This window comes from Abramis brama (genome assembly GCF_963993115.1).
Source record: "Abramis brama genome assembly, chromosome: 23".
In the NCBI taxonomy this organism is placed as follows: domain Eukaryota; kingdom Metazoa; phylum Chordata; class Actinopteri; order Cypriniformes; family Leuciscidae; genus Abramis; species Abramis brama.
The window spans coordinates 21,470,607-21,585,590 of NC_139985.1; the positions used below are offsets into that span (position 1 = coordinate 21,470,607).

Here is a 114,984-nt window from a genome sequence, read left to right on the forward strand (position 1 = left end):
AGCCTTCTTGGTTAACTCTCTTTAAGGCTGAGTGACAACAATGAGAGTGTTGTCTCTCATTCTAGAGAGTCATCCTGCTGAGGCCTCCGCTCCCAAGGGGTCCGCACAGACAGTATTGTCAAGGTGTATGTCTCTTTGGAAATGAGCCCCTTTGATAAGTCTGTCTCTGGCTTAAAGTGTGGTTAGGCCTCTCGGTTTAGAGAGTAGTTTTTGCTGAGGCTTCTGCTCTTTGAGCTCTTTAGCATTGGTTTTTAATAATTTAAAACTGTTAAAAATAATTTAGCTGTATGGTTAGTGCTGTAGTACTGCCTTTGCTTTTGAGGGTTGTAATGCAGAGTACTTCGCTTCCTAGAGCTCTGTTCGACAGTTATATCAAGCTGAATGACTCTGTGAGCCTCCTTGATGAGCTGTTCTCAAGCTAGAGTCTGGCTAGTACTCTCCTCGCTTTAGAGGGTTGTTAGGCAGAGAACTCTGCACCCAAGAACTCAGTGCACTTACATTAACAAGTTGTTAGACTCTGAGAGCCTGAGACTATATTGATGTATAGATCCAGGATAGCCCTCTTGGGCCGTGTAGAGTCTTTACTTTCCAGGATTGTCGTCTCTGGATTCCGGGTGTGAAGTGATATTGTCTCTAATAATTAAATCCCTTCTCGTTGGGGGCCTCTGTGTTAGTGCTAAATCTAGAGATTCTGCTTAGGCAAACATGTCATAAGCTTTTTCTGACAAAATAGTGTAACTAGCCTCCCTGGTGGTTTTAGGGGTTACGCTATTGTCACCCTGAGGTGACAGGCTGGGGTTAATGTAATTTTGGCTATGGTCATGTTCCCTTCAAGGAATATCTTTTTTTAAGTATGATTCCAAGCCTTTGAGCATTACCATCGGGCCAAGCCATATTTGGCCCTGCGAGGGAAGAAGCAAGGAACTGTACCTTCCTCATTTAGGGTACGTAGCTTGGGCAGTGGCCGTAGGGGAATAGTGTCATTGACAGCTAGCTGGTGTGTCCTTAAGGGAATTTTGACTCCCTCAGGTTGGTAGAGTCAATGTTGAGTGCTTATGTCACAAAGGCATGCATTCCCCTCAGCATATCGGAGTGGGTATTTGTTCCCAATAGTGTCCTCTAGAGCACACAGTGCAAGTTCCCATTTGAAAGGGAACATTGCAGATTACGCATGTAACCCTGGTTCCCTGAGAAGGGGAACGAGACACTGTGTCTCATTGCCAGGCTTCTGGGATGCCTGCTACGTCTCCTTCAGACAAAGAAGTGGGTGACGTGTTCCTCAGGTGCCCTTTTATACTCACGTCGCACTGGTATCATAGGCTGTCGCTGTTCAATGCAATTGTCGCGTTTAGATACTACATGCTTAAGCCACCGGTCATGTCGGAAGCATTTCCCATTGTGTTCTCTAGAGCAGTGGTTCCCAAACCTGTCCTGCCGGCACCCCAACACTGCACGTTTTCTTTGTCTCCCTAATCAAACACACCTGATTCAACTCATCAGCTCATTATCACATGGGTTAAGGACAGGTTTGGGAACCACTGCTCTAGAGGACACAGTGTCTCGTTCCCCTTCTCAAGGAACCATGGTTACATGAGTAACCTGAGACGTTTTCTATTCTACCTTTCCCCTTCTCCATCCTTTACTTTTTCAGCACTCCTAAATAAGTTTACTGTACCATTAAAGATTGGTAAGGGGCAGGAATGATATTTGATTAAATACAGAAAAAATTAAATGAAATGATTTTTTCTCTACATTGCAGACACTGATTCAATAAGTGTCTTATTTACACAGGATAGAGCATTATAGTTGTGATCCATAGTGACATCTGTTATTTTATATTGATGTAAATACCTTTGCCAGCATAGGGACCTATACTCAACTGTATTCAGCACAGCTGAAAACTCAGCTGTATTCAGTACAAGTGAATATAGCCATGAACATGTATTATTTTGTTTTACCTTGACACTGATTTATTGATACCAGACTTTTAAGGCAGAGTTTATATAAGCAGAGAAGACATTTCTAAAAATAGCATTCATGTAAAATTATAGTTCATGGGAAACATTATCTTTACACAAATTACTATTAAATTACTGTGTGTGACACTATAGACATGTGTGACATTATTTTTTTAAATAAGCTATTTTTGTTATTTCCGTTAAGATGATTTTGTCCATCGCATATGATGAAACACATTAATAGTGCTACAAGCACTATTAGTTATGTTCCTTTTCTCCTTATATAATAATTCATAATAACAATTATTCCTTTCACTTCCCTTTTCATTTTGCTTTTTACAAAAAAAAAAAAAAAAAAAAAAAAAAAAAAAAGTAAAAAGAGGATCAAACTAGTTAAAAAAGTGTACCTAGATTATTGAGAATGTCGCACCATAGTGGTAGCAGCATTAGTGGTGGGGGTGGGGTCGCATGTGTCTGCAGTCATTTCTTCAGTGGATAACATTTGCCTTGAAGTACATTAAAAAGACATGGAGGAAACCTAGAATAAGTCTTAGTATGCTGGCTCAAAATTTCTAAATATTTTTCACAACTGAAAGAAGATTGTGTGTGTGTGTGTGTGTGTGTGTGTGTGTGTGTGTGTGTGTGTGTGTGTGTGTGTGTGTGTGTGTGTGTGTGTGTGTCCGTGTCATCTTCCAGTGTGTCCTAACCAGCTGTAATTCAACAAGTTTCCAGCATCAAGTATTTTTTCTGTTCTCTCTAAATGTGGAATACTGCACAAATTAACAAAATCTTAGCCAATGAGAATATATTTGCTGAAGAGCGGGATTTTGGACCTATGAATCTCTTTGAATGTGGCCAGAGCTACCCAGCACAATGCATCAAAAGTAAAAACTATGGAACCAAGTCTTGCTGTGTGTAAGAATTGTTTGTAGAACAAAAATTTAGATTAAAATTGAGAAATGGTATTAGGATTTATCCTGGACTATTCTGCTGGACTTGCGAAAGAAACTACAAATGTGTTTTTGTTCTTTGTACATGTTGTAATATTCTTTCCAAAGAATGTAAGGAAAATATAAGGAAATTGTAGAGACATGCAGATTTTAGACTGCATCCCTGACACCCTCCCTCCATCACTTCCCCTTAGCTAAACCAAAACGCACAGTTCTATGAACAGCCACAACGGTCCACCACCATTCCTGGAATTTTGCCATGGATTATCTGCTGTTTATCATTGAAGTAGAGCATGTTTATCGGCGACATCTTTGTGGGTGTGCAGCATGGCCCTGCTGAGCCTCTGGGATTAGCATGCTGCACCAGATGAGTATGTGGGTACTTCTGCATGAACATGTACTCACACTGGCCTGAGCAGTAGTTTGCCTTGTAACGTTTAGGTGCAATGATCCAGTCCCAGCCAAAAGCTTCAAAGTCAACTGTGAGCGGGTAGCGACAACAGCGGGATTCTGTGGAGTGTTCATCGCAGTCAAGACCCAGATTCCTTCGTGATCGCTTGGTGGTTTCAAGAACCTTGACCTCCAGGAACGGCTGCTGGAGATTAGGGGAGGAAGAAGACATACAGAAATGGGTCAAGCCGCTGGGACAAAAAAAAAAAAACTCCAAAACTTTATTTGAAACAATTAATTTGAGTCAATTTAAATTTGAATCAGGTTTTATCAGCACTTTAGCCTCGTCAGCATTTGAATCAGTACTTTGCACCTTAAACAGGAGTCTCAAATGTACATCAATGACTGCTTTTGATCAGATTGTGTGATGATATTTAATAACTATCACTGAACAATTACATTTCAGTCTTTTCCTCACACAATGGAAATAAATGGCTTCAGAAGAATTTGAAAAACTGAGCAGGTGTATGGACAAATTGTATTGTGCTTTTTTTTGTTGTTGTTTTTTTTTTTTTGAGTTTAGTAAAAATTCACCATCATCTCTTCTTGGATCTTTGTTATGGAAAATAGATGAATGAAATGAAATATATTTTGTCCCCAGTGGGAAAATTTGGTGTGGACTCAGTATTCAATGTTTTAACATCACCTGTTACTCTTAAAATAATCCTAAAATACAGTACAACACAATACAGACACAGAACACCCTTATGGGAAAAAAGTTATTTGTTATTTGTAATGTTATTTTTCCAAAGATCATTTTTAAACTTCTGACATAAGAAAACTAAATAGTAGAATGATTAGGAATGCCAATGATGTCATTTATTTGCATGGATGATTCTTCAATGAACAAAAATGTTAAGATTATAACATTTTCTTTGAAACAGAAATCTCTATTTTTAATAGTCTAGTGGTTCTCAATTCCAGTCCTCGTGACCCACTGCTCTGCACATTTTGTATGTCTCCCTTATTTAACACACCTGAACCAGATCATCAGCTCATTAGGAGAGAGTCCATGAACTGAACTGAGTGTGTCAGATAAGAGAGACATACAAAATGTGCAGAGCAGTGGGTCACGAGGACTGGAATTGAGAACCACTGGTCTAGCAGGTCTAAGGGTCCTTACCAGTCCTTCCTCTCCAGGCCGCAGAGACGTCACAGCCAGGTCGTTGCCACTCTCGTCATAGGCATTTATATCAATGCCCCAGTTTGTATGGGGCTGCTTGAACCAGTTCTGCAACACATGTTTGAAATCAATGCTCTGCCAATGACCCGCTTGAGAACTGAGCTCGATCTTGAGTGACCGGATGCGGATGTGTCTGCTTCCTTGCTCAGTGATAGGTTTAAGGCGAAGGATCTGCAGATAAACAGTGGAAGTTTGCTGTAGTGGCCGCAGATAAACCCACAACTGGGCTTTCAGGACCTTGGTGAACATCAGTTTTGGACTGAACTTGAAGAAACAACAGCTGGGTTTCCCATCCACCTGCACCAGAGGTTCAGCTGTAGGAAACAAACAAAAAATACTATTAATCACTGAAGTCAAACAGCATGATACCAACAAAACAAAAATAATCTAAATTAGAATAAAACTAAAATGTGAACAGCTAGGCCAAGTTATGTCCATTAAAGGCATGTATCTAGTCCATTTCAGAAATAGTCGATCTACTGAGGACACGTTTGCCTTACAGTTGGCCTTTATCGGTGTCATTCAAAAGATAGCACACTTTTTGGATGGAAGAAAAAAGGATCGGGGAAAACAAATTTAAGATTAAAGATAATGGTAACACTTTACAAGAAGGTATCATTTGTTAATCAACTGCTCAATTAACTCTAAAGGCCCATTCACACCAAGGACAATAACTATAAAGATAACGATAAAGATATAGTTCTAAACATTGTTCTCAATATTAAAGAATAGCAGAGTTCACACCACAGCTATAACGATAACGGCAAAGAGAAACGATATCATTGGAATCACTTTTAGAACTATTTTATCCAGCTGATGAACGATAAAAACATTGACAGCCAATCAGAATCCATCCTGCTGTATCAAGCTCAAGCATTTAAAGCAGGGGTGTCCAAACTCAGTCCTGGAGGGCCACTGTCCTGCAGAGTTTAGCTCCAACCCCAATTAAACACACCTGAACCAGATAATCAGACTTTGATTATCTGGTTCAGGTGTGTTTAATTGGGGTTGGAGCTAAACTCTGCAGGACAGTGGCCCTCCAGGACTGAGTTTGGACACCCCTGATTTAAAGAGACAGACAAGCATGTGCTTAGAATAAACAGCACGATATCGTCCGCTGGTGTGGACGCTAATATAGTTATCTTTATAGTTATCTTTCTTGGTGTGAACGGGCCTTAACAGTAGTTTAATTTGAAAAGTGCCATAGATATGGATGATATGGATATATGGTAGATATGGACAGCATCCATTCCAATAGGGAGTAATGCATTACAAAAGTAATCATATTACAGTAATATATTACTGTGAAGCATTTTGCTGTAAAGCAGTAATATAAAGCATAATTATAAAGTTGGTATCGGAGCATTTTTACGAGTAAATTAAAAGATTCAATGACCCATACATAAACAACTGCCTCATTCTTGAATGAATCAGCCATTTGAATTGTTTGAATTAATGACTCATTGACTCACTCATTAAGACGGTCACCTGCCGCCATCTACTGGTGGTTTTGTTTAAAAGTATCATTCTTTCCAAAATGTCTTATTTGTATATTCAAAAAATATTAAAAAACTCATAATCTTATTTAAATCAGTTATTTTGACTGGTAACAGCCCTAGTGTCTTATTATTCTAATTGATTTTTTTTTTTAATCTAATTTAAGAATTTAAAATGAAAGATGAGGCATGCATTTAATAAGATTAGGTCGGAAAATGCAGAATTAAATATGTCAAAGCTGATAGAACACAGATCAGAATATTGTTTCAGATTAAATAATATTTATTACAAAAAAAAATAAAAAATTCCAGACAAGCAACTTTTTTACTCGGACACGTGAATGACCGATTTACTTGTCCGAAGGACAAGCATGACAAGGCTTAATGTCAAGCCCAGTACAGTAATGAGTAACTTTGTGAAGGTATTCAAGGAGCATCAGCAGCAGCCAGTGGAGTCTGCAGAGGAGAGGGAGGAGGTGGAGCATGATAGCAAGGTGGACTTCACAGTGTGCTTAACGCTGATGGTGATGATGCTCAGCACAGGCTATGTGTATTGCCTCCCCACCATAGATGCGCAGCCCACACACTTAATCTAATTGCGAACAATGAGGTTTATAAATGTCTGGCATCTAATCCAGAATCGTGGGCTGTGTATCGTAATGCTACAGCCAAATGTTCGGCACTGTGGACAAAGGCCAGTCTCTCCACAGTTGCAAAAGAGTGCCTGTAAGAGATCAGTTATAGAAAGTTGATTCTCCCCACAGTAACACGGTGGAACTCATTCTATGACGCCTACGCTTGGATCACAGGAATGCACTGACACACTGGACATCCTACAAGGTGAGGACACTTGTTTTTATGGAAGGCTTAAACCAATGCTAGAAGTTCTCATGGACAAAACTTTAACAACAAAAATGGCATATCGCAAATAACCACTGGGCTGCCTGAAGTTATTGTGGAAGCAATCAAAACTCGATTTGCCGCAATAATTAATTCAAAAGAAGCGCTACTGGCCGCTGTCTCACTGCGCTGGGTAAAAGAAGCAGCAAGAAAAGACCACATCAATTTCCTACTCATGAAGGAGTGCTGCTCCCTAACACCAGAACAGTTTGCAGCCCTGATGCCCGATGCCCCTCAACCTGCTGCTGTCGCATCCAGCCTGGAGGACTTTTTTTCCTTTGATGAACATCACAATGCCATGGCTGATGCACCGCAATGTCAGTGGAAACTGAGGTAATGTCTTATATGCAGCAGTTTCCAAGAATTAAAACAAAACAAAAAAACAACAACAATAAATAAATAAATAATACAAAAAAAATCACACTCCGCTATAATGCCCCATCAGCATCCAGTGCAGCAGTAGAAATAATTTTCAGTCTCAGGAGATGCTTTCAGTGCCTTGTCCTTATGCGCTTCAACAGATATTTCAATCAAGTGGGTAGTAGAATAGACTAGCCCCCCATATAAATATAAGTATGGTATAGATCTCTAGGCCATAAGTGTCTTCATAGTTCTATTTATTTTACCAGCCTTGTTTGGCTGCTTGCTACCTCTGTTGTATATTTGGCAGTAACTGCTTTCCTGTTTAGCCTTTATTTTTTAATTTCAGTTTTCCTATTTGTGTTTTTAATATAGCCAAGCTTACATTTTCGTGAAGATGAAATGACTGAGCTATATTTCCTATGATGCCTAATTGGCCCAAGTACTTTTATTTGTTTACTTTTTTGTATTCTTGAAAAATGTGCTAGCTCCACAGAGCCATTAGGTTTAGCTATACGTTATTTAAATTTTACCAGCCTTTGTTTGGTAGCCTATTTTAGGCATTGTTTGGCAAATAGCAGTGTTCTCCCGTTTGACCCGTTTTATTTATTAGCAATTGTATGTTTAGCCTACATGTTAATTTTTAAGTTGGACTGAAATGACTGAGCCATATTCCTTGAGCCATATTCCTCCAAGAGCACTTTTTGATTCTAGATAAAGCATAAGCTGTGTCCACCCAATGCATGCTAGGTTTGTGCTGTGAACTTGAATTAAAAAAAAAAAAAAAAAAGAAGAAGAAAATTAGAAAGAAAAAGAGGTTGCCATGTTATTAGGCTATAGGTTGCATTATAGTGGGCTCTAGCTCTTTTCTGTTTGGTATCTCTACCATAATTTACATGACTTTTGTGATTCTAACAGTGATTGTATTGCACCATGAGCCTCCTACACAGCCATTTTGCTATACCACATTACCCTCCACTAGATGTAAAATGAGCAGCAGCAATAAACAAAATTTTAGCATTTCAGAATGCCTAGTAATACTTATGTGGTTATTTTGGTGAAAGTAACTCAAAAGTAACGCAAAAGCAGTGTTACGCATTACAATTCAGAGACAGTGATGAGCAGGACGAGGGCCGCAAGAGAGCAGCGCGAGGCCGGTGCCATGATAACTAATGAGCAACACCTGCGTGACGCACCGGTCTCTCACGGCCCTCGGGCTCGCCACAGTAATATTGCAATGTAACTAATTACTTTAAAATGACAGTAACTAGTAATATAGAATATATTACATTTTGGAAGTAACTTGCCCAACTCTGTTAGTTAAGTACACATGGTACTGTGTACTTTCACTTTGGTCTGGTTTATTCTTGGTTTTGTGACAGAGCCCTGACACAAAATGTATAATTTTGTCTTTGTGCAGCATGCGGCTTCGAGTGTGCTTGAGCCGTGAGCTTTCTTTTCCACCACAAAGCATGGTGTTCGGATCCCACCACTCTTTTTTAGGTCAGTTTCGGTTCCATGTCGGGGTTCGTACATTCGGACAATTGTCTCTTGGTGTGAGTGCACAGGTTGAGTGTTCAGTCACTCGCCGTGCGCTCATGTATATTTGTAGGGTGCCTGGTTTGTTCCCTTTCAGTCGCTCACGTTCGACGTAATGTTGACTTGACGACGTAATTGGAATCGCCTTGAGCGACCAATCTACTTCGAGAGTATTAAAACAAGCCAATGTACATTGGCATGCGATAATTGCATCAGCTGCTCTGCTTGCAGCACGAGCATATAGCGAACAGCAGGTGCATCGCATATTGTCTTTCGCTTCGGAGCCGAGCGGTTCTGCAATCTTCTGACAGTGTTATACTTCAAAAGAAGAAAACGAATCTGCTTCTTCAGGAGAACGCCTCTTCAAGCTGGTGTTGGTGTTACAGCGCAGACAGCACTGGCCTCGATCTCACAGGGAGCAAAACAGCTGTTTTCACAGCTCAGAATGTTGCACCTTAAATGAGAATGTGAGTGCTCACATCAGGCTTGCACTATCGTCCTGTTTGTGTTTCTAGATGGGATGCTGGTCATTCTCATGATGGACCTAGCATTTCATTTGGGGTTCCAGGGGAGGATTAGACGTTCCCTGCATCAGAGAGAGGGCTGTTACGCTCTGGAAATGAAGATGATGCTGAGCTCCCACTTTAATGGTGTGCATGCTCATGCTGAATCAGATTCAGACTTGACAGCCATGCTTTCCCGGGTTACACTGGGTAGTTTTTCCTCTCTCACTACCGTCAATGGTGGGGCGGCAGTGCTACTGCTCTCTTCCCTGCATGTGACAGCCCCCCTGCAAAAAAATAAAAAATTGTGGAAGGCCAAACAGTCATAATGCATGAGGGTAGTTCTGAGTCGGTGTTGAGCTGCGCCTGGTGACTCACCGTGTTTAAAGTCACAGCGCTGGCCCTCAGCCAGATGATGTCCACCCTAGTGGTCCAGAAGCGCCCCCTGTCTAAACCTTGCAGAGGTGTGAGACATCGCCAAAGTTCGCTTTCTCAATGCTCCCATCTCACAAGGTGGCCTTTCGGTGACACTGTTGGAGACTGTGCCCAGCGGTTCTCCGTTCAAAAGCAGGCTGAGGTAACCAAAAGCTTGCCTCAATGCGCTTCCCAGCCCGTCTTGCTGGCTCATCCGTTGACTCGACTCGCAAACAAACTCGATCTGCTTTGCAAAGGAAAACTCGACTCGCAAACAAACAGAAAGCAATGTGCAGGTACAAAATTGTTGAGCAAAAATGCAGTGGAGTAACAAATATGTATTGTGTTTTACAAATATAAATAAATGAGCCAAGATAATATTTCACAAATAAATACAAACCATCCTACAAATTGCATGTAACCTTTGAACAAATACCAAATCTAGTGCATACAAATGCATATCTGTCTGTTATGATTGTGAGACACTTGGCTTTTTATGAGATCTCTCGGCTCGATTCTCTCACAAATGTGTCCAGGCAACATATAATGGCAGAGCTTTCAGTTTATAGATTCCCCTATCATAGAGAGAGTGAATTGCTACTAAGTGCTAATCTGCCTAGATATGCAATAAACATTTTACAAAAGAAAACCTTAAAAAGGTTAATTATAGATAAAGACAGAAACACGCCTGTTCACCGGTCATTTTCCTCAGCTGTAGGCAAAGGCAAGTTTCAAATCAGTGCTTCTCCGGGAGACTAGTGCTAAATTAATCCTCTAGTTTAGTGCCATCTACTGTTTTAGAAGAGGAAGTTGCTCAACCACATTTGTGAGAAAATCTGCCTGGACACATTTGTGAGAAAATCTACCAGGACACATTTGTGAGAAAATTGAGCCGAGAGATCTCATAAAAAGCCAAGCGTCTCACAATCATAACAGACAGATATGCATTTGTATGCACTAGATTTGGTATTTGTTTCATAGGTTACATGCAATTTGTAGGATGGTTTGTGTTTATTTGTGAAATATTATCTAGGCTCATTTATTTATATTTGTAAAACACAATACATATTTGTTACTCCACTGCATTTTTGCTCAAATTGACCTTTGTACTTGCACATTGCTTTCTGTTTGTTTGCGAGTCGAGTTCCCCTTCGAGGGAACTCGCACTGCGTCGTCGTCGTGACGACACTATGGGAACGCCCCCAGCGTAACGCATCTGAAGCATGAATGAAATCTGTCCAATCCTGATTGGTGCTGCGTCATGACGTAGTGGATGACGGCATAGCCGGAAGATACAAAGGGACGCCGGTTCAAACACACGTTAGCTTTTTGCTCTTCAGCTAAAGCGCTCTGTGTTTCTGTGAGTCTTATTTGGTGTTGTTTGTCCAAGTTTCACAAGCATTATTAGCATGGCAAGCGAGCAGTTTAAGAAGTGTGTGCATCCGTGTCCACGTTACATTTCGGGCACGGACACACACCACATGTGTGTGCATTGTCTCGGCGCGCAGCACGCTAGAGCGGCTCTCGAGGGAGCCGCTTGTAGCGAGTGTGAGAAGCTGCCGCTGAGGGTATTGCGCTCGCGCCTCGCTATATTTGATCAGCTCGGCCAAGCTCGCGAGCCTCGCGGTTCTGGGCCCGCTGTTGCCGAGGCAGCACGGCGCCGCAGATCGTGGGGTTCGCAGATGGATCTTTCAGCGGGACATGGGACTGATTCGTCATCTTCCCAGTCCTCGTCTGAAGATCCTGACGCTCTCCCGCCTCGTGTGGAAGCCCGCGATGCGGCTTCTTCCCGCGAGGTAGAGGCACCGATGCTTCAGCTATCTGGCTCTGAGGGGTCAGATGCTGTGAGCATCGAGGCGGGTGTTATGGAGCCCCATCCACCGCTTCATACACCCGCTCAAGAAGAGCTGGTGGAGGTTTTAACCCGCGCTGTGGCCAAATTAAATATTCATTGGCCACAAGAAGAACCTGTAGTCCAGCCATCTAGTAAACTGGATGAGAGGTTCTTTAAGCGCCGGGCTCAGCCTCCACGCCGGGGCCTTCCGTTTTTTCCTGACTTGCACAATGAGTTGTGCAAGTCGTGGGAAAAACCTTATTCAGCCAGGCTCTCCAATCCCCCAGTGCTTGATTTCGCTAATGTTCTGGGGACGGCTGAGCACGGTTATGGGAAGATCCCACGGGTAGAAGAAGCTCTCGCGAGCTATCTTTCTCCCGAGGCCGCATCTTCCCTGAAGGCCCCGGTATTGCCCACCAAGCCATGCCGAGAAACATCTTCTCTGGTGGGCAGAGCTTTTATGGCGGCCGGGCGGGCTGGTAGCTGCCTGCATACCATGGCGGTATTGCAGGCCTATCAGGCTGATCTCCTCAAAGAGCTAGATGAAGGCGAGGGTCCTTCCCCTGATGATATTTTGGAACTGAGGAAGGCTACTGATTTGTCTCTCCGCATCACCAAAGAGACGGCCCGTGCAATCGGCCGCTCTATGGCGGGTCTGGTATGCGTAGAGAGACATCTCTGGTTAAATTTATCAGGGATGAAGGAGAGGGAGAAGCATTTTCTTCTCGACTCTCCGATTTCGCCTTCTGGCCTCTTCGGCGGCGCGGTTAATTCCGTAGTCGAGAGGTTTCAGGAGGTGAAAAAGCAGTCGGCTGCCTTCCATCAGTACCTCCCTCGCCGCCCTGGCTCTTCGGGAAAGACTGCTGCAAAAGGGCAGTCTCAGCCGTCTACCAGCTCCATGCACCGTCAGGTGCAGAAAGAGAGTGTCGCCACCCGCGCCCCTCCTGAGGGAGCCTGGCAAAGGAGGCGACGCTCTCGAGGTAAGCCCTCCCAGCCTAAGGTTGATCTGAGGACCGTCCTTCAGGCGAAGAAGGCTTCCTCCAAGCGGTCCTAGGCGTGGCTGGACCGCTGAGAGCTGTCCCCCCCGGGTTGGAGCGATTGAGGTCGCCTCCGTCCCGGAGCTCTCGGGAAATCAGTGCTGTGCACCCGCCGTCCAGTACGCTTCGGGCCACACTGATTTCCCGCGCACGCACGCCGCTCCAGCCGCCTCAAGTAAGACCTGCGGCTGGGCAGCGAACGCGTACGCACACCGAAAATCATTCTCAACTACTTCCTGCCGGTCAGCCGCTTCAGGGGGTCGGGAACGAGGCTCGGTTGACACCCGAGGCCAGCCTCGAGAGGCTGGTTCCCTTAGTAGATTATCTCGGCGCATGGTCATGCCTTCCGAATATATCTGCGTGGGCCCTGCGTACTGTAGAGCTGGGTTACAGACTGCAGTTCAGCTCCCCTCCCCCGAAGTTCAACGGGGTGGTCTGGACTGTGGTCGGCCCAGAGCAGGTTCGGGTTATGGAACAGGAAGTTCAATCCCTGTTGGTAAAAGAGGCCATAGAACGCGTTCCTCTGCCACACAGGGAGTCCGGGTTCTACAGCCGGTACTTCATAGTTCCCAAGAAGGATGGGGGGTTGCGTCCAATAATAGATCTCAGGCATTTGAATCGTTCTCTGAGGAGATTCAGGTTCAAAATGCTCACAATTCCAGCCATCGTGAGTCAGATCCAGTTCGAGGACTGGTTCGTCACAATAGATCTAAAGGACGCATACTTCCATATCTCCATCCTTCCATGTCACAGGAAGTTCCTGAGGTTCGCTTTCGGGGGCGAAGCGTACCAATATCGGGTTCTTCCCTTTGGTCTAGCTCTTTCCCCTCGCACCTTCACCAAGTGCATGGATGCAGCGCTGGCTCCGCTGAGACTCCAGGGCATTCACGTACTCAATTACATAGACGACTGGCTAATATTAGCCAAGTCGTACGATATGGCAGTTCGACATCGAGATGTCGTTCTCGCTCATATCGGGTGCTTGGGGCTGAGACTCAACACGAAGAAAAGCGTGTTGACGCCCTCCCAGAGGACTACGTTCCTGGGAGTAGTATGGGACTCCACGACGATGCAGGCACAAATGTCTCCTGCTCGGGTGGGTTCCATACAGGCGTTGGTCTCCAGAGTGAAGCTAGGCCACAACCTCACTGTGAAGCAGTTTCAAATACTGCTGGGGCACATGGCAGCAGCGTCCAACGTCATACCTTTTGGCCTGCTACACATGAGACCCCTACAGTGGTGGTTGAAAGCCAAGGGGTTTTCCCCGAAGGGGAATCCGTTCCGTATGATCAGAGTAACGCGCAGATGCCTTCGTTCTCTCGTCATATGGAGGAAACCTTGGTTCCTGTCCCAGGGACCAGTGCTGGGAGCATCATGTTGCCGGAAAACCGTTTCAACAGATGCCTCCCTCACTGGTTGGGGCGCGGTCATGGACGGCCGCTTTGCGAGAGGTCTGTGGGAGACCCGGCACTCTTCCTGGCACATCAACTGCCTGGAAATGCTGGCGGTCTACAAAGCTCTGAGGAGCTTTTTCCCAGACCTCCGCGGCCACCATGTCCTGATACGCTCGGACAACACTTCCGTTGTCGCGTATCTGAATCACCAGGGGGGTCTGAGGTCGCGCCCTCTATGCAGACTGGCACACCAGATCCTCCTGTGGTCCCAGGGGAAACTGTCGTCTCTCAGAGCGATGTATGTCCCCGGGGACCAAAATCAGGGAGCAGACGTACTGTCGAGGCAGGGGCTGAGGTCCGGGGAGTGGCGACTCCACCCAGAGGTGGTGAAAGCCATATGCGTGAGATTTGGCCCGGTGGAAGTGGATCTCTTTGCGTCTCAAGAGACGTCCCACTGCCCACTGTGGTTCTCTCTCAGGCATCCAGCTCCGCTGGGGCTGGATGCCATGATGCAGACGTGGCCGAGGCTGCGTCTGTACGCATTTCCCCCGATCGCTCTGCTCCCGGGAGTTTTGGAGCGGGTTCGCCGAGAGGGGATCAGTCTACTTTTAGTAGCACCCCGCTGGCCGACCCGAGTTTGGTTCTCGGACATTATAGCTCTGCTAGACGGCCTCCCGTGGCAGGTCCCTCTGAGGAGGGATCTGCTGTCTCAGGCAGGGGGCACAATATTTCACCCCCGGCCAGAGCTGTGGAACCTTTGGGTCTGGCCCCTGAGGGGGCTCGGTACCTAGAGGCTGGCCTGTCAGCAGATGTTGTCGAGACCTTACTCAGCTCCAGGGCTCCCTCTACCAGGAGATTGTACAGCCTGAAGTGGAATGTGTTTTCCACTTGGTGTAGAGAGCGTGAGGTGGACCCAGTTAACTGCCCAGTGGCTTCAGTGCTGGAGTTCCTCCAAGATCGTTTCTCCGCCGGTCTAACCCCGTCCACACTTAAGGTGTATGTGGCTGCCATTGCGGCTTTCCACTCGCCTGTAGGTGATGGGCCTTTGGGGAAGCACCATCTGGTTGTACGTTTCCTCCGTGGGGCTCGGAGGATGAGGCCTGCGGCTCGTTCCAGAGTTCCAACCTGGGACCTGGCGGTGGTTCTTGAAGGGTTGGCTGAGGCCCCCTTCGAGCCACTGGAGTCGGCTGAGGCAAAGAACCTGACCCTTAAGGTGGCCTTTCTCCTTGCTATCACTTCTCTGAGGAGGGTGGGGGATCTCCAGGCCTTGGCTATAATGCCAACTTGCCTGGAGTTTGCCCCTGGCGGAGTTAAGGCCATCTTACATCCTAGACCGGGCTATGTGCCCAAGGTGCCATCTAATGTGGCACGGTCAGTGGTTCTTCAGGCATTCCATCCTCCACCTCACGTGACGGCAGAAGAGGGGAGACTTCACCTGCTCTGCCCAGTCAGAGCCCTGAGAGTGTACCTTGAGAGGTCCTCTCAGTGGAGGAAGTCAGACCAGTTATTGGTGTGCTTTGGTTCACCCAAGAAAGGGCTGCCTGCATCCAAGCAGACAATCAGTAATTGGATTGTTCAGGCTATAGCCACGGCTTATCAGGTGCGCAATCTGCCTTCACCTATAGCTGTGAGGGCTCATTCTACCAGGAGCATGGCCTCCTCGGTAGCCCTCCTTTCTGGAGCCTCGCTTCAAGATATTTGCGAAGCGGCTGGGTGGGCCACTCCGCACACCTTCATAAGATTTTATAGTCTGCAACTCCCTGTGACGCCTGGCGCCAGAGTGCTCGCGTCCTAAGTGTGCCTGGTCTTCTAGCTTCACACTAGGGTGGCGTGCTTACGGTGTGGCATAGTGGGCATTGCGTTCCCATAGTGTCGTCACGACGACGACGCAGTGGGAGTTCCCTCGAAGGGGAACGTCTCGGGTTACGACTGTAACCCTTGTTCCCCGAGAAGGGAACGAGACACTGCGTCTCGCCGCCACACCTATCACGTTCAGAGCGCTTGCTTCATCGCAAAGTAGCTAACGTGTGTTTGAACCGGCGTCCCTTTGTATCTTCCGGCTATGCCGTCATCCACTACGTCATGACGCAGCACCAATCAGGATTGGACAGATTTCATTCATGCTTCAGATGCGTTACGCTGGGGGCGTTCCCATAGTGTCGTCACGACGACGACGCAGTGTCTCGTTCCCTTCTCGGGGAACAAGGGTTACAGTCGTAACCCGAGACGTTTTCCTTTGCAAAGCAGATTGAATTTGTTTGCAAAATGCTGGAATTGTTTGTTTAATTATAGCACAATATTAACTCCATAGAAAAGTGAGCAGAGCCCAGCGGGGGGGGGGGGGGGGGGGGGGTGCACCTGAGACGCGTCTTTCTGTAGGCAAGGGCGTGGTTAGCTGGTACCCTCTTACGTCACAGGGCACCACAACTTCCAATAGGAAAATTCAACTGCAGTAGACACCGTTCAACCTGAAGAGGGCAGCACTCAGACGTTTTTACACCATAGACCCTTTTACTGTTTGTACACAACGATGACCTATGCGCGCGCATATTGGCAACGGAAGTATGGCGAGAATCAGCAGCGTGTCAAGCTACGCGAGCGGATTAAACAACAGACGCGAGCATTTTTTATTATGTCCTCGCTCCAATCAACACGTTTAATCACCTGCAGCCACTATTCTGAAACGGCCGTGATCCTGTCGGAATCCTATAAAACTTAAGCCCCTTGGTGGAATATCGATTAGTGCAACCGTAAACGCAACAACCAGACATTTTGATGCTGGGAAACCGTTTTGATAAACTTTCGTAGGTGCCAACACGTTTATAGCCAGTGGGGAAAAACACCACTTCCGTTGCCAAAATGCGTGCGCAACTATTTGATCACGTGGGCTGTAAAAGGGTCTATATAATGTAGAATTAAAACACTTTATACCCAAATGTCAAAAAAATTACTTGAATCAATGAACAGCATTAATAAAGCCACAGTCTTACAGATCATTAACTAAAAAAAGTTGTTTTAGAGTTTAGTTACCCTTTAAGGTTACAAAATGCAGTCATTCAAGAGCAGTGAGTGTCATTAATGTTAATCAAACAGCAAAAAAAATCTCTGAGGGACATTGTTTTCTCCAAGTGTGTCCAACTGCGGCCTGCAGGACTACAAGACCACGCCCATACAAATTACACCCCCTACCTCAAGTTACCTATGCCATTCGGGATGTTATCAGAGCTCCTCCCTCTGAAATCGCTTATGTCGTCACTAGTACTGCTTTTCTTCTACTTCACTTTCCTCGCTTTTTAAGATTCACTATCGCCACCTAGTGAATTACAGCCTAGGCATACAGATCGTATAACATAGATCACCAGACGCCGTAGTCATCTTGTTTGTTTTCTTCAGTTCTTCAGTATTTTGATTATGAAACTCTACAGTAAATTTAAGGGAATTTATGGAAGGAGTAGGTTTAGGTGGGGGGTAGGTTTTTAGCTATAATTACAATGAGTCTGTATTAATTTGATAGTATAATTTATTTTGTTTCTCTAGCTGTTATTTCATACTTAATAAGATTCTAAATCAATATAAGCTCATCTTACAAACATTTCACACATAAAATATACAATAATTTACTTTAAAATATTGTTTTAGTCAATGACATCCACACTAGTTTCTTTTCGGGAGGCTTATTGTTGTAGTAGGCGTAATTTGCAGGGGTGTGGTGTGTAGAACTGCAGGAACCAGACAGACCCTTCTCATTTTGTTAAGCATTTCCATGACGACCATACAGATTTTTTTTCATCAATGGATGCTGCTGATGCTCACAAATCATAGTAAAGTATCAACGCATTTTTTCATTTTCATAACTCCTGACACAAATTAAGACATAACTGTCACTATAAGTTTCTCAGAATAAAATAAGTCTTAGATACTCTTATAAAAGTGTTAGATCTTTTTAATGATGTATAGTTTGTCAAGGTAATAACATTAAATCTAACAGTAACTTTAAAACTAATTTAAACATAGAACGATTCAGTGTGTCAGCGACCTCGTTAAGGTTTACAGGTTAAAAGAGCTGACAAGCAGCTGTCCAGCCCTAATGCTCACATCTTCAACAAACATTTTCCTCAGCAAACACAAATGTTTTGCATGCTGGAACCTGCATGGGGTGCTGGTTTGCTGGTCCTCAGCATGGGAAGTGTACTGTATGTGCTGTTGGATATTGTATGTTTTGCATTGCACACTAATTAAGCCCTAGTCCCATATGAAGGGTAAGTTTTAGTGCTTGTGCTGGTACAGGGATAGCCCAATTACATCCCAGACAAGTCTCCCTCCTGTGAGGGGTAGGTTTTAGGTATGTCAAACAATCAAGCCTAATTCCCCCACGAAGGGTATGTTTTAGTGCTTATACTGGTACAGGGATAGCCCAATAACATCCCAGACAAGTCTCCCTTCTGTGAGGGGTAGGTTTAGGTATGTTATGGTTAGGGTTAAGGTTAGGGTTAGGGTTAGTGTAAGTGACTACCAAATTTGGAGAAATGGGGATAAAATCTGATGCAAATTGATGATAAAGGAAATGTGGGAACACAGGGCCTAATTTTGGAAAGAAAAAAAAAACCTTGGAAATGATGGAACAAAAGGCTGTGGGAACATAGGGCTGTGGGAACATAGGCACGCTCCCCTGGGACCAGCTTGGGATGCAATGGCCTGTTGCATGAAGCCGTTTTCAGTTGCTACCAAGTTTGAGATTTTTTTGTGCAAATTCTGGTTTTACGGGCTCAAGAAGGTGGATTGGTTTTTAGCAAGGTTCATCGCCATTGTAATTTACGCTACACGGCTAACCTGTTCCAGAGCAGGTTTTATTCTGGGTTAGAGTAAACCAAAACTGGATCAATCAGCTGTGAGCAAAGTGACATATCTGATGCAATGAAGCCACTCCCCCTATATCGCTCGCTCCAAATTAAAGCATTTTAAGGGAAAGAATTTATGAAACAAATTTGCGCATCTTTTGCTGATATTTATTATATGAATTATAATGATGTATAATTAGTATAATATATTCATATAGCTATTATAATAATTGACAATTAATATTAAACTTTGCTTTTAAGTCAAGTCAAGCCACCTTTATTTATATAGCACTTTTTACATATACAGATTGTTTCAAAGCAGCTTTACAGAGATAACAGGAAATTAATGCAAAGTTTTGGCTGTACAGCAGCTCTAGAAGAAAGTCATTGTCCAGTTTAAGTAAGTTCATTTCCACTGTAAAAATCATTAGTTATTAATGTAGGGGCTGTTTACACGACACTGTTTTCAACTGAAAACAGAAAACTTTGTGTTCTAGCTATTCATTTACACGACAGCTGCATTTTGGTGGCCTGACAATGCAAACTTTGAAATAGGTTTCAAAGTGCAAGTTTTTGAAAACAGGTTTTGAAGATGATGCCGTTATCTCCATGTAAACTTCAAAAACATGAATGTGAAAACAGTACAAGGACCTGCAGCACAAGAACTTTTTTTCTGTTTGGAGCGCTACATATTTTTTCTAGTGAAAACAGTGACGGCATGAACATGTGTTATATATTTAGATTAATATAAATGTGCTTAATTTAATTGATTTTCATAAATTTCTAAATTTTATAATTGTTTGCCGCACGTATCACACTTTCAGGGGGGAATTCCAAAAGCAAGGTTATCTTACCGTCAAACATACCCTGAACTCTCGATTGATTAACCGAGATGTCAGATAACATGCTTTCTGGAATACCCCCTGGTGCACACGCTTCAGAGTTAATCTTATACTCTGGATCAAAACTGAGTTGACAGAGAAAATTTATACCAGGTTGGATTTGTCAACACTGAACCCACTTTGAAACTCAGAGTTTGTTCAACCAGCTTCATGTAACAGGCCTCTGGTGTGCTGGTAGACCTGCATATGTTGTAGTTTTGGTGCCATGTACTATATGACTCAAGGGGTTATTCCAGGTTGTGTGACATACCCGGGTATATTTAAGTGCAAGTAAGCGGATAACCTCAACTTTTGGTTCCAAAAATAAGGTAACTTTCAGGGTATGTATGTAGCCATAGCTACACACATTTGCCTAATGCCCACCTATGTTTTATGTTATCCATCCGCAAACAACTTGACCCGCCCTCAAACACTGTAGCAGGTTTGTGTTGTGTATGTCGAGAAGATGTTGTTTTCTCCTCTGCAAAAGCAAATTCTCTTTGTAAATCCTTTCAAAGGATGAGGATGTGTAGAGTCTGGTTAAAATTACCACAGCGATACAACAGCAGTATAACCTTTTGACGAATGCTTCTAAAATCTCCATGAGGTCTAAATGAGGTTTATAAAACGCTTATCCATTAAAGACGGGACAGTATCCACTTTATAAGTATGAATATTTATTGATGTATATATTTTCTACCGGGTGTTCAAAATATGTAGTTTTGTGTTTTATATTGTGTAGTTCTCCAGATTACCGGCTAACTCACGTTAATGTTACATCAGTCATTCGGCTAACGTATGCACTATTATTAAAACAGTTAATGATACAGTTCCCACATGTGCACCACAATAAATTAGAAATATAATGGGTTTGTTGATGGACTGTCTTTACAGTGTGTAATCATGAAGTGTCAGCTGAAGTTCAGTTATGGTAATGTGTGTTTAGCTTCCGACAGGCGCTGTAAGTGGTCGACCAATCACAACAGACTAGGCTGTCTGGTCAATCAGAGCAGAGCAGGCAGCGGAAAGGAGGGATTTAAAGAGACTGAATCATCGGACTAATCGTTTGAGAATCATTAAAAAATGTGGTGATGTGCAATGTATATTATGAGGAAATGAGAGCGTTTGTTGTAGGAGACCTCCAAAGCAAAATTTGTATTTTCAAATTTTCAAAAATGGTTTTAAGACAGTTATTTATATCCTTTGCTGTAGTGTCAGTAGGAAATATTAGTTTATATTTCCAAACATTTATTTTGCCATTGTAATAATCCAGTGAGATTTTTATATGCATAAGGAGTCTGACAACAGCCGGTGCTCCACACGGAGATCTGATCTCATCTTCATTGAGTCCATCAGGGATTACATGAAGAAACAGAAAAAAATACTAAATCCAGAAGAACTGTGGCAACGACGCTTGAAGAAACCTTCCTACAAAGCTACCTGAAAAGCTTTGTGCAAGTGTACCTGGACAACAGCTGTTTTAAATGCAAAAGGTGCTCACACCAAATATAGATTTGATTCAGTTAATAGAAGCTAATTGATAAATAAAATCTATTTATGACATTATTTTGGAAAGCATCCTCACTTTACAGCATTTTTACACAAGTGCCTAAAACGTCTCATAGTACTGTAGCTTTGCAGGAAAGTTTCTTCAAGCATCTTGGAGACATTGCTGCAGTTCTTCTGGATTTAGTCTGTCTCTTCATGTAATCACAGACAGAATCAATGATGGTGAGATCAGATCATACTGGTTCTTGTCACTCCTTGTGCATGCAAAAATATCACTGGATTATTACAATTAATGGCAAAATGAATGTTTGGAAATGTAAGCTGACACACTACAGCACATTTTTTTGCATGCTTACAATTTACAATTACGCATTACAATTTCTAGTTTTAAATACTAATACCTATGTCCTTTGTGCGTCGCTGCCAGCTTACTATGAAGAAAAAGAGAGCAAATATGCACATTAATTAATAGAAATCTAGGCCCATTTGCTCAAAATTTGGCTTAGGGTAGTACCTCTAATATCAAGGCCTAATGTCCAATTTAATGTATCCTCTGTGGTGGAGGAGAAAACACGAAATGGGCTGATGGCACAATATGGCTGTGTGCATTGTGCTATTTGCCAAGTTCAAGGGTCTATCAAAAGACTGGTACTTAAAAAAAAAAAAGTGGTCAAAATTTGGCTTTCATTAGGGCAGTACATTATATTTCAAGGCCTTAGGTCTACTTTAACACACTCTATGGCGGCCAAGAACACACAGCGTGAAATGGGCTGATGGTGCAATAGGTGGCTCAGTGTGCATTGTCTATGCTAAGTTTAATGGTTTCTCATGCGCACACGAAAGTCTGCATATTTTTTATTTTCGCAAAGATCCTTTTAGTGGCTCTGTAATACGGTGCTAAGAATATCATGAGAAGAAACACAAAATGCTTATAACCTGCATTTTTGCATAATGAAAAAGTGCACCTTGAATTCAGGCCATGTCCACACTAATACGTTTTCGGTTGAAAATGTATATTTTTCTCTCCATTTTGGCCTTCTGTCCACACTGAGACGGCGTTTTTATTAATGAAAACTAAGCTTTTTGAAAACGCACTCCAAAGTGGATACATTTGAAAACGCCGTTTTCACGTTGTAGTGTGATCTGTGAAACCGGTGGTATTTAAAAACGATGACATAAATTTAGTCATGTGACGCATATTGAACCAATAGATATTCATGTTTATACCATTATTGTGCCTGTTATGTGCTATTCACTTTCACACTGTTGCTAAAAATATTCTACATTGCACACTCTTCATATCACAGTCCTGCAAAGATGACAGAATTTACTCACATTTGCTGTCCTGCGGCAATACATGAGAGCAGTTGCGTTTTAGACCAAACATATGGTGACTGCGTGCGACCTGGACCGCATCAGTGAATGGTGAGATATTTTACTAAATAAAATTATCCTGTCAGAAGAATTGCACGATAACTTCATTATTTATTTTTCCATCTGAATCATATCAGTGATCTTTTGTGGGGTTTTACGCTTGCGCAGTAAGGTGAATTTAGCGTTTTCAGGCGTTTTTCAAAAGTTTCTCATCCACACTGAAACGTCCGTAAATGCCTGAAAACGCTAGTGTGGACGGAGAACGTTTATAAACGAAAACGCCCTTTTCAAATGTATCCGGATTAATGTAGACGTAGCCTCAGTTGTGTTTGACAATCACTAAACAGCTGCTATGAAAACACACTTCTATGCTAAATTTATGTTCATTAAATTCTTAATTTTCTATTATAGAAAACTAAATAGGGGCAATAGTCTGGAAATGCAAATATTTTTCCATATTCTGCTTTCTTTTTTCCATACTTTTCTAGACTTGGAAATTACTCAAATCAAATTCCATACTTTTCCATATTTTTCCAAACTGCGTAGGAACCCTGTGATTTGCTCATATCATTGATCTTATGTGGACTGTCCCTTACTCAACTTCATCCTGTCCAATCTCGTGTCACCTCCATCACCACAGAGCTCAGACAGTCCTCTAGCCCCGCTGACCTGACGGCTCCGCCTTGGCTCCTTCCATCTTCAGCATCACCAGAGACCCTCGGCCTTGTGGCTCCACCGGGTTCCTTCGTCCCACCGTCCACGCTCCGTCCCTCCACCTCTACGGCTGCAGTGGGTTCCTCCTTCTCTTCGCCATCACCTCTGTCCTCAGTTACACCGGCATCAACCCAGTCCTCGGATACTCTGGCTCCATCTCCGATGCCCGTCGCAGCGGCATCGCTTAGGTCTCCAGCAACAGTTATGTCGCTCAGCTCCATCGGCTCTCCATCTGCACCATCGGATCCTGGGCCCTTGTTTCTGTTGGTCGTCCCCCAGATGTTGGCAACCACACCTACTACATTGTGGCTCCTCCCACCTTCGTCTCCACCATGGGCTCTTGGCTTTGTGGAGTACTGGGTCTGCGCCATCGGGATTCCTCCACCATTACCATTGGGGTCTCATCGTCCTGCCATCACCATCCCTTCGCCAAATCCTCGTCCTCCTCCTAAACCCTCTCCATCCCTCCCTCTGCCATCATTCTGCTATGGTGCGGTTGTGCCTTTCCAGACAGGGGGTGTGATGTCACTGTTATGTTCAGTTAGTTTCTGTTTTCATAGACTTTCAATTTGTTTTCATTTGTCACGTCTTCACTCTATTGGAGTTAGTCAACATGTGTCAGGACCTACTCATTGTCGTAATCATACCCTAGATCTAATATTATCACACGGAATCAATGTTGATGCCATTGAAATTCTGCAGCAGAGCGATGACATCTCAGATCATTATCTAGTCTCGTGTAAACTTCATTTAGCCAAGGCTGAAAAGCCGACTCCGTGTTACAAATATGTTAGACCTATCACTTCTGCCACTAAAGATTTCTTTATTAATAAACTTCCTAATCAGTTTCATCATCTCAGCATCCCAGATAGCTTAGAAGAACTCGATATTGCGACAGAAACTTTTAACTCTCTTTTCCAGCACTTTAGACACAGTTGCTCCGTTGCGCTTAAAGAAGATTAAAGAAAATAGTCCAATGCCATGGTACAACGAGCACACTCGGGCCCTTAAAGTGTAAATTGCAGGTTAACCACCACAACCAATTAATGTGTAAATTAAAGTGCTCAATATGTATATATTTAAACATTTCTGTCTTAAAATGCGTTAAAATAACATTTATTGGGGTTTCTTCAAAGGTAGCATGTTTTTTAAAGTAACTGGGTGATGACGTCATATAAGAGGGAGTAGCAACCCATAGCAACCCATACTCTGCTAGCCTGGTGCTAACCCGGATAACATTAGGGAACAAGCCAAAGTCTTTTCAAAATCTTGCCCTCATGTAGAATAGCAAGGAGGGACAACGACTGAAGACATTATTTACTTACATGGTGTCAGTAGTCCTAATCAGAGCTGTAGAGATGCACACACTGCACAGGCACACTGGTGCTTTGCCGGCATCTACTGACAGAACGCAATATTGTCAGTGCTAAAACGCAACTCCGCAACGGCACGGAGCTGTCGCGAGATACGCGCCTTTAACTGGATTAAGCCGAGAAAAGCCGTTTTGGACGGACCGAGCTCAAGGCGGATGAGCGCAGCCCGCGGGAGGGCAAGTGTGTTTCTGTGGCGGGGTCCAGTTAGCGAAAGATGAACAAAAACCACCGAGTGCCGAGCAACTGAACTCTGAATGCCGTGGAGGTGAATGTATTCGTACATCCCGCATAAAAACAATAGTTAACCATTTTTGCTAGCTAGGTCTCCAATATAACTGCTAGCCTACTTGCCGTTAGACTAACAGGTCGGTAACTCTAGGCTTGGAGTCCCTCTTATGACATCACGCCCAGCCTAGTGGAAGGCAGGGGGAGTGCTTAAAACCACTGTAAAAAGTACCAACTTTTCATATTATATTCAGCATTTTGGTATAAAAAACATACAAAACAATGGTGGGCGGTTCTTATCTTTATGTTTAATAAGCACATTGCATTATCTTCATGAAAAATGTAACCTGCAATTTACACTTTAAGAGAGCAGCCAGAAAAATGGAGCGCAACTGGAAGAAAACAAAACTAGAGGTATTTCGCATTTCATGGAAAGAGAGCTCGATTGCATACAGAGAGGCCTTAAAAGCTGCTAGATCTGCTTATTTTTCAACCCTATTAGAAGAAAATAAACAAAACCCTAGGTTATTTATTTGAAACAGTGGCTAAACTAACGAAAAATAAAGCTTCAAGCCCAGAAGTTTCCAAGCAGCACAGCAGTAATGACTTTATGAACTTCTTCACTTATAATATTGATAATATCAGGGAGAAAATTATAACTATGCAACCGTCTACTACAGTATCGCATCAGGCAGTGCAATGTAGTCTCCCTAAGGAAAAATTTTATTCATTCATTGCTATAGTTATAATTACAGACCGATCTCGAATCTACCTTTTCTGTCAAAGATACTAGAAAAGGCGGTATCCTCACAACTATGTTCCTTTTTAAAAAAGAAATGATATCTGCGAGGATTTTCAGTCAGGATTTAGACCGTACCATTGTACTGAGACTGCTCTCATTAGAGTTACAAATGATTTGCTCTTATCATCCGATCGTGGTTGTATCTCTCTATTAGTGTTACTCGATCTTAGTGCTGCATTTGATACTATTCTTCTTCTTCTTGTTGATTTTTTTGGCGGTTGGCACACAACGTAATGGTGCATTACTGCCACCGACTGTATGGAGTGTGGATCTGAATTTCTATTATTTACTTTATTCTAAACAAAAAATAAATAAATAAATAAATAAATGATAATAATAATAAATAAATAAAATAAAATCAACAAAATAAAATTAAGTCTCAAATCCTCTCAATCATATCGATTATTCTAAGATAATGAAAAACAATTCCATAGCATTTATCTTTTGAGTTTTTTCTAAGAATTTCTACTAAATCAAAACTTATTCTCTCCTTTTTAAGATTTTGGATCATTTCCTTTCTTTTTCCCTCATATTTTTTACAATGTATCATGACATGTTCTACTGTTTCCTGTTGCTCACAATATTCACATCTGCCGGTGTTATGTTTACCTATTTTAAATAAATTACTGTTTAACCCTGTGTGCCCAAAATCTAAGTCTCGATATAATTGTCTCTTCTCTCCTTCTCCTTCCTGCACATCTCATTTCTTCCACTCTCCTCTGAATTTTGTAAAACCACCGTCCTTTCCTCTCTTCCTCCCATTGTTTTTGCCACCTTTCCTTCAACCTCTGTTTAATAATGCTTTTCATTTCCATATTACTGATGTTAACTGTGACTTCAACATACTCTCTTTTTGTGGCCTCCTTTGCAGCCTTGTCTGCCATTTCATTTCCTATGACTCCAATATGTGCTGGTACCCACAAAAATATAACTTCAATGCCCATCATTTGAATTCTATATAAATGCTTGTTGTATTTCTATTAAAATATCGGCTTGAATGACTGTTCTGTAAACTGACTAATGATGAAGTTGAATCTGAACATATTATAACCCTCAATGGTCTTATTTCCTCTATCCACTGTACTGCTAACAGAATTGCTAACATTTCTCCCGTGTATACTGATACATTATCACTTATTCTCTTTGCTATTGAAATATGAAACTCTGGAACAATAAAAGCTACTCCTATCTTATTAACTAAATTCTTTGATGCATCTGTGTAAATCTGAATATAACTGTAGTAATTATTAATATATTCCTGTATAGTATGCGAGTCAAAAATTGACATGTCTTTGTTCTTCTTTTCTAATAGCACTAAATCTACTTTCACTTCAGGTATTATCCAAGGTGGCACTACTGGTAATGGTACTGTAGGACTGATTTTTAATTCAGTTAATTTTAACTCTCTTGCCTTTTTTAAAACTGCCCATCCAAAGCTTTTTGTCTCCCTCTTCTCCTTTTCCCAACAAGGTTTTAAAGTACTTTGTGCTGGGTGATCTTCACTATGGCCCTGTAAATTGACCCAATAATTCAGAGATAGCTGAATTCGTCTCAACTCGAGTGGCATTTCTCCCATCTCCACCAACAAAGCTGCCGTTGAAGTTGTTTTGAATGCCCCTGTACATAATCTCAAAGCCTGAAACTGAATGTTATCTAATTTTTTGAGGGACATGTTTGATGCCGATCCATACACCACACAACCATAATCCAGTACTGATCTAATTAATCAACAATAAATTGCCTTCAGTGCTGTTCTGTCAGCACCCCAATCACTTCCCACCAAACACCTTCCTACACTTTTCTATTACTTTCTGGATATGTACATCCCATGTTATTCCCTCATCAAACCATATCCCCCAAAACTTAAAGTGTTTCACTCTTTCCAACTCTTGATGATATAACTTTAATTTTACCTCAGTACCAATTCTTTTCTTTGTAAACAACATTATCTTTGTCTTATCTACTGAAAATTTAAACCCCCATTTATATGACCACTCCTCTATTTCCATAATAGCTTCCTGTAGTCTTTTAACAATAAATTTCAGATTTCTTCCCCTCTTCCAAATCGCCCCGTCATCCGCAAAAAGTGAAAATCCCATCCCATTCTCTATTTCTCTATAAACATAATTTATTAGTATGGAGAATAATAAAGGACTTATTATACTCCCTTGAGGTGTTCCGTTCTCAACAATATATTTCCTTGAATAACTCTCCCCTATTCTAACTTGTATTAATCTTCCTCGTAAAAAGTCCTTAATCCATCTATATGTTCTTCCTTTGATACCTAATTTACACATTCTAATTAACAAACCTTCTCTCCACATCATATCATAGGCCTTCTCAATGTCAAAGAAGACAGCCACTACACTTTCTCTGTTTACTTGTGCTCTTCTAATTTCATGCTCTAAACATACAGCTGGATCCATTGTATTTCTACCTCTCCTAAAGCCACTTTGATATTTGGCTATATATCCGTTCTTTTCCATATAGTACGTTAACCTTTCATTTATAATTTTCTCCATTATTTTGCATATGTTAGAAGTCAAAGCTATTGGTCTATAATTTCCCGGATTTGTAGAGTCTTTCCCTGGTTTACGTACAGCTCTGTGGCAGTTTCCCATCCTCCCACACTTTATTATATAGTTCCAATAATACCTCCTTTGAATTTTCACTGAGCTGGTTTATCATTATATAACAAATCTGATCAATTCCTGGTGCTGACATCTTATTTTTCTGGATAGCACGTTTTAGTTCTACCATAGTAAATGGTTTGTTTAGTAGGTCATTCGAATGTTCTTCTTGCTGTACTTCTTCATTCTCCCTTACTGTAGTCTCCCTCCCTCTTTTCCCCTCATCACTAATATTATCTGAACTGTGAACTGTTACAAATGCTTTAGCCAGCATCTCTGCTTTCTCCTTATCACTCACTGCTATTTCCCCTCCATCATTTAAAATTGGGTATCCATATTCTCTTTTTATCCCATTCATTCTTTTTATCATCCCCCAGACTTTACCAATTTCTGTCTCCCTTCCTACTGAGGAACAGAATTTCCTCCAATATTCTTTCTTTGCACTTTTTATGACTCTCCTTACATTTGCTTGCAACTTTTTATATTCAATAAGATTCTGAAAACAGTGATTCCTTTTTAACACTTTAAAACCTTTATTTCGAAATTGTATCGCTCTTTTACATTCCTTTGTCCACCATGGTACAATCTTACTTTTGCACTTACCTGCCCTCTTCTTTATTGACTTCTCTGCAGCCTCTAGAACAACTTTACAAAAAGAAACTTAAACTTAATTTAAATTATCAACTATCTTTCAATTATCTTTATTTCTATAAATTTTTTCAATTTCTTGATCACTAATATTCCTAAATTTATCCCATTCAGCACTATTGAATGACCATTTCTGCAATCCTACTATATCAAATTCTTCTAGATTCAAGCCTACTTCTATTATAATAGGATAATGGTCACTTCCTACTGTCGTTCCTCTAACAACTTCCCATGTACAAATGCCTGCTAATGAATCTGACACTAATGTAAGATCTATTGCTGATTCTGTACCAGTTCTGATATTAATTCTTGTACCACTTCCATCAATTAAACACACTAAATTTGTCATCTCCATTACCTCCTCAATCACCATTCCATTTGTATCATTACAGTTATCCCATAATGTGCTATGGGCATTAAAATCTCCACAACAAATCACTTTCCCTACTAATTGTATCATCATTTCATCCAGCAATTCTAATGACAACTTACGACATGGATTATAAAAGTTAACAACTTTGATATTTCCTTCTCTAGTCCATACTTCAATTATGAAATATTCCAACTCTTTTCCTTTCCCCAAAACTCTATGTTGCATTCCTATTATAAATATTATACATCCACCTCCACTACCCTCCCCTCTATCTCTGCGGATGCTATCATATCTTTTAATAACAAACTCCAATTCTGATTTAAGCCATGTCTCTTGAACACATATGATTTCTGGTTTATTTTCTAAATCTTTAATAAATCCCTTAAACTCCTGACCATTCGCTATTAAGCTTCTTGCATTCCACTGTACAACAATCAGCTTGTCTTATCACCTGGTCCTCCTACTTTCCCATCTGCTTCAAGTCTTGTTTTAATATGCTCCCAAGATACTTCTTTTATACCCAAAAACTTCTCAGCTCCCTTGACTATTATTTTAATTTTCTCTGTTTTTTGTTTTACCTGATCAGTACAATTGATCACATAGGCCACAAACAAAATAATCTTCTCTACTGACAGTTCTGTATTTGTCTTCTCTGTTTGACCGGTATCTACTCTCGACACCTGTACAACATTGTCAGTATCAACCCTTCCCTTTTGTCTTTGTACTTTCTTCACTGCATCTGCATAACTTATGTTGTCAACTGTTTTGACCTGTTGTATTTCTACAGCCCTTTTCCTGATTTCACATCCACCGTATGTTACTCTGTGTTGGCCACCACAATTACAACATTTATCCTGCACATTTTCCTTACATTCTTCAATTCTGTGTTCACCTCCGCATTTGGGACACCTCTGCTCCCCTTTGCAAACTGCAGCTATATGCCCATACCTCTGACATTTGTAACATCGTAGTGGTGGGGGAATATAGGGCCTGACTAGGAAGCTCATACATCCTACTCTCACTCTTTCTGGAAGTAATGACTCCTGAAATTCCAAAAGAACAGATAAGCTATCAACCCTTTCACCATTTACTGTTCTCAACAACCTCTTTATTCTACTCACCTCGCCTCCACTAATATTCCGCTTGAGTTTCTCCAAATCTTCCTCTACCGGAATCCCTGTTATCACTCCCCTTGTTACTCTATTCTCAACCAGAACCTTTCTCTCACTAATACTTTTCTTGCAAATACTTTCGATTTGCAAGGCTTTATTTTTCTGTTCCTCCATTTTACTTATTATCAACAAGCTTCCATCTCTCAAAATCTTTGCCATTTCCACATCTCCTAATTTCTTTTTTAATTCCTTAGACACCGCTATCGGACTTAAACCAACATTCTCATCTTCCTTTCTAAATTTGAGGATTATTTTAAAATCCTCACTCATCACCACCCTTTTCCGCACAAACCCACTTCCTTCATCTGAACTGTTCTCTTCCAAACTACGTTTACTTCCTGGACTCGAAATCCCCCCTACCTCTCCTCTCCTATTTACCCCCGTTCTTTGTCTTCTCCTGTTAGCAACTGATGTCCAATTGCCATGCTCCATTTCCCAATCTTCCTCTTCTTCCTGACTAACATTATCCATTCTAGTCCAGTCACAAACCAGTTTATGCCAACCGCCAAGTCCCACACGTTTCTGAGCCCAGAAAACGGGGGCTTAACACGACCTACGTTCAAAGTTACAGCTCGCAGTCTTTCAAAAACGCCGCACTCGAACATCCGACTTCCTTCTTCCCGAGCGTCCCCCAGTGCGAGCTCACTCTCACTTCCGGTCTTGGTGACTGATCAGTTCCAAGCCATTTGATACTATTGACCACAACATTCTTTTAAATAGACTCGAAAATCATGTTGGCATTAGTGGAATTGCATTAACATGGTTTAAATCAGGGGTGCCCAATCCTGCTCCTGCCGATCGACTGTCCTGCAGTTCATCTCCAACCCTAATCAAACACACCTGAAGCAACCAATTAACATCTTCAGGATCACTTGAAAATTAAAGTCAGGTGTGTTTGATTAGGGTTGGAGATGAACTGTGCAGGACAGTTGATCGGCAGGAGCAGGATTGGGCACCCCTAGTTTAAATCATACTTATCTGACCATTATCAGTTTGTAGCTGTAAATAAAGAGATGTCTCATCGATCACAAGTTCAGTATGGCGTACCACAAGGCTCAGTACTAGGACCATTGCTTTTCACTCTGTACATCACATGTGTCAAACTCAAGGCCCGCGGGCCTATTCCGGCCCGCCACATTATTTTATATGGCCCACGAGAGCATATGGGTGTCTTAAAATTAGGGATGCAACGAAATTTAGGCTGCCGAAAATTTTCGGCCGAAAATAACATTTTCGGTTTTTGGCCGAAAGCTACTAAAAAGCCGCCGCGCCCCTCCGTGTTCGGCGATGGTTTGACTCTGGCTCAGCGTGTTTTATGACTTTGCATGCGAGTCCGTTTCCGAAGATGCATAACTTCGAAGCGCGTTCCGCTGTGTGTGTGTGCTGTGCTCTCCGCTCCGTGTTCACAGCGCGTTCTGCTCAATGTTCCGCAAGCAACCTCCGTGTGTGTGTGTGTTTGTTTGTGTTGCGAGCTCTGCTCACGCTCACCGGAAAGGCAAAGTCCGCTAAAAAAAAGGGGGCGACATGAAATTTCTCTGGACTTGTTTCTTTTTGCAATAGCACTACTGTGCTGTAACATGGTGTGTTTAGCCGTGCTAGTCAACACTGGTAAAATTACACGAATCACGATCCTCTCGTTCACTGGTCCTCTCCCTGCTCTGCTCATGACCTTGGTTTCCAAGATGGCGCCGTTGTCTCTGGCTGGCCGTCTTTTTTTTTTTTTTTTACATTTATTTTTTACATTTATTTTTAATGACATTATAACCGCCGGCAACATTGACTTTTTATTCGTGACGGAGACCTGGCTTCCTGTTGATGATATTAGCTCTTTCTCGGAACTCACTCCTACCAACTACAATTTTTTTAATACCCCCGTCGCTCTGGCCGGGGTGGAGGACTGGCAACTGTCTATAAAAACAGTTTCTGTTGTAGGTTACTAGAAACTGATTTTTATTCGTCTTTTGAGGTACAACTCTTATCATTAGATCAGGCAAACTCACTGGTAATTGCTGTAGTCTACCGTCCTCCGAAAACAAACAAAGATTTTTTAAATGAGTTCTCACACTTTTTAGGGGGTATTACTCCGAAATATGATAGACTTTTACTTGTTGGTGACTTTAATGTTCACGTATGCTCTAACTCCTCAGCACTTGCAAAGGATTTTTTAAGTCTTATTGAAGCATGTGATTTTGTACAATGGGTAAATCAGCCAACCCACGTACATGGCCATACGCTCGATTTAGTTTTATCCCATGGTTTCTCCATTTCAGATCTTCAAATTGATGACTTAAGCTTTTCTGACCACAGGCCTGTTGTTTTCAATATTGATATTTCCTGTTACACCACTGCATGTGTTAGACCTAGTAAATGGTCACGTGTAGGCCTGTCTTGTCCATCATCTGCCGATGCTTTTTCTGCAGTTTTTTCTGATGCTGAGCAGGTGTTCTCTATTGAACATCTAAATACAGTAGATATCGATGAGAAATTAAGTTTATTTCATTCTCTCTGTACCAACGCTCTTGACACTGTTGCACCCCTGAGACTTAAATGTCAGAAACATAAATCTGAACCTTGGCTGAATAGCAACACTCGCCAATTAAGACAACTTTGCAGAAGAGCGGAGCGTAGATGGAAAAAGGACAGGCTGCAGGTGTCCTATGAAATTGTGCGGGATTCCTTAAAGGCATACCAAAAAGCTGTTAAAACAGCTAAGTCTCAATATTTTTCTAATATATTAACTAAAAATTCAAATAATCCAAAGATCCTGTTTAAGGTCCTAAACGGTTTTTAATCCTGTAAGTAACAACCATTGTACTGAAACTGCTTCTACATGTGAGAATTTCCGCAATTTTTTTGTTGAGAAATTGGCAACAATTAGACAGTCCATAATGTCTTCGACTACTGACCCTGTAGACACTCCCTCGGCCATCAGGTTTTTAAACTCTTTTGACCCAATTACCATGGCTGGTCTAACAGATATAGTCGCTAAGTTGAAGCCTACTGTCTCATCTCTTGATACTGTTCCTACATGGTTCTTCAAACAGATTTTTTATAATGTGGGGCATTGGATTTTGTCTATTATAAACAGATGCCTTCTCTCAGGTTTTGTCCCTGCTCTTTGCAAACATGCTTTGGTGAAAACCATATTAAAAAAGCCAAACGCGGACATTACTGATTTGTCAAATTTTAGACCTATCTCAAATTTATCTTTTATATCCTTGAGAAAACTGTGTTATTGCAACTACAGAGCTTCCTTGATGAGAATAGTATCATAGAGAAATATCAGTCTGGTTTTAGGACTAATCACAGTACTGAATCTGCTTTATTGAGAGTTTTAAATTATATTTTGTTGTCTCTTGATTCTGGGGACTCATTTTAATTCTCTTGGATCTGAGGGCAGCATTTGACACTGTTGACCACAGAATTTTACTATCACGCCTTGAAAAGTCTGTGGGTATCCGAGGAAATGCTCTTAGCTGGTTTAAGTCCTACCTTACAAACAGAACCTTTTCAGTTGGTACTGGAGATTCTGTTTTGTCCGTAGCTCCTCTTACCTATGGCATACCACAAGGCTCCATTCTGGCTCCTACTTTGTTTTCTTTGTATATGCTGCCGTTGGGATCAATTTTTAGGAAACACGGAGTGTCTTTCCACTTATATGCAGATGATACTCAAATCTACCTGCCTTTTAAGCGCACTGACACAAAGGGCCTTGAAACCCTATCTGCGTGCCTAAATGACATAAAATCCTGGATGTCCTTACATTTTTTACATTTAAACGCAAGTAAAACAGAGGCTATTGTGTTTGGCCCCTCTTTAGGAGATGGAAAAAATACTGGTTGTGGTTTTGGATTCCTCCTTAAAGCTAGAGAAACACATAAACACAGTGGTTAAATCAAGTTTCTTTCACTTGAAGCTATTATCTAGAGTAAAGCATTTTCTATCACCGATAGAGCTTGAAAAAGTTATACATGCTTTCGTTCTATCCCGTCTGGATTATTGTAATTCCTTACATGTAGAACTACCCCAGTTTTCAATTACAAGGCTTCAAATGGTCCAAAATGCAGCTGCCAGATTCCTGACTGGGACTCGCAAACATGAACATATTACTCCGATTTTATTGTCTCTTAACTGGCTGCCGGTGCATTACAGAGTTGACATGAAAATACTGATGTTTGTTTTTAAATCTTTAAACGGTCTTGCACCTTCATACTTGTCCGAACTTGTAAATGTTAATGTACCTGGGAGGTGTCTAAGGTCCACGAGTAACTATAATCTGTCCCAGCCACGCTCACGCTTAAAGTCTAGAGGGGACCGTGCTTTCGCTGTTGTCGGTCCTAGGCTGTGGAATAGCCTCCCCGTCTCCTTGAGATCGCTATCCTCTTTATATGAGTTCAAACTCAAACTAAAGGTGTATCTTTTGGAGCGTGCTTTTCTCTAAATTTAAATTTATCTATGTTTTTTTCTGCAGTCTGAATTATATTTTTTATTCTTAAATCTTGTTGGATTTATGTTATGTGAAGCACAGTGGTCGACTTCTGTTGTGTTTACTTGTGCTATATAAATAAAGGAAAGAAAGAAAGAAAGAAAGAAAGAAAGAAAGAAAGAAAGAAAGAAAGAAAGAAAGAAAGAAAGGTGGTGACAAGTGACTGTCTTTATGAGTGAAGAATTGAACTTTAAACTGATTAGTGCCAAAAACATTGATTAACTCAGGAAAGAAACAAGTTGCTGAAACCAATCTTTAATGCTAATATAAATTGTTCATTTGCCTCTGGACACAAAAAGATTGCACTGGTTTTTTCTCATTTAAGGCCATTCCTGTTTGGAATATGTGATTGTGTATTGTCAACAATAAGCAGAAACATTCTGCATTTCCATTTTGTAGTGTGGATCATTCATTGCAACATTTATCCTCATTCTCATTTTTAAGAATCTGTTATCTTGACAAATAATTTATGCTTCTGCCCACTGACATGCTTTTAACCCTTGTGTGGTGTTCATATTTGTGTTACTCAGCCAGTGTTCGTGGGTCTGGTGGACCCGCTGCATTTTTGGGTTTTTAATTCAACACAATCAAAAATGTTATGTTAAAATACTCAACAGATGTTTACTTCATCCCAATTACAAGCAATATAAACAGCATATATGGTTAATATTTTCTCTTTACCTTTGTTAGATCACATTTAAGAATTGCAACCTCGTGTGGGAATGGCAGGAGTAGAAACACAAAACTCACTCTTGCACTCTTTCACACTTACACACAATCTCTCTCTCACACACACACCCACAACACACACACCCACAACACACACACAGACACACACAAAACACGCACCCACACAAACACACACACACATACACATGCACATACACACACACACACTCACTTGGATATGTGGTGTACGGTCACTCTCCATAGGCATAATGGTTTTTCTAATGTACAAACTGTATAATATATCTCCTACACTAACCCTACCACTAAACCTACCAATCACAGAAAACTTTTGCCATTTTTTGAATTTCAAAAAACACCATTTAGTATGTTTTAGTATGAGGACACAGATGTCGTCATAAACCATGTTTACGTTGTAATACCCATGTCATTATACACATTTGTGTCCTCATATACCATATACAAGAACATACACACACTAACAGCAGGCCCTGACAGGAGGAGGACAGAGTAAAGGTACACAGGACCTACAATTTCCACACTTTTATTAGCTCCGGGTCCAGTGGACCCGAACATCCTGTGTGTAATATAAATGTGTAGGGGGGGTGTACAGTGTGTTTTCATTAAAAATGTGTTCTGATATATATTCCTCACAGAAAATGAGCCAAGGCCAATGAGTCTCAGTTTGAAAAAATAATTAATTGTATCATTTTTCTTTTGATAAAAAATGAAAACGGGTCCAACAGACCCGAACACCATACAAGGGTTAAAGCTATTGTTATCCAAATTTTTTGGCCTTTAAACACCTTAAAATGCACATATGTAGGTCAGAGAAATCCAAATTTTATCGGGGGAGCATGTCCCCGAACCCCCCTAACTACCTCACATTTGAATACGCATGACTGTGTGGTAATGTGGGCTGGTGTGGCTACAGTGCCAAGGCTGAATTTTTGAGCCAGTTTGCCCCTGCATATATACAATATACATTATTCTCTGTATCAAATAATTATTACCCAGCCCCTGATGTTTTGGGCTCATCCCCTGATGTTTTTAAAGCCTAGAAACACCCCTGCAAATGCATATACAATATTTGTAACTTAAATAAGTAATAATCAAATAAAGAGACAATATATTAACATTTTAAAAGTCTTACAGTTACAACCGGCCCTTTGAGGGCAGCCATAATGCTGAAGTGGCCCTCAGTGAAAATGAGTTTGACACCCCTGCTGTACATGCTACCCTTGGGAGATATCATTAGGAAGCATGTAATTAGTTTTCACTGTTCTGCTGATGATACTCAGCTCTATATTTCTTCACGCCCTGACGAAACTTACCAATTCACAAAATTAACGGAATGCAAAGGTGATATAAAAAATTGGATGACTAGTAATTTCCTACTACTATATTCTGAAAAAACAGAGATTCTAATTATTGGACAAAAAACTTCCTCACGTAATAATCTAGAATACTGTCTAACACTTGATGGCTGCTCTGTCAAGTCTTCGTCATCGGTTAGGAACCTGGGTGTGCTCTTTGATACCAATCTTTCATTTGTCAATCTTTCAGATAAGTCACGTGTCTGGTATCTGTAAAACCGCATTTTTCCATCTTAAAAATATATCTAAATTACGTCATATGCTCTCATTGACAAATACGGAACAATTAGTCCATGCGTTCATGACATCAAGGCTAGATTATTGTAATGCTATTATGGGTGGTTGCCCTGCATGCTTAATAAACAAATTACAGCTGGTCCAAAACGCAGCAGCTAGAGTTCTTACCAGAACCAGAAAGTATGACCATATTAGCCCAGTTCTGTCATCACTGCACTGGCTCCCTATTAAACATCGTATAAATTTTAAAATATTGCTGATTACTTAAAAAAAGCACTAAATGGTTTAGCTCCCCAGTACTTGAGCGAGCTTTTAACGCATTATAGTCCTTCACGTCTATTGCGATCTCAAAATTCCGGCCAGTTGATAATACCTAGAACACTTCCGATAAATCCTGATGTACTCGTTACATCATAAGAAGAATGGTGTCTACGCTAATATTAGTCTCTCTGTTTATCCCGAGGTTTACCGCAGTCCGCCGGATCCAGTCTGTATCCAGATCTGATGAAGGACCTGCGCCTGGACGCGACGAAAGCGCAGTCCTGAAATGTCAACTAGGCTCTTCCCTGTGAAGGCCTTTGCAGCCCCAAAGTTAATAACTAATGATCGTTGCGACGGAAATGAACCAATCAAACTAACTTTAGCTGGACAATAACTTTATTCTAGAGCTGCTATAAAGCCAAAACACTTTATTTTAATTTCCTATTATCAATATAAAGCTGCTTTGGAACAATCTACATTGTTAAAAGTGCTATATAAATAAAGATGACTTGACTTGACTTCAGATTCCCTCCACTCGTTGTCTCCTTGGTTACCATCATAAATAGTTTGTTTGTTTCAGCTGTGTTTGATTAATTATCTTGTTTGAGTTTGTTATTTATATCGTACCTTCTCCTGCACTCCTTGTCCAGTCACGTTTATGCCTATCTGTGTGTTATTCTGATACCTTTTTGAATTGCTACCCGTTTGGAGTATAATATAAGTAAACTTTGTGTTGGAACCTTACTCTTCTGAGTCTTCGTCTGCTTGCCTGCACACACCGTAACAAACGTAGGACCACTGTTTAGGAGCCACGACCACAGAAATCATCACAAACTGTAATCTTTCGACTGGGACAGCCCATAATCATACAATGTGCACTGGGCAGTAGATAACATCAACTGCAAACAAAATCAATGATATCTCAATGATATCTGGAGAATGCTAAACCAGTTTGGCTTTATTTATTTCATATGGTACATGTACAAAAGTTATTCAAGTCTGCCACCATTATGGTGAGTAGTGTTCCCTTTAGATGGGATCTTGGCCCTTGAATTTAGTTAATTTAATTATCTTTCAGCAATTGTTGAAAGTGCATCCTAGCACTATTGTTTACATATATATATATAAATTGGTTGAGATATGTATAAAAAATCATTAGCTGCACTTTTATGCAAAAAAAGAAAAAGAAAAAAATCTACTGACCATTGGACTCTAAAAAAAGATATAATGTAAGATATAATAGCTCACCATATTAGATTTTCTTTTAGACTGTCTGTCTTACCTTTATTTATGAGTATAAATCAAATGGACGTACTGTTACATGATCGTATGATTAAGTTCAGATAGTTGCTTACCTAGTATGCTAGATTTTTTTTTTACCCTAGGTGCCGCTTTAATACAAATATAACTAGAACTTATTTCTGTATTTTTTTTAAAATATATTTATATTTATGTACTTTACATTTTTTGTATTTATTTACGATCAGCAAAGCCTGGTTTTGAATAAATATAGGCAGGAGTGTATAGACATTATTTAGTAAAAGTTGGTATAACCTGCTACTGTAGGAAAAAATGAATTATTTTATGCATAGGTTTGTGACAACAAATACTTTATGACATTAAAAAGATTTAGTAGGTTTTTTTATATATATATATATATATATATATATATATATATATAGCACTGATAGTTAGCCATCATAGGTTCTGATTCTAAGTAAAAAAAAGATTTAAAATTAATGTCATACATTTTAATAGTATAGATTAATAAAAGTTTAATAGCAGCCATCCCCCTGTAGCCCACCATCCCCAATAAAGCTGGTGTGCGGTGGGCGTTCTGGCGCAATATGGCTGCTATCACATCATCCAGGTGGATGCTGCACATTGGTGGTGGTTGAGGAGATTCCCACCTTCTAATATGTGAAGCACTTTGAGTGCAGAGAAAAGTGCTATATAAATGTAACAAATTATTATTATTATTATTATAGTAATAATAGTAAAATATTGTAATAAAAGTAAAAAAATTCTACTAGTTTTTACAGGTTTGCCTTTCATGTGGTTTGGTATTCTGTTTCAGTCAGTTGATCTTGATTTTGTTTAGTAAACTTCCATCTATAGGTGACACTAAAATTCAAATATTGTTTTTCTGTTACGGTTAGTTACACTTGATAACTAGGGCTGCCTCCTAATAGTCGACTAACCGTCGACTAAGATTTTATTAGTTGGTTAGTCGCAGAAAAAAAAACTGTAATCCGTATAAAACATGCATGTAAGGCTACTCCACTACTGTGGAGATGACGAGTCAGCATTGTTGACTTAATCTCTGGAACCTACACCTGAAAACACAGAAAACATTACCAATAAATTATTAACATTTTAAGACAGTCTCCTTCTGTTTGTTTTTTCACGACATATTCATAATCATTACATTTGCCGGTGTGCTGTGGCAAGCTTTATGTGTGCATTTGAGAGCTGATTAGGCTATGTATTTAATATAGGCAATTGAAGGCGCATTATTATGATTTATGGCTTATTATAACCATATGATAAATGGCTACTGATAACATCCTTTTGTCCAATCCTTTTGTCAGATTTTCAAAACTGCATAACCTAACTATTCTCCTATCTCAAGCAGAGACATAGCCAGGTGTCAAGTCAAGTCACCTTCATTTATATAGCGCTTTTAACAATATGGATTGTTTCAAAGCAGCTTTACAGTGATAATAGGAAATTACTGTAACAGATTGTTTAGGCTTTACAACAGCTCTAGGATAAAGTTATTGTCCAGCTAAAGTTAGTTTTGATTGATTGATTCACTTCCATTGTGAAGATCATTAGTTATTAACTTAGGGGCTGCTAACACAACACCGTTCTAACAGGAAACCTTTCTAACAGGAAAGGTTATCTCTGCGCAAACCTCAAAAACACAAATCCGTGAAAACGCAGACGTTGCGCACATGCACATTACGCGTTCAGTCCAAAGGTATGCGCGTTTGAATATATGTGCGCAGGCGTGTAGTCCTTCTTTACAAATCAACCCTCAATAAACTAAATTTACAAAAAAATGTCAAAAAAATGTCAGTGCTGACATTGCAATAAAACTGTGAGAAATGCAGACCAGAACTATAGAGGACAACCTGGCATTTGTGGAAAGCATCAGCCTGGCTACCACTGCTTGGACTCTGACCGAACACAGAATTCAAATTAAAGTTATATGCAGTTCCTTTTGAAAGAAACGATAAATGGGTCAAGAAACTCTAGCAGCAATGTGTCCACATGATGTCATCCATTATCCATTATGTCTTGTTCTATAGTGAGCTCTACATGTATACATGTAAAACTTCACCTGCAGTTAGCATCCCATTGACTCCCATTCATTTTGGCGTCACTTTGACAGCGAATAACTTTACATCTGAGGCGTTTGAAGACTCCATTTGTCCATTATTTATTTCTAAAGAAACACGACAATGTATAAAATGCTCCATTACCTTGTAGCTTATGTTATGGCCCCGTAGAAGCAGTTTTTGTAAAAGTAGGCTAACGATTGCGTCATAACCACGCGACTCTCTGTCGCACAGTAGAGAGATTACCATATGGACGGGAGGAGAAGCTCGCGGGCAATCGGGGGGACGTGGAGGCAAAATGACAATATAATTAATCAGAATACCTAGCAAAAGTTGCTCCCGCTCCAAGCTCATGTACAGCTCCTACTCACACTCTCCGTCTCTGCAAGATTCGGAAGGGAATGATTCAGATTTCTCTTGGCACAGCTACTAGAAGACAGACGGGTTGCTCACGTGGTCCGTGTAACGCTTTGCTCGGTTTGAGTCTGCGCGTCAGGAAAGGAAGTGCTAAGAAATCGCTAAAAATGGGCTTCACTTGTCTCAATTGAGATCCAATGAGATGGCTCTGTCCACTTCTTATACTGTCTATGGATGCAATGGATGCCAACTGCAGACATCTTAGCTGAAGACTGCTAAGGATGGATAAGTCATAAAAAGTGTTTCTATTCAAGGTGCATAGCAACAGAGGACACAAGATGTGATGTAGACGAAAACCCATGGCTAAATGCTAAAGATCATATAGATTTTAACAAGATTTTTTTTTTTTTTTTTACTGTAATTGTGTTTTATTTTTACACATTTGGAACCACAGGTCATGTCTGTTGGATTTTTTGTTGATCACTGGAAGTCCAACACGATCTCATGAAAATACATATCTATAGCACGAATTGTATTTATCGTGCAATTTATACGCAAAAAATAGTTTTTACGTGCATATGATAGGCACCTGATAGAATTAGTGGTGTGGAGTACGTGCGTATTACATGCTATAAAGTGTGTATCATATGGCTGTTCTGTCAGTTACTATTTTTACTAGTGTACATTTTATAAAGTAAGGATGACTGATCACTTTTAGATCTTGTTGCCAAAAATGCGCACATTTGACACTCAACCAAAAATGTACAGTGGATTACAGTAGGAAAATTAATTATTATTAAATTAATTATTTAAAAATCTAGTAATGCTGATCACCAGCATAAGGTATGTTTTACAGGCCCCAATAGTATCCCAGCTGTAACCAGCATAAACCAGCCTTGCTATCATGAAGGAATTGCCAATCAGTAAAAGCTTGCAAAATTTGATCCATATTATCCATAGAAATAACCTAAAAGGAAAACACCTGTACATTGCTTATTGCTTATTAGGCTCCAAGCAGATAATGCTCAAGATTTATTTTATTATTGTCCATCCACAAAGTGGAATGTGCCTCCCTCATTCTGCGTGATTAAAGAACATGGAACTGTCACTCATAGGTAAATTAGAGGTTACTTAGGCAACCTGAACAGACTTCAAGGGTCAAGGGGTTATTTAGAGATGTGGGTCCAGTTAAGAAACAGGGTCAAGGGTCAACACTGGCAGCCTTTTGCAATTTCTGGTGGTGCAAGAGGGGGGTTGTTATTTAAAATCAGATTTAGATTGAAGGTCAAGGTCAGCTCTGTGGCACTTATATCTGTTTTCTCCAGAACTGCCAAAAACCATACTGCTGACTAGTTGATTGTATCAAAATGATCAAAACACAAATGGTTAGATTAATTCGCCACCCCCTCTGCCCCTGGCTATCTGATGTTCTCCGCGACCATCGTTCTAAAATCAGGGCTGCAGAGAAGAAGTGGCACAAATTGAAAGATTCCACTGACCTTGGTTTATATCAATCCTATTGCTAAAATGACTTACTGTGACAACAAAATTAACAATTCTTCTGACTCTTGCATGCTTTTCAAAACCTTCTCTTCTCTTCTTAATCCTCTTCCTCCTTTATCAGTATCAACAGATGACAACTTTGCCACATTCTTCATAAATAAAATAACATCCATCAGTGGCCAGTTTTCCACACCACAAATCGACACAACATCTTAACAACTAACACACACATTCTCCCCTCCTCTCCGCTCTTGGAGACAGAAGTCTCCAAACTCCAAACAATCACCCTACTACCTGTCCACTCGATCCTATACACACTCATCTCCTTCAAGACATTTCTTCTTCAGTTGTACCAACACACTCACATCATCAACACCCCTTTTCACACTGGTACATTTCCCACAGCATTTAAGCAGGCTCAGATAACCCCACTGTTTAAAAAAACCACTCTATATCCAGCACTTCTAGAAAATTACAGACCCTTCTTCCATTCATTGTTAAAACACTTGAACGAGTCTTGTTCTACCAAGTCGACCAACAACCAGTCTGGGTGTCAAAAGCGGACACTCAACTGAGACTACCCTGCTCTAAGACTGGCAAAAGCAGCTTCAAAAGTACTCAGTACTCATCTTGCTGGAATTGTCTGCTGCTTTTGACAGTTAACCACCAGATCCTCCTGACAACCCTCAAGATGAAAGGCATCTCAGGAACAGCCCTCCAATGGTTCAAGTCTTACCACTCAGGTAAGTCCTTCAGGGTGTCATGGAGGACACCCCACTCATCTTTTCCATCTACATGTCATCACTAGGATCTATCATTCAGAAACATGTTTTTTCCTATCACTGATATGCTGATGAAACACAACTCTTCCTCTCATTCCAACCAGACGATCCGACGGTAGATGCTCGCATCTCGGCTTGCCTGACAGACATTTCTTGCTGGATTAGGGACCACCACCTTCAACTTAACCTTACAAAGACAGAGCTGCTCGACCAGCCCAGCACTTTATCAAAACTTCTCCATTCAGCTGCGTTCGTCAACTGTAACTCCATCTGAGTTGTGACTGACGATCAGTTAAACTTCACAGACCACATTGCTAAAACTGCCCCGTCCTGCAGATTTGCCTTATACAACATTAGGAGGATCAAGCCCTTCCTATCGGAGTATGCTACACAACTCCTTGTCCAAGCTCTTATTCTATCAAAATCACTTTCACAGACCTTTTCCAAGCTGGTGGAATGACCTGCTTATCTCAAACCGAGCTGCTGAGTCTTTAGCCATCTTCAAGAATCTACTAAATAAATCTCTTTCGCCAACATTTGACTCAATAATACTAACACTTACTATTCTTTGTCTATTATATATTTAAAAAATCCTTGCTACGTGTGCTGCGCTGGTCTAGCTGAGACTGGTCACAACATTTGCATATTGTTGCCTATTGGATAAAAGCATATGCTAAATGATTAAATATAAATGTAAATTCTTTTTAGCTTTTTCTTAGAAGATTTTTTGATGGCTAGAGATGAAAACACATTGAAACACTGCTTCATGAAGCTTTTATTAATTAATTAATTAATTAATTAATTGTTAATATTTCATTTAAATCTGTGGTTCAGAGTGGGTATCAAACTGCAAAAATCTTGCTGTAAAAAAATCTGACAGTAACGTACCATTTTTCATTAAAACTGTATTCTGAGAAATATTTGTCATTTTTTAGAAAGTAGCCTACAGGAATATTCTGTGAATTAGCGCTCAAAGTCGACACTTAGAGGTTGTGTCCCAAATCATACCCTACACCCCCAGGTGAAAAGACTAACTGTTAAATGTATTAAAGGTCCCCTATTATGCAAAATTCACTTTTGCATGCTGTTTGGACATAAATGTGGGGCACAGGCCCCGCCCACGAGTGTTGACAGACACTGCCGTTTCGACATAGACCCGCCCTGATCGAGTTCACAGCTGCTGCACTGACGAGAATGTCTCCCAAGAGTTGTAGGTGTTGTGTGGCTGGATGTATTAATCCACATAGCACTCTCTATTTACTCCCGAAATCTGAGGCAGCCAAGACGAGGTGGAATTATTTTGTTTTTAAAGAAAATGCTCCCTCAACTCTACCCAAATTCGTTTATGTACTTGCGCACTTCTTATAACTTACTGTGTTTACTCAGCTCTTACGGTGATTTTCTGAAGTAAAACTGACGCTTCATCTTTTGTGTGATGTACAATAAACTTTATTAAACTCATCAGTATATGTTTGATCATCATTCGGACCTGGTCCGAAACAGCAGACTTGTAGGCTATTAATAATGGATACATACAAGCAGATGACAAATACGTTATAACCGTAATTAAACTACTAAACTATACCTGTTCCATCTCTATACAGCACTCTGACTCTGTAGGCATTATTGTCCGACTCGAAATGAACACCGTTACTGAGAGTTTCTGATATTATCATCATTCCGTGAGATGAAATTGTCCTGAGAGACTGAGCACGAGCTCATGAAGCTCCGCCCCCTGGGCCGTCCAGCAGCAGCTTATTTGCATTTAAAGGGCACACACTAAAACAGGCGTTTTTCTGAGCCCCAAAAAAATGACAATTTAAACATGCTGTAAAAAATTATCTGTTGGGTATTTTAAGCTAAAACTTCACATACATACTCTGGGGACATCAGAGACTTATTTTACATCTTGTGAAAAGGGGCATAATACGGGACCTTTAAATATATACTTGAAATTCAAGTAGTATGTTTATAATACATCTGTATTCCCAATATGCTTATTTGAAGTGCATGAAGGATTAATTTTTTGAAATGTGAATAGTTTGTTGAATTGACTTTCATAGGAGGGATATAAATCTCTCTGTTTTCATTCAAATGAAAGATGAACAAAAGTCTTGTACTCCGCAAATGTTTATTCTTAAAAAGAAAACAAATCAATAATCATAATTTGCCTGCCTGCTTTTTGAATATTTTTTGTGAAATATTAATTAGTTGATTTTCAGATCAGCTGCTATAGCAGACAAACTGAAATCAGAGTGCAGACACAAGCAAAAAAGAGAGTTTATTTAATCTCATGTCACCTCTGTTGTAGAGATTTTTGAATCAGGCCTAATGGAGAGTGATTCGGTCAGTCTTGGAAGGAAAATTTTAGCAGCATGTCCATTCCAGGTGGCTAATTTCTGTGCTTCCTTTGAGTCATTCATGTAAAAATCTGTTTGTCTTTTAATTGTTTTGTTTTTTGGTAAAGCTGCAGGGCACTTGTCCAAGTTGTCCTGGTATACGTCACTTTGCACGACTTCTAATTTCCTTAAATCTCTGCAACAGAGGTGAAGAACTCTTTGTGATTGAACTCTGCTCACTGTAGGTGGGGTTGTTGGGCCTCTTCTAATCGTATGTTCAGTGTAACTCACAGAGTGACGATAGACAAGAGGATAAAAATGGACACTCATATGTCAAGCTTGATGAGGATATAGTCAAAGCTTTGAAAGGGAAACTTAGAAGTCAATGAAATTCTAATGCGTATCTATGCAAATTATAATACATATGGATACAAAAAATGTTAGCTAATCATTGGTTAATTTTATATTAATTGTTTTTCCCTTTCACAGACCCTGTGATAAAGCAGTCTTCAAATACTATGTTTCTGGATTGCAAGCCCTCAGTCGCAGAAAGTGCAAGTCGTACTCAAAGAAGTGACCCTCCACATAAAGATGTGACATTTAAACTGTTCTGTTTCTTTGTTTGGTTCAGCCATTTGCAGGCTTAACTTAAGTTTGTAAAAAAAAAAAAAAAAAAAGCACTTTATTCACTTCTGAACTCTGTCTTATAAAAATAGGGAGCGAAAGAGGCAACAAGATGAATTATCTAGGTCTATAACAGCTATTGATGCTCAGTACTCACTGAATCCCTCTCCCAACCTTTATAAAAAATGTCAGGTTTTGGAGACAAAATATGATCTGCTAACAGTAATTTGTTTTTACCTGCTCAACATGTGGTCAATGAGTTTGGTGATAAGACAGTAAATTGTAGCTTAAATCACAGATGTCACGCACAATACCCAAACTTAGTTTATCGTCAGGAATTACTACCACTGACTATAAAGAAATAAACTTTCAATTTAAACAATACTATGTACATTTGTACACCTCTGAATCTCCTCAATGTGCATCATTAATGAATACTTTTTTAGATAAATTGGATTTCCCCACTGTAGAGATTTTTTGCTTCCTTGAAAACAGGCAAGGCCCCGGGTCCTGGCATAGAGTAATTTCACCTCATTAACCTGGTTTTGTTCGAAACAGATCTTTTTTTAATATCAGGTGTCTTTTTAATCTTTTGTATTCACCTCATTCCAACAATGCTGAAGTTGTGGTCTAACCAGATGTTAAAAAGGATTTGACCACTTCGAGTAGGACTATCTTATAAATGTTTTAGAGAGGTTTGAATTTAGTTTAAAATGTATTTCTTGGATAAAGCTCCTGTTTGCCATTCCCAAAGCATCTGTACGCTCAAACAATATTATCTCAGATCCTTTTCCACTGTGTCGGGGCACAAGGCAAGGTTGTCCCCTTTCCCCCTTCTATTTGCTATTGAACCCCTGGTAATTGCATTACATGCTGACTCAGAGGTGCAGGGTATTTTCCATGCTGGCCTAGAACAGAAGGTTTCTTTATATGCTGATGATTATTTTATTTATATCTAATCCCCTAGTCTCAATTACTTGAGTATTTTTAATATTGAACTCATTTAGTACTTTTTCAGGTTATAAATTGAATTTTCTGAGAGCAAATTAGTCAATTCTGCTGCATTAAGTATCTCATATTCAAATTTCCAATTCTGAGTTGTTAATAACCAATTTAGTGGTTATTGGGTGTCAACATCCTGACTTATTTAAAACCAATTTTAGCCCTTTATTTGAATTCACAAAATCTTTGTTTTTATCATAGAAACCCCTTCTTCTCTCACTGATAGGAAGGGTAAATGCAGTTAAAATGAACATTCTTCGGGAAAAAAAATTATATTTATTTCAATGCAGCAAGCTGTAACGAAACAGACACTCCAAACAGGTGGACTGAGATGAGTGACAGTTTATTGAATAAATATAAAAGCAATAACGGGAACTGAAGAGATGGAGATAATGACGGAGAGAAATGGATCCGGAGATACTGACTGTCTTTGAAGATGATGGATGACAACTTGGAAGATGAAGCACACACCAGTGTTGGGGAGAGACGTGATGATATGCAGGCACGATGAAGGAGATGAGGAGGAAGACGAATTCAGAAGACACAGGAGGATCAGGAACATGGACTGGAAGACATAGATACTTTTGACGAAATAGCTTCTAAGGTAAGCGATGAGGCTTGGGTAGTCCTTACTCATGTACGAGACCAGACAGAGTGTCAGAGTGAAGTGTGTGCTTATAAGTGCTTGAGATGATGGCGTGCAGGTGCTGGTGATTAATATTCAGGTGATAGTGATCTCAGTGATTGGGTGGTAGTGGAGCCTGGCTGATCCCTGACAGTACCCCCCCCCCCCACGGCCCGCTCCTGAGGGCCGTGGACCCCGACGTCGTGGTGGTCGGCCTCTTCCTCGGGGTGCTGGACAGTCTGGGTGAGATTCGTGGAAGGCAGTAAGGAGAGTTGGGTCTAGGATGTCATCTCTAGGTGTCCATGAACATTCCTCTGGTCCATAGCCCTCCCAGTCCACAAGATACTCCAGATGACCACCACGGCGCCGGGAGTCCAAGATCTCTCTGACCGTGTAGATGGTTCCATCCTCCTGAATTGGTGGAAGAGGGGGTTCCTCTGTCGGGCCAGGCTCTGTGGAGGGAACAGATACAGGTGAGTGATAAGGTTTGAGGAGTGAAACATGAAATGTAGAGTGGATTCTGTAGTGTGAAGGTAACCGGAGTTGGTAGGTGACGGGGTTGATTTGTCGGGTGATGGTGAAGGGGCCAACATATCTGGGACTCAGCTTCTTACAGGGCAGGCGCAGTTTGATGTCCCGTGTGGACAGCCAGACTTTCTGCCCGGGCTGAAAGATGGGTGGTTCCGTCCTCCGAGCATCAGCCTGGAACCTTTGCCTGCGCACTGCCCTTTGAAGGTGATGATGAGCGTCGTCCCAGACCCTCTCACTCTCTCGGAACCAATAGTCGACGGAGGGAACGTCGGAGGGTTCCTCGGACCATGGGAACAGTGGAGGCTGGTAGCCGAGTACGCACTGGAAGGGAGTGAGTCCAGTAGCAGCCTGACGGAGGGAGTTTTGTGCGTACTCGGCCCAGCCTAGGAATTGGTTCCAAGAGTTCTGGTGGCCGTGGCAGAAGGTTCGTAGAAAGCGACCAATCTCTTGAATTTTCCTCTCCGTTTGGCCGTTCGACTGTGGGTGGTATCCAGATGTCAGACTAATGGTCACACCTAGGAGCTTGAAGAACGCCTTCCACACTTGGGATATGAATTGGGGGCCTCGATCGGATACAATATCTTCGGGAATTCCATAGTACCGGAATACATGGTTGAAGAGGAGTTCTGCAGTAGTCATGGCTGTGGGTAGACCTTTAAGGGGGATCAAACGGCAGGATTTAGAGAATCTGTCAATTATTACAAGGATGCAGGTATTACCGTCAGATGGAGGTAGATCTGTGGCGAAGTCTACTCCCAGGTGTGACCAGGGCCGATGAGGAACAGGCAAAGGTAGGAGCTTGCCGGATGGAAGGTGGCGTGGAGTCCTTGAGATGGCGCCGTCATGACATCCTTGTACGAACCTTCTCACGTCCCTAGCCATATTTGGCCACCAGAAGCGATCTTGTAGCAGTGAGAGGGTGCGGTTGGCCCCTGGATGGCCAGTGCCCACTGATGTATGTGCCGAGTGAGTGAGATTAGTGCGTTGGGACCTGGGAACGTAGGTACGGTCAGGAGGACACCCCGGCGGAGATGGCTCGGAGACACTGGAGGAGAGTTGTTGGTCGAGTGACCACTGGATGGGACATGCGAAGATCTTTTGAGGTAGGATGGGTTCAGGTTCTTCTGTTTTCTCTTCGGAAGTGTGGATACGAGATAGAGCATCTGCCTTACAGTTTTTTACACCAGGACGGTAGGAGATTGTGAAGTGGAACCGGGTGAAAAATAAAGCCCATCTTGCCTGTCTGGGGTTGAGTCGTTTGGCTTCACGGAGGTATTGCAGATTTTTGTGGTCAGTAAGTACTGTGAAGTTTTCCTTGGCCCCCTCCAACCAGTGTCTCCATTCCTCTAAGGCAAGCTTTATTGCAAGTAGCTCTCTGTTACCGATGTCGTAATTCATCTCTGCCGAGGATAATTTCTTGGAGAAGAAGGCACATGGATGGAGACGAGGTGGCTTCCCCTGCTGCTGAGACAATACCGCTCCTACTCCAGTGGTCGAGGCGTCTACTTCCACAATAAACGGCTTATTGGGATCGGGGTGGACTAGGAGTGGCGCATTGGTAAAGGAATCCTTGAGGTTTTGGAAGGCTTGATGGGCAGATGGTGTCCAGGACAGAGACTTGGGCTTATTTCTGAGGAGATTGGTTAGTGGCGAGGTGATGGAGCTGTAATTGTGGATGAACCGGCGGTAGAAGTTAGAAAATCCAAGAAAACGCTGAAGTTCTTTGATGGTTGATGGGATGGGCCAATTTCTGACAGCTTCTACCTTCCTCTCGTCCAATGCAATCGATGCAGGGCCGCAAGCCTCCGTCCTTCTTCGCCACAAAGAAGAAACTCGAAGCAGCAGGGGAGGTGGAAGGGCGGATGTAACCTTGTTGGAGGGCTTCTTCCACGTACTCCTCCATGGCCTTCTGTTCAGGAAGAGATAGTGGGTAGATTTTACCGTGGGGCACTGGCGCATCCGGAAGAAGGTCGATGGCACAGTCCCATGGCCGATGTGGTGGCAACGATGAAGCTCGTTTGGGACAGAAGACATCGCTAAAGGGGGCGTAACAGGTCGGAATGTCGATAGACTGCTGTTCCAGAGGACTCTCGATGGAGGTGGTGTTGACTGGAATCGGTATTACAGGTTGTGGAAGGTGTGGAAAACATTCGGGAAAGCAGTTATCGCTCCACTTTAGAATTTCTCCCGTGTTCCAGGAGAGGATGGGACTGTGTTGCACGAACCACGGACGCCCTAAGATCTGGAATTCTCCAGAACCAGTAGGGTGATGGATTCAGAGTGGAGGAGTCCAACCTGCATGTGTAGAGGGCCCACGGAGAAACGGACGTTCTTTTTGTTGAGAGGCTTGCCAATTATCGAGTGTACCTGGTAGTGGGTTTCAATGGAGATTTTCTGGAGGTTGAGCTGGCGGCAGAGGGAGTCGGATATGAAATTTCCTGCTGAACCGGAGTCGAGGAGGGCACGTACTGGAAATGAAGTGTGGGAGGTAGATAAGATGACTTCTGTGGTGAGTGGTTTTATATTGACCAAGGAGGAATGAATAACACTCACCATGGGTCGTGGTGGACGGATGGGACACGCTGAAATGACGTGTCCTCCAGCGCCGCAGTATAGGCACAGACCCTGAGCCTCTGCCGTTCCGTGAGAGTCAGGCGGGTGTTATCCACTTGCATGGGGACTGGTTCTGGAGTGCTGGTATCCTCTGGCTGGCGGCACGGGAAAGGTGATAGCTGGCCATGTAGATCTTCCATACAGGGCTGCATACGACGATCGGTGCGGATGGCGAGTTGCATAAACCGTTCAAGACCCATGTCGTAGCAGCGAGATGCAGTCGTAAACGAGGATGAAGTCCCTGCCGATATGTAGTGAGGAGCGAGCACTCGTTCCATCCGCTAGCGGCCGCTAAAGTCCGGAACCTCTTGATGAATATGATATAGTTATAAAATAAAAAAAGTGGTGAAATTATTCAGAGTCTGCGTAGCGGGGGCATTCTGGTTCCAAAGGACTTGGGCCCAGTTGAGCGCTCGCCCCGTCAGCAGAGAAATAATAAATGCCACTTTAGATCTTTCGGTGGGAAAGCGGGACGACTGCATCTCCATGGCCAGCGAACACTGAAGGAGAAATCCATCGCAATCCTCCGCCAGACCAGAGAAGGGCGCCGGGTTGGCCACGGGATGGAGGCCACTGGTGGTGAAGGAGAGGCGATGACGGGTGATGCGGAAGTTGGTACAGAGAGTGTACGTTTGAGCGCGTCCACCAGATCTTGAAATGGATCGGGGTCACTCATCTCAGCGGTGTTGGTCTGGTCTTCTGTAACGAAACAGACACTCCAAACAGGTGGATTGAGATGAGTGACAGTTTATTGAATAAATATAAAAGCAATAACGGGAACTGAAGAGATGGAGATAATGACGGAGGGAAATGGATCCGGAGATACTGACTGTCTTTGAAGATGATGGATGACAACTTGGAAGATGAAGCACACACCAGTGTTGGGGAGAGACGTGATGATATGCAGGCACGATGAAGGAGACGAGGAGGAAGACGAATTCAGAAGACACAGGAGGATCAGGAACATGGACTGGAAGCATACTTCCAAAACATACTTTTGACGAAATAGCTTCTAAGGTAAGCGATGAGGCTTGGGTAGTCCTTACTCATGTACGAGACCAGACAGAGTGTCAGAGTGAAGTGTGTGCTTATAAGTGCTTGAGATGATGGCGTGCAGGTGCTGGTGATTAATATTCTGGTGATAGTGATCTCAGTGATTGGGTGGTAGTGGAGCCTGGCTGATCCCTGACACAAGCCATGCTAGTTGTAGTGAGTGACTTACTATCCAACAAGCTAGGGTATTAAACAAGCTACCAAACAAGCTAGGTAACGTTATAATAGCTAACAGCGGACTCATGGAAAAATATATCGGTTATCATAATTTTTTTGTCATGACTAATTTATTAATGACAAGAATCACTTCATCCGCTGTTTAAAATGAATAAAATAGTCTTGACAGCCTACTTACTGGAGTTCCAAAACTACTGAAGAACTTTGTTCTCTCCCACCGGACTTGTGTGAAGGCGAGGTAAAGGAGAAAGCAGGCAGTGGACCAAAGCACTGTGAGGCAAGGGTACAACTTTGTTCCGCCATGGATTCAAATCTCAAATTGACAGTTTAACAGATGAGCCCAATCCTCCATTGCTAATTCTAAAATGTCACTTCAGAACTAGCAACGAAGGAACACTGAGTTGCTTCATTGAAGCATATTGTATTATGTAGAGTACAGTATTACATGTCACAGGAGCTGCAATGTCTTCTGTGCAAAGGGGCCATAGAACATGTTCCCCTCCCAGAGAGAGAGTCAGGCTGCTACAGTCGGTACTTTCTGGTTCCTAAAAAAGCTGGGGGGTTGCGTCCAAATTTAGATCTTTGCGGTCTGAACTGTTCTCTCAGAACATAAAAGTTCAAGATGCTAACGATCAAGATGATTGTGTCGCAAATCCAACACAATGATTGGTTCGTCACAGTCGATCTCAAGGATGCATATTTTCATATGCATATGTTCTTCCATTCGGCTTAGCCTTGTCACCCCGTACATACACAAAATGCATGGATGCCGCTCTGGCTCCGCTGCGACTCCAGGGCATCCGCATTTTGAAATACAATGACAACTGGCTGATCCTGGCCTAGTCTCAAGAGCTTGCGCTTCGACATCGAGACCAAGGGATCTGGAGAGGTCATCATCTCGATTGGCACATCAATTGCCTCAAATTGATGGCTGTGTTTCTGGCCCTGAAATACTTCCTCCAGCGGTTAAGGGGCTATCATGCTATCATCAATATCCCTCCTCGACAGCTCACCCTGGGTGATACCAAACAGGAGGGACCTTCTGTCTCAGGCACAGGGGACGATATTTCATTCCCGGCTCGAGCTGTGGAACCTTCACGTTTGGCCCCTGAGGGGGACGAACTGAGGGATGTTGGGATTCCAGCTAACATTGTACAGACCATTCTCAAGGCAAGGGCTCCCACCACAAGAATAATCAATGCCACTAGATGGGGTGTCTTTGAAAGGTGGTGTACTGCATGGCACGCAGACCCAGTTCACTGCCAGATTGTTTCAATGCTGGAGTTTCTGCAGGAAAAGTTATCAGCAGGCACATGCCCCACAACTCTCAGGGTTTTTGTGGCCTCCACATCGGCTTGCCATGCCCTGATTGATGGGGCACCCTCTGATTGCTGCTTCATCCGTGGGGCCAGGCGGCTGAGGCCTCCTGTTAGAGCAAAGATCCCTTCATGGGACTTGGCCTTAGTCCTTGAAGGGCTGGTCGCCCCCTTGCAACAGGTGTATGCAGTATAAAACTACTAAACTCGTAGTTTACTGAAAGTATACTTCAAAGTGTACTTTCATAAACTAAAGTATTTGACTAGTAAACTATCAGTATACCTATAAGTTCACTTGAAGTATAGGTAGCAGTAAAAAAGGGAAAAAAAACTTAGTTATAAAATAGTTGTGTTCTCAAAATGTACTACTATTACACTTAAAGTATACTTAAAAGTATACTTCTGCCAGGCCTACTATCGTCAAAGACAAAGCATACAATTTGGATTGGTGGTATGGTTCTGTTCTGGGCAGCCTAGAATGGATAAGAGCAGGAAGAGCAGCAATAACCAACTTAGCAGGGTTTGAAATTAACTTTTTCACTCATTGGCCAATTTGGCTACTAAATTTTTGAGTTACCGGCCATTCAGAACTTCTACTAGCCCCCAAAAAAGTATTATATACTGTATATATATATATATATATATATATATATATATATATATATATAACATTTGGATTTCATACATTAATTTCTTATTCAAGCTAAATCCTGTCATTCAGCCATCTCCTCCCTTCCTCTTTCATCCTCATCACCAAAAATGTATTTTAGGTGGACAGATCAATACAGTACAAAGAACATAAAAAAATAACATTATGTATTTTCTGTTAACCAAATGCTTTTTAATCTTCGCTATTGCTTCACTGCAAATGAACAAGCGCGCTGTTATTTGTTGCGTAGTGACTGGCATGTTCAAGCAAGCCATATATGCACAGATTCTGCACAATACGCTGTATTTAATATATCATGATGACTCACGTGTTGAGTATTTGCGCTAAATCTGCACAGATTTGGCTTACATGAACTTCCCCAGCAAAGTGAGTAAACATAATAAGTAAACCACCAAATTGGTTAGTGATTTGACAGTGTTACCCACCACAGTTGATTTTTACCCGCATTTGGTTGGCAGATGTTAATTTCAAACCCTGCCTTTTAGGGTAAACAGAACAAAACCAACATAAGTGTATTGCAGATATCATTAATGTCAATATTTTAATGTACAACATAATGCTGGAATTTAGTCTGATTCAAAGGGGAATCAGAATGCCAAATCCTGACTGAATGAGAGGAGGAGCTGGGGATGGAGGAGGGTAATTAGCTCCTGAGAAACGCGATAGCTGGTGATAATACTGAAGGAGCTTATAAATGGATGCTGTGATAGGCGTTGTATTCCTATAGGTAGATGTGGATCAGCTGAGAGTCAGCAGATGCGAGCTTGATTAATGTGACCTTCCAGAACTAACGCTACGCTGGATTTTTATACACTAAAAAGTGGGCCAATTTAGTCCCAAGTAGTATTGAAACAGTACACTTACAAGTATACTTCTTGTACATTGGTATTAGTATACTTACTACATTAAGTATACTTAAAATTAACTTTACTTAAGTATACTTGAACTTGAAGTATACTTTTTTTTGTAAGGGCTGATTTAATTAACAGCCTGTTAGGGGTGCTGATGAGATTCTGTAAAGAGCATGTGGCTATTACTGCTGATATACAGCACGTTCCATTGTTTCTGACGTGCTGAAATCATGCGCTACTGAGGCAGAGGTGATCAACCTTCTCATACACAAGAGGTGCTTGCAGTGTCTAACCTCAGACTGCAAAAGATTATCTACAGTATATACATCTAATTTGTGTGTGTGTGTGTGTGTGTGTGTGTGTGTGTGTGTGTGTGTGTGTGCATGGGTGTCGGAAGGGGAATAAAAGTGGGTGGGTCCTCCCCCAGAAAAATGTTACTGGAGTAAATACCATTTCATGTAGGCTATTCTGGTGCCTTTTAATTAAAACAAGTAAACTAAACTCCACTTCACGTCGGGCGGTTCTTTGCCTCCACGTCGTGCACAGCTATCTGTGGATTATCCCGCTAATACCATGGTAATTTGCCAGCAATGACAATTTAAAGCTGTTATTGATGTTTGCAACGCAATATTTGACTGGAAAGGTACAACAGGCGGTTACTTTCGTCAGTTGCGGCTCGTTGAGAAATATAATGTAGCGATTCAGCGGAGTTTAATTTATTAGGGAATTCCCTAATAATTGGATTTGACTGACAGCGTCTCTGAAAAGCAAACAGACAAATGCGCTGAATCAGAGACGGTAAAAGTAAGTGGATCCAATATCATTGGTCTTAAAAATTGGGTGGGTCTTGTCCCACCCATATACAATGGTTCCGACGCCCATGTGTGTGTGTGTGTGTCTACTGGCTCTCTTAACACAGTACCACAGGGTTGGTAGTGAAGTATTAAAAGCATTCAATGACCTACACTTTTGATCAGTGATAAAACTTGGAATGAGATTTGTGAATCAGACTACCTGATGATGTCACCATCAGTAAATCAGATCAGATCAATAAACAGACCATCCCCAAAAATGTGCATGGCTTTCTTTTACATGGCAAATGTGCCTTACAGACACACAGTTACAGCAGCCAGAGAGAAGCTAACATTAAAAAGTCAAGTGACTAACTAAAGCAAACCCTGATCACCATAATGGTGACTTCAAACAAAACACTCTTGTGTATGTCTTTGTACTAACAACTTATAACTTTGAGTAACACATGCTTGAGAAATTCAAGGAAAACAGTTTCCACCCACTGTAAAAAAAAAAGAAAAGAAAAAAAAAAGCCTTTGCTTATTTAATTAATTTCATTTAATTTAATTTAGATTATTTTGAACTAAGCTAATTTGTGTTTGACCAATTAGACTTTACATGTTTTCAACATGCACCCATTAGTAACACAATTTTTGTCTTAAACGCAAAATACAATACTCAAATACAAAAACATAACTCAATTGAGATAGAAAGTAGCTCACATGAATACACATTAGTATAACATAGTAAATATATTGTCACATATTTTTCAATAAATGAAAAGTCGTCAAGTCAAGTCACCTTCATTTACATAGCGTTTTTAACAATATAGATTGTTTCAAAGCAGCTTTACAGTGATAATAGGAAATTAAAGTAACAGAGATTGTTTTGGCTTTACAGCAGCTCTAGAATAAAGTTATTATCCAGCTAAAGTTAGTTTTGACTGATTCACTTCCGTTGCAAAGATCATTAGTTATTTACTTAGGGGCCGCTTGCACGACACCGTTCTAACAGAAAACCAGAAACAGAAAAGAAGCAATTCCTTTTGTATTATTCAATATATTGTAATATATTAACACAATATATTTGTCTATATATTTTTCAGTATACTTAAATTTAATATTGATCATAAATATGGAAATATATTTTATTTGAGTAAGGGTTAAAAGCATCATTGCAGCTCACAACCCTCCTCAAAAGATTTTGTTGAGAAAACTATCTCCTGTCCTTGACAGTAATGGATTACTTCGAGTAGAGGCATTCCAGAGAGGAACAAAGTCACTATCATAGACCTTTATCTTGACTGTTCCCTACTGGTGGAATGACCTGCCTAATTCCACCTGAGCAGCGGTGTCTTAAGCCATTTCATATAACATCAACAGCTAAAGACACATCTCTTTCATTACACACTTGACCCACTAAAACTAACACTCTACCTTCACTTTTTTTTTTTTAATCTTTGCTGTGCACATTGTGCTAAACTAAGTGAGAATTGTCCCTGCACATCTCTGTTGTTGCCCTTTTGTTGGATAAATTGCTTCGATTGTTTTTCCTCTTTTGTAAGTCGCTTCGGATAAAAGCATCTGCTAAAGAAATAAATGTAAATGACTAAGTTCATGACACAGCCGTCCTTTTCCTTTAGATGGAAAAAAGAATACCCCAGTACTTTGCAATCCCGACAATAGTTGCAAAAAAACGAATCTGAAAGAACGGGATGTTGTCTTGGTAAAGAACACTGAAGTCAATAGAAATGAGTGGTCAATGGCAATTGTTGTGAACACTTTACCAAGCAAAGATGGATTGGTGAGGAAAGCTGATTAAAGTGCCCCTATTATGCAATTTTAAAGTTTCCTAATGTTGTTTTGGAGTCTCCTACAACAGGTTTACATGCATCAAAGGAACAAAAAAAAACGTCTCAGGTTACAACTGTAACCTATGTTCCCTGAGAACAGGGAACGAGACACTGTGTCAAAGCGCTAGGGGAAACGCCTCAGCGTGACTGATGACTGAAACACTGTATAATCACAACAATCGTATTGGCTGGCGTCAGCCATGACGTCATGCTCTAGCACGACCAGGAAGTATAAAAGGGCACCTACAGAACATGTCATCCACTTCTTCGTCTGAAGGGACTGTACAAGCAGACCGGAGGCATGGCGACGAGACGCAGAGTCTCGTTCCCTGTTCTCAGGGAACATAGGTTACAGTCGTAACCTGAGACATTCCCTTTCGAAAGGGAACTCGCACTGCATCAAAGCTCTAGGGGAACGATCTACCCACGCTGCCATGCTGAGGGGATGCTTTAGCAGCTATGGCTGCTACAAGCACAAACACATTAACTCAAAGTTAAAGCCCCTTACTGCTTACACGTCAGGCTAACAGTAGCACTACTCCCTACAGCCACTGTCTGAGCTCCATGCTAAGCGAGGGGGTAACTCACACGAATCACACGAAGGGCTTGCCAGCTCACGGGCATGGGTACCACAGCCCGACTTTCAGATGGGGGTTCCTTTAAGGGAGTACGGCCCAGAGCCTATGGGCCCTAGCCTGCTACTTTCGGGGGGACAGAGTCAACCCCATACCAGGGAGGCTATCATGCTTAATGCTGAACGTGTACCAGCTGCTTTGATGCGATTATCAAGTTAATTGGTAACGTGTGCAATATCTCATAACCTCCTGAGTGTCCGAACTCACACTGTGTACGCCCGCCTTGAGGGAGAGGAGGCTACCATACCCTTTAAGAATCAGCCAAGCTCTGAATTAAGAGAGAGGCCTCTTCTCGATGTAGAGACCGGATCTATCTGCTCGGAACTCTGGAGGATGGAGGCCGCAGCATGACAACTCTAAGAATGAGAGGAAGCCTATGACATCCTTATGTGCATTTCCAGAAATATGGCCGCTGAAGACGTACTCAGCATGACGACCCTAAACTTAAGGGGAGTACTGGAGTCTGCATTTGGGCCGCATAAGGGAGACTAACACTGGGAGCCTGTCACTCTAACACACCTGCCTACTGGGAGTATAGAGGCCCAAGCTTTGTGAGGGCCTGCTAGAACTCAACCAGAAGTGAAGTACTCTGTATAATGACCCAGAGGAACCAGGGGAGTACTAGGCTTACTCTGTGGCTATCTGAGAGATGGAGCACTCTAACGAAATACCCTTGCTAACTAGGGGAGTACTACATCATCCTAAGAGGGGTGATTTTACCACTGTCTCGAATTTAGAGACATATACTGCCTCACAGGGCTATGGGGAGCAGGGGCCTTAACAAAGAGACTCTAAGAGAGGGAGGCCTGCCATACTCGCACCCAAGTGGTCTTAAACTAGTTTTTCTACTTGTGAGAAACAACTATGTTAGAAAAAGAAACCCCATTAAGATTTATAGACACTCTAGAGAGCTCTAGAGAGCGGAGGCCTCGGCAGATAACTCTCTGGAGTGAGAGGAAGCCTAACCACGCCTCTGAGCCCACAGGGAGGGAACCTGCTTATCACTACTGCAATACTGCGATTACCTCCCTCTGCTTGTGCCAGGACGCTCACATCTGGCCTGAGCTACTTCCCTGACACCCTGCTTCTTCGTCCTGGATTTGCGCTGCCTCATTGACCTACTCCTGCCAGGAGGAGGGGCTCGAGTGGCGACTGAGTCCCGCTGGCCCTGTCTACGTTCCTCGGAACGAGACGGACCAGGACCCCCAGGCTGTCTGGAAGTGGGTCTGGACTGGCGCGGTATACAAGATCTATATGCTGCTGAGCACGCCTTCGCCTCCCTGAACCTCTGCCTCTCCCTGACCACTGCCTCACCGGAGGTCCCGAAAACCAGACCAGAGGATGCTTCAGAGAGCACATCCCCGCCCAACAGCACATTCTCGTCACCCTCTGATGAGTTTGAGAGATTCACTCCTCTCTCAAACTCATCGGCGAGCTCCCTCTGAGATCCCCACGATCTGAGTCTCCTCTCAGCACGAGCGGGACCTGAACTGTGGGGCAAAGATGACTGTCCCTCTTCCCTCTGTGTCACCAGGTGTGAGAAACCTCTCATACGGGTCTGCACACTTCCTAAAGCGCTTGTTTGCCATAGTTTCGTTTTACTCACAGTGTCAGTGAAACAGTCCCAGAAGACGAAAAGAGGATGACATGTTCTCTAGGCGCCCTTTTATACTTCCTGGTCGCGCTAGAGCATGACGTCATGGCTGACGCCGGCCAATACGATTATCGTGATTATCCAGTGTTTCAGTCATCAGTCACGCTGAGGCGTTTCCCCTAGCGCTTTGACGCAGTGCGAGTTCCCTTTCGAAAGGAAACTGTTTCATTTCCTCATAATATACATTTGCACATCACCACATTTTCAATAATTCTCAATCGACTCGTCAGATGAATCAATCTCTCTAAATCCCTCCTTTCTGTGAGCTACTCTGCTCTGATTGGTTTACCGCTTACAGCAAAAACAAAAGTCGAAAACAAAAACGCCCATTGCCATAACAACGTCAGGTCTGCGTGTCCTGAGGCTTCCTACACCGTAAACTAAACACAGTAATGAACAATGACTTTGATTTTACCATATCAGTCCGAGCGCAAGTCCGAAGATGAAACATTGGAAGAACATTTCTCAGTGATACACTACTCGGTTTGAGGCACATTATGAGATGTTGCAACTGTAATTCCTCACCATCAGCATGAACAAGTGCAGGTCCATCAACACACTTTTTTATTGCAGTGAACACGTGGAAACTGTATCAGTAACAGTGCATGTATGCAATGTTTACATTAACCGAGCTCTAGCGTGAATGACTGATGTAACATAAACGTTGGTAAAACAGATCTTGCTCCATGATAAATCTTTCCTCAAAGTAGTGAGAACGACAGACAATCTGCATTAATATACACAGTTTTAGGTAATAGTGGCCCACAACTGATTAGCAGAAGAATTTCAGTAAAACAGTTAGCAGTTAGCAGGAGACCTACACAATATAAAACTCAAAACTAAGTATTTTTAACACCATCTTTCAAGAGCAAGCGGTTTGCGAATCCTGTATTGAACTCCGAGATTTGAGAAGCAGTCGTCAGTAAAATAAAGAGAACACAGCAAAAGTTTAGGATTATACTGCTGTGATATCGTGGTAAAGATGAATTTTAACCACTGATTCTTCACATGCTCATCCTTGGGCAGTGAAAAAAAACTGGCTTTACCTTCACATAGTAGAGCACAGCGTCTTCTCAACATGATGCCATCCAGCATCCACAGGAATCAGCTGCCGGTTTGAGGGTTGTCGTCAAGTTTTCCCTGGTGTCTGCACGGGCGGGCAATATGCTAATGTTTTGTCTTGACGTCACAACAAAATGGCTTATGACTCGTTTGAAAAATGATTTATTTAATTGACTCAGAGTCGACTCTTACTTTTGAAAGACAGTAACTTTATATACGGTAAACTTTCAAATTTAAAACTTTGCAGGATGTTTTCATTCACTTAGGTTCATTCAAATAATAAACACTACATGAAAGGTAATTTTCTAAAATCCATAATAGGGGCCCTTTAATAATAGAGTGTGGCATTCATAAAATCCCAGTGATTCAGGAAGGTATTTTGGGAGTGACATTTGATGCATGGCTGACATTTGCAGAGCATATAAAGAAAACGGAGGGTAAGTGCAAAAAAAGTAATAAATGCGATGAGATGTCAGACATGAGGAGAATGGGGAGCTAGTCACTCATCTCTAATAAGTATATCTGTTGTGGAGCTTTTAAAACTTAATCAGTACCAGCCCTACTGGTAGAAATGGGTTAAAATGCCGCTGGAATTAAGAAGGATCCAATTAATGGCAAAATTAAAGCTTTAGCGTAAGTTCTGCCGGGAAGACTTCTTGGATTGTTACGTCACTTATTACCTTCTCATCTATCCAATCATGTTCTAATACTTGTAGTATAAAAGAGTGGTACTTACACATGTCTGAGTTTGCAGATGCTGACGCCTACATTCACCTCCATCCTCCCCACCACCACCAGGATGGTTCCTTCACCCCCATCCTCCCCACCACCACCAGGATGGTCCCTTCCCATACCTCCCAGGGGGTCAGCTGCACCCCTGCCTTCGTCTTGAGGCAGGAAATGCAGATTCCGTACCCTCGGGTTGCGAGCTACGGATGGGGCCTACGCCTAAGAACTTCATATCATAATATTGCTTGCTGGGCTGTTAATAAATGTATACTTGTTATGGTATTTTGCCTCCCGAGTCTTTCTGGTAGAACTATTTGGCTGGTTTGGAGGGGCATTAGGACTCCCATCCCAAAAAATCAGTACTGCAGTAGTTCTGGGAGAATGGAAGAAATCTAAGGGAAACCGTTGGTCAGATTGGAAATAATGTGGTTGAAGATTTTGAAGTGTTTAATTTGAGGTTAAGTCCTACGGTAGTGTTCCTGTGATTGCTCTGTGGAAGATGGTGTGGCCTGAGGTAGACTAGTTTGTGCTAGAGGAAAAAAAGGAAAGTGAAGGTGGAAATTAGTTTGATAAGAGTTTTTAATAATTGAAATGGAGAAGACTATAGCAAATGTATACAGATTTATACGGACGGTGCTAATAATACAGAGACAGAGGCAACAGGGTTTGGGCTGGCAATACCAGGAAAGGAAATAAATTGAAGAACATCTGAAAAATCAGGGGTATATACAGTAAAAAAAAAAATATAAAAAAAATTGGCAATATTAACTGCATTAATGGAAAGAAGGTGGAAAAGGAGGGACAGGACAAAGTGCTGATATGCTCTGATACTTCATCAGCTTAAGCAAGTTTAAGGTTGTTTCATTCAAAAAGTCGGCAAGATATTCTGTATGAAGTACTTCAGTCGAATACAAGTATAGTAAATAAAGGTAGTCAGGGAAACATTATGTGGGTTCCAGCGCATGTAGGAATTAGGGGAAATGAGATGGCTGATAAGTTATAGCAAATAGGGCATTAATGCAAGGTAACATAAATGCAAATGACAGTTTTTTAAAAATGCTAACACACTCAAATTGGCACTTGAGGCCCACTTAGCGAGATCATTCTCTCATATACCTAATCTTAAGACCAAGTCTGCAAAACTGCAAGCACATTATATGCTTTACACTCAGTTTGCAATTGTAAAACAAACTTTTTTTGCAAAATGATAAACATAGTTATCTACATTAGACACATCATTCAAAACTAACAGCTCTTGTGTTTCTTTTAGAAAACACTGCCATTTAAATACCACAATCATTTCCCAATTACCTACACCCAACAATCATGTGTGAAAACACTTATACAAAAACTGATCACAGAAATCAAAACTTAGTGTTTTTAGAAAAAAAAAGAAAAAAAAATGTACCCTCTTGCATTTCTGTTTCTAGTGTAAATATACATAATTTGATCACTTGAAATCAAAACTCAATGTTTTGAGAAAGAAACACTTTGCTCACCCTTGCATTTCTGTTTATTTTGCAAGTATATACTGAACTTCTCGATATACTGTTTTTCTCGATTGCTTAAACACATTTCTTGAAATGATGACTCCTTTTCTCGAAACTCTAAAAAGAAATCCATATCTTCTCACCCAATTCCCCATACTTCCTATTTTTAGGTAAAAATCAAGCTCTCCACTCAAAACCATTAAATCTTGCTATAAAAACAAATAAAACTTTGTTCTCAGACATGACACACAAGCCCTCAAAAACACACACTATAACATAGTCTTACACACTAGTGAGATCAATTCAAAACTGTCACAAAAACCTACTTTTGGCAATCAGGAATCATTTTACAGCTCAATGTCTATTACAGCATACAACAAAAATAGAGCAGATATATGTTACAGTTTTTTTCAATTGCTTACACACTAAAATTAAAACTTTCCCACAATTAGCAAAACCTTACACTCACGGAGCAAAACACCGGCCTAGATTTGCATGATTGTAAGCACATGGTCAGCTTCACACTTTTTGCAAAACATTACACACAGTGATTTGCAAAACACTAAACACACTTGTATACATTTGACACAGAAATTTATCATGATGTAATTTCCTTGCAATTTCAAAGCAAAGGCTTTCAAATGAACACACCCATGGACCAATTGGTTAAGCACAGTCACCAGGAGTGCACACACACTGGTGCTTAATTGTAGACACACCAATCAGGTTTACGCACTATAAAAAGGCAACAGGTAAGTTCACCTGTCTTCAACAAAAATGGACGGTGTCAGAGGAAGAGGGAGAGTGCGGATGAGAGGGGGAATCCGGAGAGAACAAGGTGGAGGAAGAGGAAAAGGAAGAGGGAGAGGATGAGGGAGAGGAAGAGGGAGAGGGAGAGGGAAGACAACCAAATCCGTGTAACGATATTCGTTTTCGTTTTTGGAAACTATTGTGGACCATGTAATAAACCACGGACTAATACTGAGGGAGGTGAATTCGTCACTCCAAAAGATTCTTCCCACGTTGCCTTACAAATTAAAATATAGCCTGTGATGTTGACAAGGCCCTGTGGCCAGATCCAGCTAGGCGGAGAGATGTTTAGGTTTTTTTTTAAAAATGTTTTTGGTACTGAACTGGATTTGTATTTGTATGTAACAGTATTACTGTAAGCTTACAGTACAATGGTACATTTGGTAATACTGTATGAAAACTGGAAAAAAAATTGTTATGAATGTTTTATTGAAATGTTCAGTATTGGCTGACTTGAGTACATGAAAATAAATAAATATTTTCATTAGTCTGCACAATTGGTGTCATGTGGTGTTGGTGAATATATTTTTACACTCTCTCTGTGTAAATGCTAAAAGTGTTTTAGGTTGAGCACAGGAGTGTTTAACTGATTCAAACGGAATTAGACCATATGATGGTTGTGTTTATGTTATGACAACAAAATAAGGATTTATAAGACATTGTATAGTTTTGACGAAAGTGTTCCATTTTGCAAATGATCTGAGGTGTTGTGCTACTTTGGTGTAGTGTTGTGCTAATTGTGTGAAGGGGTTTGAAAAACCGAGCCCTGTTTTCAAAATTGTGCTTAAGCAATTGAAAAAAACTGTAAATATAGTAGATACAGTGAAATTCAACAATAAGCTTTAAGAAAAGTTTATTTTCATGACTCTACTGTTACAGTTTTTCTCAACTGTTTACACACAAATACTGGTACTTGAGACACAATGACCAATTCTGCTAAACTACAAGCACAATTCCTGTTTTACACTCAAATTGCAGTTATAAAACACACTTTTTTCAAAACACTACACTCAGTTCTCTGCATTTGGCACAATTTTCATGCAGAAAATCTCTTGTTTTCACAAGGAACACACTGCCATTCAAATATGCACACTGACTCATCACATGGGCAAACACTTGTCACACAGTTTTACAATTAGCAATCAGAGCTTTAGCATAAAAGGGCAACAGGTGAGTTCTTCTGTTTTGGAGCAATGGATGCCAACATTGGAAACAGAGGCAGAGCCAGAGCCAGAGGAGTGAGAGTAAGACGAGGACGAGGACGAGGACGAGGACGAGGAAGAGGTAGAGGTAGAGGAAGGCCAAGGACTGTAATCTCTGATGAGAATCGAGCCACTTTGGTTGACCATGTGGTCAACCATGGTCTAACAATGAGGGAGGCTGGGCAAATAGTACAGAAAAAATTGAGCAGGTACACTGTAGCATCCATCATCAGGACTTTCCAAAATGAGAATAGGCAAGAAATCTACTCTCACTAGAAAATTGCAGTACTGCATATCAATACAGTACTCAATGAGTACAGTAGTACAGTATTGCCTGTGGACTGTCCTGTAGGACTGTAAAAATGAAGTATATTTCAAGTATTTGGGAAATGTATTCCTACTTTGTATTCCTACACAGTATTTACAGTATTTTACTATTTGTTTGGCAGAACTGAAAGATTACCAACACAAGGTGGTCAGGAACGTGTTCTGTCTCCTGAACAGAAAACTGAAGTCATGAACATGGTCCTAGAAAATACAAAGAAAAATAATAGAAAACAATGAGATATTTCAAAATATTGATAGGGTAAGCTTATCAACACTGGACCGTGTCTTGCACAGAAATAATCTGAGGATGAAGCAGGTCAACAGGGTGCCATTTGAACGCAATTCAGAAAGAGTCAAAGAATTGCGATATAACTGTGCAAGTGAGTCCTATACAATCCTACAATTGATGCATACTCTCAATACTGTATAAATTATACATATTTCAGTATTGTAATCATAATGATTGTGCTTCACAATAGTGACCACTCCATGTCTATTTCTGATATTGTCATGTGTGTTTCAGAGAGTCCTTGAGCTAAAGGTGGCTGCAGTGAAGCACCAGTTCATCTTCATTGATGAGGTTGGATTCAACCTCACAAAAAGACGAAAGAGGAGAAGGAATATCATCGGTCAGCGTGCTATTGTTGAAGTCCCTGGCCAGTGCGAAGGGAACATCACAATGTGTGCAGCGATTACCCACAGCGTCATCCATCACCATGCTACCCTTGGCCCCTACAACACTGCCCATCTGATCACATTCCTGGACACCCTACACAACACACTCATTCCACCAGATCAGATAGACGGCCCAGAGCAGCTCAGGTACGTTGTCATTTGAGACAACATAAGTTTCCACCGGGCTGCTCTGGTTCATAACTGGTTCACTGCCCACCCACGCTTTTTAGTTGTTTATCTCCCTCCATATTCTCCATTCCTCAATCCTATTGAGGAATTTTTTTCTGCCTGGAGATGGAAAGTGTATGACCGAAATCCACAAACGCGTATACCCTTTCTCCAGGCTATGAAGACTCATGTGGAGATATAGCAGTTGATGCTTTTCATGGCTGGAATCGCCATGCTAGGCGATATATCCCCCGCTGCTTGGCCAGGGAAAACATTGCTTGTGATGTGGATGAGGTGCTGTGGCCAGACCAAAACAGAAGAGAGGATGCAGCATAGTTTTTCTTTTTTTTCTTTTTTTTTTTACTGTAACCACATACAGTAAATTCTTCTGTTGTTTTGTATGTAGACCACTGTATGTGCACTGTCTGTAGTAAGTGTAACTGAAAAAAAAGGCCTAAGTCATCATAGTGTTTTACATTGAGCACATCAGTGTTCAACTGGTTCTTATAAATGTCTATTCATATGATGGTTTGTGTGTGTCATTTGAAAACAAAATACCATTTTGAGAAGAAATAACATTGTTTTGAATGTAAAGTTTCATTTTGCAGGATAATTGAGGGATTTTTCCCATTGTGTGTGTTTTTTGATTTGTGTGTAGAGTTCTGAGAGTATGAGGCATGCTTTCAGAAAATGTGTGTAAACAATCGAGAAGAACTGTCAGAGATCTTGCAGTAGATGAAAGCAGCAGAAAGAAATGTTGAAATACCAAAGAATTGACACATGAACTTGGCATTGCAATACAATATACTGTCAATAATTTAGTATAGTAAATAAGTAAATAAATTCAGCAATCTCTGCCAAATTGCATTACGGTACTGACCATATTTTCCATACTATAGCAGTTTCTTAGTCTTCTGACAAAAGTATTTCTCTCCCGCCCCTAGGCAGTTATCTCTCAGTTCTGTAAAAATACTAAAATATAAGAACTTAAGTAATTGGCTACAAATGGTGTACATTGGTATACAACATGTGCTACAGTATTTACTGTATAAAGTATAGTGAAAGTTCTCTCATCTAAAGTACTGCTGTTGTGTACTGTAATTATACTGTATGTGTAAGTAGTATAAAAACACTGTAGATGAATCTGTATTCCAATTTCCCTCATGGTCATTCCTGCAGAAGAACATGGTCAACTATAGTGCTTTGTATTTCAACAGGAACAAATGGCCTTTGACCCCGTCCCCTATATTTTTACGTTTTCTATCTTCTTCCTCTTCCTCTTCCTCTTCCTCTTCCTCTTTGTCTCCCACCAGGATCCATTTTCCAAAGCACATAATCCCCCATGGCCCTATTTATATTTTCCTGAGATTCTGATTGGTGTGTCATCAGTTTTGTTACTTAAAGGGGTGGTATAATGCCCTTTTCACAAGATGTAAAATAAATCTCTGATGTCCCCAGGGTGCGTGTGTGTGTGTGTGTGTGTTTTAGCTCAAAATACCCCACAGATATTTTTATATAGCATGTTAAAGTTGTCACTTTTTGGGGGTTAGCAAAAACACACCGTTTTGTGTCTGGCCCTTTAAATGCAAATATGCTGCTGCTCCTGACACAGAGGGCGGGGTTTGAAGAGCTCATGTGAAGAGCTCAGCTCACGCAGACACACACTAAAATGACAGAAACTGTTCTGCCTTTTATGTTTAAACGGAGTCAGACAAAGATGGAGAGACTCAAGAAGAAGTGACAACACGTAGAATGCAACAGGACGTCTCTGAATGGTTAGTTGATGAATTTATGTTGCTAATATTAGCATATTCTGTCATGATAATTTATAAATCGCTTGTATAGGAACTGTTGTGAGATGCACACAGAATGACTTTCTATTGCATGTGAAAAGACGGATGCTACAGTTTGAGCTGACTCACAAATGTGCTCGACTACACTCTTCCTCTTCTCAACATGCACTGTGTGTTCCCGAGGGCAGGGTTTATGTAAATTTTAGGGTTGGTGATGTCACTAACCCTGGAGGAATGTGTGTAGTCCCTACCAGTTTGTTGTAGTCCTTAAAAAACGATTTCTATAAAAGCAAATATCTCCCTTTCTCTTACGAGAGTACTCTCGTGTTGCGTAAGTTTAGCTTACGCTATGGGAAAAGTCCTTTTCTCGAGAATACTGAAGCAAGAAAATTATCCTTAATTTTCCAAAATGTAAAATGCATTTGCTGCAGCAGGCAGACATAGGCGAGACAGCTCGCGCGCCTGTTGGCTGCTCTGCAGCAACTGCTGCAACCTATCAGTGCGTCTTGGCATGACTCCAGCGCCAATGGGAGGCCAAAATGGGTGTGGCCTTAAGCCTATAAATACCCAACGTGCGGGTTGCACAATGATTTCATCTCCTTCAACGAGTGACTTCACTTCGCTGGATCTCTGAGAGGAAGCTGCGCCGTTGAAAGGCCTTTCAGCGGGACGAGCTCGAGTTCGAGGCCGCCGGCCGGATTCGCCGCCTTCGCTCGGCGTACCTGCTGCGCTATCCGGCGCCCATATCCTTTACACTGCTCCGTGTGTGTTCGCCGCTGCGACACACGTTTTTTCCTAAAAGAGCAAAGGCATTTTTAAATGCCAACCATGTCCTGCGGCTCGTGCAGAGCCGTTCTCAGCGACGGGGACCGTCATGTGCTGTGCGCTTCCTGCCTGGGAAAGGATCACGTGGACCACGCGCTCGCTGATGGCGGCTGCCAGGAATGCGAGTCATTGCCTCTCTCAACCCAAGGCTTTGTTTCACGTCAAGTCCGCTTCTCCCATGCCTTCTGTTGGGCCGCGCCGTAAGAAGCGCCGCTCTCAAAGGCCACCAGAACCTTCGGTGAAGGAGAACTCGCCGGCGGCGTCCCCGCGAGCCTCCTTCTCGGAGTCCCCCATCTCTTTCCTCGACGGCCAGCGCCCCGCGGCGGTCGAGACGATGGAGCGGGATGTCATGGAGGATGACAGCTGCTCTCTCCTGGTGTCCGGGAGCGAGGAATGGTCAGGCTCTATCCCTGACCCCGCCCCGTCATCACAGGAGTCCAGCGTGAGGGCCTCGGTCGACGCTGAGCTTCTCCGCCTTCTCTCGAAGGCTGTCGAAGACCTCGGCCTTGATTGGACCACTGCACACGATGAGCTCTCCAGGTCGTGGGGAGCCCCGTACTCGGCCAGGTTGAGGTCCTCTGTCTCTTTGATGCTCTCTGCGGTCGACGGCGCGAAAGACAGAAGATATCTCTCTGTTCCTCCGGCACTTGTGTCCGCCCTCTGCTGGATGGCGTGCCAAGTCAACTCTGCCCACTAAAGCTTTCCCTGATCGGTCGTGCCTACGCTGCCGCCGGTCAGGCCGCATCTGCACTGCACTCCATGGCTGTTCTGCAGATTCACCAGGCCAACCTCCTCTGGACCAACTAAGGAGTGTGTGACGGACTTGAGGAGTGCAACGGACTTGGTACTCAGAGCTACTAAAGCCGCCGCCCAGGCCATCGGCCGCAACATGGCTTCTCTCACCGTCACAGAGCGTCACTTGTGGCTAACGCTATCCTACATGTCCGAGTCCAACCGTGCCACCTTTCTGGACGCTCCCATTTCTCCGACTGGTCTCTTCGGTCCTTCGGTGAAAGGCTTCGCGGAGCGATTCTCGGAGGTGCAGAAAACGTCTCAGGCTATGAGACACTTTCTGCCGCAGCGCTCTAGTTCTGCAGCAGGCCGTGCAAAAAAAAAAAGAAAGAAAGAAAGAACAGCACCAGGCCCGAGATGCACGCCAGTGCTCGCGCTCTTTGAGCCGCCGCAGACCGCCGCCTGCCCGGGGACCCAGACCCAGGCTCGCGCCCAGCTTCAAGCCTCCTAAATCTTCCTAGCCCCCCTAGGAAAGCGCCGATGGTTAAGTCCCGCTGCGGCCGGACCACCGTCAAAATTAGCGCGAACCGCTCTCTCAGTTCCCTCAACAGAGGCGACTCAAAGAGTGTACTCAGCAGCCAACGAGCCAGTTCTAAAACTCGCTCGCCTGCACACAAACGCCGTTTTTACGGCGACCCACATAAATCTCAAAAAGAGCATTATGTCTGGTCATATTCCGGCTCAGGCCGAAAGTGTTTTGAATGTAGCAAAGGTGCCCGCTGCCCAGTGCCCACCCCTGCACATAAACACTACCCTCTCTGTGTGTCACACTCATCCAGGGTCGAATACAATAAAGCTGGCTCAGGCCGCTCGACCGCTAAGTGTAGGAAAAGTGCCCACTACCCAGTGTTCACCCCTGCACACAAGCACTACCCATGCAGTGTCTCACACCACCACAGGGTCCATATCAGTCAAACCGGCTCACACCGTTCATGTTTTAAGTGTAGGAAATGTGCCCGCTGTACAGCGCTCACCCCTGCCCATGTCTGCGCTACGCACACGCATATCACCTCAGCGTATGAACCCAGCCCGAGCTGGCAGTGTTTCAAGTGCAGATCATGTGTCTGCCTCTCAGCGCACACACTTTGTGAAAAGCTCTCTGTGCCTCGCGCCGCGAGCCCACACAGCTGTGTCTGTAATACAGCATCTTCCCGTCCTTATGACCGGGGTGCCAGTTACAGAGCCACCGCACGAAGTACTGTCTGCCCCATTCAAAATGAACATGGTGAACGAACCGTTTCATCATGGTTTGGTCTCCGGGTCCCCGAATGTGAGCGACCGGAACCCAGACTTCATTCTACCCCTGTCAATTCACGCAAAAGCATGGGAATTGATACCAGGGGTTTCAAATTGGGTACTAAAGACAGTGAAACAGGGCTACTCGCTGCAATTCGCTCGCAGACCGCCACGCTTCACAGCATGGGTAGAAACCTCGGTGAATCGGGAAGTAGCACACCTACTTCGCACCGATATAGCGAATTTGCTGAGAAAAGGTGTGGTGGAATACATTCCCTTGGCCGAGAGCGAGTCAGGGTTTTACAGCCGTTACTTCTTAGTACCAAAGAAGGACGGCGGGCTCCGCCCTATATTAGATCTCAGACGTTTGAACAAAGCGCTGATGATATGCTTGTTCAAAATGATCACAACCAGACAAATCCTCGTTCGAATTCGACCGGGGGACTGGTTTATATCAGTGGATCTGAAAGACGCCTATTTTCATATCCAAATAGCAGCCTGTCACAGGCCATTCTTGAGATTCGCCTTCGAGAGCCGGGCTTATCAGTACACGTCCTTCCCTTCGGCCTGTCTTTAGCACCTCGTACATTTATGAAGTGCATGGACGCGGCGCTCGCGCCCCTCAGACGACGGGGCGTGAGAGTCCTGAACTATCTGGACGACTGGCTAATTTTATCCCAGTCAAAGGAGGAACTGGTGTTACACAAGACATTACTGCTGGCCCATCTGGATCAGCTGGGTCTCAGAGTCAACTGGGCCAAGAGCATTCTATCTCCCAGCCAGGAAATATCTTTTCTGGGGATAGAGTTGGACTCCAGGTCTATGGTGGCGCGCCTGACGCGAGATCGCGCGGAGGCAATCCAGTGCTTTGCAGCAACATTCACTGTAGGGAAGAATCTTCCCCTCAGAGTGTTTCAGAGGATGATGGGTCTCATGGCCTCAGCCTCGACGGTGCTGCGGCTGGGTCTGCTACACATGCGCCCCTTTCAGCTATGGTTGAAACGGTGCATACCAGCGAGAGCGTAGAAGACAGGTTCGCTTCGTCTCACGGCAAATCAGACATGCGTTGCAGCTCTGAAACCATGGATGAGAACCGGTTGGTACCAGACCGGTGTGAACTTAGGCGCCGCCTCACAAATCAAAGTAGTCTCGACAGATGCTTCTAACACGGGTTGGGGTGCCCTGTACGAAGGGAGACCTTCCATGGGCCTGTGGTCAGATGCAGAAAAGCGTCTACACATAAACTGTCTAGAGATGAAAGCGGTCGAAAACGCTCTTCATTTCTTTCTCCCTGGGTTAAAGAACCACCACGTTCTGGTCAGAACAGACAACACGTCAGTGGTGTCTTATATAAATCGCCAGGGTGACCTCAAGTCCCGGAGCCTTCTTGCAATAGCCTCCTCATATGGGGCCAGTACAACCTGCGCTCGCTGAGAGCGGCGCATGTGCCAGGCGTCCTGAACGTGGGCCCAGATATGCTATCCAGGGCCAAGCTCTCCCCAGGGGAGTGGTCTCTGGGACATTTTCGGCAGAGCAGAGGTAGACCTGTTCGCGTCGCAAACCAACGCTCACTGCCCAATGTTCTTTTCAAAAGAAAGGGACGCGCTGGCCCTAAACTGGCCCAGGCGCCCTCTCTATGCGTTTCCCCCGGTCGCCTTGTTACCACAGGTAATCAAGCGAGTCAGGGAGACCAAATGGTCGATACTCCTGATAGCCCCGCTATGGGAGAATCAAGTGTGGTTCCCAGAACTGATGGAACTGGGGAACACAGCTCCATGGCCGATTCCGCTGAGGAAGGACCTGTTGTCCCAGGCCCAGGGCGCAGTTTGGCACCCGTACCCCGAGCTGTAGGCCCTACATGTGTGGGCGATCAACTATCACCATTTCACCTCCCAGAGGGAGTGCTGAACATGATCACACAGGCTAGAGCTCCGTCTACTAGACGGCTCTATGCGTCTAAATGGTCAGTGTTCGCCGAATGGTGTTCAGCTCATGACTTTAACCTGCTAAGTGGTGAGGTAACGGTGGTGCTTTCTTTCCTGCAAGAGCTGCTGGACAGCGGGAGAACCCCATCCATGCTCAAGGTGTATGTGGCGGCTATAGTGGCTTTTGCGAAGCCCGCGAATGGCCAGTCACTGGGAAAGAATGACCTCGTAATCCGTTTCCTCAGGGGTGCTAGGAGAGTGAACCCTCCTCGACCACCCTCGGTTCCAGCGTGGGACCTTTCCACGTTCCTTGAGGCCATGAAAGGTGGACCATTTGAACCATTACATGCGGTGGAACTACCTGTCCTTCAAAACCGCTTTTCTGCTGGCACTAACCTCAGTAAAGCGGGTGGGCGACCTGCACGCACTCTCGGTGAGCGCTACGTGCCTAGAATTTGGGCCTAATGACTCTAAAGTTATCCTCAAACCAAGGCATGGTTACGTCCCGAAGGTGCTTGCGACTCTGTTCAGAGCGCAAGTTATTTCCCTTTCGGCCCTCCCTGCGTCCGACAGTGAGGCTGGGGTTAACCTCCTTTGCCCAGTAAGGGCTTTAAGGATTTATGTGCAGCGCTCTGCTGCCTATAGGCAAACAGAGAAGCTTTTCGTTTCGTTCGGTGGCCGCGTCAAAGGGGCTGGCCATCTCGAAACAGACCCTGTCCAGATGGATAGTGGACGCTATCGCGTCAGCCTATGCTTCCAAGGGCCTGGATTGTCCCTTGGGGGTTAGGGCCCAGTCGACTAGAGGCATGGCCTCGTCGTGGGCATGGACAAGTGGGGTCTCACTTCATGATATTTGTATGGCAGCAGGCTGGGCCTCGTTGTCTACATTTATAAGGTTTTATAACCTAGAAGTGCCTGCCGTACAGGCCAGGCTGTTCTCAGTCTGATTATACCATATTAACACTGTCTACCCAACTCAGTTTGATTAGACTGTTGATATGTTGCAACGTCCTGTGGGCTTATGCAGTATCAAGGTTGAGGTACTGCCTTAACTGTATATATGTGCGCGCACCTATCTCACTTTACCGAGTTGTCCCTCCCCGTCTACCGCTCTGTGTGTATTCCTCTTACATGAGCCCCGGGCACACTGCCCTTGGGACATTAGTGTTGGAAATTTCGCACGCACAGCGTTTTACATGGGGTTCCCGTAGTGTAAGCTAAACTTACGCAACACGAGAGTACTCTCGTAAGAGAACGACACTCGGTTACTGACGTAATCTCGGTTCTCTCTAGAAAGGGAACGAGTGTTGCGTACGCTGCCGTGCTTGTGCTGCATTATGGTTTCGCTTCCAGTCGACTGAAATCATTGTGCAACCCGCGCATTGGGTATTTATAGGCTTAAGGCCACACCCATTTTGGCGGGTCATGACGTAGCGCGGGAAGGCCTCCCATTGGCGCTGGAGTCATGCCAAGACGCACTGATAGGTTGCAGCAGTTGCTGCAGAGCAACCAACAGGCGCGCGAGCTGTCTCGTCTATGTCTGCCTGCTGCAGCAAATGCGTTTTACATTTTGGAAAATTAAGGATAATTTTCTTGCTTCAGTATTCTCGAGAAAAGGAGTTTTCCCGTAGCGTAAGCTAAACTTACGCAACACACGAGTACTCTCTAGAGAGAACCGAGGTTACGTTAGTAACCGAGTGTCATTACTTTGAACTTTGAGCGTTGTAACTTTGCAGATGTTGTTTATGCTCAAAAAGCAACATTACACACTAACTAAAGTTAGAAAAGTGAAATCATACTCAACCACCCCTTTAATGTTTACACATGGATAAATGTGTGCTATTTGAGTTAACAGTGTGACACCTGAGGTAATTATGTGTTTGTGTTTTCTGAATGAGAACATGGTTCTGTGCAAAATGTGACATTTTTGTGTAGAGTTTTGCAGAAAACATTGAGAAAATTGGAATTGGAAAACAGGTGAAATGTGTTAAACTTTTTGAGAAACGTGTCTTTGTTTTGAGAACTGAATGAATGGTTTTTGGGGAAATTGGGCTAACTGGACCAGTTATAGTGTGTTAGCAATCGAGAAAAACTGTAATATGCTGTAAGTCAAGTCACCTTTATTTCTGTAGCACTTTACACAATACAGGTTGTTTCAAAGCAGCTTCACTATAGTAACAAATTCAAATTCTGCTGTAAACCAGCTCTAACAAGCCAATAGTGCCATTATTCAGTTTATTAAGTCAGAATACACACTGTTTACAGTGTATTTGTGCACATACATGTACGTGTGACAAACTCATGTACACTCCACTGCATACTGAATATGCAAAAGATACAATATAGTAGTGTTATAGTAATATAGCGTTTTTCACATCCGTGTGTAGTTTAGCATGTATTAGGGTGGCCATTTCCATAACACCAAAAAGGAGAACACTTTGCGGCATTTAGTGAGGTAAGAATAATTGCGTAGGACTCTGGTGTGCTTGCAACTACAATACAATTTTGTCCATCATATCGATGGTATCATGATACAGTGATTCTGAAATAGCCTACTCTATTCATTGCCAGACAATTTGATCTACGATATATCTTGATGTAGACCTATGTGTAACAGAACAGGCAAAAAAGTGTTTGTTCACAGTATTTGTATATATTCATTGTGACAATTGTGACAAGACATTGTGATGTCTGTTTCAAAAACTGACCACTGAGATTAATCTGTCTTGCAAAGTGCACAGTGCCTGAAAACATAACATGTCTGGACTTCTGGAAATAAAATAAATACATAAATAAACAAATAATCTGGCACAGTGCCAGAAAACTACTTGGTTACTCACGTAACCTCAGTTCCCTGAAATGAGGGAACGAGTATTGCGTAGCTATACGCTATGGGAAAATCCTTTTCTCGAGAATATTGAAAGCTAACTTTTAAAACGCAGTGCTACTGCACAGCTAGCACAGTGAACGCGAGCGCAGTCATTGGCTGTGCTGCGGCAACTGCATGAACCTATGGCGTGGCGGTGCGGGCGCACCAGCCAATCACCAATCAGCGCGTCATGACCCGCCAAGATGGGCGTGGCTTACGGCTATATTAGCCCATGACTCGCAGCACAAGCACGGCATAGTACGCAATACTTGTTCCCTCATTTCAGGCGGAAGAGCAGGCTCGTCGCTGAAAGCCGCTAACCTCTGACGTAGCGAGGTTAGGTCCAGGAAATCACATTCAGGGCAGCCGCCCTTGGTCAGCGCGGCCTCCGCGTGATTGCAACCAAGGCAGGAGGCGCACAGGATGTGACGATCCTCAGCGACGAGCGGGCCTCTACACGAGGCGCAGGTGGAGTGAGGCATTACAACGCCTCAATCTGCTCTTTTAGAGAAAAACAAGCGTGAATGCGACGGCGAACACGCTAGTTGTGCGTTTAGAAAGGATATTTATAGCATGCCGGATGGCACAGCAAGACGGCGGGCTGAAGGCGGCGGGGGCCGGCATCCTCAGAACTGCAAGGCAGTGGCTCGTCCTGCTGATGGTGCTTTTCTACGGCGGCGAAGCTTTCTGTTCCGGAGTCCAGCGAAGAGAAGTGAAGTCCTCGCTGAAAGGAATTTGATCTGATTTCCTATGGCGAGTCATGGGCTAATATAGCCGTAAGCCACGCCCATCTTGGCGGGTTATGACGCGCCAGGGCGCGAAGCGCAATAGGAGAGACCTAAGCCACGCCATAGGTTCATGCAGTTGCCGCAGCACAGCCAATGACCGCGCTCGCGTTCACTATGCTAGCCGTGCAGCTGCACTGCGTTTTAAAAGTTAGCTTTCAATATTCTCGAGAAAAGGATTTTCCCATAGCGTATAGCTACGCAATAGGAGAGACCTCAGGGAAAGGGAACATAACATTTCTGGACATCTAGAAATAACAGAAATACATAAATAAACAAATAATGAATGCGAAAAATAAATAAATACACATTTCAGTTCTTAACAAAGAAGTTCACCCTCTGCAGCAGCTCAGGCGACAACAGCTCCTCTAGGGTCATCTTGACTGTCCGGCCAAAATCCGGACGTATGGCCACCCTAGCGTGTATATGGCTAATCATTTGATGTTTGTGTGTAGAGCTACTGCACAAAAAGAGCCTTTTTAGAAAAGTTAAAATAGTTTTGAATGCAATGCTTGCTTTTGCAAGAGATGTGTGACATTTTGCATCTTGTGTGTGTGTTTTGTGTGTAGAGTTTTGAGAAATGGAGCCATAGTTTCAAAAACTGTGTAAGACTTTTTGAAAAAATGTAAGATGATAGGACTGTGTGAGGGATGTCAGGAAAAGGAATCAGCAGAGCATATAATCATGAGTTGTAGGAAATAAAGCGCAGAGCGAGGTGATGAGGAATAAGCTGAGGGAGATAGATTGGGGTGCAGGAGTTCACATTAAAAGGGTTTTAGCATGATAGATAGGGCACAGATCAGAGTACTGATGACTTTCTTAAGAGAATCAGGGGTTTTCAATAGGATCTGAAGAGCAATTAGTTGTATGTGAGGGGGGTAATATAATATTAGTCGTATAGCAGAACAGAGAGTTATTTTGGAGAAAAGGTTGTTTTTTTGTGTGTGTGTGTGTGTGTGTGTGTTGGGAAAGAGAGGGTAAGGAATACAGATTGTAAACCTATTATCTGATGCACACTCTGGAGCAGAAGGTGGCGGTAATGCACCAATAAGCTGGACGCTCACCATAAAACAAGAAAGAAGAAGAGTCAGCAGAATGTGGGCTGCTCTCTGTGTGACTCATCCACAAATATTATTTTTCTTTGCAATAACGTAATGTCTGTGAGTATACAATATTAAATGTATTGTGTTATACATGTGAGATCATTATCTTGATATAATCATATTATGATATATATATATATATATTAGTTTAATTATGCTTATTTTAGTCATTCATTTTTCAATTTCATGCCAGAGAAGTCTAACAAGTCCTGTACAGTTTCATAGAATAAACATTTTCAAAAAATGTTTGTTAAAAAACAACAAAAGACAACAAAAAGAAAATCCTTCTGCCAAACAATATAGTTCTGCAGGAATGTTTAGCAGAGTAGTTGCCAAGCAACACACACAGTAATACTGCTGTAGTTAGGACACAGAAGGGTGTTTATAGAGATTTTTACAACAGCTTCGGGCAGAGCTCAGCCATTTATAACCAAAAACCAAAACCATCTATTTTATAAAACCCTATCTACAAATGTGGAAAATTATAGACTGTTGCCACTCTCTAAAAGCAGACATTCTGCAAAGATCACTCTAAGAACACAATAAACAATCTTGAAAGAGTTGAGAAAGCTCCCAAGGATAACAGCAAAAGATTCAATTAAATTCAATTCTCATTTATTTGTGTAGCGCTTTTCACAATACAAATCGTTTCAAAACAACTTTACAGAAAATGCATGTAAACCCCAGAAAGCTCTAGAAATTTTGGATTTTTTTTTTTTTTTTTTTACCACTATCAGAAAAAAACTCTAAACAAGAATGATGTTCATTAAAGAACAATAAGTAATTCATTAAAGCAAAAATAATATGCCTCATGTTTGACCAAATCAGTGTTCAACAAAGCTTCTGGAGAAATGTTTTGTGGACAGTTAAGACAAAAGTTGCACAGTGCTTTGTTTAAAGGAAAATACCACTACACACCAATACAAAAACCTTGTCCCATCTGTAAAGCATGGTGGAAGGAGCATCATAATTTAGCTCTACTTTACTGCCTTAGGGCCTGAACACTTTGCAATCAGTAAAAGAACAATTAAAGACCACCTGTGGTGAAACTCAAGTTTTGAATGTTGTTTATATGGCTATGTGGTGTTTATATTATGCTTTAAGACAAACCATGTGCAGATTAATCAGTCAACACCATTGCTGAATATTTTCTCCTTTAAACTGCAGTTTCCTTTCAGTCAGTCACGTTCAACGTAACGTCAACGTCACCAACATTTTGGGATCTCGCCTAAGAGCCCAATCACCTTCAAGTGTAAACTAAACGAGCCAATGAAGATTGGCGTGCGAGATTTGCATCTCACTCTCCGCCCTGCAGTGTGGGTATAAATAAGGAAGCTGATGCAATGCACATTTGCCTTTCACTTCGGAGCCGAGCAGTGCTTTCATTTTCTGTTCCAGTCTCCTGAGAGTGTGCTACTAAAGATGGCATTCTTCAGGAAGAAGCCCTTTGTCCTGGTGTTGGTGTTACGGTGAGACAGTGGGTTCCGCGATCTCTACAACCTGAGTCTGTCATAACAGGTGTTTTCACAGCTTGAGTTGCTGTTTATATAGCCTGTTGCGTGGCAGTTCAGTGAGAGTGACCTCACACTACTTGCACTTTTCCCAGCAGTTGTGCCGTGGTTATCCCCTGTGTGCTTCAGCACTAAAAATAGTTATTTTCCTGAAAGAGCTTACACGGGTGTGACGTTGCATCTTTTTTTAAGATGTCATTCCACCCATGTGTTTCTGGGTGCAGTCGTTTCCTGGCTGAAGGTCACAAGCACTGTCTCACGTGTTTCGGCATTCAGCACGCTGGGGCTGCCTTTGTGGATGACTCATGTTCTCACTGCGGGAACATGACCTTCTCTGTGTTACAGTCGAGACTCCAATACCTCAAGAGAGGTGGAGTCCTCTCACCTATACCCCGATCTAGTTCCTCTTCTGGCCTACTTCGATGGCCAAAGGGCTACTTCGACGAATAGCCAGACTTGAGGATCACAGTGAGGGCTTCCCCGCCGAGTCAATCTCCATGGGCCCCTCACTCCTCTAACACACCGCAATCAGTGGAGCTTCCGAGTGAGCGTGCTGGTCCTTCTCATGGGGGGCCAGTTGTTTCATTCGGGGCTCCCCCTGATAACTAGATGTCGATTGCTGCATCGGAGGGTGAGCTGATGTCCTCTGGGGATGAAGACTCGGCTGCGTTGCCCCCTTCAGGGAAAGTACCATTTCCAAAGCCTGACCTGGAGCTGACGGCTATGCCCAAAACCGATCTGGTACCTCATCCACCCTTACTACTCTCAATGGAGGAGCGTCCAAAGGGTTTGTGGACATTCCCCCAGTGGAGCGCGCTGTTGCGATGCAGTTGTGTCCTAAAAGCGCTTCCTGGCAGGGTGGTTCAGGTCATCCATCCAGGGCCTGTAAGTTCTCGTCCGTTCTCACAGGCAAGGCTAACAGAGCCACTGGACAGGCTGCCTCCTCCCTGTATGCCATGAATCTCCTGCTGGTCCACCAAGCCAAGGCATTAAAGCAGTTGCACGAGGGTAGGACTGATCCAGAGCTATTTCAGGAGGTGCGCACTGCGATGGACATCGCCCTATGGGTGACTTAAGTAACTGTGTGCACTCTGGATCAGAAGATGTCCACACTTGTGGTCCAGGAGTGCCATCTTTGGCTGAACTTCGGCAACAGTTCTCCGCTGCACAGAAACAGACGGAGGCGATTAAGCACATCCTGCCATGACGGCCAGCTGCTGCTTCCACGCTGCCGTCTGCTGCGTTCGCCTCCGCTCCCGCTCAGCCGAAGCAGTAGCCATCACCCAGGCCACCGTAGGCAGACCACCCAGCCCGTCCAGGCCGCCAAACTCAGGGCCAAACAACTCTGAGACGGGTGACCGAAAGACGGAGGAGAGAGCTTTTCAGGAGATGGTGCCCACACCACTCCCTCCCCTGGACGAGGGCCGGGCAGAGAATCTTGTGTTCAGTTTACTTTTTTTTTCCAACGCTGGCCCCACAGCCAGCAGTACCCAAAACTTCAATAAAAGAGCAATTTCCTCTGTCTTTGGGTCCCAAGAGAGCGCGGTTGACGGTGTACGACACAATGCCTTGCCACCCTCGACCCCCTTTCTTATCACTAGTGGGCAGCAGTGTGTACTCCGAGGCCGCTGTGAAGTGGTCTCCTACACCCTCTACTCCACCTAACACAACATCTAACATGTTTGCTAGATTCTATAGCCTTCGCGTAGAGCCGGTATCCTCCCGTGTACTTGCCATTGCCTGTAAACACCTTAGACCCCGCTCAGTGTCGGCTTGCTGCGCCACTCCCCTCCTATGGACTGGATACATGCACTTATTTACTCCAGTAGAGTTCCCCAGTTTGGCGAACCCTCTTGAGTTCCTCCACCACCCTCAGCAGTCGGACATGGCAGAGCATAACAGGACTAACACTTGTGTGCTCTGGTTGAACCTGTGCTAGGCTGGGTGCCATATGTTGTGATCCCTACGGCGATCCCATATGTGTATTTTTCCACGGTACGGCTCCCTACGGTGAGCCCATGTCTTTCCCTTGGCAGAGTCTGCTCTGCCATCCCTGCCGGTGTTGATTCCCTCCTATCTGGGCCGGAGCCATCTCAGAGACATTCCATATGTTGCACTGCCCTATTTGGCCAGTCCATAAGTGTTATTCCACATGATACCTCCCTATGGGCATCTTCCGCAGCGTTCCCTTTCCCCTGAAAAGGGCACGCTTTCCCACTGTTATCCAATAGTCTCACTGAGTGGGTCATGCGGAACAGCAGTGATAGACACTCTCTGCGTAAGCCCTGTCCCATCCTCTGCCCCAAGTGTTGCAGGAGGATTAGGAGGCTTACGTAGGGCACTGGAAGCGTGGCGCATTGTTTCTCTCCTATTTTAAATTAAGTTAAGACTATCACATTCAAAGGTTTAGAACTATGTTATTTTTTTAAAGAAAACTGAAGTAGCATTTAATTTGTCAAAAATATGTTTGAAATGCTGCCAGTATTTCAGTCTCCAAAAAAATCATTGTTACATAATCCTTAAGAAAACTTTGTAACATTATGATATTTTTTACACCGTAAAATCTTCTTGTACAGTTTCAAGTCAAATTTTGGTTTTAAAAATTACCAAACACATCTATATAGAAACTCAAGATTTCTATTGTTATTTTGCGAGATGAAGGCTATTTCATTTACTGCTGTCTGGAAAGAAGAAACAAATCTGGATCTAACCAAGATAAAGAAATAAAGTGAATGGCACAGATCACAACAACATCTAGATAATACAACAGAGTATCTAGTTTGAGAAACTGATGCATTTTCCTCTGTCAAAAAGAAGAAAATAAATTTGTACATTCTACTGTTCAATAAATATTGAGGTATTGTGGGAACTTCATCAAATATGAAATTCAAATTAAGCAGTGCTAAAAAGACAATAGTGTCATTCAATTTTGTAGCAAGTTCAATTAGGCTATAAGCAGCTCTACAGACAATTTATTTTTATTTTTTTTCAGCTTCAGTCAATTCAATGTGTGTTATATTCCTCTCAATGTATTTGTAGTCTTCAATGATTCTGGAAGCTTCTTGCAAAATCATACTTTTCACAGGCCTTGCTTTAAGCTCTTCGCAACAAGTTCAGAGATTCTGTCAACAGTGACAGAGACCATAGCAAACATACCATGCTGCCTGTCTCTTTAGATTATTCACACACACCCCAGTGGTCAGGGGGTTAAAGTTAAAGGGATAGTTCACCCAAAAATGAAAATCATTTACTCACCCTCATGTTGTTCCAAACTCGTAAGACTTCCGTTCATCTTCGGAACACATATTAAGATATTTTTTTATGAATGTCCCTTCATTGTCAGCTATGCAACTACGATTTTGACACTTCAAAAAGTTAACTAGAAATAAAGTTTGTGGAGACAAACTTTAAGTTGGCTTGAGAAAGCCGGACCAGAGAGTTTAAAGTAGTTTGAAGTTTAAAGTAGTTTAAAGTTTGATAGATAGATTAGTTAGAAATAAAGAATAGTTAGAAAGAAAAAGATTAGCTAGAAAGAAAAAGAAAGATTAGTTAGAAAGATAGATAAATAATAGATAGATAGATTAGTTTCAATGAAAGAAAGATTAGTTAGAAAGAGAAAGAAAGAAAGAAAGAAAGAAAGAAAGATTAGTAAGAAAGAAAGGAAGATTATTTAGAAAGAAAGAAAGACAGATTAGTTAGAATGAAAGAAAGCTTAGAAAGAAAGAAAGAAAGAAAGAAAGAAAGAAAACAATTATTTAGAAAGAAAGATTAGTTAGAAAGAAAGATAGTTAGAAAGTAAGAAAGATAGTTAGAAAGAAATAAAGAAAGATAGATTAGTTAGAAAGAAATAAAGAAAGAAACAGATTATTTAGAAAGAAACAGATTAGTTAGAAAGAAAGAAAGAAAGAAAGAAAGAAAGAAAGAAAGAAAGAGATTATTTAGAAAGAAAGATTAGTTAGAAAGAAAGATAGTTAGAAAGTAAGAAAGATAGTTAGAAAGAAATAAAGAAAGATAGATTAGTTAGAAAGAAATAAAGAAAGAAACAGATTATTTAGAAAGAAACAGATTAGTTAGAAAGAAAGAAAGAAAGAAAGAAAGAAAGAAAGAGATTATTTAGAAAGAAACAGATTCGTTAGAAAGAAAGAAAGAAAGAAAGAAAGAAAGAAAGAAAGAAAGAAAGATTAGTAAGAAGAAAGATAGATTAGTTAGAAAGAAAGATAGATTAGTTAGAAAGAGATAGATAGATATGTTTATTAGTACATAGAATGGTAGTTTAATTGAGTCTAGGGCTTCAGGGAGTTTAGATTTTAGTTTTTGTGTTGTGCACTACTGGGTATCCGTAGCCTTGGCTCAATTTGAACATTCTGCAGTGAAAGTCAATGGGATTTTCCCAAGTTTTAGTCGTCATTTTTAGGAAAACCATAAGTCATATCAGTCTGAAAAAATATCTGAAGTCAGTCTGAAGGTCTGAGCCGAGTTTGGTGGATGTAGCTTGAAAAGTCTAGGAGGAGTAGCAATTGGAAATTTAGTCTAAGAAAAAAAAACTAGAAAAAAAAGTTTGTTGAGACAAACTTTTAGTTGGCTTGAGCAAGCCTGACCAGAGAGTTTGAAGAAGTTTAAAGTAGTTTGAAGTTTAAAGTCGTTTAAAGTTTGATAGATAGATTATTTAGAAAGAAATAATAGTTAGAAAGAAAGAAAGAAAGAAAGAAAGAAAGAAAGAAAGATTAGTTAGAAAGAAAGATAGAAAGATTAGTTAGAAAGAGAGAGAGAGAGATAGATAGATAGATAGATAGATAGATAGATAGATAGATAGATAGATAGATAGATAGATAGATAGATAGATAGATTAGAAAGAAAGAAAGAAAGAAAGAAAGAAATAGATTAATTAGAAAGAAAGAAAGAAAGAAAGATTAGTTAGATAGATTAGTTAGAAAGAAAGATAGATTAGTTAGAAAGAAAAAAGAAAAAGAAAGAAAGATAGATTAGTTAGAAAGAAAGAGAAAGAGATTAATTAGATAGAAAGAAAGAAAGAAAGAAAGAAAGAAAGAAAGATTAGTTAGAAAAAGAAAGAAAGAAAGATAGATTAGTTAGAAAGAAAGAAAGTGTATTAGTACATTCTACTAATGGTAGTTTAATTGAGTCTATGGCTTCAGGGAGTTCATGGCGTCAGATTTGAGTTGTTGTGTTGTGCACTACTGGGCCACCGTAGCCTTGGCTCAATTTGAACATTCTGCAATGAAAGTCAATGGGATTTTTCCGAGTTTTAGTCGTCATTTTTAGGAAAACCATAAGTCGGATCAGTTAGAAAAGATATAGCACACTAAGTCAGAACAGTCTGAAGGTCTGAGCCGAGTTTGGAGTATGTAGAGTTAAAGCTCTAGGAGGAGTTAGAATCAGAATATTTAGTCTCAGAAAAAGAATAACTAGATAAAAAAGTTCGTCGAGACAAACTTTAAGTTGGCTTGAGAAAGTTTGGACCAGAAAGTTTGTAGAAGTTTAAAGCAGTTTGAAGTTTAAAGTAGTTTAAAGTTTAAATTAGTTTAAAGTTTAAATTAGTTTGAAGTTTAAAGTAGTTTGAAGTTTAAAGTAGTTTAAAGTTTAAATTAGTTTAAAGTTTAAATTAGTCTGAAGTTTAAAGTAGTTTAAAGTTTAAATTTGTTTGAATTTAAAGTAGTTTAAAGTTTAAAGTATAGTTTGAAGTAATTTAAAGTTGCTAGGGCGTTTCTAGTGGGTTGCTAAGGTGTTCTGGGTGGTTGCTAGGTGGTTGCTATGGTATTATGGGTGGTTGCTATGGTGTTGCTATGCGGTTGCTAGGGTGTTCTAGGTGGTTGCTAGGGTGTTGCTAGGTGGTTGCTATGGTGTTCTGAGTGGTTGCTATGATGTTACTAGGCGGTTGCTATGGTGTTCTGGGTGGTTGCTAGGGTGTTCTGGGTGGTTGCTATGGTGTTGCTAGGCGGTTTCTAGGGTATTCTGGGTGGTTGCTATGCGGTTGCTAGGGTGTTCTGGGTGGTTGTTAGGGTGTTATGGTGTTCTGTGTGGTTGCTATGGTGTTACTATGCAGTTGCTAGGGTGTTCTAGGTGGTTGCTAGGGTGTTGCTAGGTGGTTGCTATGGTGTTCTGGGTGGTTGCTATGATGTTACTAGGTGGTTGCTATGGTGTTCTGGGTGGTTGCTATGGTGTTGCTAGGCGGTTGCTAGTGTATTCTGGGTGGTTGCTATGGTGTTGCTATGTGGTTGCTAGGGTGTTCTGGGTGGTTGTTAGGGTGTTATGGTGTTCTGTGTGGTTGCTATGGTGTTACTAGGTGGTTGCTATGGTGTTGCTATGTGGTTGCTAAGATGTTCTGGGTGGTTGTTAGGGTGTTATGGTGTTCTGTGTGGTTGCTATGGTGTTACTAGGTGGTTGCTATCGTGTTCTGGGTGGTTGCTAAGGTATTTTGGGTGGTTGCTAGGGTGTTATGGGTGGTTGCTAGGCGGTTGCTAGGGTGTTCTGGGTAGTTGCTAGTTGCTAAGGTGTTCTGGGTGGTTGCTATGGTGTTGCTAGGCAGTTGCTAAGATTAGGAACAGACATACACTAACTTGCTCACACACACACACTCAGAGTTTATATGAGTTTAGAGTTTATAAGTTTAAATGAAGTAAATTTAGTAGTTTGAAGTTTAAATTAGTTTGAAATAGATAGATAGATAGATCTATCACACACACACTAACTCGCTCACACACACACAGAGACATGCTCACTAACACACACACACACACAAACTCACACACACAGACACGCTCACTAACTCAGACACGCTCACTAACTCGCACACTCTCTCACACACACACACACACACACACAAACTCACACACACAGACACGCTCACTAACTCGCACACACTCTCTCTCACACACACACACACACACACACTCACACAAGCAGACACACACAGACACACTCACTAACTCACACACACTCTCTCACACACACACACTCACGCACATACACTCACACATGCACACACTCACACACTAACTCGCTCACACACACACACACACACACAAACAGACACACACACACACGGACTCACGCACATACACTCACACATGCACACACTTTTGCAATTTGAAGTTTAAATTAGTTTAAAGTTTAAATTAGTTTGAAGTTTAAAGTTTAAAATTAGTTTGAAGTTTAATTTAGTTTTAAGTTTAAAGTAGTTTGAAGTTAAAAATAGTTTGAAGTAGATAGATGAGTTTATTAGTTTATATAAGTCTCAATGGCTCATATAGTATATAGAATGGCAGTTTGATTTAGTCTAGTGTTTCAAGGAGTTTAGATTTGAATTTTTGGCAGTTGGGGAGTGAAAATCTGAACATTCCGCAATGTTAAGTCAATGGGAGTTTTTCCGAGTTTTGATCGTCATTTTTAGGAAAACCGTAAGTCCGATCAGTTAGAAAAGATATAGCACACTAAGTCAGAACAGTCTGAGTGTCTGAGCCGAGTTTGGAGTATGTAGAGTTAAAGCTGAGGAGTTAGAGTCATTTTGGGTCAGAAAAAGAATAATAACTAGAAAAAAAAGTTTGTTGAGACAAACTTTAAGTTGGCTTGAGAAAGCCGGACCAGAGATTTTGAAGAAGTTTAAAGTAGTTAGAAGTTTGAAGAAAGAAAGAAAGAAAGAAAGAAAGATTAGTTAGAAAGAAAAAGATTAGTTAGAAAGAAAGAAAGAAAGAAAGAAAGAAAGATTAGTTAGTTAGAAAGAAAGATTAGTTAGAAAGAAAAAAAGATTAGTTAGAAAGAAAGAAAGAAAGAAAGAAAGATTGATTAGTTAGAAAGAAAGAAAGAAAGAAAGAAAGAAAGAAAGAAAGAAAGAAAAAGAAAGAAAGAAAAAAAAGGTTGATTAGAAAGAAAGATAGATAGATAGATAGAAAGAAAGAAAGAAAGAAAGAAAGAAAGAAAGAAAGAAAGAAAGAAAGAAAGAAAGATTAGTTAGTTAGTTAGAAAGAAGGATTAGTTAGAAAGAAAAAATGATTAGTTAGAAAGAAAGAAAGATTAGTTAGAAAGAAAGAAAGAAAGATTGATTAGTTAGAAAGAAAGAAAGAAAGAAAGAAAGAAAGAAAGAAAGAAAGAGAAAGAAAGAAAGACAAAAAAGGTTGATTAGAAAGATAGATAGATAGATAGATAGATAGATAGATAGATAGATAGATAGATAGATAGAAAGAAAGAAAGAAAGAAAGAAAGAAAGAAAGGGAGAGAAAGGGAGAGAGAAAGATTGATTAGTTAGTTAGAAAGAAAGAGAAAGAAAGATAGATTAGTTAGAAAGAAAGAGAAAGAAAGAAAGATTTATTAGTTAGAAAGAAATAAAGAAAGATAGATTAGTTAGAAAGAAAGAGAAAGAAAGATTAGTTAGAAAGAAAGAGAAAGAAAGAAAGATAGATTAGTTAGAAATAACTATATTAGATAGATAGATATGAAGTATGAAGTATGTAGTAGAGTTAAATCTCTAGGAGGAGTTAGAGTCAGAAAATTTAGGGTCAGAAAAAGAATAATAATAAGTTTAAATAGGATTTCAGTAAGTTGGCTTTCTCAAGCCAACTTAAAGGTCCTGTATTATGCCCCTTTTCACAAGATGTAAAATAAGTCTCTGATGTCCCCAGAGTGTGTATGTGAAGTTTTAGCTTAAAATACCCAACAGATCATTTTTACAGCATGTTTAAATTGTCATTTTTTGGGGCTCAGAAAAACGCGCTGTTTTAGTGTGTGCCCTTTAAATGCAAATAAGCTGCTGCTGGACGGCCCAGGGGGCGGAGCTTCATGAGCTCGCGCTCAGTCTCTCAGGACAATTTCATCTCACGGAATGATGATAATATCAGAAACTCTCAGTAACGGTGTTCATTTCGAGTCGGACAATAATGCCTACAGAGTCAGAGTGCTGTATAGAGATGGAACAGGTATAGTTTAGTAGTTTAATTACGGTTATAACGTATTTGTCATCTGCTTGTATGTATCCATTATTAATAGCCTACAAGTCTGCTGTTTCGGACCAGGTCCGAATGATGATCAAACATATACTGATGAGTTTAATAAAGTTTATTGTACATCACACAAAAGATGAAGCGTCAGTTTTACTTCAGAAAATCACCGTAAGAGCTGAGTAAACACAGTAAGTTATAAGAAGTGCGCAAGTACATAAACGAATTTGGGTAGAGTTGAGGGAGCATTTTCTTTAAAAACAAAATAATTCCACCTCGTCTTGGCTGCCTCAGATTTCGGGAGTAAATAGAGAGTGCTATGTGGATTAATACATCCAGCCACACAACACCTACAACTCTTGGGAGACATTCTCGTCAGTGCAGCAGCTGTGAACTCGATCAGGGCGGGTCTATGTTGAAACGCAGTGTCTGTCAACACTCGTGGGCGGGGCCTGTGCTTAGTGACGTCACTAAAACAGCATTCTGAAAACAGGTCGTTGGGAGACACTGCTGATCATTTATGGGGATTAATAAAAAAGGAGTGAGTGGATTTTTATCACTATTGGCTGGTTGTGTACACACACTGCCAACACACATTTATGTCCAAACAGCATGCAAAAGTGAATTTTGCATAATAGGGGACCTTTAATAATAAGTTTAAATAGGATTTCAGTAAGTTGGCTATCTCAAGCCAACTTAACTACAATATCAGTAAGTTGGCTCTCTCAAGCCAACTTAACTAGAATGTACATTTCCTGAAGAAAATGTGAGTGGGTGCTTGCAGTGGCAAAACTTGCCACTCGGTTGCTAGGGTGTTTCTAGTGGGTTGCTATGGTGTTGCTATGTGGTTGCTAGGGTATTCTGGGTGGTTGCTAGGGTGATGCTAGGCTGTTGCTATGGTGTTCTGGGTGTTTGCTATGGTGTTACTAGGCAGTTGCTATGGTGTTCTGGGCGGTTGCTATGCGGTTTTTCTAAGGTTTTCCGGGTGGTTGCTAGGGCATTGCTAGGCAGTTGCTAGGGTGTTCTAGGTGGTTGCTATGGTGTTGCTAGGCTGTTCTGTGTGGTTGCTATGCGGTTGCTAGGGTGTTCTGGGTAGTTGCTAGGGCATTGCTAGGCGGTTGCTAGGGTGTTATGGGTGGTTGCTATGGTGTTGCTGGGCGATTGCTAGGTTATTGTGGGTGTTTGCTTGGGCGTTGCTAGGATGTTCTGGGTGGTTGCTATAGTGTTGCTAAGGTGTTCTGGGTGGTTGCTATGGTGTTGCTAGGCGGTTACTAGGGTATTCTTAGTGGTTGCTAGGGTGTTGCTAGGTGGTTGCTATGGTGTTTCTAGGCGGTTGCTAGGGTATTATGGGTGGTTGCTAGGGCATTGCTAGGCAGTTGCTAGGGTGTTCTGGGTGGTTGCTATGGCATTTCTAGGCGATTGCTAGGGTGTTCAGGGCGGTTGCTATGGTATTACTAGGTGGTTGGTAGTTGTCACAGATGGTTACTATTGGAGTTCTTAGCATTTTCTTGGCATGATTTAGCACTTACCTAATCGCTATTAGCATGTAGCTATTCACTGCTAACATGTGTAGCATGTTGGAAGTCCTGTTTGCTAGCATGAGTCAAAAGAGCCAACCCCCATCTCTATACGATGTTCTGATGCAGAGAAATAGGTCTTGCAAAATGGTTGCTAGGGTACTCTGTTTGGTTGCTAGGGAGTGGCTTGGCAGCTGCCAATCATGAAACTCCAAAGTTTGCTTGTCAGTATGAATGATATAAACCAACTCCCATGCCTCTATGACATTCAGAATGGAAGATATCCCTCTATGGATTTTGGTTGCTAAGGTGCTTGACAATGGTTGCTAGGGAGGGGCTAGGAAGTGTTGAGGTGATTCATGATTGGCTGTTTGCTGCCCCGAGACAAACGAGACCACCCTCGTGTTTCTATGACACTTCTATCCGGAGATATCCCTTTGATCTATTTCAATGAAAGTCTATGGAACTTGTTGCTGAGGTGCTCTAAATGCTTGCTAGGATGTGGCTTGATAGCTTCACAATGATCCTGAGAGACTGATTGGTCGTCTGAGTAAAATGAGCCCACCCCCTTGTCTCTATGACACAGTGATCCAGAGCTATGTTCAATACAAAATCCCTATGCAATTTACCATAGTAGGAAAAACGCATGCATTTCATGGGCTGTCCTACACCATAGTAAGTCAATGGGGAACTTTGGGCAGCTCCTGCCCCCCAGGGGTGCAGCTTTTACCCCATTGTGAGGTACGTTCTTACAGAGCCTGTCAGCCTCTACAAATGTGGTAAATCACACGTTTCTGCGAAATCCTCTGAGCTATGACTCGTCAAAATTTGAAGTACAATATCAGTAAGTTTGCTTGAAAAAGTCCAAATTTTCTGAAGAGACACGATCACTTTATATGATGAACAGATTGAATTTAGGCTTTTATTCACATTTAAACATTGATCAAAGAACATAAACAGAAGCTCAACCGAACCTGCTTGACGTGCGTGAACAAACCTCTTGTCGAAGCTCAATTGTGCTACATAACACATGAGAATGAACCTCATTAGCACGTCATGCAAACATGCTTGAGCTTCTGTTTACCATAACTGATGTGTTCGTTGATGAATATTTCTATGTGAATAAAAGCCTAAATTAAGTCTGTTCAGCGTATAAAGCTGAACAGACTTCAGAAAATTTGGAATAAACCACTCAATTCATAGGCATTAGCTGTACAATCGTCAAAGTGCTAATTGCATAGCTGTCAATGGAAGGACAGAATCACTCACAGATGTCATTAAAAATATCTTAATTTGTGTTACGAAGATAAACAAAAGTCTTACAGCATTGGAACGACAATGTAGGTGAAGTAAATGATGACGGAATTTTCATTTTTGGGTGAACTAACCCTTTAAGCCCTGAAGATTGTTATTCCATTAAAGATATCTACATTGTCTTCTGATCTATTAAAGCTCCAATTGTAGTTGATAAGCAGTATTTTGATATATGTTGATTACAGATAGTTTGATGGTAAAGGCTGATGCTCTGTGGTGAAATGAATATGCTTTTAAAAACAAAACAAAAACATTATAAATAATGACATTTAGTTATCTGGTACTGAATGATGGATGGGGGAGGGGATAAAACTATTTCACACTTAAATGTCAGAATTTTGTTAAAAATTCAGTAATGTTATTACCTGTTGTTATAGTTTTTGAGTGGTGGTATAGCTAGGTCAAAATTTTATTTGCATGCATTATATTCATATTTTCTTTTCTTAATTTTCCAAATATCAACTAAACACATCAGGGGATGTGTGTGCTAGAGAGCTCAGACTCTGGATAAATGTGGCTCAAGGGTATCCCTGTGCACCTCTGCAAATTAATCATTCTGACACATTCACGACCCTTCTAATAAGACAGGGGCCACAGAGCTCCCCACCCCGCCATCCCAGCCTATGCCGCCTCACTCCTTCTTTGTTTGGCCCCCTTATCCCAGGAGATCGGAGAGCATAAGTGGGGGAGGACACGGGACAGAGGAATGGTGTGTGTTGGGAAAATGGGGGGTACCAGACCGCAAGTGACACCCTCATTCAGAATACTCCTGGGGGACAGAGCCAGGCACAAGACTCCTATCACAGTTTTAGCAGCGCAGCCCCCCACGCTCAACAAAAGCATGTCCTACATGTTCCCCATAATAATAGGGTATTTAGCTAGTGTACTAAAAGTGTAAAAGTGCCCATTGCATTCATAAAACAAAAATAATACATATACAAAAGTGCAGATATGAGATTGCTTATGAGCATGCTCATGCAGACTCACCATGTATTAAGGGACACATTGGAACCACCAGGATCAAGAAACAGTGATTAAGGTAATTAAGAGCACAATCTTACAGTTGATTGTACATGAAACTAGAAACTAAAACCATATTTAAAAACTATACACACAAAAAAGTGTCTTGATATAGGACTATTTCAGAAATTAAATATCAAGTCCACAACAGCAGTATAAACAGACAAACAAATATCTTGACAGATGGCTGATCCATAGGCTCCAAAATTCTATGCAAATCTTGCAGATTTGTCACAATAAGAATGATAAGAGAACTGACTATAGTTTCCCTAAACTATAAACCTAATTAAAATGTTGTGCAATAATGTGTGTTTTAAAGGTTTACCATTACATACAACAGTAGTCCGTTTAATTTTGTAGAGTGCTTTTCCCTGTCTTTTACCTAAAAACAGAAAAAGGAAAACTCGGTTTATATCTGTGCACTTGTATAAAACAGCTATATGTAGTTTTAGTTTCACATGCTAACTCAGATTTATTTGGCTGATTTATTAAACGGGGCCATCTGAGCAATATGGTGCCATTACAATAACCCAAATGTATTTAGAGTAAAAAAACAAAAACAAAAACACATTAAAATGTCCCCACAAACATTTTATTTTTTATGAATAAAAACACTTACAATCTATTAAATCCTGACAATTTTGTTTACACAAAAATGTAGATATAATGTAGTTTGTTCGACATTTACATTTACTTTTTTGGGTCAGGACATTAATAATGTTTTATGCATAATTCTAAATACTCTTAAAAATATATATATTAACTGATGAGTCCAAAGCTGTCTAAAGACTGCTGATAAGACTAAAGCTTGATATATGCATGTGTGCCTCCATTTCAGTTTCCATTTTTTTTTTAAATAACATCTGAGCCATAACATTTTCTTCTTTTTTTTTTTCTTCTTTTTTTTGGTTCCCCTTTGGCTCACAGATCATTGTTGTGGCCTAATTTTAAATGGCAATCTGTCCAAATAAATAATTCATGAAATGAATCAATTTATATTCATGTTTGCTGACATTATTTTTCTTTTTGGCACTGAAAATTAGATGACTGACAATGAAAAAGGGGGCATCTTCTGACCTCTGTGCTCCTTGTTTTCTCTCTGTATATCCCATATGTGATGGTGCATATTTTCCTGATATTACTCAACAGAGATGCTCAGCATTGTTGAATTACCCCAGCCCTAAAGTGTTTTTTATTAATAAATAAATTAAATAAATAAATAATAGCTGCAATTCACATTTCGCTGGTGGCTGTTTATCATGTTAATCAACTTGTTTTTCACACTTAAAATGGTTTTCCACAGCTCACTGTAAATCCTTGGTTAGTCCAGAGTTTGCTTTATACATCTGGTATAACGCTATTATTTGCCAGCCTGGTCTCATTGTTAATACGTAGGTATCAATATGTAACATTTTCAGATGCAAAATGCTGAAATGTACAATGAATGCTGAAATGTACAATGTGGACATACTGACAACATTTAAAGAAAGGTAAAATATTTACCAATTTTTTATATCATAAAGATAGGTGTATAATTTACCTTTTACCATTTTATAGATAAATTGTAGATCCCCTAACCCTACCCCAGAAAACCAAACACAACCATTTTATATAAAAAAAAAGGATATATAAAGTGGACAGAAATGTGTAGGAAAATGACACTTTTAGTAACAATATAGCATTAAAAAGATATTTTGAGCTGCTAATCCCACTCCTACCTCTAAACCTACCCATAACCATTTCATAAAAATATTTAGAAATGGCCTAACAGACAGACAAGTGGAATCATAATAATACATTGTTTTGCAAAAATGTCAAAAGCGGTACCAAAAGTAGTTGACGATAATGTGTTGCAGTCGCAGTCCATTCTGGTGGAATAAAATAGTTTTGTATGCAGTACAGAGCAGAATTTAAGTAATGGCTGAAAATCTTATCTCCATCCACTCTGTGAAGTTTATAATTCAAATGCACATCACCCAAAACACTGCCTGTCGCAATCTGCACACTCCATGCACACTCTAATGGCTAATACTGTCCACAACACATTGCGTGTTGGACGAGGATTAGATTAGAACTACAAGCACGGATAAAAACTTGTCACCTTGGAATTGTAAGGTTCTATCTGACATTTTGTCAAAAGTTATTCACATAATTTTATTCTGTGACAACTTATTTACATTATGTGATTTATTTATTTTTAAGTTGTGTACATTTTGTGACTTTTTTTATAAAGCTAAAAACGGTCTATCCACAAAAGAAGAATGCCAAAACTTTGAAGCTAGTGTATCTCAAAAGTGCTCAGAATGCAGATAGAACCTTATAATTCCAAGGTGGTGAACTGTTAAAAAACTACAAACATGGTGGATGTGCGAGTCCAACAGTTAAGTTAAGAGGTTTATGGTGAGTTCATATGTTAAGTCATGTCGAAAATATCATATTTACGAGTTGAACGCACATGAACACCACCACAAAGTAGTAAATATGAGTGGGAAGCTCTGGATTTTCTTTAATCCCTGATTTTTCCGATTTGGGGGTGTGTCAATGAGAAACGTGGCAGAATACCACAGTATTAGGTAATTAGCAGTGACATTGTCAAGCTTTTTTATTTACAACAAAATAAATTCCTGCACAAAATATAATAGCATTGTCATAAAACAATATAATATGTAACAATAAGTTTACAGTGGCTTCATAAATTAATTAAAAACATTAAAAAGCAAAACACACCTGATACACATTCTTTGTTCTTTGTTTTCTAGAAGTAGAGTTTAAAAACTGTGCTGTATTTTTGTGTAGTTAAATAAGGTACACCACCATCTTGCTCCGACGAAAGTGACTTGATGTACCTGACATCGTAAACACGACTTCCCACGAGGACTTGAATGCACCATTAGATAAAGGGCTTTGAGTGATTAATTATCAGTATCTAACCTGGCAAAAAGACATTTATTCAATGTTATCCACATTATATTTTTATCTGAAACAGCATTGTGAACTTGTAATGATACGTTTGGCCACTAGATTTTAAATGCATTATTATGCAAATTGAAAACACATGAGGAGAGTTCTCTGCATGAAAGACCCACAACTTCAGATCAACGTGCTACTACATTTCTCTCCAATACATTAGGAAATTAAATTGAATTGAATGTAGAGGATTTTATCTGCAAATTCGTCAATATTGTATGTTACAGTGTGTGTGAAAACGTAAGTAAATGTACGTGTGGTAGAACCACACTTTATGTAAAAATACTCACGAAAACTCAAGAGATCATGCATTTGCATATGTCTATGTATGTCAGTATCATTGACTGGATGAACAAAGCACACAGCCTGTTTAAAGGCATTAGCCTTGTCTTCTCTCTTCTTCAGTTCAATTTGTAGAATATTTTTCACTCAAATGTAGAAATGAAATAAAGCATGTGAAAGTTTCTGTGACTTTACAATGTGTATTTAATGATGCAAGTTTATGATTAGTTATTCGTTGCTAAACAACTGGTCATTACATTCTAATACCACATCGATTCACACACATAAACCTCTGGCAATAGTGCCAAGCTGCAACAGTATTTTTTCCATTCATTTTTAAAAGTCTTTGTTTAAGTGTTATAAACCATGAACCAAACCATCCAGGAGATGAATCACAACATTATAAACTTTTATTTATTTGTAGCTAAAAAAATAAATATATAAATATATATATATATATATATATATATATATATATATATGCAAATTACCAGACAATACCCAAAATGCCCTCTTCCTCAACAATCCCAATGCAAGAGAAATGTATAGTGAAATATACAGCAAAAGCATTTCTCCAAATGTCAACTATAGTAGTGCCTCAATTTCATCACCATCAAATTATATATCATGTTCAGGTGTAATATGTTCTGTGTGCAACTTTTAAATCTTGTCTTTAAATGGAAAAGACAGATACAGCATGAGATTGATATACTGAGATTATACTCGCATTAGTGTAAGCTCATGCATTACATTTCTGACTCTATGGAGAGCTTTATAACATAGTCCTTAAATATTTTAAGTTTGCTACAAAATACTACACAACTTTTGAGTTTTCAGTATATATGTACATTATTTTTTACTTAAAGGGCTGTATTTATTATGTTCAAATATACAGTTTTATATGTTGCATGTGATGACTTCAGTACCTGCTTGTCTGGGTCTGGAATTGCTCCAGTAGGGGAGGAGAAGCATTGAACCGTGGGAAGAGGAAAGAGAATGAATGAAAGAAAGAGAGGCATTCTTGAGAGAGCAGTGAAATTGTACCCAGGGTATAATAGACTTCAGTTCCATTGAACGTTTATTAGCCCCCCAACCCACCCCCCAAAAAAATATTTTTTTGACTACATTTGTTGGTGTTATTTCTACAGCACTTTTACTTCTTCACTTTTTATTTTATGTTTACAAAACAGGAAATGAAAAGTTTTCAACACAAGCTTGCTTTCTTCCTTTATTCTATCCCTCTTTCATCCTCTTAGATGAACAGGAAAGAATGAAAGTAGTCTCAGACACAGGTGTTCACATGGTTAATTAATAGTAAAAAAAAAAAAAAAAAACACTTCCCACACACTTCCCATTGATCAGGGGATGGTCGGACAACCGTCTTGTCTTTTTAGCATTCTCTCTCCTAATGTTTATGGTTCCTGCACCTTCAGGAAATTACCCTTTTATAGGGTCAACACAATAAAAGACCTTTGGGTTTTTTTCTAGTTGGGAGTGGTTAGTGGGTTAGTGTTTGTGAATGTGTGTGTATATAAGTCTGCATGTGACTTTGTGTGTGAGAGAGAAAGAGACATTTTAGGTGGGGGAGGCAGCATTTGGTAGTGTTGTTTAATCTCCTACCCGTCCTTTTTGACATTTTAGGTGGGGGTAGTAGTGTTTAATCTACTAGTTCTCTTTTGCGGTCAAAGAAAAAGACCTGAAGAGGTTAATTGGCTCCTCATCCAATATATCACATTGCTGTGAACTCTCTGACCCTTCTTGTCAATAGGAGGCCTTTTCCTCTCTGACTTGATGAATGTGTTTCTTTGGGAGTGTACTACAGAGTAAAATATTTGGGGAACAAAAAGAGAAGTTATGGCAATTTAAATTTTATTTCTGTGGTAAATCATCCTCTTATAACTTTCAGGCCATTAGCAAAGCATAGTGACCACCATTTGGAAATGTATTTTAGCACATTGTAATTAGTTAAACAAGTCAGTGAAATCAATGTAGAAGGGAGGTTGGTAGGTGATTGTGTGGGAGGGGGGTTGAGGGTGTAAGCCGACAAATTACTGACAAAAAACAAAACAAAAACCACTGACAGTTATGAAAGCACACTGACAAGGGAGGAAGATATGTTCTAAATAGACAGGTGACAAATGAGTTCCAAGGGTCGATTTTCTACTCTTGCCTGTGCACAGTGAAATTCAAAACAGAGGCAGAGCAAAACCTACCAGTGCAACATTTAAACACAATATCCACCACAACATCTGACACCCAAAATATAAGCTGGTAACAGTGGGGAAATCTTATTTTAATACTTGGCACTTCCCATTGCACTTACTAGAGAAGCAATGTTTTGAGTACCGTGTCTATTTCACAATTGAATATCGTAAATTTGATATGTACTATTTTATTAGTCACTTATTTTTGGTGGTTTGAGTGCATATGTTTAAACAAAGTGATTGGGAGATGATCAAGAATACAATGATGGTAGAGGGAAGCAGAAGAAACAAGGATTGCTGAAAAATAATGAACAAAATAAGTAAAGATATACTGTGAAAAACTACAAAGTATCAAAATGTTAAAATCAAAAATCAAAAGACTTTAATTTGTATGATATTAAAATTATGAACAAAGTGAAAACAAATATTTCTGTATTTTATAGGTATAAGATTAACTAATTCTAAATTGAACTATTAGACATGTATAATCCCTGACATCAAAAGAAGTTGAAAGGTAGGCTAAAATTAATTTAAAAGACTTTAAAACTCTAATAGTCCCTATTGAGATTTCCTTGAATTCATATGTAGACATTAATCCAACACAACAAGGCTTCTGTTAAAGATTACACTACAATATCCAATAGAACTTTTAGATTAAGAACCAACAAGAATCCTCTACATAAACTAAAACAGAACAGAAAGATGACTGGAACAAGACCTTAAAATGTAAGTTACATTTACATGGGCAAATGCACTCGTTGAACCATCCTGGTATAAAAGTCAGTTTTTCATGCTGCTCTCATACTGCACAGCTACAACAATAATCTCTGACAACAAAACGCTATTTATAAGAGGCATCTATGAGCTCTGCAGCCGTTAAATGATCATTTATGTGATTCGTCCCCTGAATGTCAAGCGTGTTCATTGTGCCAGCGGGAACGTGGGCTGTGTGACAATCAACGCAGAGGTTAGTTAGGGGAACACAAACCTATCTTTGTTCAGTCTGGTCAGAAAAAAAAAACGGATTATTTGCTTGGCTTTTCATCTGCCTTGTGCGGAATACATTATGTGTGTAAATGTTGTTGAACCCCGGCTATTCTCAGCGGAAAGGTCACACACTCCCCTCGACCCAAAACTCCTCCACGGGCTTTGTGTCCCCACTGATGTGAAAAAACGGGCTATGCCTATAAACTTCACATTTAAAAGGCAAGTGCTGTCGTATGGCACTGCTGCTTATTTAGGGGAAACAATAGTATTTTGGGACACTTTTTCTAGCAGAGTCTAACGGCAGGAGAACCTGCTTGTTCTGACACAACTGCTTTAAAGCGCATCATTTATAATGCAACTCTCTAATTAATAATCTGCTGCAATAGGCTACTGCTCTTTATTTTTAACATAATTTAGTAGGCTATAATGTGTTCGAACGTGGTTACATTCAGCGCATCTGCCTGTCATGACTTAAATTACATTGTCATTATTGAATTATTACACGGACACGGGCGCAACCAAGTGAAGACAGCTTTCAAAATGATTAGCGGTCACTCATAGATTACATTTATATATTTGTAGGCTATATGTGTAAATATCTTTGTATAAATAATAAAATACTTAAAAAAATATTTAGACATGGGCTACTTTTGTGCACTGTATTTTTTTCATGAATCCATGTCTTTCATGACCACCCTTATGCAACTGTCACTTATACCATATTTAAATAAATAAAAGGCAATTTGACACTACTTTTAAATAGTTGCGTAGTCTATAAATTCACATTTAAAGGAAGCAAAGAACACTGAGCGTGTTTTTGATTAAACGGTCATTATTTTAAGCAGTATAACTGAAACAACTTAACAATTTTAAGTTTTGTAACTCACGCTCTGAGGCCATGGTGATGACTGACTCGGTGGTGGCGTGATACTCATCGGTGTCCAAGAAATCATCTAGGGAGGATGCGTCCCCCTGGAAGTCATGATGGTCCAGGAGCTGTTGCAGCGGAGGTGCTTTGGGAAGAAGCTGATTAACCACCTCTCTGCTGATGTTGGGCGCTTGTTTTAAGCGCAGTTTGCTAAGGATTTGTGATTTGATTGTTTCCAGCCGTAAGACTTTGCTCTGTTCTCTCCAAACGCACGCGGAACACTCAGGAGAGTCCACATCCTCCACATCAAAAAGAGAGACTCCAGCTTCCGAGGACATCTCGCTCACTGGAGGCAGAAAGAGGTCCGGCTCATCGCTCCCGGACAGTCCCAAAGAAATAAGAACCGTTAAGCACAATAAAAAGTTATACCTTGTCATTATGTTAAATGGTCAGGACCAACGGTTTTCCTCGTGGCTTTGCGAGACACTGTTGTATTTATCTTGAGAAATTTTATTCGAGTAACGAATTAGCTATCTAAAACAGGATTAAAGACGCTTTTCAGGAGATGATGTATTCCATTTTATACGGACAAAGCGACGGCTATAAAAAAAAAAAAAATTAAAAACGTTCCTTAATGCATTTCTATTTGTGTTTTCAAATCTTTTTACCAGCTACCTGCTTCACTGTTGATACCTAAGCATGTCTTTTTCAACTGTACAAATGCGGCTAACAGCCCCCTTTATATATCGCTGCTGCCTAGTGGCGTAATCCGTCTGTATTGGCTAACATTTCAACAAAAGGCTCACAGGTTTGCCACTAAATCGAGAGAGAGAGAGAGAGAGAGAGAGAGAGAGAGAGACCTTTAACACACCTTTATTTAGAATAACACTGTATAGACATACCACAACCAATATTTAACCATAACAACTTTTATATTTACAAATATAATAATTAATTAGAAAAAGAAAAAAAACATGTAATATAATTAATAAATAAATAAAATCTCATACACGTCTATCTTCTCAAATGTACATACATACGCATATATACCCACACAAAAACTATCATAAATTTAGCAAATTATTGAATACAATTTTACAATCCTCATTTAGGAGGATTTAGCAAACTTTTTTTAATAGTCACAAAAACTCATCATAAATTTAATAGCAGCTCATTTTCATGATCCACTGTGCACAAAACATAATTCAAAGCCCAAATTTCAATAAATCTGTACAGATTATTCGTCAGTTTAAAGTGCCCCTATTTGGAGTAGTTTGGAATTCGAATCTATTTTCATGAAGTTCACACATCACAACTTACCACATTTGCATAATGCTCGCCTATGTTCTGCATGGACAGGACATATTGCTGTAGCTCGTTCATGTAGATATCATGTTGTCAAGACACTGTGCTCTCCGCTGTGAAAGTAAATTCGGTTTATTTTCACTTCCAAAGGATGAGGCTGTGAAGAATCAGTGGTTAAAATTCATCTTTATCAAGATACCACAGCAGTATAATCCCAAACCTTTGCTATAGTCCCTTCATTTTACTAACGACTGCTTCTCAGATGGGTCAGTACCCAGTTTATTTGGACCAATTTGCTCCTTGGAATCCCAACCTGTAAGTATGAATAATTATTGATGTATATTTTTTCTACCGGGTGTTCAAAATACTTAGTTTTGTGTTTTATATTGTGTAGGTCTCCTGCTAACTGGCTAACTGGCCACTAGTGCTGCCACTTTCCAGTGCCTAGACAAAAGCCTCCTGATCCTCTGCATATTGAGGCGGAGATAGGACAGGGCTTAGGCCAGGAAAGTCACTGCTATTCCACAAGACCACTGGGAAAGCATTACCTTTCGTTGGAAGACATATATGCTGCGGAAGCCACATCCTGCCTGTAGGGAGGTAACGTGGAGAATAACACATATGGACAGAGCGAATTAGCGGGCAGTACAACATATGGAATGTCACTGAGGTGGCTCCAGCCGATAACAGGGGGGAGACGCAACTGGTCAGTGACGGCAGAGCAGGCTCTGCCAAGGGAAGACACAGGCTCGCTGGAGGGAGCCGTACCGTGGAAGAATACACATATGGGATCGCCGTAGGGATCGCAACATATGGACCCAGCCTAGCACAAGTTCAACAGGTATAACAGGGTTCGGCTAAAGGGGAACTCAACTGGAGCAAAATGGTGCATGTATCCAGTCCATAGGAGGTGTAAGAAAGCCTGTCCTAGGAACTAATGTTTGTTTATTGTTTCCTACACGTTCCTTTATTAGCGACGCACTCCGGTAGAAGATGACGGTGAATCATTGTTTATGCTGGTGGTTTCGTTCTGTGTAAATGCGTTTATGCAATACATGTAAGTGTATATATATATATATCTATACCTTATTAGTATGTGACGTGCATGTGATTGGTAATTTCTTATGTTTATATTGCTTGGATTTGACCGTTTGTTTCGGCTGTAATCTGCCGAACTAATCTGATGAGTCATCACCAGACACGCTAGTGTTTTTCTCCGACACAGCACGAGTGTTTGTTTACAGCTGTGTACTACTGTATTTTTGTTTACTTCCTTATTATTAATATTGACATTTAACTGGAATATATTTTATGTTTGTTTATTTTCTGAGTGGAATTCATGCAAGGAGACATGTATATTCAACGAATATTATTGTAAATGATTTCTCTTTATTTCTTTCTGTAGATCATATACAAGCACAGATGCATAACCCAGATGCATATACAAGATAAATAAACACCTTATTATCAAGAATCTCTTCTCTACTCCTGATTCTCTGATCGGAATCTGATCCATATTTGGCCGCCTCAACCAGATGAACTTTCAATTGTAGTGGTACTTCGCTACATTAATATGGTCCTTCGAGCCGGATTGAGTGCAAGATCAAACCAGTATGGATTCAGCAGAAAGTGACACATTAGAGACAATGGACAGACCTCGCCGCAGGACTAACCTGCCTTCTCACCTGGACGCTTATGAGGTTGGCTATCGACCCACTGAGGACCCTCCTCCTAAAGCTTCTTCCCACTGTCCCAGTCAACCAAGAAGCGGCTCGAGGAAAACGTCTCGTAGTGGCGTAAGCTCATTCCAGGTCAAGTAGGCGCTCTATTACCTCCACTGACGTTTATCTTCCACCAGAACTCTCTAGTGTCCAGACTGCTATGTTGGAGGAGAAGATTAAACAGAGGCAGTTAGAAAGTCTCCGCCAGCAGGTCGTGGAGGACTCACTGGCCGATGTGGAATATCAGCGGCTACAGGCACAAGCTAAACAGGCCCAGCGTGTTCAAGAGGAAGCTCTCACAGCTAAGGAGGCCTTATCCAAGCATCTAGAAAGACAGCGTAAGCTGCAACAAGCAGAGACTGAGTTTGAGGTGGCGAAGCTCGTATCCTCCATGCTTATTAAGGACTCTGGTCAAACAACTCCTGTGCCTCCAGGCTCACCAGACAGCCTTTCACCTCCACTTCAGTTTGTACATATTAGTCCAGCCTTAAGTCCATCTCATCAATCACTCTCTCTTCAGCCCTCTGCTCAGTCACCAGCTGTGACCTCAACCATACAAATTTGTTCAGCAGAACAGATTATTCCTGATGACTCGTGGGTGGCTCAGCCATCAGTTAGACCACCCGAATCCGTGAGTGCACCGCATACAGTGCTCAACATGTTACCACAAGCTGTCTCCTCACCCGTCTCCAATGTATCTCAGACAACCCCTATAACTGCACCAGCTCGTACTGTGTTGTCGACATCGAATATGGTACCCCAACCACACTCAAGAGCCACAGTCATGTCCACTGCTGCACACCCCTTGAGTACAAGCACGCCGGCAGTGTCACATCAACCTACAACAGCAACACTGCCCCCATCTACAATGCCATATGCTGTGCAGACAGCCATCCCTCCTGTGACAACGCGCACACGTCTGCTGCAGCCTCCAGTTACCAACTATCAGGTTTCATCCGTGCCACCTCCTGGCCCGAGCCGTGCTCAACCACCTTCATTCTTGCCCTTTCAGCATGATGGTCATTCAGCATACCCTGGTACAGAGCTACTGATTGCATCAGCCTATGGCATCCCACAACCCAAGTTGCCGGTGTTTGAAAGTGGTAATGAGAGTGACTTCGCCTTATTAAAGTTAGCACTGGACAACTTGTTGAGCAATCACAGCCATCTCAGTGAGCAGTACAAGTATCATGTCTTGCTTAGCCATTTGAAACTTCCCAGTGCTCAGCAGCTGGCTAAAGCCTATATGTACCATCCGTGTCCTTATTCAGCTGCACTGCAGGCTCTCCAAGACAAGTATGGCCAGCCAAGACAGCTCGTCCAGTCAGAGTTGGGTGCTATCATGAGTACTCCACCACTGAGAATGGGTGATGCTAACACTTTTGACTCTTTTGCATTATCCGTTCAATCATTGGTGGGCATGCTGAGGACTCTTGAGGGCCAGAACGGTTACGAGCTCATGTGTGGTTCTCACGTGGATCGTCTGCTAAGTAAATTACCATCTGCTTATCGTGATGGGTTTGTTGAATACTGTCTAAGCAGGGGTATTCTCCAGATGGGTACTGACAAGACCTATACACTTCCAGATTTGGCCACCTGGCAAGAGATCAAGTCTCGAGCGAAACGCATCTCCAGCCGAGCTGCAACTTTGTTCCAGAGTGACTCGCCCAAGTCCTATGGTAAGGCTACGTCGTTCGCTCGTCCCAAAGAGCGACCTACACCAGTTCTTCTGGCCAATGAGAGTGGAATAAGGCCCCCTCAATCTGCTGACCCGAAACCCAGTTCAAAACCAAAGCCATATTGTCCTCATTGTGACAACAGAGACCATTACCTCAACTATTGTGACCAATTCAAAAAGTTAACAACTTCCCAAATTGTCACTTGGATTAAGGAGGGAAAACGCTGCTGGAGATGTGGTCGTTCACATGCAGTAGAGGCCTGTAACCTCAAGCCTCCTTGTAAGGTCTGTAAAGAGTTACAAAGTGGTCAAAGTCCTTCTACACAATGGTCGACACACTATGGAAACCCATGCAGTCCTCGACGACGGATCAGAGAGAACAATAGTGCTCCAGCCAGTGCTACAGCAGCTCCAGTTAACCGGCACTCCGGAATTGCTTCCCCTACAGACGATTCAGCAGTCTCACACTGAACTTGACGGGTCATCGATATCCTTTGAGGTTTCTTCAGTATCCAAGCCCATGACAAAGTTTACAATACGTAATGCATTCACTGCGACTGGTCTGTGTCTAGCGGAGCACACCTACCCAGTGTCTGCTCTGCAGAATGCCTATCGACACCTGAAGGATCTGCCGCTGCCTCCTGTGGACAGGGTAAAGCCATTGCTCCTTATAGGGTCAGATAATCCCCACCTCCTGACACCAATCCAGCCCATACGCAAAGGCCCAATTGGGGGACCCATTGCTGTCTGTACACAACTCGGATGGTCTCTCCAGGGCCCGATGAGTCCAATGCAACCATCACGAGGGAATCAGCAGTGTCTTCACATCATGACAGTTCCAACCCGTGATGATCTCATCCATCATGTAGAAAGGCTCTGGCAGGTTGATACTCTCCCTTATAACGAGAAAATGATCACCAGGTCCAAGCAGGATCGAGAGGCTTACGCCCTGCTGCAAAATGCCACAATCCGGGTCAACGTGGATGGTGTTCAACGTTACGCTACACCATTGTTGAGACGAACGTCAATGAGTCTACTCCATGTAGAAACAGACACTGTGCTTCCCAGTTTGCGCAGCACTGAGCGCAGTGGGGACATCAAAGGTATGTTCCATTAGGTACGCTTGCTGCCTAGGGACAGGTCAGTGCTGCGGTTCCTTTGGAGGGACATGCGTCGGGACGTGGAACCTGATATATATGAATGGCAGGTACTTCCGTTTGGCACTACCTGCAGCCCATGTTGTGCTATTTATGCCCTCCAAAATCATGCCCAAGGACACAAAGATGACATGGCTGACCTAGTCAACATAGTAGAACATTCCTTTTACGTTGACAACTGCCTTCACAGCACACCAACTGCAAATGAAGCCAAAGAAATTGTGGATGGACTGCGCCAGATTCTCGCTGATGGAGGCTTTGAGATAAGGCAATGGGCAAGTAATGTACCATCTGTGATCCAACACCTTCCCACAGATGCCAAGTCTGCGAATAGTGAGCGCTGGTTGGCACAAAACAGCACTGACCTCCAAGAACCCACTCTTGGGCTACGGTGGAACTGTATCAATGACACCCTGGGGTATAATTTACACTCTACGGAGACCGCTGCTCCTACCATGAGGAATATGTATAGGACATTGGCAAGCCAATATGACCCTTTGGGGTTCATCATCCCATTCACCACCAGAGCCAAGGTTCTCGTCCAAGACCTTTGGAAGAATAACCTCGGTTGGGACGACCCCATTGAACCTCTGCATTTGAGAGAACAGTGGCTTGCCTGGGTAGGAGAACTCCCGACTCTCCTTCAGTTGCAGTTCCCTCGTACATACACCTCAGCCCCAAATGACAACAGTTCTGTCATCCGAGAACTTCATGTCTTCAGTGACGCATCGGAAAGAGCTTATGGTTCGGTTGCATACTTGCGTACCACAGACAGTCAAGGACAGGTCACTGTAACTTTTGTCTTGGCCAGGTCTAGAGTAGCACCGAGGAAATGTCTGTCCATGCCTCGTTTGGAGCTGAGTGCAGCGCTGACTGGTGCCCAGTTGGCCAAGGTGATCCAAACAGTTGACCATTCCTATTCACAAGGTTACTTTCTGGTATGACTCCACCACTGTGTTATACTGGCTGACATCGGAGTCTTGCCGCTACAAGGTGTTTGTCGGAACACGTGTAGCAGAAATACAGACACTTACCGATATGGCTGAATGGAGGTATGTTGAGTCGGTTAACAACCCTGCTGACCACATCACACGAGGTCTTACACTAACCGAGTTGGCAGGTCCTCATAAGTGGAGCTCAGGACCATCTTTCCTGAATCAGTCAGTTGATCAGTGGCCATCCACACCTAAAACTGAAAAAGAGCCAGATTTCAGTGAGTTAAAGAAGCCTGCCTTTATTATTGGCACTGTTTCCGTGCCTAATAGTTCCCTTCCTGATCCAAGCCAGTTCCACACATGGCAGGAGCTTGTCCAGGCTACTGTTAGATCCCTGCATGGGGCGGCCGGCACAGATAATGACACTCTTGTCGGGGCTTCTGATTATATTGAAGCAGAGAGGCTCCTCCTGGCACAGGACCAAAATGATTCATTCCCAATTGAAGTCAGGGCTTTAAAGGCTGGACAGTCAGTTCCAGCTGACAGTCGTTTGAGCTCTCTTGCCCCTGAGTATGATGGGCACACTGGTCTCATTAGAGTGGGTGGAAGGCTACGTCGTGCGGGTGACCTTGACCTGGATACTATACATCCAATTGTGTTAGACCCTGGCCATCCCATCACCAAGCTGCTAATTAAGGAGACCGATCAGCGACTTCTTCACCCCGGCTCGGAAAGGGTCCTAGCTGAACTGCGTCATCAGTACTGGGTACTTAGAGGCCGAGAAGCAATTCGTAAACAGCAGCGCAACTGTCAAGACTGTCAGCGGTGGCGTGCTAAGCCTCAAACCCCACGATTGGCTGATCTACCGCCCTGTAGGCTGAACCTGTATAAGCCACCTTTCCATTCTACAGGTGTAGACTGCTTCGGCCCATTTGCAGTCAAAGTTGGACGCCGCCAAGAGAAAAGATGGGGGATTATCTACAAGTGTATGACGACACGGTGTGTGCATCTGGATCTATTAGAGCATTTGGACACTGACGCATTCCTGCTCTCTCTACGTCGATTCATAGCACGAAGAGGCAAGCCCATGGAACTGCTTTGCGATAATGGCACTAATTTCGTCGGAGGTAATCGAGAACTACAAGAGACCTTCACTGCCATGTCTCCAAAGCTCCAGGAGCTGCTGGCTGGGCAGAAAATCCGGTTCCGCCATAATCCACCAAGTGCTCCTCACTTCGGGGGAACCTGGGAGCGTGAGGTAAAATCAGTCAAGACAGCGCTGCGGGTGATCCTGCGAGAGCAGTCAGTCCCAGAACCAGTACTGCAAACCCTTCTAGTGGAAGTTGAAAGCATCTTAAATGCCAAGCCGCTTGGCTATGTATCCTCAGATGTCGCAGACTTGGATCCAGTGACTCCGAACTTGCTTCTTATGGGTCGCCGTGATGCCTCTCTACCTCAGGTCCTGTACGACTCTAACAACTTGCTAGGAAGACGGAGATGGCGACACAGTCAGGTGCTGGCTGACTGTTTCTGGACTGCCTTCATTCGCCATTACCTCCCAGGCTTGCAAGGTCGTCACAAGTGGAGGACGGATGGCAAAGAACTGACAGTGGGTCAAGTAGTGCTTATTGTCGATCCCCAACTTCCACGGGCGCTCTGGCCCGTCGGCACTGTGATGGAGACCCTGACTGGGGCTGATGGTAGAATCCATATCGCCAAAGTCAAGGTTAAGGAGAAAACCTACACCCGTCCAGTTGTGCGACTGATCCCACTTCCTCATCTTGAGGATTATGACACAGACACTGCAGACAGACTTTCTTAGAGTGTTTAATTATCTTGACAGATAATTGGGGCTGTGTAAGAAAGCCTGTCCTAGGAACTAATGTTTGTTTATTGTTTCCTACACGTTCCTTTATTAGCGACGCACTCCGGTAGAAGATGAAGGTGAATCATTGTTTATGCTGGTGGTTTCGTTCTGTGTAAATGCGTTTATGCAATACATGTAAGTGTATATATATATATATCTATACCTTATTAGTATGTGACGTGCATGTGATTGGTAATTTCTTATGTTTATATTGCTTGGATTTGACCGTTTGTTTCGGCTGTAATCTGCCGAACTAATCTGATGAGTCATCACCAGACACGCTAGTGTTTTTCTCAGACACAGCGCGAGTGTTTGTTTACAGCTGTGTACTACTGTATTTTTGTTTACTTCCTTATTATTAATATTGACATTTAACTGGAATATATTTTATGTTTGTTTATTTTCTGAGTGGAATTCATGCAAGGAGACATGTATATTCAACGAATATTATTGTAAATGATTTCTCTTTATTTCTTTCTGTAGACCATATACAAGCACAGATGCATAACCCAGATGCATATACAAGATAAATAAACACCTTATTATCAAGAATCTCTCAGGAATCTGATCCATATTTGGCCGCCTCAACCAGATGAACTTTCAATTGTAGTGGTACTTCGCTACAGGAGGGGAATGGCGCAGCAAGCTGACACTACAAACCGGGCTAACGGTGAAGCTGGCTTCATGTGAAGGGAGCCCACGAAAAGCAATCGGCTCGACACATAGGCTATTTTCCTAGCGAATGTGCTGGTATCGCCCAGCCCGCAGCTCTAAAAGATCTGTCAGCGAGGCACTCTGTGTCAACGCCCAGGAAGGAACTACAGTCTCTCTTTAGAGGAGCTCACTACCCAGGTGGGCACAGTGCACCTTGGGAAAACACACCAAGATGATGGCAACCACTATGCAGTGGGCCAACCTCTGCATGGAAACAGCCTTCCAGGTTCCACTTCAGGTCATAAGCAAGCCTCATTTTTTTTAGAGGGAACACTCGCAGAAGTGATGGTATCTACGTTCTTTTGAGGTAGATAGCTGAACCTCCGCAACGAGACATGGGATTCCCAGGGTCTGGTGCGGGTGCCAACGGTTCCCCGTCCCTGAGATGTCTCAGAGGAATGGGTCAGGAAGGGCTGTCGAGAGGAGCACAAGTTCAAGGTCCAGTTGGGCCATAAAGGGGCAACTATGAAGACCTGCTCCTACTCCTTCCTGACTTAGCACAGTGTTGTGCAAGAAGGCTCACTGGGGATTTTTGACGCACTCTGCGTAGGCCCCAGGGTCAGCTGTATGCCAGTGTCTCCTTGTTTCAGGGAGTAAACAACTGGCAAGGGAACGAGTTTGGAGAGGCAACAGATGTCACTGTGCAAGCCCCGAAGTGATCCCGAAGCAGCTGGACCGCCTGGGGATGGAGTCTCCACTCTCCTCGGCTACAGGCTGTCGTGAGGCCTCTTTGGGCGACACGACTGAGCAGGCCAGAACTTGAAGTGGAAGAAGCAACCTCAGAAGCTTCTGACTCCATAGGAGGAGGTGACGGGCGAGTCGTGACATGCGAGGGAAGCGTATGAGCAATGGTCGCTGTACTGAGCAGTGCAGGTTTGCTGAGCAGCAGCATCAAGCAAGGGAACTGCTAACAACTCGAGGCAAAGGATGCCAATGCAGTTGGAGGTTCGCCCAGACCCTCGTTACTGCATGCCCGTTATACGTGGCCCCTCAGCTGGTGTTTAGCAGACACTTGTTCTAGGAGCGTTTGGCCCGGAAAAGCAAAAGGTCTGAACAAAGCTGAAAGTTTGGCGGCAGGCCGGGTGTCAGCCATGAAGCCAGTGCTGAAGCGGTCTTATATGGAGGAAGCCGGCTATATGCGGCTGCATCTACCATGGAAGCATGGCATTATAGTCCTTCACGTCTATTGCGATCTCAAAATTCCGGCCAGTTGATAATATCTATAATTGATAATATAATATTTGATACCTAGAATATCAAAATCGACTGCTGGCAGGAGAGCCTTTTCCAATTAGCACCAAAACTTTGGAACAGTCTTCCTAACATTGTCTGGGAAGCAGACACTCTCTGTCAGTTCAAATCTAGACTAAAAACACATATCTTTGGCCTAGTATACACATAAGACATTATAGACTTCTATAATTCAATGTTAGGCTGCATAGTTTAGGTCAGCCGGAACCGGGAACACTTCCCATAAATCCTGATGTACTTGTTACATCATAAGAAGGATGGCGTTTTCTGTTAGAACGGTGTCGTGTTAGCGGCCCTTAAGTTAATAACTAATGATCTTCGCAAAGGAAGTGAATCAATCAATCAAAACTAACTTCAGCTGGGCAATAACTTTATCCTAGAGCTGCTGTAAAGCCAAAAGCCAAAACAAACTCTGTTACTGTAATTTCCTATTATCACTGTAAAGCTGCTTTGAAACAATTCATATTGTTAAAAGTGCTATATAAATGAAGGTGACTTGACTTGACATCATTAACTTTTATGATTAAACCGCTTGTTAAAAAAACGCAACTTGATCGTACAGAATTAGTCAATTACAGGCCGATCTCAAATCTACCTTTTCTGTCAAAGATACTAGAAAAGGCGGTATCCTCACAACTATGTTCCTTTTTAGAAAGAAATGATATCTGTCAGGATTTTCAGTCAGGATTTAGACCGTACTATAGTACTGAGACTGCTCTCATTAGAGTTACAAATGATTTGCTCTTATCATCCGATCGTGGTTGTATCTCTCTGTTAGTGTTACTCGATCTTAGTGCTGCATTTGATACTATTGACCACAACATTCTTTTAAATAGACTCGAAAATTATGTTGGCATTAGTGGAATTGCATTAACATGGTTTAAATCATACTTATCTGACCGTTATCAGTTTGTAGCAGTAAATGAAGAGATGTCTTATCGATCACAAGTTCAGTATGGCGTACCACAAGGCTCAGTACTAGGACCGTTGCTTTTCACTCTGTACATGCTACCCTTGGGAGATATCATTAGGAAGCATGGAATTAGTTCCCTTTCGTCATCAGGGAACTCCGACGCCTCGTCGGGGGAGTTCCCCTGACGAATTGGGATCACGCTAGGGAGACCAATTGCCTTCGAGTGAATTAAAACGAGCCAATGAACATTGGCATGCAACATTTGCATTCCGCAGCCCGCCTACGAGTGCGGGTATAAAGGCGGAAGCAAGCGCATAAACAAATGCTTTTAGCTTCGGAGCTGACCGGTTGTGTCCTCTCTGAGTGAATGAGCTTTAAGATTGTATCTATCTTACGCTCTACGAGTCTGCTGTTTCGGGAGGGGATCTCTTTGTGTTGGTGAGACGGCGTTTCAGCGACCGCGCGATTTCCTGTCCTGAACATATTTTTTGTATTAAAAGATACCATTACTTTAATAACTCAACAGCACTGAAGAAACATATTGTAAGCATATTCATTTAAAACAAATAAAACTCCCTCTGACGGTGGTGACTTTAGAACTGAGGGTGGTGACACTAATCTGACGGTGGTGACAGTGGCCTCATTACAACATACAATTCCAAAATTTATACAACTCAAGTCAATGGCTTCTTGCTTAACAACTTTATTTAACTATTTGGTCCAAAAAATAACAATCCTGAGCACTGTGATAAACATTTAGCCTGCCTACTCCGAGCTGGATCGTGTATGGCCTGATCCACCGGACTGTTTGGGGGAGTTTCTAGGTGATCTGAGCCCTTTCTCTTACGTTCTCTTGATACTTTTTGTCCATGTTTCCAAGCCTTTCTCTGACTTCTCTTTTCCCTTTCATTCAAGTCATTGCTATTTTTTTAGCTTCCCTTCCTCCACCCTCTTCTTCCATCTTTGCCTTTCCGTTCTGAGGTATTCCGCCTTTAAAGGAGAACTTGGCAACTTTTTTAACTTAATAAAACTGTCTAGAAATAATTTGGATGGTTAAACAACCTGTTCTGGTGATATTGGTGACTTTCCCCGCTCCCCCCAGCGTTCCCATGCGGAAAACCAACCTTGCAACTTGGGGACTACCGTCCCGGCAAGATAGAAATTGGAAGTCTTGTGAGAAGCGAGAACGAGAAGCGAGAAACACGAACTGCTTTACAGCAATTCGACATAAACACATGCCATATGATACTGTGTATGATGTATTACCCACCTCGGCCGGCTACGATAATAACATATGCACATGAGCAGTGGTAGAAAGGGGGAGGAGGGTGCCTCAAGTGAGTTTTTTTTACGACTGTGTTGTGAAATATATACGGCCCACAGCTGTAGGGGGAGCTCTTTGAGAAAACACGCGACAACAAAAGTGAAGATCAGCGAAGAAATTACTAGAGTTGCCGAGTTCTGCTTTAACTCTGCCTCACTGTGTATTATCTCTCTCCGCTTCTTTTAATATTCCCTGTTTCTTCTCCTCCACAGATAGCTGCTACCTAGCAATAACTTCCTAAAATACTTAAAGTCAAAGTTGACCTAAAGTAATGACTATGAAATTGGGGGGGGGGGGGGGGGGGATTACAGTGAATGTTAGATTTGGTTAAATGTTGTCATGCCATTTTCATTTGGCTTTAGTCATGGGAGATGCATAGCCTACAAGGGTTATTTTATGTGCTATATAGGTAGGTAGTAGGTGCACTATGTGCATCCCAAATGACGTAAGCCAAATGAACATGGCATAATAGTGAATTGAGAGAGAGGGAAGGTTACCAATGGTTATACCGCAGTTAGGTCCGGTCTAATTACACTGAACAAAATTATAAACGCAACACTTTTGTTTTTGCCCCCATTTTCCATGAGCTGAACTCAAAGATCTCAGACTTTTTCTATGTACACAAAAAGCCTATTTCTCTCAAATATTGTTCACAAATCTGTCTAAATCTGTGTTAGTGAGCACTTCTCCTTTGCCGAGATAATCCATCTACCTCACAGGTGTGGCATATCATGATGCTGATTAGACAGCATTATTATTGCACAGGTGTGCCTTAGGCTGGCCACAATAAAAGGCCATTCTAAAATGCAGTTTCATCACACAGCACATTCCAACAGATGTCGCAAGTTTTGAGGGAGCCTGCAATTGGCATGCTGACTGCAGGAATGTCCAGCAGAGCTGTTTCCCGTGAATTTAATGTTCATTTCTCTACCATAAGCAATCTCCCAAGGCGTTTTAGAGAAACTCGTGTTCGTGAGGATGTTCATGGATATCCACGAACATCCTCACTCTCACTCGTGCTATATTGCTTAATAGTAGCATGCGGTGTAGGCCTGTATGGAAGAAATATAGGGAGAATTACATAAATACAAATATAAAACAGGTTAATGAAACATTACAGGCCATATTGGTATTTATTGTGATCAACAATTATATTCTAGCCTTCGTTGAGGACCATTTGGAGGTTTTTGTCACCACTGTCAGACTGTACGTCACCACCGTCAGACAGAAAACCTGATGGTGGTGACGTATGACGGTGGTGACAAAATATACTCTTTCACATGATATGCATGAGTTGTTCACATTAGCCATCTTTTTTTCCCTCTGTTGCTATCTACTTCAGACCTCTTCTTAAAAAGTATACATTTATGTCATAATCTAATCTAATGTTTTTTTATACAAAAGAGACGGTGTTGACATGTTATGGTTGTGACAGTAGCAGTGTCCAAAAATATGAACAAGTCTAAGAGAAATTAGCAAACTTACAGGAGCTTGAGTGATCTTGAAGCATGCAGAACAGTTGAAGGTTTGAAAATGGGGTCCCCAGGAATTAAGTTGACCTTGTAGTTGCCTGATTTTATTGCTTTTTATAAATATCTGACGGTGGTGACGAATATGTGGGACACATTTTGAGCAACCACAAAATAATTGTAATATGTATTAAAAACTACAAACAGTGAGGTTTGAACAATATTTACTATGTACTCTTTCATGTGGTTAAGATATTTTTCAATTTAATTATTACGTTTTGTTTTTTTAATCAAGTTGAAATGATTATCTCCTATCCGAGGACAACTGATTTTATAGGCAATGGGCCAGCATATAATCATTAAATTAATACAAATTAAAAATAAACCTATAAAATAACCTTACATATGTCCAAAGGACCCCCTGATTATAACCTTGATTCTTTTTATTCATGAAAATGTTATTAATTTCCAACAGAATTAGCACTTTTCTTCGTGGGACATGTTTTATCCAAATTCCCAAGAATCAGTGCACGTTGTTCGTCTCCCCTTTTTAAAGGCTCGAGCCGCTCAGCGTGCCGTCATGTGCCGTCGAGCGCCGGTTGACAGCGCGGGTTGTCACGGCAACCCAGCGCGCGTCATTCGGCGCTCTAGATGCGCGGTCGAGACTCGTGTACCTCTACGAGGTTGAGTCCCTTTGCTTATTCCCCAATCTAGTTCCTTTTCTAAAAAGGGGAGGACTACTTTGGCTAATGAGCATTTGGTGATCTGGGGGTTACAGTGCGGAACGTCTCGCCAGGTGAAAGACCCTCACGAGCTTCCCACTCCTCTAGCGCATCGCAAATATGCTGAGACTGTGTTCGTGGGTGGTTTATGTTTTCTTATGAGAGCATGACCACGTCGGCACGTTGTTCGTCTCC

General features: G+C 41.9%; 1 protein-coding gene across 1 annotated transcript; it reads right to left on the minus strand.

Annotated features, from left to right (window-relative positions):
- Nucleotides 1-311: 311 nt before the first annotated feature.
- On the minus strand, nt 312-100,170 carry gdf11 (growth differentiation factor 11; the record flags this gene model as incomplete). Its single annotated transcript, XM_084100460.1, has 4 exons — nt 312-1,187; nt 1,600-3,503; nt 4,482-4,855; nt 99,753-100,170. 3 exons carry the CDS (start codon nt 100,168-100,170, stop codon nt 3,123-3,125), a joined length of 1,173 nt encoding a protein of 390 aa, XP_083956586.1. The 3' UTR covers nt 312-1,187; nt 1,600-3,122.
- Between the last annotated feature and the right edge of the window lie 14,814 nt (nt 100,171-114,984).